Source organism: Zosterops lateralis (assembly GCF_965231275.1).
Source record: "Zosterops lateralis genome assembly, chromosome: 6".
In the NCBI taxonomy this organism is placed as follows: Eukaryota; Metazoa; Chordata; class Aves; order Passeriformes; family Zosteropidae; genus Zosterops; species Zosterops lateralis.
In genome coordinates, this window is record NC_139761.1 from 44145437 (window position 1) to 44289023 (window position 143587).

The 143587-nt window shown below is 38.7% G+C and overlaps 3 protein-coding genes and 1 long non-coding RNA gene across 4 annotated transcripts; 1 reads left to right on the top strand and 3 right to left on the bottom strand.

Annotated features, from left to right (window-relative positions):
- Positions 1-1993: 1993 nt before the first annotated feature.
- On the bottom strand, positions 1994-33589 carry PDHX (pyruvate dehydrogenase complex component X). The gene is made up of 11 exons (XM_083863442.1): positions 33525-33589; positions 26941-27024; positions 22216-22316; positions 17099-17304; positions 15765-15863; positions 11070-11241; positions 9489-9636; positions 7308-7366; positions 6040-6198; positions 3816-3880; positions 1994-2562 (listed from the first exon to the last, which is right to left on the bottom strand). Exons 2-11 carry the CDS (start codon positions 26999-27001, stop codon positions 2298-2300), a joined length of 1335 nt encoding a protein of 444 aa, XP_083719568.1. The 5' UTR covers positions 27002-27024; positions 33525-33589; the 3' UTR covers positions 1994-2297.
- Positions 33590-33935: 346 nt separating this feature from the next.
- APIP (APAF1 interacting protein) lies at positions 33936-47662 on the top strand. The gene is made up of 8 exons (XM_083863443.1): positions 33936-34049; positions 36791-36891; positions 39760-39808; positions 41152-41269; positions 42308-42443; positions 45015-45182; positions 45723-45845; positions 46992-47662. The coding sequence occupies exons 1-7, from the start codon at positions 33945-33947 to the stop codon at positions 45820-45822; spliced, it is 777 nt and encodes a 258-aa protein (XP_083719569.1). The 5' UTR covers positions 33936-33944; the 3' UTR covers positions 45823-45845; positions 46992-47662.
- Positions 42351-64237, bottom strand: LOC310910600. Its single transcript, XR_014590382.1, has 3 exons — positions 64133-64237; positions 49488-49563; positions 42351-42451 (listed from the first exon to the last, which is right to left on the bottom strand). It is a non-coding gene; the product is annotated as an uncharacterized lncRNA (long non-coding RNA).
- A 34958-nt stretch (positions 64238-99195) lies between these two features.
- EHF (ETS homologous factor) lies at positions 99196-132940 on the bottom strand. The gene is made up of 9 exons (XM_083863954.1): positions 132798-132940; positions 114124-114223; positions 111412-111657; positions 111034-111093; positions 108586-108654; positions 108427-108495; positions 105397-105456; positions 103415-103610; positions 99196-102636 (listed from the first exon to the last, which is right to left on the bottom strand). The coding sequence occupies exons 2-9, from the start codon at positions 114218-114220 to the stop codon at positions 102537-102539; spliced, it is 897 nt and encodes a 298-aa protein (XP_083720080.1). The 5' UTR covers positions 114221-114223; positions 132798-132940; the 3' UTR covers positions 99196-102536.
- Positions 132941-143587: the final 10647 nt, after the last annotated feature.

Genomic DNA, 143587 nt, shown 5'->3' on the forward strand with positions numbered 1-143587 from the left:
TACCTTTTTTTTTTCTTAATCATGCCTCCTGCAATGGGAAATGATACAAAGATAATAAGTATCCTAAAGGCACACATGTCCAGCACGTTAATATACTCCATTTTTATGTTTTTAAAAAAAATACTCAAGAAAGTAGATGTCTTCATTGCATTTCTTACTTTGGTATGTAAAGAATAGGCTCTCAGAAGACATTTGAAAGAATAAAACACTGAAAGCTAAATTTTTCATCTGTGAAAATTTTACTTTCAGGAAAATTTGCTTCAAAAGCAAGCATACCCATTACCAATTATTCACTTTCTGGCAATCTACCCATTGTTCCTATCCCAAATCACCAAGAAGATACCGAATATTTAATCTCCATGGGCAGGTACTTGTTGGCTCACTCCTGCTGAAGTGGTAGATGTTGCCAAAGGGTACATTTCCTCTGAATTAGAGAGATCTGACTGCTATCACACATCTGAATTCCATACATTTCCTTCACAGGCTGATGACTGACAAATTATATCTGCTTCAAATAACAATGCTGGCAAAGCTGGGAGGTGTAAAGATACTGCTATTTCAGCTTGTATTAACCTTGCCTAGTTCCGAAGCTCCAAAGGTTTATTTAACCTGGAGAAGCTGCCTTGCCTGCCGGGACAGCACAATGGATGTGAGCACCCACACCGGTGACACGGGACACGCTTCCATGTTTACATGCAACAGCGCCTTCCAGTGGCTCCGAGGGTGCAGGAAAAGCACTGGCTCGCAAGAAGGGATCACACAGAGCACATGCACAACTGCAGCGGCACAGAGCAGCTATGCAGCCCTGGCCGGCGGGAGCACCACCTCGGGATGCCGTGGAACACACAGCACCACTGCAGCAACACGTGCAGGAAATCAGATCTATAATTTGCCTGGAATATTTCCTGCACAGAGCAGATTCAGCAAATAATGAGAGCTTCTTGACATTAAGGACAATATAGAAATTGGTCCTTTTTTTTTTCCCCCCACAGTAATATGAGGTTGACAAACAGCTTTGGAAAAATTGGAAGTCAACCATTTCAAATTGCAAATTAACCCTCAGGAAGCAGTCTTTAATCTGGTTTATCAGTAAGAAACTCCTGGAAACACAGAACATCTATGTCCATTCCTGCACAGTACACTATATCTGGTAATCAAAATCTCTCCCTACAGTCGGACTAGTAATTTGTGAAATTTATGATATCCAAAGAAGATAAAGAGCAAACTCATTTAGCAAAAAACATCTCACCTCAGTGTTAAGTAAAGGTTGTCTTGCAAGTAGCTGTTTACTTGATGAGCTGCTGTCATAATTAATTCCTACAAATCATTAGGAAAAAGCAGTTGCACAAACCAGAATAAAACAAGCTCCCATAATTCTACTGACAATTTATATTCTCATGAGGTCCTGTAAACACAGTTATTTCATAACATTTACATGCAATATATCGTTCCATATTTGTATGTAAGAAAGATACCACTTTAATTTTGTTGATTTAAAGTTCAGGCCACTGCACATGAGCCTCTGAGTTACATTTCAATATACACTGATGATGAAACACTTTCTACTTACATCTACATTCTGTCCATGCAAAGAACAGCATTAGTCAGCAACTAGCCAGCAAAATTTGACCTTTCATACTGGGACCTCTATGAGAACACTGCTTGCACAATTAAGTTCTGTTTTTTTCAATACTTAAATGAGGCTTTTAAGAAAGATTGGACAAAGGTTTTAGCAGGGCCTGTTGCAACAGGAGAAGGGGTGATAGTTTCAAACTGAAAGTGGGGAGATTCAAACCACATATAAGGAAGATTTTTACAGTGAGGGTGGTAAAAGACAGAACAGGTTGCCCAGAGAGGCAGAAGATCCCCCGTCTCTGGAAACATTCAAGATCAGGGTGGGTAGGGCTCAGAAGACGTCCCTGCTCAATGCAGAAGAATCTGAACTAGATGACCTTTAAAGGTCCCTTCCGACCCAAATTATTCTATTATTCCCTTTTATATTTCATAAAGTTTTATTGAGGCTTTTTTACAGATAAGAGTGATTTTCCTATGCAAACATGTGCCATTGTTACTATGTGTTTAAAGAAATGTGGTATGTTAACTTTAAGGTCTTTTAGCTTTACAGTACGAAACCAGGTTATTACAGAAGACTAAAATCATGAGTGTTTCACATTAGTTCATAAATTAAATATTTTAAACTGTCCATCTTCAGCTATTTACTCCCCTATACAGAAAAACAACCTTAAGTATATAATAGTTATCTATGTTGTCAAAACAAGAAGCAATCTTCTCTGAGTTTAATTTAAGGCCAGTCGCATTGGATTCTCTATATTGGCTTTCAAGGTCTCCAGAAACTTTGAAGCCAGTTCATCATCCACCACTCGACCATCACTCGAAAGAGTCACTGTCATGAGCTGACGCTGTTCAAGTTTCTCATTCCCTTCTTCATCTTCCACAATCTTGAGCTCTGGTCTTGCTCGGCCCACAGCAAGGATGCAGGCCTGAGGAGGGTTTATGACTGCTGTGAAATCACTGATGCCAAACATGCCCAGATTGGAGATACTGAATAAAACAGAGAAGTTTCAGTAACATCAGAAATAACATAATCCCTACAAGAAATAATCTATATTCAACAACTGCTATGATTAAATCACTTCCAAGGCAAAAGTCATTAAGTTAAAAATAGATCTGAACTGTTTTCAGTTGAGCACATTAAGACTCTCAAGGGTTTGGAATTTTTGCAATTAAAAATAATGCACCTTTTAAAAAGTCCTATTTCTTTACAGCAATATATTCTTCCATGCTACACTGAAGCCAGAAAGTAAGCCCACAAAGCAATATCTTTAAATATATTCTGCCTATCTCTGTTCCAAGCCAAATGTCTTTAGATTGAATCTCACAACTGCAAGTTACAAATGGCTGCTGGTATCCACTAAGCCATAAAATTTGGGCATGTAGGTATCACTCGGGCACATGAAAACATTTCTGTCCATGTGAATAATATCTGTGAAGTGGTATATTAGGAAATATTAGGAAAGGCTTGGACTCTTCTCTGACAAGTTGTCTGTGGAGAAAGCTGGCGCACCATCTCCTCCTTTCTGGTTATAGTTAGAGCAAAGAGTGGAGAAACAATTAACGGTACAGTCCATGGCACTACACCAGGTCCTTCAGTGTCACATCCACCTGCTTTCTGAACATTTCCAGGGATGGTGACTCAACCACTTCCCTGGACAATCTGTTGCAATGCTTGACAATCCATTCCATTAAGAATTTTCTCCTAATAGCCAATCTAAATTTCCCCTGGGCAACTTGAGGCCATTTCCTCTCCTGTTACTTACTACCTAGAAGAAGAGGCCAAAACACACCTCACTACAACTACACTCCTTTCAGGCAGAGAGAGCGAAGAGTGATAAGGTCCCCCCTGAGCCTCCTTTTCTCCAGACTAAACAATTCCAGTTCCCTCAGTTGATCCTCATAAGATTTGTGCTCCACACCCTTCTCCAGCTCCACTGCCCTTCTCTGGACACACTCCAGCACCTCTATGTCTTTCTTGCGGGGATGGAACCAAAACTGAACACAGAACTCAAGGTGCAGCCTCACCAGTGCCAAGCACAGATGAAATGAACCTGTACCAAGGTAATTATTTCCCCCTGATACAAGACACTCAGTCTAGGTTTGACTCTCAGAATCATCACATGGAGTTTCATCCTAAACTGAAAAAGATTTTAAAAGCAACGCATTAAATGTCAGTGGAGTAGCTGAGGATAAAACAGTTCTGAACCCATGCTGCATGTATTAAATGCTGCTAGTTTTACCTAAAAGATCCTCCCTGGTATTCTTCTGGTAACAGTTTTCCATCTCTGGCCTTCTTTGCTAGAGCCTAAAGAAGACGAAAGAAGAAAACAGGCAGAGAAAAGAAAGAAATTAGTGTGTTGTAATAGACTAATTCTTTTTATTTCAGTAAGGCAATTTAAGTAGCATACAGACATTAAGTCAGTAAAAGTCACCTGCTTTTCGATTTAGGGAAGCAACTAAATCACCTCAGCAACACTGTAGATGTATCTGCAGTGATTTGGCAAAGAGACTAGGACACAAACCTTCATTTTCCCACCAACAGTGGCAGTTCAGTAAAATTTGTTCTCTCACCTTACAAATATTGTTCCAGTTTTTACAACAGAAACACCATTCTCTCCCTGGTGGTTTTAGATTATCTACCAAAATACTGATGAGATAAATTCAGTAACATATTTGTTAGGAGTATTCCAAACATATTTGTTTAAAGAAACTGACATACCATTTCAGAACTTTCTACCAGATTGAATGAATGTATTTCTCTGAGCTAAACATTCAACTACCTTTTGAAGGGTGCCTTTATGGCCACTCCTTCTGTGATCTCCATTACATTTGTGAGACTTTTCTTTAAAATTCAAGAGAAGAAATGTTCAAATACAGACCAAGAAGTTCATACTATGTTCCAAGATAAGACAGTAAGCATGTCAAAGTTACAAGAATACACTGAGCTTTATTTTAGGCTTTTTCTCATCTCTGAATAATTAGTGAAGACAATAGCCATGGGAACAGCATTCACACAACAGGGTCAATATAAGCGTGATGCATTTGTGCAATTGCATTATTTGAATGATGAAAATACGGTGCCAGGGTGCACATGACCTAGAAAGAAGTCAGAATTAACATGCAGCAGAAAGGGATATATAAGCAATTACACAAAGAAAGTGCCTGCCAAATGACAGGGAGACTGACAGAGAAGCAGCTGCAGCTGCAATGTGTGCCCCCTCCTTGTGCATGTCAGGTATGTATTTATTTAAGTAATTCAGTGAAGAAGTTGAAAAGCAAAATTATGTTGGTGTGGACACCTATGTCACACACATTCCTCTTGAAAGGCAAGGGGAACACTCACTATCATGGTCCCCTGAATGCAACACAAGCTGCATTTCCACCATGGGAACTGCAGGACATTGATTTGTGGTAAGAGAGGTTTGCAATACTGCACACTATTACAGATATTGGGGATGCAAATGAAAGCACAACATTAAACAATGCTTTTCTTCTTGTCATTCTATCACTAACCCCACAATAGTCTCAGCTGACCTTCCTCCTCAACTGGATAATAGTATAAAGTATTGTCTTCAGAACACATTCAGCATAAAGCAAGCAAATTGGACTAGAAAAAAAATCTTAAACACACATTTATGAATTTCTTGTGGTATTTTTTTGGCTACAACCTTTTGGCTACAACCTTTGTCAACACAGACTATAATGGTTTCTGTAGTTTTAGACAAAAGGCAAGAATTTACTAAGTGCAGTGGTGTCTAGTTTGGTGACAGTTTTACGCCTTAGTATTTCCTTCCATTGCATTCCTCAGATGCCACAGGCTTTGATTAGCAGTTGTCAAATAACAAAAAAAGGCCTGTTCGGGACATTTGATCATTCATTCTACCTTTGCCTGCCAAAAACCACTCCTTTATCTGGCAAGAACTGCCACACATCACTCTGAATGGCACCTGGTCTATGCAAAATACTGCTCATTAGTCCAAGGAGTTTAATGCTATATCCTTAATTGAACTACATATTGAAAAAAATGAAGACAGAAACATGTTCCATAATATAACTGCAAGGACAGTAAAAAAAGCAGACATGAGACATTTTCTGGGAAAGGGCAAAAATACAAAATAACCAAAATTTCAAACCCCAAGACTGGAAAAATTAATGAAATGAGCATTAAATAGCCTTCTCTTGAGGATTAAAGAAATACAATTATATTAAATTGCAAAAGTCTGTACAAGTTTATTTTTCAAGCAGTCTAGCCACCATTCAATTAAATATCATGATATTACTGTTGATTAAAAATGAAGAGAGTTGCAAAATTAATAAGAATTTTGAGGTGCAAGTAATGCTGAGACTGCTTTAGATCTGCTGCCTTTGTTATTACTGATGTGTATCTGGGTCACGCTACATTTTCTGCTACAGAAAACCATACAGCTGCTCTGTTCCTCAGCCTGCTGCACATTTCAGACTCACCTTTGCAGAGGCAGCAATTTCCATTATTCCCTTGGCTGCAACATCTTTTATGATTGGCGTAATGAGCCCTCGGTCCGTTGCCACGGCAATGGAGATGTCAATGGACTGCAGCCGCCTGCAGACTTCCCCATCCCACGTTACATTCACATCTGGCATTTGCTGAAACACACACACAATAAAAATAACCACAGTTGTTAGAAGAATAACAGTGCAATCAGTTATTAAGGAAAAGGAAATTCCTTTAAGACACATAGCTACATACAGGCATCCACCAAGTGAATTAGCTTGCACTGATTTTATTTATATTTACTTTGTCTAAAAGCACAAAATGTATGTACCAGAAACTAAAAATGGCAGGACAGACAGACGTCTGTTCGTGTTGCTAGGAAAGAAAAAAACAAATTACTACAGAGTTCTTCACTGATACCACCTTCTGATGGCCCAGCATGTAAAGCTTCAAAGCAGTGCAACTTCTCCCACAAAATAAATCACAGGATGCTGAATTCTAAAGCATGCCTAGAATCCTATTTTCTGTCTAAACTGCAATTATACATTAATTATACATTAGTATTACCTATGCCTAAGCTATACCTCTTAAAATTATACATTAATATTTAGTACATATTCAGCTAGAAATCTGCTAGGTCTTTTCCAGTCCATACCTCCATGGGAACAGGAATAGTACCTCAACTTAAACATAACTTCCTCTCTCAACTTTTAAATCGTTCAAATTATCCTCACAAATGAGAAAAACAGCTCTCACATCTCTTCCAATGTTTTTATAACATTGTGAGGTAATCCAGGCAATGAGAATTCCTAGCAATGAGCAAGGAGTGGTTGCCAGAAGAATTTTTATTTCAAAGCAGGTATCACTAAATACGCCATCAGAATACACCTGAGGTAATAACAATGTTGGTATAAGACTTAAATAAATGTTTGTTTATAACTAAAACAAATAAGATGTAACTAAGAGTAGGTGAAGGATCCTGACAATGGCTTTAGTCTGCTGACAAAGCAAGTACTGTGATTTGCAGATGTTAACTGCAGTAAGTGGATCTTCACTAAGAAGTTCTCATTTTTACAGTTAACAGCACAGACAGGGAAGAGAATTTTACCTGGAAACCTAAAAAAACTGACAATAAGCAATACAGAATTACCAGCTTTACTGAGATCCCATTCATATCTCCACACAGACTCACAAAATACTCTTCTTGTCCCCTTGGCAGTTTACTATTAAAATGTATTTTTAAAGTGAATTATTTGCTTACCCTCAGAGTAACTGCTGCTGCCTTGATAATAAAATCATTTACAGATACTTTAATGTCATCTGCAAAAATAAAACAGAAGAATTTTAAAAAAGGGTAACAGTCATTGTTTGTAAGATTTGCTTTATCAGCATTTGTGTGAAGACAAGAGTCCAGTGATTCAGTGATTTCCCCCTTGGGACAAAAGGCATATCCATCAAGAAAAATCTCATGCAGAGACACTCAGGAGGTTTTCAGGAGACTGAAACTGGTAACTAAAATCAGGAGCAGCAGCAGAAACAGGGATAATAGATACCAAAGCAGACTAGGCCACAAAATTACCCTGAAATACATGACATTTACACAATATTAAATGCACCATTCTCACAATTAAAAAAAAACAACTACATAACCTTTCCACCACCATCGCTACTGTCAGCAAAACTGATCAAGCAGCAAAACTGCTTAATTTTCAAATCTGGTTTATGACATATAACACAGACCTTTAGAAATATTTTTGCAAGAGAAACAATTTATAGATAATTATATCAAGTGAAACTTTCTTAAGTCATCACAAATTTAGAGGAGTGAACCAAGTATCCACTTACCATGTAACTGGCCTGCAACATTTGCCATGATTAGTAATCTATGTATAAGAAGAGAGACAGTATTCCAACAGAACATAATGGAACTTGCAATTACTGTGCTGCACTGATGATTTCACATCAGACAAAACTGTACGTCAGTCATCAAATATACACTGGTTTATTTTACATACTACATTCCTAATACTTGGCAAAAATATCACTGTCCAGTAACAGAGTACAGGAATACAATTAAATGATCCACATCTAATAATATTTTACCCTGCGTCACTGAAGTTTCTAATAGAAAATGCGATATAATAAAGTTTATAATAGAAATTACGTAGAAAATACTGTAATTTCCATCAGAGGAAACACAAAAATCTACCAGGACAAGCTCTGCAATTCTATTTCATGCAAAGACATATGGCTTTTCCACCTCTGCATTTAAAGGAAATATTTATTAAGAATCAACAAGAGCAGGAGAGGTGTGAAAAATTTCAAGTGAGTATTCCTAAGATCCTTTTTTGGTTCATTCCTTATGAACTGCTGCTGTTTAAAGAAAATATCAGCATCAGAAAATGTCTTTGACATTCACTTGTGAATAAGATACCATTAGGAAAAATAACAGGTAGAAAAATGACCTGGGTAGTGTTGCACAAAGAATTAGTCACTCAAAACTCCAGTGGAAGGAGAAGCAGCTCCTCCATCATCATCTAGAAAATCTGAATATACCAGTCAAATTTCATTTTAGACCACAAAAAACAGATAAACAAGCACAGACTAGTCACTAGTACAGAACAGTTGATCTCAGTTTCTCAATCAGTACAGCAACAGAAATGTAAATTGAAACTATTCTGCTGTTCATAATTCTAAATGCAGAGCTCTCATGGCTTAGGAAAGCTACCATTTGAACCTATAAGCTTTCAAATCATGACAGCAATCGTGAAACTTTAGATGAAAACTTGAATTGTCTTAGACCTAAAATTATTCATTTTTCATTCTTGCAATAATGAGGTAATGAGGAGAAACATCTCAAAGCTGAACTATTGAGAACAAACTACACAAATGGTACCAGAAAAAAGAATAAATGGAACAACACTAAAATGAATCCACGTGAAATTTTTATGTACTTTTCTCTTGTGCAGACAGCTATATTCTCCCATGAATGTCTTCAGTCTTTAGAACTAATCTGTGGTCCAAAAAAAAATAAAGTAGGAGAAAAACCACCCCCTTGATTCTTCATTCTATAAAATAACAGGCCTTCAGATTTTTTTACTCAAGTCACAGACTTAGTACCAGTCTAGGAGGTGCATGTCTCCATCACCAAACAGAGCATCACTACTTGCTTATGCAGCCTACTTGCTTACACAGATCATTGTGGAAAACAAGACATCAGAGCAATGTGTGAGTTGGCAAAGCAACACCTCAGTTTTCCTGTATCCTGACAAGTTGTCCAATTCAATAATTGCTGGGAACTACAGCTTGAGCCCAACATACAGTAAAAAAATTATTTGAATGCATAGTGGTCTACCTATACAAAATCTACACCTCCTGGGGAAGTTTATGTAAACAGGACAAATTATACACTAGTATAACCAAAATGAATCAGACTACTAACCTTTGGCCAATTCTTTTCTTAATTTCAAAACAGCATCAATGGCACAGTCAGCAGCAGCATATGCATGAGGTATGGTGGTTTTAGACTCTGTTAATCTCTTAGCAATAACTCTTCGGATGTTGCTAGCTGGGATTTCTGTGAACGTACCCTGAAAGAAATCACATGCTGCATATTAAGTATTAGGACAGCACACACACTTCCTCTTTGCTGAAAGTACTCCAGCATTTATGCATTATCATCAGTGCCTCCTGCCCATGTCAACTATCCCCTAGGTATCCAAAAGTGATACATTCCAACTGCCAAAATTAATATTACCAAGACCATTGAGTGTTCTAGTGCATTCCTGTTAACTGGGATCAACACAACAGGTTTTACAGAATAATTCCATTTTATAGTATAGGATTAACCCTGTTAAAAAAAAAATCCAAATATTGAGTCATTTATTTTCAGCCAGACTATCTAAGCACTATTCCATCTTCCAGCCCTGGCATATCGCTCAGATTATGCTTTGATCCATTTAAATTATAAAAACATTTCCTCAGTAAACTACTGCTTTTTCAATTCCCTGTGTAGTTCCTTAAGACAAGCTTTACTTCATCTTTTCTGTTGTTCTTCTCTCTCCTTCCAGATACATCCAATAATGTTTCAATGGCCAATTTCTTGCTAGAATCAGGTCAACTTACAAGAAATCTCTTAAAATATTAGGGACTACAGAAAGCAAGAAGATAAATGATTCTGTAAAACGTGATTTTGTACACTTAATCTTCAATTCCTTGAACTTACAAGGATTCATAGAATCCTTAGTACATATTCAATAGTACTCAACACACAATAAATTGCAATATGTATGTTCTAGTACAATCATAGTAACGTTTTATTCTGTAAAGGATCTAAGTCTGAGCTTTTGAGTTCTTTGTTTGGCTCTTTGTACAGTGGCAAAAAAAAAAAAAACAACCAGCATTTTCTGACTATTATGAATTGTAGCTACATTGTAAACTTCAGCCTAAAAAGCCATATCAAATTTAGTTCTAGAGCCAGAAAAGGTTTTTCACAAAAGCTTTTCAATTTCTCCTAATGTATGTTTTGCCAAGGGCATTTATTGTTAAAAAAAGTATTTTCTGGTATTTCTAACATTTCAATTTAACATAGAAACTTATTTTGGTTCTTGAGTTTGCACAATTACTCTCCAAGGCAACCACCAAAAAGCCTTTTCCTTCCTCACTTCTTGAGAACTCATTAATGGACACTTACATCTTGCAGAAAAACAAACAAATCAAGTATAATAAAAATAAATCATCATTCTAGTTTCTCCAATGCCTGCAATATAAAGTTTTCCATCACTTCAATTTGCAAGCTACACATAACTAAAATAGTATGCAGCCCATCATTTCAAGGAATTCACAGTTTTAATTACATTGCCTTAGAATCACTGAAACATACTAAAAACTGCGCATCACTGAGCTTGACATCTGTGTGGCCTTAGTTTCCTTCCTCTCTCCAGATCTAGAAATGTCAGAGCTACTGAAGCAGCTATTGCCCTGTTCAGCTACAGCAATACTGCAATCTCAGCAGAAGTGTTACCGGTGCAGCAGGCTGTCCTGGTGTGGAAACTGGTGGAATTGCTGGCCTTGGATAAGAAGTCCCGGCTGTTGCTTGTGAAGGAGAAGGCACTGCAGCAGGAGCTGGAGAAACCACAGGTTTCAACTCACTGGGTTTACCTTTCTGCTTCTCTTGCAGAAGTTTGAGAGCATCCCTGGTGATTAAACACAGTGAAATATTAACAAAAACTATTCAAAAATTACTTAAGCATTACTATTCCATTACTTATTCTGCTTAACTAGTCAGTTCTATACATTTAAACTTATGTTATCAAGCCAAACCTTAAGAAGGCAATTATTATAAAACAGTATTAATTTTGTGTTGCCTTTGTGGTATCTTTATAGTAAATTCTCATTAACTTACATAAATAAAAGGACCTGAATATGCAGCAACAGAAAACATTTGTGTTAGAGAAGCATAACAATCTAACTGTAAGCATGCAAAGTGATTTTTGAATTGCACTAACAATTCTTTTAAATAAGAGTACATTTATTCAGGCTATAAAGTCTCAAGTAAAAGTTGTTTCATCTGTTATATTTATAATAATCTGAATTGAATGTAATTACTTAGAGCTGCTAAGTGAAAATTGAGTAATACATTTGTCACCCACTTCTCTGCATCTTTCTGTCATAAATTTGCAGAGTCAGGCACAGATGTTATACAGTCCCATACTTCCTAACACCACACACTTTGGAGAAACAAAGTCAAAGCATTCTCCAAGGATTTTTTACTGATACAACTACCACCACAAAATTTTGCTGTTGTGGGCACAGTACAACAGACAGGAGAGACCCCCTATCCCTAAGCCAAGACACTGTGTCTGCTCCAGGTGCATTGCATGACAAGCCTGTGTCATGTACTCTAGATAAACCTTTATCACTTCATGAAGACACAGCATGTACACAGAAGTTCAATTCCACAAACTGGCAGAGGAAATTAAAATTAATTAAAAATCACACTCCTTACAATCCTATCAAGGTTTTAAAACACAAGACATAAATACTAAACAAAGCTATCTAATTTCAGTAATTACTGCCTGAGAGACTATTCTTGAGTGAGAGACAAGAGTTGGTTACTAAATGTTTACAGAAAGAACAAAACTTCAGGACATTATGCATTCTTAGTTCTTCCATAAAAGTAGCACTCTGGAAACAAGAACTGAAAATTTAAAAGCTCTACTTAATGCCTTTTACCATTGCTGCCTTGTTTCAATTTATTCTTACCTTCAACACATACTACAACAAACAATATTGAAACAAATGAATGAGCTCAAGATAATTTTCTAATTAAAAGTTGTTACTTGTTTTCCCAAATTAACATGCAAGTCAAATTTTGTTTTAAAATTAAGCATTTATTATTTGACACAACTACTGTACCAGGGAAAAAATAAGATTTGATAGAATGACAATCATTCCCTACCATGACAATTTCAGACATAAAAAGTAACTGCATGACATAATGGAAGCTTTTTGGTTAACATATTCGAAGCTACCAAAACTTTGTGAAGGGTTTTCACTTGGCAGGCATAGGAGAGACCATCTGGTTTTGGTGGGTTTTAGTGTGTTAATTGGAAAATGTGTGTTAATTGCCAAAACTGAGCATATTTTTAGATTAAAAGATTCACTCAAGACTTTCTGAAACTAACTTGTACTGTACAAAAGACACATATATAAAAATCAAAGTTCGTGTATATTTCTTATACATACATAGAGAATAGAGATCCCCCCATCAATTTCAAATGATTTAACTGATTAAGAAAAACAGGTACAGCAATGTTATGACTGTCATAGTTGCAACACTACAAGCCTGAATATACAAGTTGAGTAAGAAGAGGCATGAGAGCAAATAAAATTAAGCAGGTTATACAAGTAGGTAAATACGTGTTTTATTACAACTGGAAAGGGAAAGGTTGGCCACATCTTTCCAACAACTCTATAAACTTCTATCAACATGGGTCAGTAACAGAGAAAGAGAGGTAGCAAACATGAAAGAGTAGCCTGCTTTGCAGAAAAGATGTGAGAGTTTAGTAAACATTTATTCAACAAAAATATGCCTTACCAGATTAGAAATGTGCAGATCCTGGAATCTCTGTTACTATTCAGTTTACCACTACTACAGAAATGTATAGTCTTTTCACTTAAGGTTAGCCAAAATCCAAAGAATGGTGAGAGTAAAATATACTGTGTTCAAAATATACTTTTCTTGATATAGACAAGTTAGGTTACACAGACACCTAAGAATCACTGAGGATCCAACAAGAGATGCATGGATTGACACGAGCTTCCTGTGGTGGCAGTTACTGTTACTAAATTGTACCCAACCCCTTTCATATTATTTATATTCCCCTTTCACATGTTTACACCCATTTACAGATGTTACACATGTTTACTCAATTCATAGATTTCCTGGAAGAAGGCAAATGGTTAGCAGAGATTCAGAGCACATCAGAAACTCCCAGGTGCCAGACTTACTGCCTATCTTTACAGAAGAAACTCATTCCTCTCACATGGCAGCTAACAAATTGCACACACCAGAGATCCCAGGGTCAGTTCATACTCAATACATGCACATGGATTTAATCTCCAGAAAAACAGTACTCCATGTGTTCTTTGCAAGCTGAAAATGCCTAAGCAGCTCAGAGATCTCAAGACACACAAACGTAACAACAGCTGGGAGCAACATGGCCTCAGAAAAACACAGTTCTCAGCACCCTGCCTTTTCATGGCTGCATTTATAAACCCCTAGACCACCATGAAATAGAATGAGAAAGGGCAGTAGTACTGAAACAATCAATTTTAATATAGGCCTCCCAGACAGTGTCTGAGCTGGTGAGTAGAAATATGGTACAATCTTTGACAGAATTTGTGAGTTACTTTGTACTGGCACACCAATTTTCTAGGACATTTTTGAAGAAAATTATATTAAGTGATATAAGAGGATATTACTTAGAAATAACAAATAAAAAACCCCTGCCACTCCAAAAAAAAAAAAAAAATCACACATAAAAACCAACAACAACAAAACAGACAGGAAAAAGACAACAGTAATTCAACCTTGAACAGACACATAAAAGAAATAAAAATAAAGAGAAATATACAGATCAATAAAATAAAGAGAGAATGCTAGCAGAGTGGAAGTTCCAACTGCTGTTGCAAGTTTTACAGTGAACTGAATTTAAAGATAGAAAGTTGGGGGAAAGAACCTTCCTTGCTTACATAATTTGCTATCTTTCTTTCTTTCTTTCTTGTAATCTGGTGCGTGCAGCAAAGGAAATATTTCCCTGAATTTATGCAGCAGCTCTCTATAAAAATCTGCACATTTCATTTCAAACTGAGTATAATAGCAGTCTGTAGGCATCTGAAAGATTAACCCCATTTCAAAAAAATGGTTAGAAAAATCCCAGACATTCTTCATCTTAAATTGACATTTCATAGTCAAATCTTTTGTATGAAAAAAAGAGTTTTAAAAAGGAAATTATTTTGCTAGATAATACTCATAACTACAGAAAAATCTTTGCTAGATCTCCATGACAACTAGGAAATGTTAATTCATTAGCTCAAAGTCCTAGAGGGTTTCCACCTGCCATAGCCTCGTTACACACCATAAATTACCATTACACTTACATAATTAAGAAAGAACTCTCTCTGATGATTTGCTGTTACATAGCATATTCTATCTATCCAATTCCTTATTACATCTCAACTCAGCCAAAGTCATAATAAAAATAAAAAAAAAAGCTTTGAAAAACTGCCACTTTTCTGGGTCCAGTTCCAAGTTACACTGACCTAGTCTTGGTTATCTTTGAATGGAACTAAAATAACAGCAGCCAGCAAAGTCTGTGTAAGTGAATGATTTCATTTGTCAAAAGGAAAAATTTAACTGAGAACAAAAATATTTATTTCTGCCAAAATCCTCACTTCCAGTAACATACATACTCATGTGAAGAGAATGCATCATTTCAAGGCTAAATGCACTGGATCTACCACATTTTTTAACACTCAACTTTCTCACTCAAAGGCTTGAGTGCCAATCATTACACTAGAATACTCAAAAAGGTATAAAAACTACTAGATCATAACAAATGACAGCTTTGTAAACAAACATTCTTTAAATCACAGAGAGGAAAAAGAAAAATGGGAAAAAAACCAGAATTCTGGAATTTCTTATCATTACACTTCATTGCTCCCCCCAGCCTAATAAAAATAGGGGAAAAATGAAATCCTAACAGATTTCAGAACAGAAGTGCAGCAAAAAAAAAATCAAAATATCTGAACTCCCTGAAGAAAACAAGTTGAAGAAAACAGGCCACTGGTATTTTATTTTGGCTCTGTATGCATCTTGGGAAGTAAAATCCTTGAGACCCACAGTGGTAGCTAATAGTGGTGCTTAGGAAGCAATAGCCACCATTAGGCTGAGCTGCAGGAAATGTGACAGCACTACCACACAGCTAAGACTTAAAAAATACAAATATATGTTTTGGTCTTTTTCTAATTAAGGGCTTCTTCAAATACTTCCTAACACATTCTCCCTATCTTTTCAACAGATTTTTCAAATTTAACTAAACCCATCCATACCAAAAAATGGAATAAAGGTGTGGCTTTTTTAATAAACAAACTTTAATCTAATGGAAGTTGCTCTAGTATCAAAAGCTGTAGGTTTACCAAAGTATCTACATACTCTTTAGTGAAGATTCCTCGAGGCCCAGTAGGTGTAAGATTGCTTGGATCTAGTCCATGTGTCTCCAGAATGTTGCGAGCTGCAGGACTTAAGCGAACCCTGAATAAATGAGGGGGAAAAAATAAATTATTTAAATAGTAAGGTTAACTTATTTTATTAATGCATGTCATGAGAAACTACATTTCTCTCTGGTCTACTAGAAAGCAGAGTACATTGGTACAGAGTACTCAGTGCATCTTAATATGATTTGCTTTCTGAAATGAGGAGAAAAGCTGGCATCTAGAGAATGTTATAGAATTCTTAGACACAAAGCAGCAACACATTCGTAAAAGAATAAATACTTGGTTTCAAGTCTGTCCACAAAATCGTCTATTCATTATTTCCTAAAGGAGACTATATTTGCACTTCATTGAATTTCAAGAATAGTCCATTAAGCCCTTGTCAAAAAAACCCATGTCATAAATGATCATTTGGTTTCAAACATGCTGATCCATCTCGAACAGTCGCAGTGAAACAGCACTTCTGATGTTCTTTGGTACTAAAATGAAAGACATAATCCTTTCAAGGATCCTTTTGTGGATCATCCTCCTACTACAGGTAATGCCTGGGCAATGACCTCAGTTATCTTCCACATGCATGAGAAAAGCCTAAATGCTGGCAGCATTTAGAACACAGCAGACCAGATAGAAACGGTAATGAAGTTTGGAGGGGGGAAAAACGGCACAAATAAGGAGTGATACCTCTAAACAGGACATATCCTGGGGCACAAAGTGGTTATGGATTATTGCTACCTGACTAATATCTCCTCCAAGATGTTTGCAATGCTTAGGATGCCAACAGATCCAAACCAAATTAACAAAGAGCACATAAACCAACTGTTTAAAGTTTTTTGCACCCCACTGTTATGAAAATATTAGAATAATTTTTTTCTAACATCAAAAATGCAAAAGCTTGGAAGGACCTTTGAGCGTGCCATTTCCTTGTTTACTTTTTCTCCTCAAGTAAATAGAAAACAAGTCATAGGTACACCTAGCATCTTATTCATAAGCACTATTTTCCATCCTGTATTAGCACAACTTCTTTCTAAGCTTAGAATCCTTCATAATTCAATTGGAAAGCAGAATAAAAGCACATTTAATTCTAATGTTGTTTGAATTGATTTACTGGGCTTACAGAGAAATAGTCTAGGCCTGCAAGGTTTATCACCTCACTCATACTGAAACACTCTCAAACTAACAGCCTACTACTAGGCAAAAAGGGACAAAAAATATTTCTTGGTTCAGTTCTACTGATCTAATGAAGAGTTCTGTCTCCTAACAAACACAGAAACTTACTGCAATTTCCCAGGTTGATGTTGCAGTTTAGGAGGGGCTGAAACTGAAGGAGCTGCAGGAGCTGAGGCAGGTGCAGGTGCTGGTGGAGCCACAGAAGATGCACCACCAGTATCAGCTGGTATTTCAACTTGCTTCCAGTCCTGTCCTTCCTCTACCAACAGACCAATTAGTGAGCCCAAACGAACATTTTTGCTTCCTTCTTCAATCTAAATTAAGAACATTAAGTTACATATTAAACTGTCTGCCCTAATATAACTAAAACCAGTAGATGTCAAAGTTTCAGGCATATTAATGACAATTCATCAGTAAGATAGATCACATTTTATTGCTACTATTAATAAGATGTTTCAAGACTGAAATTAATTAAAATTGCTATTATAAGGAGAGGAACATTACATTATGCCCCAAATCCCATACACCTAAAGTTAGCACTCAGAAATCAAAGTAACTTTTTATACACACAGCCTTTACAGCTCAGAACTAGACTAGGAAAAGAAAAATCATTACCATTTTGCTTAACTTTTCATTTCCTGGATTTTTGAGCCACTGCTACATTTTCATTACTCACAATAAAAAAAACAAAAACTCTGCATAAACTCCAATGAACCCTGGAATCTCAGATGTAGAAAGAGCTGAGATAAGTAGGACTTTAGGGTTCTGGGATGAGAGGAGGGACACAAGCCAACAGTGTGGATTTGCAGCCCAGAAAGGCAAATGCAGGAATGTGGCCACCAGGGCGAGGGACATGAGTCTGCCCCTCTACTCCACTTCTGTGAGAACCCACCTGGAGTGCTGTGTCCAGGTCTGGGGTCCTCAAAAAGACATGGACCCGTTAAGAGTGGTTCCAGAGGAGGGTCACAAAGATGACCAGAGGGCTTCTCCACTTCTCCAAAAATAGGCTGAGAGAGCTGGGGCTGCTCAGCCTGGAGAAGAGAAGGCTTTGGAGAGATATTATAGCAGCCTTCCAGTACTTAAGAAGGTCTCATAAAAGGGAGGGAGGACATATACCAGCCTTTTTAGACAGGCAGGACCAGGGGCAATGGTTTTATAATCACAGAGGGCAGGTTTAGATTAGAAAGAAATGCTTTACTGAAAGGTGGTAAAGCACTGGAACAGGTTGCCTGTAAGGGTTATGGATGCCCTGTTCCTGGAAACATTTAGGGCCAGGTTGGATGGGGCCCCATGCAACCTGATCCAGTGAATGGCATCCCTGACACAAGATGATCTTTAAGGGTCCTTGCAACCCCAAACATTCAATGATTCTATGGACCATTGAACCATTGAATGTTTTGGGTTTTGACTCAGAAAGAGTCAAAAAAATCCCAGCTTTGCTGACAAACCAACAAAGCACAGGTGACCATGACAGGGAGGAAAAACTGGAGATAAAGTAAACAGAGAAGTAAAATTTCCTTGGGGCTTTTGCCACTGCAGCACAGTGCTTTAATCACTTACAAATATATACTAAAGTAAATGTTTATTTCCTCCACTGGGAAGAAAAGGGGACAGAACTTATGCTGGCTCCTTCTGCAGTGGAGTTTTTATATGAAGTGGTTCCCATACCAATTGTCATTTAGGTTGCGAATGAGAAAATGGTAATGGATACTAATATAAGGAAAGCTTTCCAGTCTGACCATCCAGGGGCCACTATGGCAGTCACAGTCCCACCATGTGAGTGCAGACCAAGGCCCCTTTACAGTGGGGGGCTCCAGTGACCCCATGGGTGCCTCGCCTGGCTCCCTACACACCCTGTCCCCACATTCACACAGGGCTTGCTCACCAGATTGACCCTAGGTGAAGGTTTCCCATAGCAGAATCTCAGACACCTGGATCCCTACAGCAATTTTAATTGTGGCCCAGTAACACAAAACCAGCTCGAGCTGGCACCTCCAGGGAATGACCACAAACAAAGGAATCCCTGTGGTTTTATACCCCAGTCTGTGCTGCCAATGGTCTGGGGTGTTCCTGCTGAGCCCTTGGCTCCTGCTGTGTCCCAGTGTCCAGTCATCTGGGCAGTGCCACACACCCCTGTGCCCTTTGCTGTGCAAAAGGTCAGCACCAGATCAAGACCCCTTTTCTGGTGCTCCCACCATGTCCCCCACCAAGGGCACAACCTGTAGCTCCCACTGTAGCTGCACACTCAGTACCTGCTCTAAGCCTATTCCTCGACAATTAATTACAGTTCTTAAACAATCATTCATCATCTGTTTTGTTCCAAATTGAACTGTAAAGTATTTTAGGAAAAAAAAAATCAGTGTTAATTTAAGAAACAACTCTACTGAAAGAATAATCATCATTCTGAAATAACCCTTCTAATATTTCATTCAGTTATTTAATCTTTTACCACATTTTACACTGAATGATGTGATCATTAAAAGACCTATTCAGATAGAGAATAAATATATATGCATGAGATTCTATTTTACTGTTAGCCTGCTCTTCCTAAACCATACATAGATTATACAGTCAAGAAAAACCAAGAAGAATTACAGAAGTTGAATGCATTTAACCTAATGAACCTCCTATATTTAAATGCAAAACTCAAAGCATTAAGCAGACAGTGTGCTCATTTGACTTAAGTTTTCCATACCGAACTCTGTCAAGATGGTTCAGAATTGTAGCTGGCATCAAAAGGCACACCATTTTTGTCTTACTTCTTTTAGGAAGTGAGTGAAATTCAGCCAGATGCAAGCTCAGAGGAACAAAACATTCTTAAATTCCCATCAACTACATCACATGTGAAACTTCTGAGTGGCCCTTGGAAGGACAATCTTTTCAGTAAGTAATCATCATCCCATCCACAAACCTGACATAGCTCATTTTATAAGTCTTACACAAACATCTACTGAATACCTAATACAGAGCAGAAATATCCACCAGATACTGCAGAAAAACAACCAAGGATCACACCTGAGCTAGGGAGAAAAAAAAAACAACAACCCCCCCCAAAAAAAAAACCCTGAAATTTTTTGATCTTAGTGCTGTTCTTGTTATTTTAGTTTCTGAATCATCAGTTTCTTTCTGTACTTTTTAGGAGACTGGAAAAAAAACCCCATCTATTCTGTACTCTAATTCTTAGGCCCACTATTTCTAGATTCGAAGGATTAAAAGAATCCATTAAAAATTTGGTTTACATAATGAGTTGTTCACGTTACTCCAATAAAGCTGCCTCTCCTCCCTTATTTTGAAAGATATTAGAGTAATTTTCTACCTCCTGGCATCTCTGTCTGAGGTTCAGCTGTAGGCATTGGATTGTTACTGGATGATATGGATATAACCAAGGCTGACTGTCACTGCTCCATGACACTGATATCATGTAGCTGCTGGAAAGTCTGGCTTTGATCTATCAAAAAACGTGCCACAAGAGCAATATACACAGTGAAATCTTGAAACTGGCAATGCATTTGAAACACAAGAAAGGAAATAAAAACCCCACAGCTTCTGAAATACTAATGTTACTTGTAGCCATCATTAATTACTGTTTAAGAAACTTAGCAAATTTCATTTTTTTTTTTTTAAAGCTCTCTCTAGGATTAATTCTTTAATACTTTTGACAGAGAGAATCCCCATATCTCCCCCTCATCACATTATCTAACAAAGCAGTGTCTGCAAATGCAGAATAGATTGCACAAGATTTTGTCAAGGCTATTAGGGGCAAACAGATTTTCAGAAACATTCATAACTGAAGAAGAGAGGTTTAAAAATAGTGAAAGCATTGCCCAGCAATTGTTTAAATAACTACATGGAGACCAAACACAGATTTAAAAAATACTTCTGATGTGAGACTTCATCCTGGCATAGCAAAATAGAACCTGTGAAACCTATTAAATGTGTTGTTCCATGGTTGAATACAAATTTAGCAACGCAATTAAAAGAAGGAAAAATATTTTTAAAATTCTTGTCTATATATACTAGTGCTTAAATGCAAGTTATCCTATAGAAATTGAACACTAATGACAGTTTTTGTAAGCCCTGACAGATTTCATTTACAGCTGAGTTCCATCTTACACCCCCTCTCCTCCCTACCCCTGCCTCCCATCTATCTCAAGACGTTCACTTTTGCAAAGGATGTTGCTTTTGCTTATACAAAAAAGGAAGATACCAAACAGAACATCACTTCTCAAATGCTGCCACACAGGAAACTACTCTCCCTTTTCTGTTTTTACAAAGGATAACTGTGCAAATACATGCTGATGTAAGAAAATGCAACTGTAGCAGAGATAGGAAGTCTAATATACCAATCTAAAAAGCTTTTGTAATAGCAGCAGAAACACACGTCTCACTGTGCATAGGGCAGAATTTTCTCACGGCTCCAGGAACCAGTTTGTACCCATGCCCCTTCTGCTGTCTCCTAAATAGCTGGACTACAATTAACACCAGAATGTCTAATTTGTATAATTATGTGCTCCACACCACATGGGTAGATAGTCCCTAAATGAGACCTCCCTAACCAAATGACATAATATTTACTGAAAGTACACATCTCTCATATTTTTATTTATTTTATTCCAAATCCTTCCAATTCAGCCTGTTGTTTAATTATTGTGGAGGGAGAGAAGAAACAGCTGCAATACACCACCAGCTGAGACTGGTTTGGAAAATTTCCAACTCATCCCAGTTCTTGTTCTTTATATTAAGCTTAATCAATCTAATTTTGATAGAGAAAATTATTAACTCCAAGAACTGTCCTCTAGGTCAGCCCATCTTTTATAACATTCTACCCTGAATGACTGGCACAAGACAATCTAGCACAGAGATAACACATCCTGGGTGAAGTACCACCCAAAATTCCATATTCCAACTGATTGTTAATTGTTTTCCTGTAACTCATAGTAAGAGGTTTCATAAACTACAATATTTCATGGACATAATTCACCAGGTGTAAAATATACAAAACAACCAGGTTAAGTGAAAATCCATTAGATACATACAGAATCTTGTACCAATAATCTAGTACACGCATGGCACAAATAGAGCAAGTTTTTCTTCCCAGGAATGCAACCAAGTTCCTTTTTCTGAATGCAGACCAGAAATTTAGCTATCTAAACTAGTTTTTGAAGCAATATGCTAAACAACAGTCTGAGGTTACAATATCCTACTGAAAAATGCAGGATTCCTACCAGTATTTTAGCCAATATGCCATCCTCACTTGATTCCATGGTAACCACTGCTTTGTCCGTTTCAATTTCACACAGTGCATCTCCAACATTCACTGTGTCACCTGCAAAACACAACAGAACTTAAGTATTCTTACCCTAAACTTCCTTTCAGATTTATTTAACCATGGAAGATAGATATTTACCATATAATATAGTCATTTTGTCTTCTTTTATATATTTTATAGCTAGTTGATCCCCCATTGTTACTTATCATATTGTATCTTTCCTTTTCAAATAAAATCACCAAGATTCAAGAACCACAAATTGCTGTGGCAGAACACTGACACATTCCAAGTACACCAGGCTTCCCAAGAGGAAGAACACACACAATGAAATTTATTTCCAGAACCCCATACTCAGTAGCACTGCCATGAATAAAATACTGAGCCTTCCATATTCACTGCCAGCCACAAGTGAGAGCAAGCTATCTAAAACTGCTTAGGACAATGGTATCGTAGTTCTGTAACTGGTGTCTACATTATTAAAGACATTCAAATAAAAACCCCTGGAATTTTAATGTCTTTGGGAAAGCATAGCTGCAAGCTTGCTTAATCTTCTATATAGTTCAGAAAGGTCTTTTAAGCATTCATTCATACTTTGTGAAATAAAAATATGCACAAGTGCTAGAAATTGCTTTTGCTACATTACACAACTCGAAGATTAATTCTGAAGCATACTCTTCCTCTGCTTTTGAGGAATATCTGTATCTGCTAGCAGTTGATAAAGATATTATATGTCTGGATTATTTCAACAAATCAATACTGACTAGACGTCCAACATTAAAACCAACGTTACATTAAAAGCTATGAGATAGTTGAATGTTTTGATTTTCAACAAAATACAGATTTTTCTCCTTATAGAGACAACACATACAACCCTAAAACATAACTACAATTTTATATTAAGAAAAATTTTAATATTTCCCCATTACCAGAAATGCTTACAACAGCATTACCTGTCTAAGCATTTAGCTTAGCTACTGATACCACTCTACTGTGCTTAAGGAGCAGAACTAAAACCTAGTGTAGGTTACCACCTACACTTAGGTAAGAAACAACACTATTAAAAAAAAAATCATTTCCTGTTTCAGGACTACATGAATTAAAAAGGGAAAATGAGGTGTGTACCTCATCTGTGTTGAATGAAAACATCAAAGGCTCATTCACCTACATTGTTTTATAAGTCATAAATGTTCCTATTACAGAAATTGGTAGAGAAATATACTTCATCTTTTTAATGTAATAATCTAACAACCACATTCCACTTTGCAATAACTAGAGCATGAAGAGTTTATAAGAGGAAGTCAAAACTCCAGGCTCTATACGAGTGTTTTAATTTCACTGGATCATTAATTCAAGTAGGCCATATATCAGATCATTAGGCAAGTACTTCTCAGCTGTTAAGAAATCAAATTGTTGGGCAAATTCTGTAATTTACAGAGCTAAGATTGGCAAGCAGAAAGGAGGTTAACTCTGTATCTTAATCTGCCATCAGACTGCAAGAGTTCTGCACCATTAAAAAGAAATGTCAGCGCTCAGAGTCTGAGAGCAGTACCTCCAGCAGAGCAGGCCAGCCAAGCAAATACCTTCATCCATGTGTTTGTCACACATCACACCCCAACGTGGGTACCTGAGACTGTTCATGGAAAATTAACTTTGTCTTGCACAGGGAGGGCAACAGGAAAAGTCTTCAGAGACTACTTTTCCACAACTTTTTTTTTTCTTCATTGCCGCAGCCATAAAATTACCACAAACTTGAAAGGCAATTGAATAAATGCAGTATAAGAATTCTTAAGAATTCACTTCATTGCAGCATTCAAGTCCTGTGTGTGTTTCAGTACCCAAGAGCATAGAAAGGACCATAGTTATTTTCATCAGAGACTGCAATATTTGTCAGAGCTCCTAACTGATGCCCAGTTTGATATCAATTACAAATCAGCTTTCCCAATAATTAGGATTTAAAAGAACACTTTTGAAAATCAGATCTTTGCTCTTACACGTTAAACTGAGAGAGCAGTATTTGCCTCAACCAGAGCTCTCTGAGATTATATATAACACCCTTGAAAATGCTTGAGTGGGGTTCAGTTCTATTGTTTGTTTTTTGTTTCTTCATTTGTTTTTGGTTTTAATGATTAAATTCCCATGTCTAAGCTGAGTGGTTAGAATCTCCACTGAAGCAGAGTTTCCTTCCAGGAGATCCAATTGGCATCCAATAGCCTTGGTGCTCTGTTCAACTACTGACAGACAAGAATCCAAATCACAAGATACAAACTGCATTTCTTAATGTTGCAAATAAAATCAGAGTTGACTGAACACAGATACTGAGGTCCCTGGAGCTGATGTCTCAAAAGGCAGCAGAGTTACACTGCGTGTGGATGCTGCCAGCACTGTTGTATCTTCTGTTTTCTGCCCACATTAACAAGAGCATTCTGGTCTCCTGGGCTGTCATTCTACCATCTTTCATCAACATTAAATTCATACATAATAAATACAAGTTTTTAGAAACATAGTTTTATCTTTGTGAGAATGACTTTATTACCCACAGGAATCAACATGAAACTGCATTAACAATGAGAAGGAAAAGTAAAGCTATCAATTAAATTCAGTGCTTTCCCTTCTGCAGTGATGAAATTATCTGTCCATCCTGTGAAACCGTAAAATGAAAACATTTGATATTTACACAAAGAACAGAAAGATTATCAAAATAGTACTATACTGACCTCTTCTGGTTATACAGTGGGAAAAACATTTCATATGCAAGAAGCTTGCTTCTGTCAACTGCTTAAAAATATTTATTTTTCTTTGACATTAGACTGAACATTTATATTCAGGAATAAAACTACTTTTACATGGCAAACACTCTAGAGAATTAAGTAGTTAAGAGCATCCCTTACAGAGAGGTGTGTAAGCATTAAATCACTATTTTCTTCAAAATTAATCTTATTTTTTAAAAATATTGCCTTTACGTCCATTGTCCAGATTCTTAGAGGAAACAAAAGTATTGACAGGAACTAATTATGATCATAGATGTGGCCAATAAGATAAAATACTATATTTGGGTTTGGTCTTCTTTCTCAATAGAAAACAGAGTAATAAAAATACTAAAATAATTTTCTTTCAAAGTCTAATTATCAATTAAGATTTGATTTTGATTTAATTAAAATAGGTGTGAAGCTTTCTTTTCCTTTGTGTTAGGATGGAAGGCTAGTGCAAGAACTGAGAAAGAAAGCAAAAGCTATACAATTTTTAACACTTTTTTTAATGAGGAAAGTGGATTCATTCATGTTAGGGAGCAAACTGGCATCTACTTCAACTCCTACCATGCTCTCTTTGCTTTCTCTGGCAATTTTGAATGTTATAATTACTGTGAAACAGGCTACTGTTAATATTTAATGTTTTACAATTATTGACAACAAATATAAAAAAGGACTTTGGATCATTCTTTCCTCTCTGCATCATCTTGGACTTCATTAACTGAAGCCTCAAGTTTCAAGAACAATAGTGTAATTTTTTTTAATACACTTAAACTTCTGAATTGTTCCCAGTAAATTCTGCAGAAATTCTTACTGAAAGTTTCATGAGCAAAAGGCCAAGTCCACTACCAGAGCAAGAAGCTGCCTTTCAGCCACCTCTCAAAATGGATTCAAAAATGTAGGAAAGCAAAGTATTCCAGTAACACAACAATGGAAGCTGTATCAACACTTAAAAGGATAAGCCAAAGGAAAAGGCTTATCTAGGCACAATAGTCAAAACACTTTCAGCTATCCAAACTGCGTCTGTCAAAGGTAATAAGCTTTAAGATATTTTCCTGCAGATGTATTCATCTCTTTAGGAAATCTAAAAATGCCTGTGAAGATATATTCCTATTGCTATCCAAAACCCTGCAATGCATCCTGTACCAATAGACAAAAGCTACCTGGAATCCAAAACTAGTGTCAAAATTCAGGTTTAATATTAAATTGAAGAAGGGACAGGGTAGGAGTAAACAGGACAAGTGTGTCCTGACAGAACAGGAACTGCTGACTCTTCTACAGATCATTTTTAATTTACATACAACCTACATGAAGACAAAACTTGACAGACTTTTTATCCAGTTGCTCCAAACTATTTTAACAGAAGCACACAGTTGTCAGACCACAGAGTTTAGGCTTTTTTTGGACGAGCAGGTTGGTTTTCAGATAGGGTTCTTTTAGGGAAAAAAATTCCCCATTTGGTACTGGGTTATGAAAGTAATTAAAATTTCTCTCAGTTTTAACTGTAAACTATAATTAAGATATCAAAAAAGATATTCAAAAATACCATCTCTTTCATGGCATTCCATACCACAGCAGAATAATGAAAGAGATACCTTTCCCAAAGTCAATGGTTCTCAAACTTCCAAAACTACTGAGCAGCATGACAACACTGGGAACTGAAAACTGCACATACACTCATACCATGGAATAGCCTAATAGAAATTTTTCAAAAATATGATCAATGCAACCTTTTGGAAGACAATTAAGCAAAAAAGCATTTCAAGAATGAACAATTTCAATGCAGGTATAGTTCATGATGACAGCATCCATACACCAAACATTTTGCTTCAAAATATTCATCTATAACCAGGAAGAATGATCTTATTTTTACAGAATAGATTTACACAGCTGAAAAATTATGGAAAATGTGACCACAGAAAATGATATCTTACCTTCCTTTTTTAACCATTTCACAATGTTTCCTTCTTCCATTGTTGGAGAAAGGGCAGGCATAAGAACTTTGATACCAGGTGTACCTGCAAAACAAGCACATGGTTATCTCTCTCAACTGAGTACTTTTTCAGTGTAACTCTTTTCTCAGTTAACAGCTTAACACAAATGAAACTGTAAGTGCATGAATCTGAAAGATAATAGAACAAAAGATTCACTATGATGCTCTTTTTTTTAAGCTTACTTACAAGCATGCCCACCAAAGAGCTCAAAGAAAAAAAGGCACATTACAAGAGAAATGGAAATTCACAAACCCTGAATTCCTAGACCTGAAGTTTTGTTGATCATCTTGAAATCCATCTTGAAATCCACCAAAAGCATTACATCCTCCTTTCTCCTGTCATCCTCCTTCTTTACTCAGGCTGTGGAATTTTTTCCAGCTTAAAGCATATATTTTAAATTAATAAAGCCTTTGTGACCCTAGTATTCCAGACTGATGATCTACCTTTTTCACTGATAAACTTTTTTAATGTTTATTTCTCCTTTCCACTAGAAAACTATATCTACTTTGCAGAAATCAGTTGATTTCAAGTTTCAGTGACTTCGTCTTGGCTCAGTAAATCCATATGCAGAAGCAGAACTGTGTAAAAGCAACTGTGTGCCATGTTAGTGGGATTCTTGTGAGGGCAGAGCTCAGGATACAGCACAGTCCTTGGCCTCAGAGCAAATCAGACCTCTTGTCATCCGATTCTCTATACCAAAGGAGTATTCCGACATTACTATGAGAGATACTACCTTTCTGAACTTTTAAATATAGTTATGAGGCAAAAAAGAAGAGCATCTTTTTAGACCAGTTTTGTAAAAGCAGCTTTCCAGCACCTGATTTTTGAGGCTCTTTCTTGAACTATTATGTTTGAATTTGTGTTCAGTTACAGAACAGAAATAGACACATAAAAGGTACACTGTATACAATGGCAAGATTCATTTCTGCTTCATATTCCCTTTTCTCTAATACCCAGGATTAAGGATTGTTATCACTCAATAGGAAACAACACATTTCTCCCAGCTGCTGTATTGCTTGGAGTAGTCAGAAACAGCTAAAAAGAAACACTTAGAAATTAATATTTTTTTCAGTTCTTTCCTTATTATATGCTTTTCAGCTCAAAATTCTTCTGTTTTTATTTTTTCCTTGCCCCCTTTTTTTCCAGAAGCAATGCTAAGGCAGATGGAGGACAGGGAGGTGATTCAGGCCAGCTTCACCAAAGGGCCAGTTCAGCCTGACCAACCAAGTGGCTGTACATGATAGAATGACTACACCAGTGAACAAACAAGGGCTATAAATGTCACCTCTCTGGACTTACAACACTGTTCTCTGTAAATTGATGAAATAAGGATTTGTTGGGTGAACTGTTTCATGGATGAGGGATGGGTTGGATCCTGGGGAACTGGTCATCATGTCAATGTCCCCGTGGCCATTGGTGACAAGTCTCTTAGAGGTACTGGCAGATGAAAAGCTGTCATGTGGCAGCTTGTGGCTCACAGACCAGAAGGCAAACATAGCCTGGGATAAATAAAAATCAGTGTGGCCAGCAGGTCAAGGCCAGTGATTCTGCCTCTCTGCTCTGGTGAGATCCTACCTGGAGAAACGCATCCAGCTCCTGAATCTTTCCAGCATAGGAAAGACACGGATGTGTTAGAGGTGGTCCAGAGAACAGCCACAAAAATGATGAGGGAGGGAGCACCTCTTGTATGAAGAAACATCAAGAGAGTTGGGGTTGTTCAGTCTGGAGAAGAGAAGGTGCCAGGAAGACCTTATTGCAATCTTTCAATAGTTACTAAAGAGGGCTTTGAAGAGAGATGGGGACAGACTTCTTAATAGGGCCAATAGCAACAGAACAAGGAGGGAGGATTTAGACTGGGTGTAAGGATGATTTTTACAATGACAGAGGTGAAACACAGAAATGAGCTGCCCAGAGCAGTAGTGGATGCCCCATCACTGGGAGCATTCAGGGTCAGGTTGGATGGGGTTCTGAGGAACCTGGTGTATTTGACAATGTCTCTGCTCATTGCAGGGGGAATGGAGTAGATGACCTTTAAAGGTCCCTTCCAGGCCAAACTACTCTATAATTTTTTTAAAATGTGAAATGGAAACATTGTTTAATGACCGAAGTGGCCATCAAGGATCCTGACATTTTAAAATGTACCAACAGCAGAAAGTGAGTTAGTTATTCCCTAAAGCCCCCAAGACAGCAACACAATCAGGATCATGCAACCCAAAACACTTGAGTTTTGTGGAAATGAGGTGGATGGTCAATGTTCCCAGAAGACTGCATGAGCAAATACACATTTTTTTCTCTCAGTCTTTCCATGGTAGTTTCAGTTTAATATTACTCATGACTGTCATGGTTAGAAATGCATCCAGACAATGTTCTTTGTAACACTCACAATTCCCATTTGAATTACGTCCATGCACTTTCTTTAGAAAGTTTCTTGCAACTTCTCATCCAGGACTAATAAACAGAAAAATGAACTATGTTATGTATGTGAATGCTTATCTGTGTTCATTTACCAAATAAAATTTTGTAGTACTTGAAGTATGATTGACAAGTTAAAGTATGAGTTAACAATTGTCTTATACTATACATATGTACTCAAAAATAATTTCTCAATAACAGCAAGTAGAAAACATTATACATTATATGATACATTATAGGATGCAAAGAAGTGTTCTCAGTTTCATTAATCTAACTTGACAAGTCTGACTTTGATAATCAAAACATTATTTGAAGTCATATCCCACAAATATCTAGGATTATTGAGAACTAGTGGGCAGACTTCATTTTAAAAAGTCAAAATAATTCACAGTTTTAATGAGGAAAAAGATAATTTTTAAACATGGTGGTCACATTTCTCTTCCATAAAGAGGTACTTGATCCATTTCCCAGAACATGCTTCATAGTTTGGCCCAAATACAAAACTGAACAACAAATTTGTGCCACTGTAACATTTTCCCTTCAATGTTATGAGCAACTACCACAAAACATACAACCCATTCTGGTTCTTTATCAAGTTAGAAGAGGAACTCCTGCAGGAAGTAGCTATGAAATAGACAAATAAATAAATAAAACTGGATACAAAGCAGAAGACAGGACCTTGTGCATGCATTTAATGCTTATACCCAGAGAGGCCCATGGTTAGAGAAGTTCAGTGCTGTTGCAATTAAGAGCCTGTTCAGCATGAGATACACAAGAACACCAGCCACCACAAGTCTTTCAAAGCTGTTTTAGTTGCTTTTTAGTTAATGACCGTAGAGATAGAAAAAACAGGCTTAAATGTGCCTCCTCAAAGAAAAGCAACCTTGCAATGTAGAATTACCTTCGCCAAATGTTATTTGCCCTCATTCAATTAAAAAAAGGGGAACAGTAAAAGGAATCCTTAGCTGCACTGCACAGGCAGGCCTTAACAAGCACCTTGGGAAGTAAACATTGTTGCTTTGCAATTGTGGGTCAGCAAAAAGTTCTGGCAATTTGCACAGAATCTCAAAGACTAAGCTCACAGGCATATTAGAATTTAAGCAAGAAAATCTTCTGAACTTCCAGTCACCACACACTGATTTTTACTTCTATCAACAGCAACTGTGTTATTACACATCAATTATCTGAATATAAAAGGAGGAAGACAGAACCCAAACAAACTTCACATGAACAAGAGACTGCTATTTTAATGGCAGTGCATCTCTGCGTATCCAACAGAATTTGCTCTTGGTGACATGTTGTGAAATGTGAGGTTGTTTCAGGTAAAAAAAAAGTACAAAAAAAAAAAAAGTGGCCTGTGTAGTTGTTGTGAAATGTGTGGAATGAGGCCATGGGATTGTTATAAAAATGAGTTTTAATAAACAAAGGAAAAAACATGGAAAGAGGCTTTTTGGACAAATATTTTGCATGCTGATAAGTGAAGAATGTGAGTTTTAAAGTTTTCACAATACAAGTTTTAAGGTTTTGTTTTAGGCCTTTAGCATGTAGGATAGAAGAGTGCATAAGTATTATTATTTGCTTTGAAACAAAATTATTATAAGCTTTGAACTGCTTTGTAATAAGAGGTTTTGAACTACAGCTTTAGAATGTAAAAAGTGGTAATCACCTAAATAAAAAAAGGAAGTGAGCTTATCTTAAGCTAAGAAAATTGAGGATCCTAGAAAGGAAAACCAGACCTCACCACCACAAATGTAAGGAAGCTAGACATCCCCTTCACTGATTTATGGCCCTGGGAAGAGAAGCTGGGCCTCACCATCAGTCATGTATGATTGTGGAAAAAGAAACTGGACATCACCACCACTGATTTACAACCTTAAGGTACAGAAATTCAATGTCACCAATAGGAATGATGACAATAGGGTTTAGAAATTGGACTTCACAAATAGAAACCAGGAGGAGACCACAAAACAACTGCTGAGAAGTGCTTTATGAAGATGCTCAATAAATACCAGCAAAAATCAGCATTCGGTGTGCAGCTGGAGGGGAAACCTCCACTGTACCCAGCACGCTGCTTTGCTCATATTTTATCATTTGAATTAATAAATTGATTATTGCTTGATATATTGGCTGAGTCAAGCTCTTATTTTTTACAATGTTTTAACCATCAAGTTGAATCTGGGAACATTTCTGATGCCCTCCCTCTCCATGAAGGGATTCAGTGCATTTTTAACGTGTCCCACTAGAGATATTCCATAACTTCCTACACACACTCTGTAGTCAGTAGAAAATTGAAAAACGTACCACAACTTAACACCAATGAGAAGATTATGAAACACTAAAAACAAAGAAAAATTGACAGACATCTAACACAAAGAGGTCATTCTATTCTGTTTTCTATTTTTCCTCTTTCTCTGTGACCAACAAACTAGGAATTCCATTCTGAATTAATTGTTTTAAGTAAGCAAAACAACTTTTCCTCTACCAGCACCACAAACAAGGACAAAAACATAGAAAGAAACAAAAAATTCACGTGACATGAAAAACTAGATCCACATGAACCAAGACTTCAAATAGTGGCTTTTTCAGAAACAAAAAAGCAGAGAAATAAAAGTAATAGTTAAAAAAAATGTACTTAAATTTACGTTGTCAAACTGGGAACCAAGAGTGAGTTTTACATCCAAAAGCTGTATTTTACCAGAGAAGTTATGACTTCTCACCTTTAATTTTAAGGCAACAATAAAGTTAAGAAAAATGATGTCACCAAAATATACACCACCTTGAAAAGCTGTAAATACACTACAAGGGTTGGATGAGGAAAGCCTGAATGAGTTAAAGGTGTGATCTACCCACCCTTACACTTTAAAGCTTACTGTAAGGAATTAAAAGATTTTAGTCATTTGCATGTCCAAATTTAGCAATCTAACTCCAGCTATATATTAAGTACTCTCAACATAAAAAAAACACAGTAGACTGTCTGGGAGGACTGTAGACAAGAGTTATTTAAGGAATTAAATAATAACCAATTTAGGAGTAGCTTCTTCTGCATTATATCGTATTTGCATACTATCATATGCAGAAAGAAGCAAGATTTTTCTAATAAAATTTGGAAACAAAACACATTTATTTCAAGAAAGGGATAGACTTCCCTGTATTACACAGAGCAGATTTTACAAAAGAAAAGATTTTCATACTGCAAAGGCAACCAGTGCTGGAAAGAAGGGAATGTTGAGGTCTAAACCACATGATTAAACTGTGTCTGAACTACGAATGAGTTTTATTACATGAGGTTAATGAAAGCTCACCTTTGTGTAAGTGCTCTTAAACCCTAAATAGTTCAGGTATTTCATGCTCAGCATCACACCAGGACCTCATAACAAGGCACCTGATCAATGTTTAAATGTTTTACAAGTTGTAACTTATAGAGCAAGTAGGGAAAGATGACATTTCATTTCAGGATCTGCAGCTCTTCCCACATCTCTTAGAGGCAGAGAAAAACACGGAAGGGTAAATGATAATTGTGTAACAACAAACTCCTGAAAAATACAACTTGAAAGGATGTTGTCATAACCTCACACCTTGACTTCTATGTAGGAAAGGATGCTAAACATGCAATTAATAAACTCTATTTTTCCATTAAAAAAACAAAGAGAATTACATTAAAGATATATCACATACCCTTCTCCAGTCACTTGAAGCATTACCAGGAGAGTAAGATGACAGAAATGTAGTGGAATTGCCAAACATAGACCAAAATAACCAGATAAAAAAACTTTGTTTTTCAGTGCTTAGCCATATTTCCACTTAGAGAAGACACTCCTGTTTCCACTGGTGAGAACTTTTTCCTTATCCACAAAAAAATATTGATTTTGGTTGGCAATAATCAATCGAGTATGCTCTGCCCATGACAGTACTCCACCCGTGGTCTCTCCTTGCCCTTATCTCAATATATGAACCTTCTGCCATATTTTCTCTCCCCTGTCCAGGTGCGGAGAGGAGCTGCAAAGGCGCTTTGACAAGTGCCCGACATCCAGCCAGGGTCAACCCACCGCAACTCAACCCTCTCCCCGCCGCAGGTCCCCGCAGGCACACCTAGAGCAGGGCTCGCCACTCACCCAGCAGCTCCCGGGTGCTGTGCAGGTGCCTCCATCCCGGGCGGGCGGGCAGGGAGAGCCCCGCGCCCACGGCCGAGCGCCCGGCCCGCAGCAGCCGCAGCAGCCGCTCCCCGCCGCCGCTCAGCCACAGGGACGCCGCCATCTTGCCCCCCGCCCCCCGGCCGCGTCAGGGCTGCCCGCCGCCTGCCTGAGCAGAAATGACCCGGCACGCCGCCGGCGTGTGCTCGGCCTCACCGAGCCCTCGTGCCCCGCCTGCCGCGGGATTGGCCGCCTCGATCACCCCAGGGACGGGCAGGTGCAACCACGCGGGCACACGAGTTCAGCCCCGCTGTTCGTCCCCAGGGCGCACCCGCATCTCCTCCGGTCACTGCCGGCTCCCTCCCGCCCGCCAGGCCTGGGGTCGGTGCCCGCGGCCGGGGGATGCCCAGCGCTCCGCAGGCGCCCGTGCAGGCCCCCAAAGAAGGCCCCGAGCAAGGACCCCGCGCTGCCCGCGCCATGGCGGCCGCCGGCGGGGACGCGGCGCAGGTAACGCGGGCCGGGGGCGGCGGGGCCGTGCCTCCGCTCCCAGCGCTCCCCGACACCGCGGGCATGAGCCCGCTCTTGAGCCTGGGCAGCTGGCCAGCAGCTTCGCAGGGGGTCATTAGCAGGGAGGTCCTGGGAGTATTGGTGGATGGCAAGTTGACTATGAGCTGGCAGTGTGCCTTGGCGGCCGGGAGCAAATCCAGCCGGCAGGATCCAGACGGGTTCCGTGTCCAGCATTCCAGGAGCAACGTTCATAAGCTAAACCACCTCAACACGGGGATGAACTTCTCTAGGTTGAGGCTGGCAGAGCACTGGGGTAGGCCGGCCAAGGGAGCCGTGGAGTCTCCCTCTCTGGGAACATTGAAACGCAGCTGGAGGGTTTCCTGTGTCACCTGCCCTAGGTGACCCTGCCTTGGTGGGGGGATTGCACGGGATTGTCTCCAAAAGTCTCTTCCAACCCTATTTTGTGCTCCTGTTATAAATTTATATTATCAAGTATGGCTTTTCTCAGGATGTGTGCTATATGATTAATAACGTTGTGGTGAGGATATAAGTATTTTATTTCTGCTTTTAGTAAAAAGAGTTAAACGTAGCAGTAGTAGTTGATACAGTCTGCTTAAACTGTCTGTTTGGTCGGGATAACATCCAGTGAACATGTAAAGAAGACCCTCCTATTGATATACCAACTATCAGCATCTGCCATCTGAAGAAATTATGGACCAAGGCCCAAGCTGGAGGTGATAGTAAAAACACAGCCAAAACACACATGCTCTAAAAAGGCAGACCCAAAGAGAGACCATACAAAACAATTCCTAAAATACAGAAAATAGTTTATAGAAAAATATGAGTATTCAACAAATTGATACAATAAAAAGAGTATTTAAAGAATGTCTCTAATATAGCAGGGTGTGGATGTAGCTGAATGCCAAATCACCCAGCCAGCCACACTTTGCTTTTTTCCTATCTCCTAATTGTCCTAATTTTTTTATTAAACCTATTTCTTAAAACTTACCAAAAAAGTGAACCTTGTTTTTCACACTCCTATATAAACATGTTACAAAATTTAGTACAGTTTTCAGAATGTTGCCAGCTGTCAGTCCAGCTGCATCTACAGGACTCATGGCTCTTTTCATGTTAACTGGGGTTGTTTGGGTTTGTTTTGTGATTTGGTTTTCTTTTGCTTTTTTGAATTGGTCTTTGGGATTTTCAGTATCATCACAGCCAGAGCATGAGCTGGCAGTGCTCTGCTTCCAAACACAATAAACATTGAGCATATGGCTCAGAACACCTTTCCAGTTTGTATGTGACACTGGTGGAGAAACCAGCCCATGCTTCAAAACCAGCATGAACTGACAGCAGGGAGATGAGAGGTATCAGCAGCCTGGATGATGGGGCCTGTCAGGGAAGAGGGAAAGAATCTAGTTCATCATAAACTAAACCAAGCAGAAAAAAAGAGTAGCAGATTGAGTTGTCATTAAACATAAAACATTGTCACAGATGTGAAAGGGAAGAGCATCTTCTGCATGTCCATGATCTTTGGTAAGAGAGAACAAATCTTGTGGCTCACTGTCACTGGAGGTTGTAAAGATGAGGTTAGAGTAGGAGATTCCAAACATTGTCAAACCTGCCCCAGGTTGCCATCTCCAGTAGTTCACCTTCCCAGTCCCTGTCTCAGCACCACTGCCTCATGTTCCTATTCCATGCTGCCTCCCCACCCTTAGTTCTGCAAGTCCAACACCACCTGGAAGCACTTCTTTCTAAACATTTCAGCAGCAAAGGTATTGGCACCAATAACCACCTGCCTGCCATTTTTGCTGTGTGCTGCTTTTGCTTTGGTTCTCTCTATTCCTTTGGTATTGACAAAATACTCCCCCCTAATATGGATTATTGCTGATAAACAAAATATTTTTCTTGGAAATGTTATTTGATGGGCTTAATGATCAATGTGAGCAGTAAAGCAGCTAATAATTTGTCATTTAAGAAAAACTTTTAAAGTTTCTAGTTACTGTAATAAAAAAAAGTGAATCCTATAAAAAAGGCACACCATAAAAGCATTTGTTTTACTGTGGTAATGCAGGTAGAAATCTTATCTCTGGTTAATATATAGATATGGATATTAATGTAATAATGGAATATGGAAAAAATACAAGTTTTTTTTTTCCTTCTAAAGAAATAGTAAAATAATGCAATTTGCCTTCTGACTAAACAGCCTGGAAAATAACTTTGTGTAGGAATGTAAAGTTCATAAAATAATTTGCATGTATTTTCTGTGGTGCTTTTGAGTGCTGTAAAAAATATGTAGTGACTCATAAATTTGTAAATCAAGAAAATAAACTTACAGAAAAACTGATTTAATAGGAAAACTATTAGTCAAGCTTTTAAAAATAGATAATGTTAGTTGCATTTATTTTTCCTTTTTTTTGTGCAATAGTCCATTACATAATCCTGCTGGTGTGATATCTACAGGCCAGTGCGCTCAAATAAATTTTAGATGAGACCTTTCCTGTAAAGGAGAGTCAGACACCTTATTTGGAGGTTTTGTTTGTTTGCGATGGCCCTGGCAGAGCATAAAGGGCATTGTGTAAACATGCAATTATTTTGTAATTAAAGTTCATTGGCACAAATTAGGCCATTTTGCTGCAGTATGAAAGTACTAATTCCTTTCAGCTCAGTTTGAGAGCTTGAATTCTTAGGTTTGAGGTGCTTCTAATGGCTTTTTATTTATTTATTTAACTTCTTTTTAGGATGGGTTACATCCAAGGAATCTTATCCCAGAGCTTTGCAGACTGTTTTATGGTTTAGGCTGGGTAACAGGAACTGGTGGAGGAATCAGCTTGAAACATGGGTAAGTAATGATGAAAGAGAAATAATGTGCTCATGAGAGAGGCTGGCTGTGTTTAGTAGTTGGTGGGGGCATTTCGGTTCTGTGAGAAATGTTTGCAGGTCAAGAGTGAGCAATAAGTTAGAGGGGGAAATGAACAATGTGCCAAATTTAACCATACAGGAAGAAGGTGAATAGTCTGAATTAATCATTGTAGACCCTTCAAAGGAAAGAGACAACTTCAGAGCGTGACCTTATCCCATCCTTTTCCTACCTTTGTTTAAGGTAGATGCATTGTCTTTAAAGAACAATTGTTACCCCTTTTTCATTTCACTGACTATGGAATTTAGAGTGGGTTACATCAGGCATGCAGCTTTCAAATGCCTGTGGTTAAATAAGATCAGTCTCACCCTGGACATTTTGCAGGCCAGATATTTCCTCTAAGACAGAAATTAACTGTTCCGCTGAGGTGATTTCTAAGGAGACAAATACTTCACATGTAATTAAAGCACAGTAGGTAACAGCAACAATTTTTTGTCTCTATCTCCTACAAAGAAGCGCCACTTTTTGTTTTAATTTTCTTGTCTCCTGCCTATTCATAATCCCCAATCCTTTTAGTGGAAACAGAGCTCCTCTCAGTGGCCACTGAAAAAAAGATAAGTCCTCATTCTGCAAAAAGCCTTGCATGGTGCCTGCAGTTCTGTACCCAGTCACAAGGTTGTGACATGATCTTCAGAGTATCTGACCTGTCATTTTTCTGGTATACACTTGCATGCATGCACTAACAGCCATTGCTAATCAAATATGTATTATAAATATATATATGAATAAAAGACCCTAAATGCTCCTACTTGTGCTGTTTGAACTTTGTGCAGATCATTTCACCTCCTTACTTGATTTTGCAAGTGAAGCAACAGCAGTAATAATAATGAGATGAATAAAAACAGGGTAAATTCTTGATTTTAAAGTTTCTGCAGGAAGATCTTTCTAGCACTAATTTGTCATAAGTAGCTAAATGTAGCCTAATTGTCTTTATCATTCCAGTGCAACTCTTGTTGGTTGTGGCAAGACAAGTGGCATTATCAGAGAATGCACTTACATAGTAACATAGTTTTCTTTAGTAGTTTTATAGCTTGTTTACTTGGCATCATTAGAAAGGAAAATGTAAAAGAACAGTTGAAATTTGATTTAAATATAACAACTGTTTTTACCAGCTGATCTTAATCAGCCCTACTCACTGTGCAGTTCATATCAACTATCAAGAAAAAAAACCAATTTGGACTTGGCATAGCATATTAAAAATGGATGTAGAATTCTTTGTGAGGTATCTTGTATTTGAAGACTATTTTGTCATCAAACTTTCTCTTTCTGGTTAAGTACTAAAAAATAAGAAAATCTGGTTTGAGAAAAATTGTGTGTCTGTCATAAGTAATGGGATTTACCACTTGATTTCTCTTCTTGCTCATGCAAATTAATCAAGACTAAATTAATGCAATGCTGGCAGTGTTAATTCAGGAATATCATAAATTACAAATACGCTAAAGCCACACTTTTCTGTGCTTCACAGACATTTTAACGCTGTGAGTAGTACATCATCTTAAGAGTTTTATTTTTGGAAGAATTAAAATCACAGAATTATTTAGGGTGGTAAAAATCCTTAATATCATGGAGTGTCCAACTGTAAACCTACCACTGCCAAGTTCTCCACTAAACCACGTTCCTAAGCAGCATGCCTAAATGTCTTTTTAAAACTTCCAGAGATCGTGAGCCAACTGCTTTCCTGGGCAGTCCATTCCAATTCTTGGTAACTCTTTCAGTGAAGGCATTTTTCCTGATATCCAATTTAAATGTCCCCTGATGCAAATTCACTCTTGTCCTGTCACTGGTTACCTGGGAGAAGACACCAACCTCGCCTTGCTACACCCTCCTTTCAGGCAGTTGTAGACAACAATGAGGTCTTCCTGAGCCTCCTTTTCTCCAGGCTAAATACCCCCAGCTCCCTCAGGTGCTCCTCACAGGACTTGTGCTCCAGACCCTTCCATAGCTCCAGTACTCTTGTCCAGAAATACAAACACCCATGCTCCATAGGAGATGTATCTGTAACTTGACTAATCACTAGATGTCTCTGTGCTCCTGAATTTAGTGTGTGACTGCTGAAGCCAAATAGTGATTGCAATTCAGAGAGAGAATCTAGTTGGGGGGGGTTGTGCTAATAATGAAAATAATGCAGTACCATCTTGAAATCATTTTAGTTTCAAACAGTTTTTACAGTTTTTTGTTCATGTAGTCTTTGCAAGAAGTGACTCACTTCTACTTAAATTTCAGTCATTTAATTGCACTGAATTATTGCTATCTCTTTATCAATACAAATAAACATGGAACTGCACTAGAAACCTAACCTGCGCAGTTAAAAAAGAAAGTTTTACAATGTTGAATGTTGCAGATAATTATTACTGTTTATAGATAGTTCATGGATTTTTATGCAGTGGTTTTGTCACCTGCCTTGTCACAGATCAATATCTGCTTGCAATTTCCCATTTAATTTTTATTTTGAATTCTAGAAAGTTGAGGTTGAGTTACTGCAGGGAGAGACTTTTTCTTTGTTGGAGAAATAAGGCTGCACTTTTTATGTGCATTTCAGATTTCTGCCAAGTTGAAAGCAGGGTTTTGTATCCCTGCAAGTTAGAAATTTTATTTGGCCTTGTACAATTTAGTTCTATTTTGAAAACTATCTACCTGTCAATGTATGGAAAGAGCAACAAAGTTTTTAAATTGTGAGGGTCTAGATTTGCTGTTTCCTTTTTGGTGGCTCAAGAGCCTGAATGCCTGTACAGTGGAACAGTCATTGCTCAACTGTGTTTACTGACTTTTCTTATCTGCAACTTTTCCTAGGGATGAAATCTACATCGCTCCTTCAGGGGTCCAGAAGGAAAGAATACAGGTGTGTATTTATAATTATACCTCAGAGCTCATCTTGATATGGATGGAAGTGCCTTTCTTTAGAGATTTATTTTTCCTTATGTGAAGTTACAAACTTGTTATACTTTACTGAAACAACTGATGATTTCTCCCAGTACTCCACTATCATAGCAAGCCAGTATGTGTTCCAGTGGCCAGTGTAGATTAGTCTTGATGTTCCCCTTGCTTTAAATTAAGACAAAGCAGTGTGAGAGTGGAGCATTACTCCAGTCTGTTTTTATTCTTTGTCAGGCTTGGTTGGCTGTACCTGTCTGGCTACAGTTTCAAGTTATCCACGTAAATAGGCATTAACACCTCATCGCTGTGTGTTTTCATTTGGGCAATTGCAAATATTTGTCTTGATATTCTCAGTAAATAACTGAGCTCTCCCCTTGAAAAGGTGACCTTGTCTATCTGTCTGCTTTCCAAAAAACCCCAAAATGTAAGAGGAGGGGAGAACGGTAAACAATACCTATTTTATGACAGCAGGAATTCCCCCAGAGCAGAGTAAGACATGGAAAGGATTTGTCATCTCGTAAATCTGAGGATAAATACAGTGAGGAGTGAAAGGAATTTCTTCACTGATAGAAACTTGGGGTCCCACAGCAGTGTTTGCTGTGGATGTGGACAAGTAAGGCAGGCAAAGGTGTGTAAGATAACCGTGATTGTCTGGTCTGTACTCGCAGTAACAAGAAGATTAAGCACAGTCAGAGAGGAAATCTCCTGCAATTGTATTTTCTGCTGATTTTTAAAATCACATTAAAATTTTATTACTGTCCCGAACAATTCTTTGTACTATTATGAATAGCTAATTGATGCAAAGGTAATATTCATGTAAAGCTACTAAAGGCAAAGTTTAAAAAGAAATAGTTCTACAAGTTAAATGTATTATTTTTAAGTTTAACTCACACTGTTTGTTAGTTCTTTTAAGTAGGGAAGGAAAAGTACATCTACATTTCTTATTTTGAATCTGTTACTACTTTTCCTTTTGATCTATTGTTATTACTGAGCTACACTGTCTCCTTTCTGATAAAATTGTAATTTTACAAATATTTGCATGGCATCAGTCTGAGGAAAAAGAACACCTAATATTAATTTCCCTTACACGATGTCGGTAAGTACTATTAGAAGTGGGAATAAATGTGGAGCATTACAGCACTTTTACAGAGTTAAAATTACATTCTGTATTAAATACATGGTTTGTATATATTTGTTTCTCTGGAAGGAAAAACAAAACTATTTGAGGTCAAATATCAAATTAAACTATTTGAGGTCAAATATCAAACAAAACTATCACAGAGCAAAATAATTTCTTTGTTCTTACAGCCAGAAGATATGTTTGTTTGTGACATAAATGAACGGGACATCAGCGGTCCTCCACTGCACAAGAAACTAAAGAAAAGCCAGTGCACACCTCTTTTTATGAATGCTTACACTATGAGAGGTATGTAGCAATGTTTGCAGTCCAGCAGCGACTGAAACACTGTAAATGTACATCCACAAAATTGCTATTCCGTACCATATTCCTTTTACATAGAAGTTACAGTGAAATAAACATGAAACTAAAAAATAAATAGATTTGCAAGGGTATATATACAATGGTATATAATCCATAGTAACACCCTGTCAGTATCACTTGCAATTTGTTGTGGCTATGCCTGTGATCATGTTTTCAGCACTGATTTTTAGTGCAGAGTATTGGTAGGTTACACGGGAACCCCGAGATTACCGCAGTTTTATATCAGTGGTTTTGCCAATTCAGCTATTACAGTTTAAATCTTTTTGCATCCCTTGTCTTAGATTAACAGTTATAAATTATGGATAGGTGAAAACAGTATGAAACTTTTTTTTTTGCACATAGACAGTAGTAGAGAGCTTTTGATGTTGTGTAAAATTTACATCTGTTATTTTAGAAAGGATTTAGGGAGTCTCTTCCTGCACAAGCAGCTTACATGTGTACTCAAGAAATAGCAGCATTGCATTTTTATAAGTAGATTATAATTATTGTTTACCTATCTTTCCATCATGACACAATAAGATAATGATGACTGTTTTTTCAGAGAATCAGCAGATAATTGAAGAAAACATAAGAAGAAAATAAAAGGCTTTAAGCTTTCATTTCACAAATTGAGAATTCTTTATAACCTCAGAACTCTGATAAAATCAACAGTGTCTCAGACATTGCAAAAAATAAAGAAATGTACAAGTAATGTTTCTGCTCAAATTTGAAGTAGTGTCTCTCCTGGAATTTGTCATTAACTAAAAGTTAACACAAGTGTCCTAAGACAATCCATAATTATCCCTTATATGTGAGTAATTACCTCACACCTTCATTTAGCTTGCTGTGTATTTTTTCCTGTCATACAGCAGATCACCATTTGCTAAGATGCCTAATCAAAGGAAATAAATCAAATATATGAATAAAATTTTCTTAATAGACACATTTTAAAATTAATTCTAAATTTTATTTTTGTGTTCTTAGGGGCAGGTGCAGTGATCCATACACATTCCAAGGCAGCTGTTATGGCTACCCTTCTTTACCCAGGGAGTGAGTTCTCTATCACCCATCAGGAGATGATAAAAGGAATCCAGAAGTGTACTTCAGGAGGCTATTACAGGTACTTCTCTATAAGAGAAAAAGGAAAAGAGGCATGACATTTGATAATTTGCTTTCAGCAATATAAGTACAAGTCATTTGAGTTATATACTTGAACATGTGTAATATGAAGTATTAGGAATAAGAAGTGGAAAGACCTCTGGAATGAATGAGTCACCACTGACTTTCTGTAGGATCTGAAGCCTGTGGAAGAGATCTGAGATAAAATCTTGTAATGCCAAGGCTGCTGTGGTCTGTTGAGCTACAGGAAGGAGCCAAATAAAGAGCTACATCCTGGGATGTTACCACATCTGTACAACATTCAGCTGAAACTGGAGCCAGCCAACACCAGGCTGGATTGATAGCATATGCAAACTACATTTGGGTGGACTTCACATATCACTGCCTGTGCTAGTTTAGGGCATGTTAAGAGAGTAGAGGATTTCAGATTTACTTGACAGAGTTTGAAAGAAAATTCAGAATAAACAGCTCATTAAAGATAATGTTATTACTTTTCAAGGATGAGCTCTGAGGTAAGTGCTGAGTTATTCCAAATTATGTGTGATGGCTTGTTTTGAGATCTCCACCCACAGAGTGTTGAATTGGGATCTGCAAACAACATTTATATAACATGTGACAAGGAGATGAGAAATTGAAATGCTAAATTCTTTCTACTTTTTGATGTTAATTTTTGTATCTAACTATTGCCCTTTGGCAAGGGAGCAAACCATATGTGATTTTACGCCCAGGCATATTTTATTCCATTTTGGTTGACTTGCCAGTTTTACTTTCTTGTCACCATTAGCATGTGCATTTTTAATGTGGTAAACTACAAGCCCTTGTATTGAATTGTCTAACAACACTGGCTTTTATAAAATCCACAACAATTCTTTTAATATGCGTTTTGAACTCTCAACCACTCCTAAACCCTAGTCAGGAAACACTGTATTTATGGGGTTCCATACCTCCGAGTTTTCCTGTGTCATTTTATTAATTTACCAGAAAAACTCAAGAAATCAAAGCTCCAGGTTATATGGCTCATAAGCACGTATTCATCCATCCTAGAGTGATTCCACTGACTTCCCTCACACACATCTCCCTGTTGAATTCAAAACAAAAATGAGACCTTGGGTTCAAAATACAAAATGGGACTTCTCAAAAAAGGGGATTGCATGTTGTTTCTAGTCACATAAATCCTTTCTGGAAGCTGTCCAGGAAAATGCTACAGATAGAATAATCAGAAGTGTATGTTGGCCTAAATATGACTTCAGTGATCCCAGACTAGGTTTACCTTTGATTACCATAGAAGGAAAATTAGATCAGTAGTAAACAGCTTTGAAAGTCAGATTGTCACAAGGTATTTAACATCAAGGTTTGCCTAAATATGAGCTGCTTATATTTCAATCAAAAAGAAATCCTGTGTATTTAACTCATTCAGAGTTTTCTGGACATTTTTTAGGTATTAGTTCTTGATAGAAAGCTTATGGTCCTGGTTAGGAATCAGTTATGGTATTTATAGCAGCTTCCATGCTCAAGCAGAAAGCAGAACCTAGGAAGCCAATCCATTAACTCATTTGGCCTCATTAGTAACAAACACTCCAAGTGTAATTTTAGTGATCAGAATTTATAAGAGTCAAAGTAAAGCTTCAAATACCACCTCGCTTTGTTCATTCACTATTTTTTTTATAGCCTTCCTTGAGAAAGCATCAGCATTGAGAACTGTAAGGGATGAGACTTTATCTTCTGAATATTTGATTTAAAATACAAGCTATTAGTGTTGGGATTTTTTATCATTGCTTTCTTTCTGCGTTTTACAAAAGAAAGTACTACTAGCATCCATTTGTGAAATATCTATGTGATCTCAATGATAAATCTGAACCTGAACTGGGGACTTATTAAAACTATTTAAACAAGTTTCTGCTAGTGTTAATTAAGGTTCAAACAATGCCAAATATCCCAGTCCTCCTTCAGAAGAAACTCTTAGGCAAGTTCCACTGAGTAACGTGCATCATCTTGTCTTTGGAGCTGGGATTCTCAGGCTCTCTTAAGATCACTTGTAGCCCACCAATGACTCCATCACAGACAATTTATTTTTCATGTGTTGACTCTACATTCTATTTATATGCCTTAGCAGGACAGTCTTCCAGGGGCTTTCTGGACTACCTAAATTAATTTTTTGTGCTCTCCAGCAAATAGCTTCATTTCCTTCTTCATGATATGATTCTTTTAAATAATTTAATCTGAGGTAAAGCTTGCAGATGATGCCAGTACAGGATGAAAAGTTTGAAAAAGTTGTAAAGGGACCCGACTACAAAGTGATATGGGAATAAACAGATTCACCTAATAGATTAAAGTGTTTTCTTTTTGTGCCTCAAGTGTAGCTCAGGTATTGACAGTGTAATATGTGTTCAGGAGCAGGAGATGTTCCTGAGAATTCCTATGCTACAGCATGACTCACAGGAGAAGAGCATAAAATCTAGCACTGGGACTTTAACATTTTACACAGTAAGAGGATAATCTCTTTCCTAGGGAAAAGCTTCATACATCCAAGCACAAGGGTTTTCTAAATATGTTAACATGCCTTTTTTAATAGATATGATGATACCCTGGTGGTTCCTATTATTGAGAATACACCAGAAGAGAAAGATCTCAAGGAGAGAATGGCACGTGCAATGGAAAAATACCCAGACTCTTGTGCTGTCTTGGTCAGACGTCACGGTGTTTATGTATGGGGAGAGACATGGGAAAAAGCCAAAACTATGTGAGTACAATTCAGGAATATGCTATCTCTTGCCTCAAGATATTAATGAGCTTAATGCTGTGTATATTTCCAGCCCATGGACAATGATTCAGAATATTATGGCCTCACTGCATGTATAGGAAGCTTTGGGGGATGGATTCATCCATGATTCCATTGCTTGGTTTTCCTTTCATATCAATGCTGGCTGATAAGGTTGCTAACATTTTCCTTTCAGACAAGTCAACAAGTCCCTCCTCATATGAAACATGCAGGCAGTCTCTGCTTTTATATGACACCTGCCAATACTGTTGGTGTAGTCCTCTCTAGTCCCATTTTTGGAATTTAACTCATCTGCTGATGGAAATGCAGCAAATCAGTATTATGTAATAATGGCAAAATGGCACTTCCCATTCCACAGCATTGGAAATAAACAATAATAGAGCTGTCCAGTCAGACTGTCACATTGGTGATAAAATCTTAAGGAAGGAAAATACTAATTTTCATAAAACATGGTAAGACTTGAGCTTTACTTACATTGCATTTTTTCCCTATTTATTTTAGGTGTGAATGTTATGACTACTTGTTTGATATCGCAGTGCAGATGAAGCAGCATGGGCTAGATCCTTCAAAACATCCATCAGGAGAAAATGGGATCTTGTAAATGTCAACAACCTTTATATTCAGGTGTGAATTTATCTGTAAGGATGATCTGTTTGGAGGGAGAGACTACAGATGACACCATCACTTCAGTCTGCTTTCCCACTAAGGAAACTTCAGGATTGCTCATCTTCCCCTAGTCTGCTGCATTACCACTGCAGTTGTAATATGCCTGAAGTAGTGCTCCTTTTCCACACAATGCAACAAAAAAATATATGTATAAATAGCTACATATGTCTGTTGCATATTTAGTACCAATGTACAGCATGGAGTGTGATTTCTTTTTAAAACAAAATAGTATCAAGCATTTCCAGAAAAGCCAATGAACTAAAAAGGCCAGAGCCTAGTGAGCTGATCTGTACAGAGATGTCTGAACACCACATTTGTTCTGCTTACAGGATCAGGTTTGATTTCAGACCATCTCAGTGATACTACTTACATGGTGGGTTGGTTGGGGGTTTTAGGGGGTTTGGTTTTTTCCTTAAGCAGACTTGACTGGTTTGAGTTTCACTGATTAGTGTCATCTGTTTACCTCATGCAGGAAATCACATTGACTTTGTTTTCTGCTGTAGCAATGACCAGTTTTGGAAGTTTTCATAAGAAGTTTTTGAAGTTAAAGCCCATAAATAACATGGTCAAGGTGTGCTTTACATGAAGGATGCCTGAAAGAGTTCTCACATAAGTAATGTGCAGCTTTTAACGTACAGGCAAAACACAGTGGTAGCATAACATTTCAGAGTTGGAAAATACAAGTTTAAAGGTACCAGTATTGAGATTGTAAAAGAATTTCTTGACCAAATCAGTGGTGTAGTTAAACAGGATAGACTAATGACAAATGCTTGCTCAGGCAACATGAGCCCAGAGGAGACAGAGACTTGGCTCCTCAGCCTTTATGCCCACCCTGGAGGAGGAAGCAGTGGGACAGGAGGTTTGCTGTCAGTTGGCCTCTGCCTTAGCAGGTGTTTAGGGTGCTGCCACTGCCTACAGTGATGAGAACACACTGGCTGCTACACCTGCACAGAGCTACCTCATAGCCCATGAGAGCCACTCTAAAATTACTCTTCAGCCCCTGCAGTTGAATAAGCTGGGCTACTGTAGTATAATATATTATATTCCTTTGCCTATTTATTGTGACAAGTTTTAGAGTATTTTTGCTTTGTTTCTCCTGTACAGGTTTCTTCCATGATGATGGGAGTTCCTGCTGTCACTCCACACTTTGAAGCCAGAAGGGGGAGCTGATCCTCAGCTGATTGACAAGTGTCAGCAGGAGCTTTGACTGTTAAATGCACTCAAGAAGAAAAGGGGAGTCTAAAAAACTCCAACTGCTGAACAATCATTGCAATTTACAAGTCCTGTTGAATGCCACAGTAGGAGGAATGAAAATTCAGATGCAAAAATACTTTGAAAAACTTTGGAGATATGATGTCACATTTTGGTTTTGTGCCTTAAAAATTCATATTTCAACAACCTACATTTGTTGATCCTGCTCTAATGCTACATCATTTAACTTGAAATAAACCTCCATTTCTGAAAGTTATTGTAGCTTTTATTCTTTGGAAAAAAAAGTGAGGACAACCCCTTGATTAAAAGAAAATACAGTTTAAAGCGTTGTTTCGACTGTTGATTCCTTCATACCATGTTCATGTTTATGGGTTTGTTTTTTTAATTAAGCCTGTAGCATATGTATTTTTGAATTTTCCTAATTGTCATTATAATGAGATTTTATAGCATGTGTTTTGTCATCGTTATTGAAGGACTGCTCTGGGTCTTACTTCTTTAAATTCCTTCACTTTGAATAACAGCTTTTTATGACCTCTGCATGCCCCCCTCCCCCCAAGGTAGATTTAATCAAACTGCTCATTAAAATACAGTCTCACATAATTATGACACTTAGTGTCTTCTTTCAAAATCTGGAATAGCCTCCTGGTGGCATCAGTGTAAGCCTGGAGTGACCAACTTTCTAATTGTTGAGACCTCAGTCCTGAGGGTGAACTGAGACAGGCTAAGTGCCAGCTGACCTTGTTTTCTGCTAGGGGCCATGCATTCCCACCACTTCCCCTTCCATCATCTCTGCCACTTTTTTTGAGCTTCCATAAGGGGAATTAACTCTTCAACCTAAGATAAAAATATTGTGGGAGTGGGGGGAAATAATATTTTAATTATTTCCTACAAAGCCACTGCCAAAAACAGTGAATCAAGTCCAAGGTGGATCCAAGAGAACCAGAGGCAGAGGTAGAGGAGATGGCAGACACCAGAGATGGCAGACACCACTTCCCCCTTTTCCTGGGGATGACAATTAAGGTCAGTGTTTTGTGTACCTTAGGCATGTTTGCCCTTCCCTCTTGTACATAGCTCAGCACCTGCAGTATGCAACCTTTAACCCTCAGGGAGACCTTGGTTATTGTGAAATAATGATTATCACTAAGTAACTGCAGGTTGTTGGCTGGCATATATCAATATGTTTATTGATATTTTTTTTCATTATTAGACACTTGTTTGTCAGTGGCAAATACTTTGCAGTGATACCACAGCTTCTGAGTGTATGTGGATTGCAGGAAGAACTTGTGTGAAAATGCTATTTTTGGACCAGAGTGACTTTGGACAGGCTGCTTCACTTAAGCATAAAATATCTCTGAAGTGTGTTGAAGATCTGAGAGGTGCAACTGACCTGAAGTGAAAGCAGACTGTAATTCTCTTAGCTTTTCTTCCCTGTGGACATAGTAATAAAAATATTTCATGTGACAATCCAGTTAGTCTTGAAATCTAGTTGCCATCTATTCATTGTGGCCTTTAATTCTTTATTTAAACTACCTAATTTTTGCAAAAAATAACTTTGATATTCTGATGATGATGTCAGAATAGGTGATAATTGTATCATTCCATGATACTGATGTTTCATAAGGATAAACAACATTTTGCATTTGATGTTTTTTTGGTTTGCATATATAATGGCAAACCATAAAAGAACACTCATGAGGAAAGGTACTTTTTGCCAAATACATTTCTTTGGGGTTGTGTTAGTTACAATATTCACTTTCTCATGCAGCTACAATTTGCCACTCTGTAGCCTTTCTAAAATCTGTAAATCATCACATTTCTACAGTAGTAGTTAAGTTCTTTCATACAGGATTCCTAGATGTTCAGAGTCCCATTCAGTGATTTGAAAATTAGTTAAATGCACCCTTCTTATGTCTTCTCATATGAACCCTCACCACAGAAATTAATGCCTTCACAACTCTGGTGGCTTCATAACCCTGTGAAATGATGACTGTTTTCTGATGTGCTCTTGCAGCTCAGCTCCGATTATGTAGAACAAAAATCGGAAAATGTCTCGTACGATTCAAAGCTTCTTAACTCACATAATTGTTAAGTCTATCTCTTTTCCTGATGTGAATAGTAGGCTTATAAGCCAGCTAGGAATTTTTCTATGTTTGCAGCAAAGACTTGATCTCCATCAAAGCTGATTATCTAGGTTTAGTATCACCAGATAGGCTTATGGCAAAATGACATAATTCCCATTTAAATGGCTCATCCAAAAAGCTAAGTAAGTTCTAACATTTCTCAATAAAAGCAACTTCCTAGCAAACATCCTGCTCGCTTTCCAAGAAGGAAATAAAACTGCAGAATACAGGATCTTGAAATGTTAAAGAGATAGAACTCTTAACTTACCGTAAGCACTTATGATGCCAGTATATGTTCCATCGTGAATGCTGTAATGCCTGAACAATTGGCATCCTCTTTAACTCTGAAATTATAATTTAAAAATTAACATTAAAACTAAAAGCCCACTGACTAGTGGAACATTACAAATAAAGCAGTAGCCTTCCTCTAATTTTTTTTTTCTTGCCACGCATTTTGGCAAACAGCTTTGTAACAATTTATTGCTATTTTACAGAAGATGGCAAATTGGAAAAAATGTCCCTGGAACACTCTAGATGGATGGCTCTCATATTGAGGAGTAGAAGAAAATATATCTTTTGATATTAATCCTTCCTGATTTCAAAATAGTTAAAAAACCTCTGAAACTGCTTCATTTTTCAAGCCACTTTGTATTTAAGTTTTGTTCTAAGGGGAGGTGAACCCTTGCAGGCTTTGGTTTTGTTTTGTTTTCCAACCTGTTAGATGAAATAGAAATTGTGCCTTACAGAGCCAGGTTCTGTCCAAGGAGAACCTGTCGCTAGAGGACACAAAAGAATTACACTTATTGGTTAAGTTGAGAAGTGAGAAGAGAAAGTTTATTTTGGTTTGGGGTTTAAATAGGGTTTGGAATTTGATCAGGGATTGGGGACAGGAGTAACACCTCTCTGACCCCAGTGGTCAACTTAGAAGTCCATTAATTTGTTCATCCCCCGGGAAGGAATGTATTATTTACTAAACATCACTCTCCGTTTTTCTTACAATTTGTGAGAAAGTTTTACTCCAAAAATAAAAAGATCAGAAGGCTAAAAAAATCAAAGCAACAACAGCTCTCTGAGCCAAGACAGACTTTTGTAACAGTGTGTAGAGGAGCTTTTCTACCAACTAATCCAAGCCTTCATGGAGCTGGACGTTTGCTTAAATTTCAAGTTGGCTTACTGTTGAAGGCTTAATGTTACTCCAAAAGAATGCTACCTGACTTGATTTTTAAAAGAGTGAATTTCTAAGTCCCTGAGCCTGCAAAAGAGGTTTCAAGAATTTGTCCTAGTACTGCTCAAGTTTTTGCAGCATATAATGGATGGTAAATAAAATCTGGCTTTTGATTGACTTGATTAGCACAGGGTTGTGTTTCTGGTAAATATGAGTGCAGGGCTTTCAGCATATACTGAGTGGATCATTGCAAAATTATTTTAGAGGTGGAACCTCTATTGGAACCACAGCCATTGCCCATTTCTTAGGATTTTAATCTATTGAAATCAAAAGCAATTCCAAATTTCAAATTTTTCTATAGTCTTCAGACTTTATCTAGCATCTGCTAGTTTTTGCTAGAGCAGTCAAAGAAAACCAGTGAGTGCCTAATGCTCAGTAGAAAAGATGGATTGAGCATGTTTGTCTAGAGGGGCAATCATGGAAGTTCATATACTCCGAGTAGCATTGACAAACTCTCTCTTGGTACTTAAAAATGTGTGTTGGGTTATTTAACTCTGAGATACTGTGCTGTTGGACTAGCAAGCTTCTCCCATCTCTGACAGATAAAATTACAGGTTAATCTTCAGAAACCAGATCAACAAGAATTTATTTAAGTAGTTAAGCATAAATTCTTGCTCCTTAATGAGCCTCAGATTAGCTTCAATTTCTCTAATGGTAATTTCTGATTATTACAAACAGAATACACTGGATATAGAAGAAAGAATAGGTCTTATATTTAAAACAAAGAGCTGGAAGTCTAGATTTGTGGCTGATTGAACTGTTACCTTAAGGTCATGCCTTGAACAGTTCACTTTGATGAGAGTTTCAAAAGACCTTGAATGAATCAGATACTACCCTAAATCCCATTGGAAAGTTAGGGATTAATTTTGTTAGGCTCCCCTCTTAACTCTGAGAATGTAGCTGTCTTTATTTCAATCAGGAGTAAAAAAGAAAAAAACAGAAGGGGTCACCTTGAGTACAAGCTGCCAATTTATCACAGTTGTATCCCAGTTTGATATCAAATACCTAACTGGTATTTTTTTCCCCATACTAGAAACTTGTAGCTTAAAATAAATAAATAAATAAATAAATAAATAAATAAATAAAATTTTTTTTAAAATAATTAAAAATTACATAACTTGATTTCACTTAGAAGGAATTTACAAACTCGAGAAATCAGGAAATGAGCTGTCCTGCTTACTCGAATGTCCATTAAGACTACCAAAAGTAACACAGCACAATTTTTGTGACTCCAATGTCTCCCTTTCTATTCTCTGTCTTTCCAGATAAAACCTCTGGTTTATGATGTCATTTTTTAGTTCCTGTTCTCCAGAAAAAGCAGGTTACCCTGACAGTCCCATTTCAGGGCAGTTCCTGGGAACGCTGCAATAAGGAATATGTGTGAATGATGACTGCTCATTACCTGGGCTCAGCAGGTTGCTGGGCACTTCACATGGATGACTCCAATTCTTTTGTCTTTATGCTTTGCCTCATTTCCGTGTTTTATTCAGTTTTAATCCTGCTTTTCTGTAAGATTTTCTTTCTTCTGGTCTTTTCCTTACCAGTCTTTGAAACCAAATGTATACTTAGTACCATTTGCATTCTGGTTGAACTTTCAAACCCAGGAATATTTTTGTGTTAGCAAACATCTCTTTCCTGATTCATCTGCTACATCCCTGACATATCTGGGCATGTCCTGTTATTGTCTGTTTGCAAAATTTTGGTACTTAAAACAGTTAATGCGCCTTTTGTATCTCAGACACACTAGGATTTTGCAAGCAAGTGTCTGTTGATTGCAAGAGCATATGAGCAAGTATGAGACTAATTTCCTGTTAAGGAGTCGCTACATTAAAAGGATATTTGCATAATCATAGGCCAAGATAATGTAGGGAAAACCCCTGAGATCATTCTGCTGCCAGGATTAAGCCAAGCCCAACATGTAATTTATTTGAATGCATGAAAGCTGCTTCTTATCGTTCACTTCTATCTCGAGTCTCCAAGCACTTTAGTTGGCAGCAGCAGGCTCTGACTCCTCCTGGGTAATTCATTATCCTCAACAACTTTTAAAAGGGTTATTTTAAGTTTAACTTAACAGTCCCTGCAACTTAATTAATACAATAAAAAATTATTCCTTTTATGACTTCTGTCATGTGTTCAAAATCAAGCTGCAGCATCTTCTTGGGTCATCATTTTATTTGATGCCTTCGCCTTCAGGTTATGATAACTTCAGAAATATTACATATACCACAAAAGCAGGGATTCAGGACTACACCTATGAAAAATGTAGGCAAAACCAATGAGATTTCTTAATGCAGGTACTTTTTTCAACTCGTGTATAAATAAGGAAGTGTCCACATAGGAGTTTAGCAGAAAGGCCTCAAAAGAAAATACATTAGCAATGAAAAATCAAGGCACCTACCTGCGCTATTTCTGAACAGATTAATACTTAGGGCTGGAGTTTCCTGATTTCCATTTTAAATTCAGGTGCATGCTTGAAGTTTTACTTGGAGAATCTCATTGCCAAAGTAAAGAATTTGTCACACTTGCCACCTGCTACTTCCTCTGGGTAAACATGCTTAGAGGCTTATGGCTAGAGTGCTGTAGTGGTACCTGAAAGGGTTGGTTTTGGTGGTTTGTTTTTTTTTTTTTTTTTTACTCTGCTTGGATAAGTAAGTTATTTGAACCCAGAAGTCCAACTGCCAGGAGAAAAAAAAAAAATAAAGAATCCCAAGGCTGCTGCCATACTTGCTTGTCATGGTTAAAACAAATGGGGATACAAAGAGATGTGTAGGTGTAGCAAGAGGGCAACTGCTGTTTCTGAAAAGCAACCAAGAAAGGGGAACCCACTCAGTAGCATTTCAGGGACAGCTCAGGCTATCAAGCCTCCAGCCATAGCACAAGAGGGGAGTAACATTTCAAGTGAGGAAAGAGCAAACATTATGATAACAAATTATTTAATTGTAGGAAAGGCAAGAACAGAGAATATAATTAAGGTCTCAGACACCAAAATAAAAAAGCATCTAGTAGCAGTGGTAGCAACATTAGCAGATAAGCACAGTCAAACAAAGAGCATGATGATCACTGTCCATTTCAGTTTAAACACTAATAAAGCACTTCCACTCTACTAGAAAATTGTGCCATGATTTACTATAACTATGATTAAAACAGCAGAGCTCTAGTGTCCTGAGTATTTAAATATTATTAGTAAAAGAGTTGTATACTAAGCTACATTATGATGTATTATCCTGTTTAAAACTTCTAGTCCTCACTAAGGAAGACTGTTATATATGAAAAAGAAGGTCTAGGCATTTTAAGTGGTTCATAAAGCACAGACTCCTACTAATTTTTTGAAAAGGCAAAAGCAAAATTATCCAATACTGAAAATTAGGAACTAATTCCTTCAAATCTGAAGAGACAAAGGCTGATTGAGTAGACAATAAGTGTAACCTGAGTATTACCCTCAGTGTAACTTGAAACTCACATTGCACAAAATAAATTACCAAAGAAAACAAAATGAAAATACATTGCAACCTGTTCCCATAGGGAGACGATGGACTGAAGACAGTAATCCCAGCTATATTTAATATCTCTCCATAAAATATAGCCAATGTTTAACTCTAACTTGATAAAGGTTCCCAAGCTGAAACACTGAGAGCAAAATTGTGGCATTATGCCATATAGCAGCATTATGCAAGACATGAGCTTGCCCTTATCATCCTCCTGTGCGTTTGGAAATTTATGCAGAAATTGATATGAAGAAATTTATCAGAAGGCTTAATCTCTGGGGAAAAAAAAAAATCCTGAAACTACTTTTATTATTTCCTTTATTATTAATGATAGGCCGGTCACAGCTTCACTTTCCAGAAATCCTCTGAAGCTCTGCAGCATTCCAATCTGCTTTACCCAACTTTACCAGTCTCTGATTTTTTTTCCCTTCTTACCATATCCAGAATTGATCCTAACAACACAGGGGGACAGTTCTACAAAGACTTATTAATAGAAGAAGTGCCCACACATGAGAACTGCTTCAAGATGTAAGAAGGAATACAGAATATTCATACATGGTAAAAAAAAAATTCCACCATGAGCACGAGATTCCTGAACAGAGGAATAGGGTGCAGATGAACAGGAAGAGGCATGCTAAAAGCCAAAAGTAATTAGGGTTAAAACTCCAGAAAATCAAAGTAATACAGCAGGGATCACTAAAATGCTGATATCCAGGAGCAGGTAAAGTCAGGATAGTTTCATAAATTGTATTTTTATACCTTGCCATATCTGCACTGAAAATGTACTTTTTGATATAACTAATTAATGAGATGGACTAATTCAATCTATAGAAAAAAATATCACCATTTTCTATGCCTTTTATATTGACTAGAAAGACTAAAACATTAAAAAGGCTAAGATCAGGCCAGAGATAATTTCACCAGGATAAAGAATAATGCAAGCAACTAAAGACTTCCTTGCAGAGCTCTTACAAACCCTCCTTGAGGGGCTGAGCACAGACAGTGATTGCAGGAGCAGGAGATACAACATTTCCTCAGGATTTGCAGAAGTCATCAGGAATTACCTTTTATAACCCAAAGAGGCTCTTGGGATTACCTAAAATATTTAGTCAGTTCAGATTCAAGAGCACAAGAGCAGTATAAATTACAACATCCTTCTCCAAACTAAAACTTCAACACTTGACTTCTTAGAGGAGCTCTAAGTTCCTGTTGTGGTTTAATCCCAGAATAAGCCCCACACAGCCACTTCCTTACTCTTCCCTGGTGAGCCAGGGAAGAGAATCAGGAGAGGAAAAAAAGAAAATCCAAGCATTCAGATGAAGACAGTCCAAAGGGTAAAGAAAAAGCTACACACACAAGCAAAGCAAACCAAGGAATTAATTCATCACTTCTCGTGGGCAGTGTCGACCTATCCCCAGGAAAGGAGGACTCCATCACACAGAACAGTCACTTGAGAAGAAAACTGCCATCCCTCTGAACGTATCCCTCTTATTCCTTCTTTCCCCAGATTTATATGCTGACCAGGACACCACATGGCATGGGATATGTCTTCAGTCATCTGGGGTCAGCTGTCCAGGCTGTGTTCCCTCCCAGCTCCTTGTGCACCCCCACCCTCCTCGCTGCTGACGTGGGGCAAGGAGGCCTCAGTTCTATGGAACAGTGCTGAGCAATAACAAAAAACTTCCCTCTATCATCATCAGTGTTTCCAGCACAAATCCAAAACACAGGCCCGTACCAAAGACCATCAGGAAAATTAACTTTATCCCATCCAAAACCAGCACAAAGAAAAAGGTGTGATTTCAAAGTTGGGCACAGATCAATTTCTATTCAGAGAAGTAATATCAGGTGTTTGACTCTTCTGTGATTTACCTAAGCTCTGTAAATGTTTTGTTCTTCCTTACACATCCTTCAAGCATTTATAGCTTGAAAGTGCTATCCAAAAAAAGGAGGTAGGTTTCTGATACCTGTAATGAACTGCCTTGCAAAAGTTTTGTATTAAAAGGTAGAAGAAAATTTCCATTTTTAAAATGCAAGCGGTATGTGAAGTAAAATGAGAAACCAGTAGCACACAACGAGAGCAACAGTAGGTCTTTAATCTTGAGCCATATCTGGGTGTTAGACTGAACAGAGCAGAATAGCAGCCTCCTCCTATTTGAGAAATCTCAACTTAGAATCCATTCCTAAAGTGGATGACTAAGCACTGTCTTTGAATATAATGTAACCAGGGATTATTTTTTTTCCTGAGGAGAAGGAAGTACCAGTTCCATCAAGTTGCATCCAAGGCAGTTATTCAGAATTATGAAAACCTGGTACCCTTTTGTAATGAGGAGGTACAACCAAGTTTCTTCCATCTAAAGACGAGAGCTAAAATTTTAGTTATTCTAAATTTGGTGGAGGTACTCTCACTCCTTTTGGCTGAAAATGCTGTGAAATTATTCACTGGCTCAGAAAGAGATGGCACTGGGTACCTATGAAACCTCAAGCAACCAAAAGGTCATTTACATGGGAGAGGGCAGCCTGGAATTCTCTTCTGTGTTTAGGTTATAGATGCTTGAATCTCTGTCCTATTTGTCGGGTTTTGGTTTTTTAGCTTGAGCTAGAGGAAGATGAGTAAGCAGAAAGAAGCTGAAGTACTGTCACCCAGCAAAGCTTTTGTCATGGGAGATGCAGACATGAAGACCCTCCAGCAGCAGAAGGAATCACGGTGTACTCTGTACTGGAGATTTTTGAATGAGTGTCATTTATGAGAAATGGAATTGTAGAAGCTTCTTTTCTGTGTCAGTTATGAAAAACATTTCATTCAGAGCCTGACCCAGATGTGCTCACACCCTCCAAAGACTTACCAAGATTTTGCTTCCTGAAAGACTTTAGGTTTAATGCATGTGGTTGGTTATTCAAGGTTTTTGATTATTGTACACAGTTCCAGAAGAAATTTAGATGACAAGGAAAAGAATCTATGGATTAGGTATCTCTAATACAAATATTTAAGAACCTTGAGAAAAGCCCTTGATCTTGAAATGGAGGTTTGAATAGGCACTTTAGAATAAATCTAAAGAAATGAGCAATTACAGATTCCAGGCCACCCTTTTAACAAAAACCTCTTTTGCTTTCCATGTTTCTTGTAATCTTCCTTAGGTCCAATCATTCATCTCAGCAAATTTTTCATTTTTCAAATTAGTAACCTTTAATAAACACACCCCTGTAATTTGCATTGATAATCCTTTTCCCTAGAAGAGTGGGTGTTGCTGCAGGAACATGTCCAGGAGTTGCTCTCCAACCAGTTACTACTCAAAAAAACACCATGCCAGTAGCTATTATGACTCAATAATAGATTGAAATCTCTTGTTATGTGTTAATATGGGATAACAACTCCCTTAGAATTTCCATTAATAATGAAGCATCTTAACAAAATACAGACAGAAAAACAGCTGCTGTGAACTTCAAGTAGATACTATTCCAGCGAGATCTCTGTATTACATTAGCACCCCAGACACTGAATCCCAACCTTCCAGACACCCAGGAAAGAAGATATCAGGCCCAATTCAACTGCTGACATGTAAAAATGAGTGAATGCACTTTCAAGATAATGCAGTAACACAGGTGTATGGTTCCTTTGTGAATCTGTAATGTTACAGTGTCAAATGCTGCATTGTTCTGACAAGAAAGGAGTTAAGTTCACCTGAAATAAAAGCAGAAAAAACCTCTTTGTGAAGGGAAAGGGAATTAAAGGAAGAGAGTTTGTTATACCCGTGTAACAACATCATTGTAACTGGTGGAGTCTTCTATTCTAAAAGAAGCTCTTTAATACAGGTAAGTTTTTTTCTTGGAATACAAGCATGCATTTAGGATTTGAATAAACCTCTTATTCAGACCCTATTTTATTTTGATGGTGACCCTTATGTAGACTGATCATGTTTTTTGCTGTTAACATGCAACCATAAATGCTAAAGTCCACTGATTTTAGTCTATTCATTCAAAACTTCTTTTGAGAGAATTGACAAAAAATGTTTTTTTCTTTAATTTTTAGAAAGCCTAAAGATCAAGTTTTCTCTCTTATCAGCCAAATATTCATTTTCATGTTAGGAACTTCAAATCTAATTATTAGATCTATTGCATATTTCATTTCCACTCCCATTAAATTAAGCTGATTCTATCTTGCTCTCAGAACTAGAAGTTGAGGTTTGGAAAGTTAATGTCACCCAGAGTAAAAGGACAATAGTCCCTTTGCTTTGTAAATGAGATAGAGCATAAATTTCACCATGTAACTCAAAAAACCTGTCCTCAACCAAATCATTTGCCACACAAGAGGACAACAAAACCAAAAAGACTGTTTGATCTTCATTTATACATGTCAATCAAGTACCTCTCTTCTTCCTCCTTTTCCCCCATTGGTGCACCTTTCCCCATTGCCCTACAGCAGTACTTGAGTAAAATTAAACAAGGGTACTCACTCTATTTTTTTCCTTTTTTTTTTTTTTTTTTAATAAGTTATGATAAGATTTGTCAGTATTATTTAGAGAGGTAGTGGGAGTAACATTTTCTTGTTGTGTTAGCTTGGGATTTTTTCTGCAAGCATTCCTCCAAAATGTCATTTTGAAGTGTTTAAATACCAGTCAGTTACACGTTTACTGGAAAATAGCAAGCACTGAACATGTTATCTTAAGTTAAACATGCAAGGTACTGCTATTGCTGATAGAGTCACAGAATAGTTACTACTAAATAATTAATTTTAGTGGAGGTATTTTTCCACAGCAATCATGCAATTAACTTGTGTGTCTAGTGTTATTTCAAGATGGGTGTACTGTTCAACTGGCTTGAGTTATGCAATACAGGTGTTCTGTATTTGATGAAACATCCTGTAACCTGAGATCATTGCTACTGAATGGGTGGAAAGGTATCCACTCAGCAAAGTGGCCAGGGGTTAGTGCTGTTTGCTCTGGAAAAGTACAAAAGAGAGAAGAAAGTGTACATAGAGGGTGTGGTTTAAAAAAAAAAAAAAAAAAGCTGATAGCTTTGTATCTGTGTGACCCATAAACAAATGGGTTTTCTGGATTTTCCCAAGGCTTTTTATACTCTCCCCCTCAGTATCCTTCTGGACAAGTTGTCCAGCTGTGGGTTGAGTAGGTACACACTGTGGTGGGACAAGCTCTGGCTGAAGGGCAGGGCCCCCAGGGTTGTAGTGAATGGGGCTTCATGTGCCTGCCAAGCATTTACCAGCAGTGTTCCTCAGGGTCCAGGTCTAGGATCAGTCTTGCCCCATATTTGTATCCGTGGTCTGGATGCAGGAGTTGAATGCATCATTAGCAGGTTTGCTGACAGCACCAAACTGGGAGATGCTGTTGACTGGCTTGCAGAGGGATATGGATAGATTGGAGCATTAGGCTACCATTAGTGGGATGAGATTCATCAAGTACAAGTGCTAGTTTCTGCACCTGGGATGGAGGAACACCAAGCACAAGTATAAATTGGGAGAGGAGTGGCTGGAGAGCAGCAGGGATCTGGGGGTGCTGGTTGGCAGCAGCTCAGCAGAAGTCAGCAGTGTGCCCTGACAGCCCAAATTCCATTCTGGGGTGCATCAAAAAGCATCCCAGATGGTCAAAAGAGGTGATCAACCCACTGTATTCAGCTTTGGTGCAGCCTCACTTTTCTCACTGTGGGCAGTTCTGGGCCCCACAAATTAAGAAGGATGTGAAAGAACTTTAATGTTTCCAGAAATGGGCAAAAAAGCTAATGAAAGGGCTGGAAGGAATGCCCTATAGCAAGGAGACTGAGTCTTTGGCTTTGCCTACTGGGGAGAAAAGGAAGCTGAGCTGGAGCCCTCTTGGTCTTTACAGCTTCTTAAGAAGGGAAACGAAAGGCAAGGGCTGATCTGTTCTCTGGTATTGAGTGACAGGACAAATGGGACAGGCTCAAAGCAGTGTCAGGGGAGAGAAACCTGTACTTGATATTGCAAAGCATTTCTTTACTGAGAGGGTGGTCAAATACTGGAACAGGCTTTCTAAAGAGTTTGTCAGTGCCCCAAACCTGTCAGTATTTCAGAGGCATTTGGGATTTTCCCTAATAATATAGGCACTTTCTCTAATAACAGATTTTGACTTCTGGTCAGCCCTGAAAGTCAGGGTCAGTTAGAGTAGATGATCATTATAGGTCCCTTCCAACTGAAATCTTCTCTCCTATCCTAAAGATCTCAACCCCAAAAGCATCTGGTTTCCTTTCTGGTTAGGTCAAGACACTGACTGGCCAGAGCCACGTTTTCCTTATCTGTGAAAAGAGGATAAAATTCCTTTCTGCTATGCTTTGTAGATTGTGACCAGTATAATATGTCCTCATGGTAGAAGGTCAGTTGTGGTCAACTGAGGCTGCTTAAGTGCAGTTAATAAATAAATATAATACTGGGGGGAAAGGGAGAGGAATATGGAACAGAGAATAAAGGAAAAAAAGGAAAGAAGGAAAATGGAAACCTTCTGAGAAAATCAAATAGGGCAAAGACTTTAGATGCCAAGGGGACATTAAGAAACCACACATGAAGAAAACACATGGAGAAAAATATAGGGTGAAGAACTTAGAACAAGAGTATCTAAAGGGCAGAAAAATTGTAGAGCTTAGAAAAACATTTACTCTATAAAAGTATTTGATAACAGAAAAAACAGTGGCTCTGATGAAACAATGAGCACTCTGTGGCACACCATACATTTTCCCCACGCTGGAAAAACAAGTTTCCTTCCTCTATAATTGGTTGCATTCCTCTGTGATATAGACATGCATTTTGGACCCTTCTGAGATGAGAGCTCCACAGTGCAGAGACTCCCAGAGAACTGAGCTGGTGAACCCAAAGTACTTGCAGAGAAGGGCTACTAAAGGAAGTTGCCCTGAGGGCTAGTAAACTTTAGCACTAATTAAAGTGTCTGTTAGCAGCTTTGTGGTTCCAGTCTCCCACAGGATGTCCAGAGACAATCACAGCTTATTTCTATGTATGTAGTGCAGCTAACGCATCACTCCTGATCCCCTGGAGCAAAGGCAATTACTTTTCTTCCTTTTCCCTCTCTATGGAAACTTCCAAAGTTGAACGGAGTCTAGGCTTTTGTTGGTGTTCTCTGATTCACCTGTATGGACCCAGATACTACTGACAAACATCAACCAGCCATGGTTGAAGGGATTTGGTTTGACTTGCATTCTTAACCTTTGTGTTGATGTTGACTCAGCTCATTCACCCCTCCTCGTGCAGGGTAAGCTTCATGCTATGCTAAAAACAAGCACAAGGAGATGCTACCAGCCTACCACCAGTTCCCAAGCTAGGGAATGGCCAAGGGCTTTGAGCTCAAAATATGGCTGTGAGCTGTAGGAACAGTGCTCAAAGATGGGAGGAAAGGTAGGAGTTTTGAGGAGCAATGAGCTGGAAGAAGTTTTCCATGCCTGGCTGAGAATTATTTACAAGTGTGGCATTGAATTATCTCCATCTCAACGGGATATTATTGATTTTGATAGAAACCTGATGGTTATCCAGGGAAATTAGATTCTGGAGTTTTTAGAGGGTTGTCTTTTGGCTTTTATTTTGGAGGAGGGAGAGGGGTGAAGCTTGTTACTTGGAGAGTGGGACAGCTGGGGAGGGGGCAAGAGGATAATTAAATAAAAAGAAGAATCCTGCTTTGCAGAAGAAAACCCTGGAGTATTTGCTAGTATTCCCCCTTTATCATGATGCTGCATTATATTCAGGAAACTACATTATTGTTTTCATGACATTTACTTTTATTTGCCTACGTCTCATTCCACATGTCCTATACCTGCATTAAGTCACAAAAATTTATTGGTGCAACAACTACATGTGTGGGACACATAGAAAAGCTACACATACGTTTTGGGTCAGAAGAGTGATCCAGTGAGACAGTGTCTATAACAGGCTTCTTAAGGCAGAAGGCCAAGTTCAGCATAAATCACTTTGTTTTATCCATGGGGATGGCTAATCCATGGCCTGGGGGCAAATTTGGGCCCTGACTTTTTACCAGGTCCTACAAGACTGTGAGATGGAGTGATCAGGCCAGCTAATTTAGAAATACTGAAATGTGAAGTGAGGAAGGATGAGGACTGGATGTTGAAGGGTTTACGTAGTTTCTGTTGCACTGTGTAAACACATTAGTATCTTGCTCCCTTCTACCAATCTAAGAAGAAAACTGACACCTAAGCATTAGGAAAGTGACTGTTCTCAATTTGTGCAAAGGATTACTAGAAGCAATCCCGTAAACTGGGATACTGAGGTACGGCATGCAGATATTTTTCATACAGGGTAAATATATGAAGGAATTATTCCTTACTTGACCTAGGGAAACACCACTCCCACTCTGTACACAATTACATCTTTTATGTTCTGCATGAAAGAATATACTGCAAATGAATCTTAGTACAAAGTTTAAATAAAGAATTGCCAAGTAATAATTAACTCAGTCTGTCATTTATTATGATTAGGCACTAAGGTAAGGTCAGTTTCCTTTAATGCTTTTCAAAGAATGTGCTCATTTTAGAACAGGTATGACCAGTTACACAGACTTCTCAAAAGACATAGTGTTCTCCTCCTGGCTTAGTGATGCCCTGGGTATTCATTTTCATTGCCAGTTTTGACTTAATTATCAATATCACAGCCATGTTGACATGGTAAAAGCCCAGTCACACAGAAATGACCCAGCACTTTTCACCTGTAACCTCTCCTGTAAGGTTTAATTCTGTGATGAAACACTTTTCACAGCAGGACAAGTTATGCTATTTGGTCCCAGTGTGAGGAATCTCAGGTTACACTTTATTCCAAAGATCTGGTAATGTGGGAGGCTCTTTGGGCACAGGTGGTCAACCAGAAAACAAATAAAACAGACCTAAGTATGTACAGAATATTTTGCTGTGTATGACAAAATGTCTTACAATGGAAATACTTTTTGTTCTAACTTCCTAGTCTGGATGGTATTTTGGGAATAAGCTGTACAGACTTACATGTGCACAGCTCCACAATCTATTAACATTCCTCCACATTAGTGGGCAGGATTTGTCTGCTGTTGAGATTCTGTTGTGGCACCCCCGTGCACTGCACATCACCTACTAATGAAGCCTTATTTTGAGATTTTTGGGTTAGAGATAATGATAATCTCACAAAGTTATTATTTACTGTTTATATTATAGTTGCACCTAGAAACCCCAAATGAAAGGATTCCATTTAATTAGGTATTTTGCAAACAATAATAAGAAAGAGTTCCTGCATCACAGATCTAACAGGGTTGTTATCGGACAGGATAAAAGCAATGGATGAAAGATATGAACAAGGTGGGAGTGGATTGGAAAGACTGCTTTACAGTTGTAAAGCAAACAGACTTCACTACAGCTCACTACTTGCCTAACTGATGGGAGTGGTTCATGAGCATCACAGCAGAAAAAGGTTTTGAGGAGGGATTTAGAGGAGGATAAAGCATAAGGCTTTATGGATTTTGGCAAGGACTTGTTTCTGCTGCTGTGCACTGCAGCAAAAAGATTTAATACTTTTGCTTATCACTGAAAGAAGCCTCAAATGCTTAAGAAGTTGCACTAGGTGACCGTCCCTCACTTTAAAATTAACTGCCATAACGTAGGTGAAAGATGATTTTTCTTATTGACTCAAGCCCATTTGACATCTATAAACTGGAAAACAGTTTTAATTTTCATCTCCTGTGAGTACATATAATTATATCCTCTCTTTGTTGTTTATCCTGTGGTTGATCATGTTCCAGTAGGGCTCAAGTCCAGAGAGCATAACTGTATGTTGAAATGCAAATTGCACAATAACCATTGTTATAGAGACTTAAATGGAATATTATGAGATTTGTTATGATCTCGTATGGCTTTAGAGGATATTTTAAACAAAAAAAAAATTAAATATTTTTTAAAAATAGAAAATATGTCCACATTTCATAAAAATCTCAAGCCTTTTCCATTGTGGATTGAACAACATTGTTTCTTTTCCATTTACGTCTATGCTTTCATTGGGGACAACCAGTGTTAAATACAGTTATTTGGGAGTAAGTAATAACATTTTATTCCCAATGCTATTTGACTTATGTTGCATTAAAATAAATATCTAAATTTAAATCAAGTTAAACCCTTAAGAATATAATAATTAAGATCTCCTAAAACTGATGCATGTGCTATTGTCAGCTGCAAATCCTTTCTTGCCCTCTGTGCCCCACTCACACTGGCTGTCCAGGTCCCCGGATGCTGCTCTAGGTTTGGCTGTGTGTTCATCAGCTCCTCATCCCTGGCAGGAGTCTCTCTCTGCTGCCAGTCAGGAACTTTCACTCAGCCAGTCACCCTTAACCACAAACTTAAATCCAGACCAGATTTGTTGCTTCTGTTCCCTGTGCTGGTGTAGCTCAGTAACTAATGAAGCATGATGCCGGTCAAGCTCTCAGGCAGGTGAGTCAAAAAATTTGTATGCAAATCTCTTCTCCCTTGCTCTTTAATTACATCTAATCTGTTTGTTTTGATTTTCCCCCCTTTATTCCCTGCTGTTTAGCTTCTGTCATCAATCTGCAAGACATTTTTCAATTGATTAATGACTTACCCATACAATATATACCCATGCTAACTCCAGTCATTTTCTGCGCCATGGACTCATGCCCTAAGTTCGGTCACTTCCTAGCTTTCATGTGCTTACTAAGACAAATACAGACTCTTTGATGGACTAAAACAACCTGCTAAATAATCTCTAAATCACCCCTTGCCACCCAGTCAACCTCTCAAGCACCCCATTACTCCTGCTGCACAGTTCCAATAATCCAGTCTCCTATTTTTTCTAGGTCTCAATCACATTGTTTTCACTGACACCTATAAAGTCTTATTTCAGGAAACAGGAAAATTAACCACCATCTCTATTTATTTACATCCACATAAAATAAATCCTAGCTAGAATTGTTAAAACACCTGGCACAGATTTAGAAACCTAATTACAGTATCATAGAATCAGTCAAAACACCAGCTGCTCTTTCTCTCCTGTATCTCTTCCATCAACTACATATCATTCATTATTAAGTAAGAAGATTCAGTATAGATTAAAACTCATCCTAAACCATATCTATTATGCAATCATATCTTTACCTTGCTGGTATAGTTAAGCATCTCTTGGATACTCTTTGAAAAGAGGCTATGGGGAATAAGCAAACAACTTCTAAAAACAAAGCATTCATGTCGTCTTCTATCATGTAGCTTGGATCACTGCACTCATGGCACAATTCTGCCACTTCTGCCCATGGCATTTTCTCCCACTGCCCAGAAACTACTTTAATGTAATTTTGAGAAATGCATTGAAGAAGTCTACCCTCCACACCATGTTGAAGAGCAGAGAATTAATCATCTACAAAAGATCTAAAATAATTCCTACTATATGCTATTATCTGATAGATTGCAAAAAAGTATTTTCAGAGATCATTAAAGAAGTGGAATGCAGAATTTAATACTGATAAGTCAGGATAGCACTGGTGGTTGGAACAAGAGCAAGTTAACCACCTAGCCCTGTAAATAATTACTACTCTTGTAAAATTAACATCTGTGAGTAGAGCAAGAGAGGCATATGTTCAAAAAAATTTTGCCCATTTGAATATACATGGATGAAAAAGAATTCAACAGTGTTCTTCCAGACAGTCTGGCAGGGGGCATGTAACAGTTGGGGGTATAATACAGCCCAGAAATACAAAGGTAGCCTTACAGTTTCACCTAGGACACTTCCAGGCCCACCAAGATATCCCTGCTGATCCAATCTGAATTTGCACCAGATTACATTTTGTCTGGTATATGTTCAGAAATGCAGGGAAGCATCAAGATTTAAATTGTCAGCTGCATACACAGGAATGTGTATTCTGTACATTCACTTTAGATGCTCTTCAGAGGGTGGGAGGTTGGGGAAGGATGGTCAGGTTAACGTTTGCACTATCAGGATGGAAAATAGGCATGATTTGTCAAAATATATGCCTGAAAAACATGAATGTATTCCAGAATTTTAATAAATGCCTGCTACAGTAAATTAGATTAATACAGCCATTGTAGGTGCTACTTAAAATCAGCTTTTTGTGAAATATTGGATACATTCCACTACACATACTTTTATTGTTTCTTTCATCAGAAAAAACCCCACTTATTCTACAGTGGGATAGATATGGTACTTACCTGTAAAATACTTTCCAAACTGCCTGACCATTCTCTGCATCAGCACTAAATTTTGCTGTATTTTCTTCCCGTTTGCTGGTGGAAAAGGCTATGCAAACGTTTCTCAGTAATTAATAAAACCTTGAAATCTTGATGCAACTAAAGATTGGAGTGTGAGAAGTCTCTCCAGGCCTGCAGCTGGACTGTATACTCTGGGTTATTTATCTCAAGAGACTGAGAAATTTCATTTATTGTTTGGCTGTCTGTTTTATTTCCTCTCTTTAGTTTAGCCACATCTCTACAAAATCCAGGATTCCTCTAATCTCTTATTTTTTTTAAGTCAGCTAAAAACTAATAAATATCTGTCAGCAAGCAGTTCATCAAATAGCAATGAGAAGCTTTGGTATATCAAAGGGCAAGAGATCATAGAACAGGCATTTGTCTAAAATGTAGCCAGAATTTCCAAAGAGCTCAAGGATAATTTTTTCAAGTTCCCAGGATCCACCTCCATAGGCAAATTTTCAGAAATGCTCAAAGCCATGTGTGCCACAAGTCTTTAAGAACATGGTGAGTTGATTTGGTTCTTAAGGCAAAGCCAAGTTTTTGAAAATCCTGTCCCCTTTGAAATATTTTTGCTAAAGGCTATTCCAGTATCCCTCAGTTATTATTTTGGATTCTATGCGTATCTGTACATCTCCTCAAAAGAATCTTATTGTCAACCCAATATTTTGTTAAATTAAAAATAAACAGATTTGCTTTAGAACATAACTCTTTCATTTTGTTATTTTTGAAACAGTTTTCTAGGCAGCCTTTGTACAAAATACGTCATCCTTGAGTTTTGGAAACTTTTTATCATAAAGACTTATCATTTTTCCCCTGCAATAACTTATAAAGCACGCATTCTTTTTTGTTCCCTTTACAGATAAATCTGTTCCTAAACTAATGCCTATTTTCCCCACTACAAATACTTTTATATTTTAGTGAAATTATTCTGTTGGTGTATGGGGCACTACAACTATATTTTACAAAACCCTTAACTCTGAATAAAATATGGAGAAGAGCCTCAGAAAACAGTGCTGACTGCTGTAGTCATCAATGAGAAAATTCAAGAAATTGGAAGAAAAACAGATTAGAACTTGAAAAAGGGTCGAGTGGAAGCAATGGATGAAAGATATGAACATATGAATCTACATTACAAAGATGTGTTCAACTCGATAAAAAGAGAACAGGGAATGACCATTTAAAAAAAAAAATTGAGTAGGGATGAAGGCAGGAAATCTACCAAAGCCCAGGCCACACTCGAGTAAAGATTATGCTGCCACAACTGAAAAATAAGAAACTGACATCATCCTTGGAAGTGTGAAGCAGAGCACAGCCTGACAGAGACATGGAACATCTGTTCTCTGTGTTTGTATGATTTTAGCTGGAATACTGAGCCTGTGGAACTGATAATCCCACTGCAATCAATACGGCATCTCAGAGTGACATAGAGGAGAGCAAGAAGAGGTAGGGATCTTCTGAAGACTGCAAGAAATAGAGGTTGTTAGCTAAAAAACAAAAGTGCAAATAAATGTGCACTACACTTTCTGTTGCAAAAAGGATAGATTATCCATTTATCAGTGATACGTCCATCTGGGAGGAGCACAATTCCCAGGTGATGATCGAGTCTGCCAGAACTCTGAGATACAGCAATATATTTCAGGGAAGGGAACCAGGAGGTGACTTAATTATCCAGTGCCAATGGAGATTAAAAAGAGGAGGTTTGCATTAGGGAGATGGAGCAGAAAAAGGCTCAGCTCCTGTTCAGCAGTAGGAATGCAGAGAAAACAGAGGAGCACTGAGCAGGAATGGCAGTTTGGTGACAGAGCCTGTTGTACACCAGGCTCTGAAAGCAAATCCCCTGAGGAGATGTCACCAAGGGCAACTGATGCCAATATCATGACAGGAAAGAAGAGTATTCCCTGTAGGAAATTTCACTTTCCATACAAATAATGCAGAAAGACTGCACAGTGTGACAACTGTGGTCATGTAATGTGAAGTATTTTATTAAAAACTTATCAGCATTTTATGAAATTACTCTTATCATTATAAGACTAAATTTGAAGTGTTTTAACACAAGCGTTTTAAATATGCTTTGTTAAAATGTTATTGCAAAGACTTTTTTTCCCCCCAGATTTAACATTTAAAGAGTTTATCAGTGGACTGGAAAGAAAGAGGGAAGGTAACTTGACAACATCCTGCTGACCCAAAACTGGATTTGTTCTACCTTTCAAAGCTCATGAGACAATTTTTGACTGCTGTTTCTGCTCAAACATAAAATGAATCCTAGAAGACTACTAAGTTCAAGATTAGTTTCTGGCTGTGTGCAAAGGAAAAAATATTTCAATGACAAAATGGAGCATGCAAACAGGTCACTGAGAAAGGCTGAGGAATGTGTGGTTTTGAGAGCTTTTAGGACCCTTCTACAAACATGGTCTGCCTTCACAGTTTGCTGTTCTCTGTGCTGGAGTTCAGACCAGAGATCTGCTGGGATCCCTCCCCACCTTTATGACTGTGCTGATCCTATGGATTCACTTTTCCTTGAGGTTCCCAGCCTTGGAGGTGACTTCTCTTCTAACTGCAAAAGAAATTCCATTTGCAAGAGAATGTTTGATGGGTCAGTAAGTACCACAGGGCCCCGTCTGGGGTAAGCATTTTGGGAATAGCCATCTCTGCACACAAGTGTGTCCAGGCACAGACACTGGTGTGGACACAGGGCAGTGACCAGAGGCTGCCTTCAGGCTTGTAGGCTCCCCAAGACCACAGCATCCATCATGTAGATAGACCTCAATGAAAAATTAAAAGAAGTACTTGTGTATTGCTTGGCTCAGAACACCCAGGAAGGAGAGGAGCTATCCTGAATTGCCTGTGGGAATTAATGACTGGGAGCAATGGGGGTAAAGTCAGGTAAAGAAAAACAGTTTGAACATCAGTAAAATTTCCTAACTGTGAGTGTTATTAGACTGGAATAATCTCCCCTAAGGGAAGCAATAAAACCAACATCATTTGCATCTTTGCAAACTAGACCAGACAAAGCACTGGGAAATATACTGTGGGGAATAATCCTGTAAAATGATTGCACTAATTTTTCTCATCTATTCTTTCTTCATAGGATTGCTTCATACATGGAATATGCCATACTCTTTTTCCTGTTACTTTACTCCCTTTCCTGTGGGTTGAGCAAAAAAACCCTGAAGGAAATTATACCATTCTAACCAAAAAGTAACATATTAGGACAATTTGCATTTTTATTTAAAAAGACATATTTTATCTTTAAAATATAACCAGTGATAGACACAAGAGCATAATCTCTAGGATAATGACACACTTCAGTACACTAGGCAATTAGGTTTGCCTTTAATTATTTATAGTTTGACATGCTGCTCATACAAGTACTCTGTGTAACAGGAGGAAGTCAGTTTGACCTTAATTATTGCCTGTAAATAATTCCTGAATTGAAACTAAGTACTGCCTTTTAAAATGTAATTATTGTAATACCAGAGTTACAGAGCTCATTGATTTATAATTACTTAATTGTTTCTACCCATTAAACCACAGCTGTGATAGGTTCATCACTAGCCTGGAAACAGAGGAGTTACAGCCAGGAACTTGGACTAACGTTATCTCCCACAGTTAAATGGCTGAACAATCATTCCAGTCTGGTCAAGGTTAGTAGGGGTCATCAGATGGCTGAGAGATCCTGGGCAGTGAGCTGGACATTTCAGTACACATCCTTCCGAATAGCAGCAAGGGGAGAAGGAAATACAAAACAACCATACCTCCAGGGTCTTGAGCTCTCACCAGGTAAATTGGACAAAAAACTACTTCTTTGTGACTCTGATTTTACAGCTTTGGGATCATAATGAGCTATTGGGCATACTGCTAACTGAGCTACTGGGAAACAGAAAACCCAAAAACTATGTAATTTTTTTTCTCCACCTATCAGCACAGGTTATTTAGTTGTTTGCACATTTGTATGGAAGGGAGAGACTGTCATTTTGCTTCTCGTGACTTGCACTTTAATACTGTAAGAGCACTTCACAGAGAGAGTTCAACCCACAGTGTTGTGATTCAACACCAGCCAGCCAGCCCTAAACCCCACACAGCGGCTTGAGTCCCTGTGTTATCAACAGTGCTTCCAGAACAAATCCAAACATAGCTCCATTTAGGCTACTATGAAGAAAATTAACTCTATCCCAGCCAAACCCAGCACACACACAATGCTCTTGTCTTTAATACATTTGGTTCGTTGTATACCACTCTCTGGTAATTACCATCCAAACCACTCTGTTGTATTACATGTGTTTCTCTGACAGGAAAAAAAGAAAAAAAAGAGAGAGATTAATAATGAAGCATTTTTAAGTAGTCAGCAAGTGACACACTTTCAGTTAAATTCTAAACTTCATCTGCCAGAGAAGCAGAAATACCAACATGTTTCTCAGATGTCAATTCTGAGAAAGTAAAGATCCACATTCTACTGAAAAGATCTACTATATTATGCTCATTTAGAAGTAATCTGTGTAGATTTTTAAAGCATTAAAATTTTTATTTAGTTCAAGTAAGCCTCGTTTCAAATCTTTTACTGTCTTACAGTGCAGTCCAAACCAGCAGTTAAGTATATGAATTTTGTGTGCTATAGAAATAGATCCTAGAAGGAATGTTAGAACTGTGATCTGACCACTCAAATAACCATTCACAAAGCAGGTCTCAGGAATAGGAGATTATTGAGTATGTTCTCAGTATTAATACATTTTAATGCATTTTTTTTTAGAAATCCAGTGGGTATTGAAAGCCTGAGAAAACCTACCCTGTGTTAAAGAGCACAAAAGAACACAGAAGTTAAGAGCCATTAAAGAAGTTCTTTCTATGAATTTCTCTGGAGTATGCCCAAGACTCTGAAGCTGAGAATGAAGATTTTTGTGCAAGCTGTAGATATACTTTATAGGTTAAAGCAATTAACCCTTTAAGGATGTGTTCCAATCACAGACTTTTGTATTCTGTACAGCGTGGAGGGAAAAAAAATACCAGCATGGTTCATCTCAATTTCTGCATGCCTAAAAAAAGGAATATTAATCATGTAGGTTCACCAGTCAGGTTACATCTAAATTCCCCGTGGTAAATGAGACTAAAGAAATGCAAACTATTCTAGTGCTGTACAATTCAGATGTAGTGATAATGCCCTGCTTGTTATTACCAACATTCCACAGCAATTAGGGAATTGTGGAAGAATGCTAAATCTATAGGAAGAAAATCAGATTGCCTCGAAGTGTGGTCCTGTCCCATCATGTGACTGAAAGTGTAGGATTAAAGGAATCACTATCTCAGTGTTTCTTCTGCACTTTTTAGTTCATAATTGAAAGCAGTCTTTATTCAACTGTCAGTTATGCAATTACAACACAGGTTCTTGCCCTCCTGTGTACCCTTCCCAGTCATCCAGGCCTTGCAGCCAAACCCTGCTCTCTGTTCTACCTGCAGAGACCTATTCCTGTCAGTCTGTATGTGATATTCCAACAATAGACAAAGAACAACTTGCTTAAATGGAACAGCCATCCATTCCCTTGGAAGTGTTGATTCCCTTGAAAATGTGATAAGTTTTTCTTATCTACTCTGCTTTTTTAGACATAGCATGAGGAAGAAGCATAAATTTGGAAGCCCTGTGGTTTGAGTACACACACAGATACACCTTACAAACCACAGTTTCAGAGATTACTACTTGATACCCAAAAAACAACAAAAAACCAAATACATCAACACATAGGGACTGTAACCACTCAGAAATAAAATTTTCCAGGTCCATGGTATACCTTTATACTGGGATAAAGTAAATGAGTAAAACCTCCCGCAACAATTCCTAACAGAGGTCATTTATTAGTTCATGCTATGATTTCTTTTTTCCCCTGGTAAACTAAAGGGACATAGCAGTGAGGGATTCTCCAGTTCTGCTATCAAAACCTGCTCCAATATTTAACGTATAAAGTCTTTGAAAGTTTTAAAGTCTTTTTGCTTCTACATCACCCTGTCTGACAAGGAGAAAACCTATTTTCTTCCTCACCCCACATAGGCACACAGCTGTAACATCCTGCACCTGCACCATCTGTACTGTTAATGTGGAAAAACCACAACTACATTGAAACTGTCCACTGATGATGGTCAGGCACATCCTTGAAGAGCACTTCCACAGGAGGGAATCAGGCAGAGTGATAGCTGAAGGGATGCCCACAAGTGCAAGCAGAACAGCCAGTAAGACCATGTCATGCAGTTCTAAGCTTGTACATCACATGTCCTAAAGAGACCTGCTCTTTCGAATTCACCTGCACAGGCTTGCTTTCTTTTGCTCCAATACTGCATGAACTCACTCCAGTTTTCAAAAACATTATCTATATATAAAAACAACATGCGCACAAAAAGTTACTAAGAAAACAATTTGAATTATAATAGTACTAACAAGGTAGGGTTTTCTTTTTTAAAAGCATTTGTGTACATTAAAAAAGGGCAGCTACTACACGAGAAAAAGAATGTGATCAAAGAATAAGATTAACCTTGATAATTGACAGTCTTACTTGAGGACTCCTAAAACCAAATAAATAGAGACACCTCCCTCTATTTCACATCTCACTTTATCCTCTCAGATGGGAGGTTCTGTAGCTATAATGCCCTTTTCACACAGGGCCTATTAGCACACGGTCTAACTTCTTACCCTCTTCTAATTGAGACCTGTAAGTAGTGAAATACAGATTAAGTACCCTGCTTTTTACCTAGAGAACGTCTCTGTCAGCTTGAGGGAGCACCAAGAACTGTCAAAACAGACACCTTGAATTAGCACAGAAGTCACAGTGCTGACATGTGTAATGGAAGCACACTGTCCCACTTTTCCACCCACTGAATTTTTGTTGCTAATCTAATTAATACCTTCTGATTGTTTCAGATGGTCACTTGGCAAGTGACAGCAAAGATAAAAGGCTGGGGCATGTTGTGACATATACCTGGGTTTTGTCTGCCGCATTTCCAAAACACTTTTTTTTTTGTGTATTTCTCTCCTTCTCTATTGCCCTTGTTATTGTTGACCTCTTGCAAACATGACACCTCTGCTTCCCAGGTTTTGGGAGCATTGAAACACAAAAAAACTGGTTGAATTCGAAGGCAAATACATCCTTTTCTTTTCCCTACAATTTTCAATTTATCACCTCTGTTCTCATATGTGTCCCCTCCCTTTTTGCATCCCTTTTCACCTCACCAATACTACCTGGTCCTCATTTTGCCTGCAGGCTTCTCATGCAGCCCTTGCAAACTCATGCACCACCAATAGGTACAGTGTTGGTCTAGAGGTGACAGCAAGGGCTGAGGGCCATGCTGGGATGGGTAGAATCCACAGAGCAGGAGGACAGCCCTCACCTCATCCTGGAGATCCTGCAGGATGAGTATTTGAAGATCCAAAGCAAACAAAGAGGATGCAGATTTGGTACAAGGTACAATATTTGCTTGTTATATGTTTGGCCATATTCAAGCATTCCGGGAACAAATAAAAGTTACCAAAGGGGCAGGATGGTGGCTCCTTTGCCAAGGACAAAGAGGATATATTTTCCCCTCCTCATTATCCTACTCCTTCACCTCAAATGATGCTAAACAAAGCCATCAACAGCCACAGTGAAACAACAAGGGAAACTACTGGAGGTTTTGGACGTGAGACAATCTGGAATTTTTTATTTAGCATTGACATATTTTCAGTAATAAGAGAAGATGCATATACACACACACACAAAAGAGGTCTCTTTCCAAGGGAAATGGTATAGCAAAACTCTGATTGTAATTCAAGAATTAAAGTTTAGAATGTGTATATGTGATAGATCTCACAGAAGAGGATCTCTTGTGACGTTCTGTTACAAGGGAAACAAGAAAAGCTACACAGGCACAAGAGCAGGAGAGCAAACAAGAGTGTCTCTGCAGAATGGATCAGTTCATGGAAAACTGAGGGCTTACCAAAGGGGGCGGTGAGTGGATCAGAGTACTTTGAATGCAAACGTGGTGGTTGTCAACCTTTTATATCCACCATTCTTACACTCCTTATGAGTGACTCATCTGCATTCGGAAAACACTGCCCACATAACCAGCATTGTTCTTATAAAACATCTGATCCAAATTCCATTTTACTCAGCTGGAAAAAAAATAAGGAGATTGTGGAGAGATCCCAAAAAGTTAAATAAGTCCACTAAATGAGTGCAGAGAAAAAATCCAGTTTTTATGTATTTTTAACCTGAATTTCCCATGGCAAGAAAACAGACATAGTATGACTAATAAGGTTTGTATGAAAACATAGCCCTTGTATTATAAAAAGTTCTCTCTTTATTTAAAGAGGAATAGTATCGCTGTATATTTTATTTTATACAAACTCTACTAGAGTAGAGCAGAATTCCTTAACAAAAAGGCTCAAGAGTTGAACTGTATCAAGCCAAATATTTCACATAGGCCTCATTATGTTGGAACAATTTAACATGCTGCTGGCAATAAATACAATAATTTCATTCAGTCAGACAGAAAAATAAAGACAGGGGCCCTAAATTCTTTATCAGCATAGGTCTTTTACCATCTCAAAAACATTCCCTCATTATTTGCTCCATCCCATTTTCTCTTTAGGAAGTCACTAGAGGGCATCATCACCTACCCAATCCTGCCTGCATACCAGGTGAGATCTGTCATGCCCTACCCTCCAGAAGCTGTGCTGCTCTCTGTAGGAGCGCCTTCTGCAGAACTCTGAAAACTCAGATTCCAGTTGTTCCCTTAGCCCTAGCAGAGGAGGTCATGTCCATTGCCTTCCTTCACTTCTCTAATTATTTGTGAGATTATTTGTAGAAGTACTCACATATCAACTTTTCCAAACTGCCCTGGCCATTTGGAAAGACAAAGTGCTGAACAGAACATGAGAAGATGGGTAGCTTTGTAAGAGACCCAGGGCAGGAATCGTCTCCCACAGATTCCCTATGTGCATCTACTGTGCAGCACTCCTAACACAACCCAGCCCCCATTTTTCCACAAGGGTCTCACAGTGAACAAGAGAATTGAAAGATCTGGGTGTTGCATGAACTAAAACCATAGAGGAGAAGGTCCATCTGCCCCATTCTTTATTTATCCTTTCTCTCTCTCAATTTAAAAAGTCATGCAGGGTATCATCTCCAGAGCTTTGAATTTTTAACCATAAGCACAACCCCCACTGTCCTAGAACCCTTAATAGCATCACTTCTTGGACAGCTTTCCTGGTGGTAAAGCATCAACATACAACCAGGGAGTCAGGGAAATTTTGATCCCTTGAATCTGATTACAGACAGTGCTACACACATACAAACTCACACCAGGGTGAAACCCAGGTGCAGGCTGCCCCCTGCTTATCATGCCCATGTCCCAGCCCCACAACTCAGGCATGGGGTGGGTGTGACAGGGCCACAGGACTTGTGTTCCCCTATCTGTGCACAGAGATGGCACAGGGAGCACTTCCTGCTCAGAGAAATGCAGGCAGAAGAGTTTTTGTCAGTGTGAGGCCTCACTGCTGGCATTTTCCAAATTAATCTCTTCTGTGGGTGGAAAGATGTAGTATCTTGAGAAAGGTCTTCATCTGTCAAAGGACATGGAAGGAAGATCCATTTTCTCAGGAAATGATGGAGCTCAGAGAGGCTGTGGACTAGTGACACATTGTCTTATGGCATGCAAAGTACACCTGTCTCACCAGGGTCTTCCAAGAGCAGCTTTGGACCACCTCCAAAGCCTGGAGCACCACAAAAAGCACTTGAATTTCCAGTGTTGGAAACACCTGTTATACAAGAAACAGGTCCATAGGTCATAAAGAGTTTGTTGCATTTTGATTTTCACCTGGGATTTTCCCTTCAAAGGGTGGGTACGTGGAGCTGTTCTATCCATGCTGACTCCCAAGTGCATACTTCAGTTTGGAGGGAATAAATAAACAGTAGGTGAATAAAACCCCTGCCCTGCACTATGAGATGTGCTGTACCCGGCACAATGTGCAAGACAGCAGCTTTGTCAACTTGTTTACCAAAATAAATCAAATGTTGGAAGTACAAGAGGAACTGGAAGGGACATTGATGTCCGCCACTAAAATTGTGGAGGAGCAGTACTTTAAAAGGCAAGCAAGGTAGGTAGGTAGGTAGGTAGGCATAAAAAGAATAGGAAAACATTAAAACTATATCCCAGTTAAAGAGGTAAAACATTCAGACTGAGGTACAAATGATCTCATCAGCTCCAATGTCAAAGGCTTTGAAAAGATAACATATTTGTGTTAGAAAAATCAATAAACTGCACTCAAGTGGGGTCACAGTTTTGGGTATCAGAAACTTCAAACATGGCTAAACACATCTGTGAACATTTCATGTGACTTTCTGGAATGAAAATTATCAACGTATTCATGGAACATCGAGAAAAAATCACATTAGAGTAAAAACTTACTGTTTTTCCTATATGTACCGAGAGACAAAGGTTTCTGTGGACAGGAAAGAGTGGCTCCTACCTTTCTGTGTACAGACAGTGGGAGGACACTTTGTGAGTATTATTCACTAAAGCAGAGGTACAGTCTCAATCACTCTAACAGAAACCCACCCATTCCCAGACCTATAGTGCTTACTCACAAGCCAGCATTTAGATATGCAAATAACAACATATTGTTATCAGCAGTTTGTCCAATAATATTTCCTTTGTTTCATCAAAAAGGCGTATCAGTTTTGTGCAGTTGGCAGTGAATATGCAAAGAGGAATTTGAAAAAGCAAGACCAGCCAGAACAGCAGCCTCTGCCAGTCTGATTGCAGGCACTGCTGATGTCAGACGATGCATCAGAAGGTTAGGGTGCTAATGACTTGTTGATGTGTTTGACATTATGCAGCTATCTCTGAACAGGTATTTTCACAGTAAGTGTTGTTTTTATAGATGTTTGCCTATTACTCATGAGCTGGAAGTTTCAAGGGAAAATTTTGAAAACAAGATAAAAGCTCAAGGGAGCAGGGAAGAGGAGAGAAAATTTGTCTGAACCCTCACATCACTTAGTCCAAAACAAAAATGTGAAATACCATGTCCTTGTTCACAAACCTGTTAAAAAATCAGAAATACTGGGCACAAACTCATCTTCTCAGCTCAGGTTTGGGACCTTTAAGGTCATCTGGTCCAACCCCCTTGCAACGAACAGGGAAGAGTCATTTGTTTATATTCACGTATACATAATCAGCTGCAGTCCTTGAAAAGATGTTAAAATGTATTCAAAAGAGAGGAAAGAATTTGAAGTAATAAATCTAACTAAATTATCATCATGAAATAATCCGGGTAGTTTATCTTTGAGTTTTTTTTTTTTTTTCATCCGTCTTTCCTTTGGAGATTTGCAAGACAATTTTTAGAGCCTAATTAACTTTTTGCATGAAGATGAAGTCCTTTCATTTTGGAGAATTAAGTACATTTAATCTGCAGACACTAGCCATTATAACAAATCTGTCTGTCCACTGTAACAGCAGGATTATGAAAAAATAAATGGAAAGTGACATTCACATTAGCCTGAAAGTGTTTTTGGCAGCCATCAACTGGCTTTTCTAGTTACTGTGACTTTAACCCATCATCACTTTTTCATTACAAGTACCCGAGCAGTGAAGTAGGTTAGGCTGCCAGGTGGCTTTTTCAGGCATTTATTATGGCAGCAATGTTTATGTTTGAAATTATCAAGCCCCTTCTGAGTGAATTGTTATCTTAAACGCAGAGTTTCATGCTGCCAGCTAGAGACCAGCTGTGTGGAGTGGTATCAATGTTCTTTAGGCACAGAGGGGTGCAGAGTCGATTGCAAATGGAAGATTCACAAACGCATTTTGGGCCGCACATCCAAAGAACTTTGTTCTGGGAGTGAAGGTGCTGGAAGAAACATTCTCACAAGGGACTGTCATAGAACAAAAATGTGTGTATGAGAAGGCAACTGAGCAAGAATACCAGTGCAGTGAAATATGTCTAAGAAAGGGGGGCAGTGGGTGAATGAAGGAAGGTGGAGGGGGGAAGAAAAAGTTCTCTGTAGATAAGAGGATTAAGAACTATGGAAAATATTTCCATAACCATGCCAAAGAAAAAGAGACACATTGTTGTATTTTGCACTTCAGCCAGAAGTGCAATCAGAGATTTGCAGGATACATGCAGAAATATGGCTGCCTAGGAGAGTATGTGTTCTGGGGTGATTCATATCAGCTAAATAAAGGTAATTAAAGATATAAAGGACTGAAGCAGTAAAAACAGGACTGAGCTATTTAACCAAGTGTGACAGCTTTGCATGACTGATTATTCATGAACTACTCCTAGGCAGTTAAGAAACATAAAATGTGATTCATTATCTCTAGAAAGAAAACAAGCTATTTATTAAGAGATCTAACTTCATGGTGCTCCTAAAACTAGTATAAATATTTGAATTTCTGTCTATAAAGTTTCTCAAAAACATGAATAACCCATTCACATAAGACACATATGTATGCATACATCAATTTCTTAGCTGGCAGTTAGAGTTAGGCATGAATATATGCAATGCAAATGCATATCCCAAATGCCTTATGCGATTAGTTATTATTTCTACATAGTCCTTACAATGTATTTTTATGGAGATCAACTCTATCAAGTAAGGAATGCTAAATCAGCAGGCCTTTATAAAAGAGAAATGATCCACCATATTATCCTCTGATCAGGCTGAAAGCTCTACTCTTCCCAGGTTTGTAATTGTGCAGTACACTAAATTATGATCATAAAGTGTATTAAAAACTCTTCATTAACTCTTCACATGCAGTAATTTCAGCTCATTCACTTCATTAGTTAGCTGCTAATACTGAATGCACTGAAAGCACATGTACGTGGGGGGGTTAATGTGAGAGCTACTACAACACTATGAATTACCAGCTCATAGAAAATCCCTAATTACAGCTCACAAGCTCATAATGAACCAAACATATATAATTCTATGGAATGATTTGTTAACAAAAAAAAGCTTACACTAATTCTTGTTTATTCATCTGGGCATCACAGCTGGATAAGAGATAAGTGCTCATTTACATGTCATTTGGGCTTTTTGTTATTTTATTTTTTTGACAATTCCCCTGCACTTTCTGCCGTTAAGCATGACTTTTTCTCTAGGTTTGTTGGGATTTCTTTTTTTACCTGATGAGATAGTATATAAATATATATTATAAGGAGACATGCCAGTGTAAGCATGCTTTATTATGAGCCTGCTTTAAATAAAACATAAACACCAGGAAATTGCTATCAAAGGTATTCGCCATAAAATAATGTTGCTTTACTATTGAGTTCTGTAACTGGATATTACTACAGTTGCCAGTGCATTTGCAGTAGAAATATTTAGATATTATATGGAAGAGATTTTCCTGGAACGTCCACCTCAATCAACCAGTAAATTTCACAGGCTAAAAATTTAAAACAGTTTTTCTTTCAGGGTAAAATAATGGAACAGTTTCTTCAGGATCACTTTTGGAATTATTGCATTTTAGTAAGGTTTTCCTTCATCCTATGCTACCCATATTGAAGAAGAAAAATAAGATATTTTATAAAAGCACAAAAAAACCCCCAACTCTACCTCTAAACCCCCTTCATATTGATTTCTACAGTTGTTTTCCACCTAATTTTTCGCTTCAGTATATCATTAATGATTTATAGTAATATTTTTATTGTTCTATTTTGATTACAACTACAAAGCTTCCAGGAACAAAACAAAGCTTATATTAAAAAAATACTTTATATCATGTGAATATGGAAATCACTTTCAGAAATGGAGTGGCCTCTTACAAGGTTGCTGCTATGTCTGACTCCACTGCAGCCTTACTCAGTTTTCTTTGCCACCAATTAATCCTTGCAGCTAAAAGAAAAGGACAGATTCTGCAAGGAATCTGCAATGTGATGTTCAGCTTTCTCTCCTTTCACTGGCTAAAGTTTTGTTTCTTTTACTATAGTCTGAGGATAAATAGTCATAACAGCATATATTGTCATTTTCCTCATGGAAATCTTGTGGAATTTAATGCCTAACCTTTCTGTAAAAACTTCAAAACCTCTATGCAGCTCTGCTACAGCAATATCCCTCTTTAAGAATCATTAGGGTGAATCACAATATCTTACAAAAAAAAAAAAAACCGTATTACTTGAAAATATTTTTACTGGACCTTGCAGGATTTCCTCCCTTCATCTGTTCAAGATGACTTATCCACAGACATTAAATGCAGTTTTGAATCCATGTCCTTAGATGTACTAACAGCTTTAACACAGTGTAAATAAAATAAAGGCAGACCCACTTCCAGAAAAACATGTGTAGTTATGCAAAACATAAATTAATGCTATGCTTATGAGATTAGATGTGGAAGATACTTGTGGAGGTTGTCTGTGGTGCCTCTCTTTTTGTGGAGGTTTGAAACCTCTAGAGATAAATGTAGCCAATACCAAGGACGGTATCTGTGGTTTCATGTGGTGCCTGTCGCTGGACAACAGAACACCCTGTTTTCTGAGCACCTGCTCTGCATTATCCTCCAAACCTGCTTTGTTTTAAGAGATCTTTGTAATACTAGAACAATTAGCCTCAGTGTTTTTATACTGCAACATCATCAGCCCAAGAGAGGAAGATACACGATGCAAATGATGACCTGAGGACTCAGGAATTTAATATGCAAAAACACCACATGCAAACTTCAGTGGGTAGCGATCCCTGTAATATGTATGAGTGCTGGGTTTAGAGCAAGATGGAGTGATCTTGCTGGAATAAATCATTGCATAAGTGTGGAACATCCTTCTCTGACCTTCTGCATTCAGACAGCCTGGCTCTGAACATGTAACGCTGACCCCAAAATTACTATGTGGATAGTCACAAATACTCTGGAAGAAAGCCAGTGGTCTGGGTTTTAGCTGGAGTCAAGGAATTTAGGCTGTATGACATAAACGTTTTCATTGCATGATAAAAATGTTTGTGGCATCTAATAAACTCATTATCTGGTTCATGTAGGTACTCACTGCTGTTAATATTCTTGTGGTTAATAGCAGCAGACCTAATAACAATCTGCCAGTCTTAGCAGAGACTGCGCTTTGTGGGGAAAAAAACAAAACAAAACGGCAGAACAAGTCTCAAAGGATTTATGCTGGAAATAAAATTTAAAAATATATTTATTTATTTATCTGAGGGGTCATATGTAACTGCCACATAGTTTTAAGACAGAGCAGCATAAAACAAAAAAAGCAGCTTGTTTGTCTTTATCAGCATATGACCTAGAGAGTGCACAAAGCTGACACTCTGCCTTTTCTCTGCCCCTGTTGCAGGGCAATAACAGACAGACAGGTGTGGCAGCCCATCACGCTGTTAATCTCTTTTATCAGCCCAGCATGAATGCATAGAGCTCATGAATCAGAGTCCAAAGGGTGGATGTGAGAGAATGATCTTGCTGCTACCTGGAGAAATGGAGGTTGTATTTCTCCTGTAAGCAGGACCATTGAATCCACACTGGTCCTTGCCCTCCAGACTACAGGGGCCTTCTTGCCTGGGAAAAAGAAGAAGCAGAATAATTCGGCACTGCTAGGATAAGGAGCTATCTACTTGACAGGGAAAAGAATCTCAAATTCTCATCATAAAGGCAAAAAACACAGTGCTGCAAGCTCACCGAGGGCTCAGCTAAACAGACAGCCTTCAGCCTGGGGTGCCTGTAGGCCAGATGGTTTTGCCACCCCTGCTTCCATAGGACTGCAAAGCCCATTCAGTTTGCAGATGCTGCCACCATATGCCTGCAGGCAAATTAACCCTGCAGTCCCCGGGACCATTCGACTCCTCTTTCCATGTAGACTTCTAGTGGGGAGCAGCCCATCCTAAAACATGCTGGGAACTGCTGGAAAAGGGTGCCAGGGATGTTGTGAAAGCGTAATGGCATAAACAAGGGAGCAGGGAGTGTTTCTTCACTGTTCAATTTAGCAGCTCAGAGGCCATACGTATTTAGTTCCCATTAGAGCTTCCCAGAATTATTATATCCAAGTGCCAGCTCTGAGCAGAATGGACCAAATCCACCTCTGCTGACACCTCATTATTTTCAGCAGGAATTTGGTCAGATACAAGAAACCTTACTGGCTTGGACTCTCCCAGTTCTTGAGACTTTATTGGAAATATTGACTGGGAAAGAGACCAGACACTGGAAAATCTTTCATAATTCTCTCCCCCAGCCAAAGTTAGGTGTGCCTTCTGAAGGGCTCCAGATAGAACTTCAACTTTTTGCTTTTTTATCATTAGTCTTTTGTTTCAGCTTGACATTAAAACCAAAAAGGCAAAAAAAGTTTACTTTTAGAAACAGATGAATACATAATGCTTGAATGGGTAAAGGAAAGGGGAATTTTTTATTTAACCAAGTCACCAAAATTAATTTTGCAGTGAAATTATTCTTCCCTCAATTCTGTCTTTCCTTCTTCAATTGAACTTACACTGAAATAACACTCTTAATCCCCAAGAAGCATCAATATTTTTGCTGTAAAGAATTGCACAACTTGTGGTATGGACTAATGCCATGCATTAGCCATGAAGCAAGGTTTGACGTAGCTAAAGAACATCAAGTACAATACCACGTTTTATCAAAACCAAACAGCAGAACAATGCACACAAGGCTCTCACAAATACACCAGACCCATCAGATTTCAATCTGATAAAGTCAATACAGAGAAGAAATATAGAGAGCAGTCAGTCTTCATTAACACAGGAACAGGCACGGCAGTTCCACTCTCCCTCTGCAGCATGGTCTTAACCCAACAGACAGGGCAGATCAGCCTCTTAGGCTGAAATATTGGGAGTTTGGAATTCAGACCTGTATTTTTCCACCAGAGCTCACATTCCTCAAAAATGCCCTGGAAGGGAATTGCCCTCCCCCAGGCAGCTCTTTGGTTTCCTGGGAGCACCTATCCAGAGACCTTCATCAAGGGGCTGACCTCTATCCCTATCTCTCCCTGTAGCTAAAAGGGAGGCACCCACACAGTTAATCAGTTAGCTGGCAGAGCCTTAACATCCATCCTATGGCCTACTGTGGTTTAATGTTTCCCTCGTAACAAGGAAGAAATAGGTTAAAAAAGAATGTGGGGTGCACCTCAGTGAAAAGGTGGAGAGCAGGAGAGGCTGAGCCCTGGCCATCAGTGTTGAAGCACAGTGGCAATGCCACAGCACTGACATCCCCTCTCCTTCCTGCACTGGCTTCCAGCACCAGGAGCACCCAGCACACTGGGTGTGCATCCCAACAGCACACAGGAGGCGACACAGTGGGGGCAGACCCCAGATGCTTTCACCCAGAGTTTGGAGACATAGCTGTGGTTGCATGGAGTGCTGCACAGGCTAATTGCCCAGAAGTTCATCCCATTTCCTGGGAAAGTTTGGCTGTTGGCCACACAAACACAATTCAAGTGCCATCAGTACATGAGCACAGTAAATGGAAGCCACCTTGGGTGCATTTGCACACCCACCTGGCACACTCTCTTATCACAGAAGTTGTCTTGACAAGAAAACTGCATAAATGTCCATGTGCCTTTCATTACCCAGTACAGAGGTAAAAGATCTGATCAGACGTTTCAGTTTGTGCATTCAGAGTGACAAGCAGCACCATGCAAAATTGTGCAAGCCAGTCCAAACACTAGAAACAGCAGCACCCTTAAAACAGAGATCCACCTAATGATATAAGAGGTGAACCCTGCTAATTAAGGAGCTACAACAGCCCTGGGCAGCAGGTGAGAAACCACAGGAGATGGATTTCTGCTGCACTGTGTGCTGTGCACAAGCAGTTCAGCTGAACAGCTGTGCTAATTTTGTGGCCAGCCTGGTTCCACAAAAGCCTTCACCCAGCTTGGTTGCTCAGGATGACCCAGGGCACCTCAACATTACACCCTGTCCTGAGTCACATGTGGGCTGGACTTGCTGGCTCTGACATTGGGGAAGCCCCAGCACATCACAATGGTTTTATTAAAAACACAGCTCTTACCAGCATTGCTGTGTTCCTCACCTAATGTTTCTACTCATTTATGGGAAAGATGTATGAGATGCACCTTGCAGAGGGCCTGACTGCACTGCTTAACCCAGCACAGTCCACACTGGGGTAGAGCATCCCTTTGATGGACATCACAGTGTTTGGGTTACATACTCTAGAACCTCCTGTTCGTGGTTTACATTCTGGCTCATGTCTATAGTGAGGGCCCAGAGAGAGGTGGGACGAAAGGAAAAGCATTGACTCCCAACACTGAAACTCAAATGACTCACCATTGACATGTTTAATTAAAAAAATCCCAAACAGCCTGAATGTTAGGTACATGGTGGTTGAAAAAGTTAAGAAGAGAGTGAAGTGCTAAAATAAAGATAATTAAAGAAGCAAACACTGCTGAAACTTATGTCATGACTAGTTTCTAGTAGAGCCAGGGTTTTTCTTAGTCCAGTAAATATCTTAATTTAAACACCAATCCAAACCTCGTTTAAAGAGATATATGGAAATACTGTAAAAAGAGGCTGTCAGGTCTCCCGACTGAAGAATATGAAAGTTATACTGCAGGACTGATTTCCCCTACCATGTTTTCTCTATCAATCATAATTGAAGCCAGATAACACAAAAGGTAAGTTCAAATGTTTTTAAAAAGAAGAGTTTCTAAACCCTTTTTTCACTTGTAATGTGTGAAGATCTAGTCATCCTGAACAGGTTTGTTCTATGCAGCAACCAAAATTAATTATTTTCTCAAGTCTCATTTTAAAGGGCAGGAAATGGACATTTTGGTTTTTCATTAAAGAAGAAATGCACAGAGACCATAGGCTGCTCTGATTTATGGCTGGGCTGCCTGGTGTACGTTATGGCTTGGATTGACATGAAGCCGCTGTGACTTAGAGTAAACTAAATAGGGCCCATAAATGGAAAATGTTTAAAAGGCCATTACATAACTGAATAAATGGGCTGAAAATCTTGTCTGCATGCCTCTCCCACGCACATTAGCTGGGGATGATGGTTTCACCTGAGATTGAATCTCATCTGTTGCCGCTATATGTATTGCCAGGCTACAGCAAATATTACTAATCACATCTAATTATTTTTTAAAGAACAGTGAAGGAAAACAAATAGAATCAGATAAACTGACTCTTTTGCAACTTCACCAAGTTTGCTCTAGCATCATTACATGTAACGTAGACAAGAAAATGTCAGATATAAAGAAAATTATCTTTTTTATGTACAGAAATTGGAGGGGACACTTACCAGGGCACAAAGCTTTGCCTCCCAGGCACTTGGCTCAGCACCCACATTTCAAGGTAACCATTGGGTTATGCCACCAGCCACCAATAGAGAAGCCAAGCATTTTGCAGCTCATATGGAAGGAAGTGCTGGGTCAGAACACAAGGGACTGAGAAAGAAAGCCATCAGCTATGCCTTCTGCCCAAATCTGTGCCTTGTCACCCCAGTGAACATGCATTACTACAGCCTGTAAAGCAAGGGAAACAAAGCTACTGCAGGAAAAAATTGCAGCTACTTTTGGCTGCCTGATTCAAAGCAACCACAACATTGCTGAGCAAGCACTGGGGGAGAGGAACAACTTTGTGCGACCAACAGGGGCTCTGCCATAGGACCAGCAAGTGCCCAGCCTCCACCAGGCACTGACTCATTGCTGTTATATTGTTCAGAGGCATTGAAAAGGCCACGGAGATACTGCTGTTATTCCTGGGCAGCTCCCCAGTGACCTGCACTTGTTTTCCCAAGTCTTTCCTCCAAGCCTTTAAAAAGCAGCGGTTTGCTGGCATTTTCTTGGGAAAACCTCTCAAATACTTAATCACCTATGTTTATTTATAAAATTCTTCCACTGCTTCAACTACCTCAAAAATTTCACCCATCTGCCAGATTTTTGTTTTGACTGTATTCTTCTATATGGTGAACAGAAATGTATTGGATTAACAGAAACAAGCCACAGGAATGTCCTCATCCTGGTGCTGCCTGTGTGGCCTGGGACAGGCCCTGTTCTTCCCTGTACCAAGGTGCAGATCTGCCCTCAGAAAAATACTCTGTCCTTCACTAGGCCAGGCTCAGTTATGTGATGGGTGCTGTGGTGATGGTTGTGAGGTGTTCCGTTACCAACAAGTGCCATTTGGGGACTTTTTTGCTTTAAATTCAAGTGTCCAAGTGCATTGCCTGGCATGTCTGAGTGCCCCTTCTTGTTAGCTTCTGGGAAGGGCTTAATGTTTCTCCATCAGTTGTGATGACTGATTCTCCATGTGCCTCTACAACTCCACTTTACAACAACAAAGTAAATCTGTTATCAGCTAATAATTAAATAAATATTCATCTAAGGTACTTAATATGAATGCAAATAGCTGTTTGTGAAGATTTCTCCCATAACCAACTTGGAAAACCTCTTAATTTTTGTTTTTCCTTACATCTTCATTTCACTGATAAATTCAACTGAAATCCAGACTGAAAAATTATATCACATCCTAGATTCTGTAAATAACAGAGTATACTCTAGGTGGGAGAACTTCCCAGTTTCTCTGCCACAATGATTTTACAAAGCTCTGAAAACATGGCTGAACTATTTGGTATGGCAAGAGGCAATCCTATTGATTCATGGTTAACAAATTGCCCTCTTTCCAGAGAATCAAGATCAAAGTTTGTTTTCATTAGAAATTTAAAACCTTGATGGGTCTTGGATAACTGAGCAGTGAGTAATTGGGATATGGAATCTTTCATCTGCAGCAGTCAGCTCCTATTCCCAACTCACGTTAAGAATGACTAAAGCTTCTTGCTGGATAGTGCCTATCATCCCTAGTGCACAAAGCTGGTGCCTAATAGGACTGCCATCTCCAGCACCATCCCTCCAACCCTCCTCCTGTATCCTGCAGTTGAGAAGGGGTGAGGCAGGAGGTGATTTTAAAATTAAAAAAATCTACAGAGACTCATAAGCAAAATTTTACCTTAGCAGTTTCTGGAAATAAAATATTTCATGCTACAATATCATGACTGCTTCTGGTCTCAAGGAGGGGAGGACAGAATTATTCACAAGCTATAATTTTTTTCCCCAGGATAATGGAAATATTCAGAGAGTCTTAAAGCTGTGAGTATCATAATTGTAAGCAGATAGTTCAACCATCTTTCCTACATTGCTGAAATCAACAGTCTACCCATGGAGTGAAACAGCAGTTCTTTCAGAAATTATATATTTGTGATAGCTCTGCTTTCTTTTATCTTTTAAATACTTTTTATTGACCTTTTAGGGTTTCTGTAACTTTTTTTCCCCCCAAGAGTGAGCATATGCAAATTATTTTTCTGCTCTATTTCCCTCATTAGTAATATGTAACTTTACAGGCTTGTGTATTTAAATGCACACCTATAGCATAGTTTGTGGTCAAGATACCAAGTCTTCTTCCACATACATTTAATTTCCTGGGATGAAATGCTGATTCAAGTGGACTTAATAAAGAAGTAAATAATTTAAGCATGGAAATGAAGCTGTTGCATGTGAGAGATCTTCTCCAGTCATCTCACCAGTGCATACCAATGGTGCAGTTTAATCTCTACATCTTTTGCTTGGTCTGATTAGTCATATCCCAGTTCCTATAAGGCATCAGGAAGAGAGCAAGTCATCCTCAGGAGATAGCAGCATGGGACTCAGTCCTTGCTTCCTGATATATCCAAGCCCAACATTGTTTCATGTACCTGAGGATGACAGTACCAAGTGCCAAATCCATTCTGCTGTGGTCTGGCAAGTGCAATAAGATGTTTCATTCTTGTTAACTCTTGGGTCATCATCTCTCTTTTGATTTTGCACTGGAATTCTCCAAATGCCAAGGTAGACAGAGCCTTGTCCTAGGGAATAGAATTAACTTAGTAGTGCTAAGTAAATTAGTCATTGGCACTTATCTGTTGTAGCTACAAACTGATCTGATCTGACACCACAGACGGCATAGGCTTGCTCTTTCTTTGCATAGGATTTTCACTCTTCCTGCAGTGTTGTGCAGAGTCTGCTGCTGATCTGCAATGTTTGTTTGCTGACTCTCCCAACACAGACATTGCACATCCTGCATATCCCAAACCCTATGCAAACAGAAAAATTGTTCCTTCACTGTAGACAATCCTCAGATAATTGATCTTAGCAGGCTGCAGCCAGCCTTTTGCTCCTACATAGCAAATGGAACTCAGCTTAGAAGATTGACACTAATGCATTTTGTTTCTCTCAGCTGCATGGCTAGATCTCCTTTCCTTGTTGCTTTGTCGATAGTGATATGGAAGTTTGATGGTAAGATTCCTCAGCTCTTCTCTTTAGCTGAGAACTCAACTGAAGACTAAAACTGGAGAACAAAACCAGAGAACAAAACTGTTGCAAAAGAGATGATCTACATATGAGAGAAAAGAAAAAAATAGCACTAACTCCTTTAAATCGTTCTGTTTCTTTTGAAACAGATTACACATATTCGCCTTTCACTGGGTATCTACCATTGGTCAACAAGAAGAATGGGATTGGCTAAAAGTTTCAATTTTCATGAAACAAAAGCCAACTAGGCAGGCTGATTAACTGGATGGATGATCTTTTCTGTAAAACCTGAAATATCTATATTCCCTTTCATATTTTAAGGTTAAGAAATTAATTTTTTTTCTAACAAATAAACAACATTTATTTTCTAACACTTTCAGCAAAAGCATTTCACGAGAAAGAAGAGTGCTTCATGACAGCTAAATGAAAGGAAAGGACAATCCCAGTGCAGCTGCTTGTATCTGGCAGATGCATTTGCATTCAGGATCTATTCATACGTCATTGAGGAAGTCGATTCAGCTCAAGTCTACACAGGCATATACATAAGCATCTCAAAAACACCAACTAGAGACTGGCGTTCTTTTGTGTATATAAATGGTGTGAGGATTATTGTACTTCTGTTTCTGGCAAAACTATTTTGAAGACAGGATTGAAAGGTATCTTAGGATACAGCAGCAAGATGGCTGATGAAATTGTGTTATATGCATACAGGAAATTTTTTGTTGTATCTTTTTTAGATAGGAGGTCAGTTATCTGCCACACATGATGCTGCCAGTGTAGCAGTATAGACCAATCTAGGTTAATGCTCCCCACAATCTAATGAGAACAACAACCTCTCAATTTCTTTTAACATTTGAACTTTCATTATCACTCACCTGCAGGGAAACAGTACATAGTAAACAATTTCCTAACAGGTTAGAAAGGTGAGGCTCAAACATGACTCAGAGTAGGTCATTGTGAGCTGTTCTCCCACTTGTCCTCTGCAGCCAGTTTGAATACTGCACATACTTGAATTTAAAATGTTTGTCCACATGCTACTCTTCTGTCCAAGAAATGCCTATAATTTCTTGCAAAATATAGAAAAAGTGATCAAATGCAACAGTGAAATCCTAAAAAAGCCAACTTTATGAATTGTCAAGGCAAGTAGCTTGGTCAGAAGATTTTGAAAAAAAATTTTTTCATGGAGACATTTGCATTTTATCGATGCTTACATGATTCACAAAGACATATTGCAGAGTCATAAAAAAGCCAAGCTGGAAAAGATCTGAGATTATGCCAGTTCATCCCTCACCCAAAAGAAAGATCATCTGCACTTATGTAATTCCCCAAGATGTTGGTCTAACTTGTTCTTACAAATGTCTGCTGTTGGGATTCCTATCCACACAATCACAAATCTCTTGCGTACATGTAACCCAAATTTCATTCATTATAGTTTTGGCTTGTTATTTCTCATTTTTTCTCACTAGTAACAGGGAAAGATTCATTTTTTTTTCTCACAACTTTTTACATGTTTGAAGACTGCTATAATCCTTCTGTAAAATAACCCTGTTTTTTTCTAAGTTTCTTCATAAAATATTCTTATTAGCTCTCCAGTCCTTCTTGCTGCACTACCAGGCAACTGGTTTTGTTTGGCTTTTTATTTTTAATTTTAAAATAAGTACAGTGTCCAAAGCTGAACATGTTGCTGTATCTAAAGCTAGTCCCACTTCTGCTGAGTAGGCTGGAAGGGCAGTGTTATTATCTCACAGCTGTCACACCTATTTATATGCTCTCATCTATTTTTCCACAGAAGCATGGCACTGCCAGCTTGCTTATAACCAGTGATCCACTGCAACACTGCATTCCTTCTTTTTACAAAACAAACACCCAATAAGTCATTTACCAGCTCATATTTGTGCAACTTGCATATTTGTGCAACATATTGTGCCATTGCTCTTGCTTTTGTTTGTCTGGAATGGCCTTCTACTTATTTACTTATCACTTCTCTAGTGTATCATCATTGTTCTGAATTTTCATCCTTCAAAGGGCTAGCTGACATGACCTACAAACTCAGCACACTGACTCTGTTTTTTCATAAGTAAAGTCATTAATGAAAATACTGAAGAGTACTTGGCCCATGAAAGATCACAGTGGAGTCACATTTAATTCAACTTAGTTTGACAGTGAATCACTAATAGCCACTTCTGGAGTACAATTTTGCAACTAGTTTGAGCACAGTTTAGAGTAATTTCATTAGGATCCTGTTTCCATACTTTGTTTATGAAAGTATCTATGAAGCAGTCAAAAGCCTAGCAGAGTAAATCTAACGTGTTCTCTCTCCTGTTTATAAAGAAATGTCAGCCTGTCATGCTAACGTGGTATAAAAGTCATTGGGATTGTGCTTGGAGATGCACTGTGGCTTTACATGTGTTTTACAAATAGAGTATGGGAAGCAATTTTGGAGAAGCTGAAGTTACACTTTCTGACCTACATTTGACTTGGTCCCCTTCTCCATTCCCTTTTACAGTACAGTTTCTGTATTTACCTTTTTCTGTTTGCCATAGCTCTGATTTTTGCTTTTGAACGCGCTATTAACAACTCAAAGATCGCCCCAAACACCTTCTTAAATCATTTGAACAGATTTTGGAAAGGCTCATGGATGTGAAACATTCAGTTCATATTCTTTCAGCATTCCATTCTGAAGTGTCATTTCTTTTTTTCTGATCTTAATTTGTGTGGGCATGCTGATCAGGAGTCCAATCAAATTTCCAGCAGAAAAGTTTCAAAAGGCTCTCACTAGTCTGATGTGTACAGAGAAAAAAGGAAAAATAAAAGAAATCTATTCCAAATTAAAAAATAACTTTTTAAAAATATTACAGTATATTTTTAAAAAAATTTCAAGGTATTTTTTTTAAAAAATAGTATGCTAGGATTTTAGAAATTATAAGTCATGGCTGCATTTCTTATTTGCAAAATGCCTTCTGGATAAAAAATAAGCCTAAAACCAACCCAACACAAAAAGCATTGTTATTAATTTAAGAACCTAGTATTTCTTTCCTGTTTTTTTTTCCCTGAGACATGCATCAAGGAAAACATACTAGCAGAAATTTTCCGCTTTCATACCATGCTCAGTACCTAGGGTATAGCTTCTACATAATGAAATAAGACTGACAAGCCCAAAGTAGAGTTAAAAACTTACGAGCAAGAAACTCCAGAGACCATTACCCAAGCTGCCTCATCTGTGGGTTATACTGGGTCCCTGTGGCAAACTATTGCTTTCCCATACTAGAGCAGAAAATAAAGCTGTAAAATAAAACAGAAGGCACTGCAGAAACAGTCTTTTCAAACATACCACACTCCAGAAATAATTCAGTGAGAATAGGTGTTGCAGTGAGAGTAGATGCAGCTGCATCCCCCACGTACACATTTGTCATAAGCCAGCTTTGTGCTTCAGCTGCAGTCACCTGAAGCACTGAGAAAGATCTGTGTCTGAATACAACATGGCACAGTGATGAACTGCAGAGTCTCTGCCTGAAATAGTTGACACCATCCACTACAAGATCTCTCCAAGTGACCGAAACCAAAACAGTTCTTTTTATATTCCTGTGCACACAACAAAGTCCCTTAATAAGTAAGCACACAGCACTTCACAGAGGTATGAGCACACCACCTTGTTTATCAAAAGCAGAATTTAGGAGAAACACATTTACAATTACACTAAAGGAAATAAGACTGTAGCCTCCAACTCCATTATCTCAAAACCATAGCCAGCAGGAAAAAAATCAGACTTTGCCGGTGAGAAAATGAGAGAACACATCCTAAAGTGATTGGCAAGTTTGGACTCCATATATAGGACAATTTCTCTGGGAACCCACTCATGTATGAACACGTGTGACACATGGGTCATGGCATTTCTGCATGCAAGTAATGGTCCAGGTCATAATTAAGATTTATGCTTTACTGGTAGATTAAAAACATTTGGTAGATTAAAAACAACATACTCCAGAACATCTCAAAATAGTAAAACTTGAACACTCTCAACGCTATCCCTTTCCACTGCAGTGCATGTACCTGCCTTTTCACCAGGACGTAGAGGAAAGGGAGGATGGGCACTGTTACTGCAGCATCTCAGCCGCCTCAGCTATAAAGAGATTTACCTTCTGCTACACAAATGTTTGGACCATAGACCTCATAGTACCTCAAGTTTCTTAAGTAGGACATAAAAGGATACTTGTAGCTGTCTTGCTTCAAATAAACCCATAAACTTACTCAGAGTCATATTTTCTTTCCTAACTTTTCCTGGAAGGAAATAGCAGCATTTACTCCTCACAGGGCAGTTGCCATCTCCACTTGTCCATCACCTGGGGCAGAGAAGCACTGCTATGTCTCCACATCACCTCTGTGCCCATGCTCGTGAGTGCAGAACAGATGTCTGGCCTGGACACCACACCCAAAACCAAATGTGTAGCTGCTTCTCAGCATTAGGTAGGAGATGTATTTTTCTGTTTCGCTCCTTTGGGCAGATGTGTAAGGCTTGGGAATATTCTAGCCAAAAGAAATTAATTATCTGCAACCAAGCCTTTGCAGGGGTGTGATGATCGACTCCACTTGTGGTTTCTTAGAGGTTTTTTTCAACCAAACATTTTCAGTGGGCTGAGGAAAGAAGGGGTGGGAACTGGCAGATGAACTGAGCTGTGAGGGTTGATTACAGAGTATGTAAAAAAAAAAAAAAAAAAAAAAAAAAAAAAAAAAAAAAAAAAAAAAAAGTGGTGAACACAAATAGCACAATTCCAGAAGTTTGAAACGGAAAAAACACATAACAGGTCACAGCTATCCTATCCCTCTGCTGGTACTAGATTGTTATCTGCAATTTATTTTCCATCTTGATTTTTCACAGGGTAGGTGATTGCTCCCTGCCTCTGAAAATTGGGCCCCTACTGGTGCTCAGTGATGGGGCCTCAGCCACTTCCCTTAGGAGAGATGAGGTAATTGTTCTTAGATATTAATAGGCAAATGCAGTATCCAGACTTCAAAAGGACTTGATGCACCATACTGCAATTCCAGTCACAACAGTTAAAATATTTTCTGATTCTGATGGGGCACTGTAGAATAATGAACACAGAGCAGCTCTGCCGACCAAGCACCTCCAGTTACTCAAAGTGCCCTTCAGAAGTACAAGTTGCACAGCCAACAAGTTATTCCCAAAATTCATCTTTGCCGTTTTTCCTTTTTAAAAATATATTCCACTGCTTATATCTCTTTATCTTGGTGACACAGATAAAAAACACCACCCCCCCAACCCCACTTATAGTGATTAGTTTGATCTCCATTCTTCCCTTAGTCCCCAGGCATGGATGTCAGAGTTTCAGAGATCCTTGTGATTCATGTGACCTCCTCAGAATCGTGTGAGGACACTCACTAGTAGGAGGTGACTTTCCTCAAACGAATACCGTGTGTTACTGACTCCTCAGAAAACTCAGCTGTGTTGCTTGGCAGAGGAAGTTTGCAATACCCCTGGATTGCCACATTTCATGTTAGGAGAGTTTCATGCCCCAGTCTCACTGGTCCCTGGAGATCTGTGCTTTGCTAAGCACACAGAAACACTCTTAAGGCCAGAGAAACATCATCACAAAAGTAAAACACAAAATTATCTCATCAACATACAAAATTAAAAAGAAAGGTGTTGCTGATTTATATATTTATACACATCATAGGTTCTCACATATGCGCAGGAAGTTTCTCTGTGAAACAGGTGATCACTTGAGGTTTCACAAATCAGTTTACATTTATCTAACTGAAAGAGTGGCTAAAGGGGTAGGAAGTCATCTCCCACTCCTGCTTCTCTGACTGCAGGTTTCCAATTGCTCCCTTGACTTGGGACTAAGGATCCTGTGGCCTCAGCATATGGACATGTTACAAAAAAACTTACCTTTTTTCATTTCAGAATAACTTCTGGATCTGGTAGTGCTGGTACAAACACTAGGCAACAAACAGGCACAGGGAAACAAGATGAAGGAGCCAGAGCTGCCCTTTCAGCAAGATTTCAAGTCAGCTTGAACAGGCTATGACTATTATCTGCAATCAAGCTCAAGGTGTTTCACATGGTGGATGAGCTAGGATATATGTTTGTGATAAGGCTGAATTTCCAGCCTTGCCTTCCTCCAAGCTGCTGTACACCCTTTTTGGGGTGGGGGATCTGCTTAAAACCTCTGGCCACATATCCTCAGTAACTCTTAACCTTGATATCCAAACAAAATATCAGTTTTTAATAGCTCTCCCACAGTGTTGCTGGTATTTACAGTGTGACTTCTTTTTCTGAAACATAAAGAGTCTTTAAAAATGCTGATGACCTTTGGGCGTAGCTGCATGGAGTTATTATCTTGTGAAACCATTTATTTAAGGTGACAGCAAAGCTTATTAGCTGGCTTTGTTCTTAACTTGAGTATAAACAAATGGGTTATCCATGCATAGTGAATTAAATTCTTTCTACACACCACAAGAAAAAAATGTTTTAACAGCACCACATAATTTTTCATTGTATGTGTATTTTAAAATTACATCAGATGAAAAGTCTGGGGACATAGGAGGGCAAAGTGTGTGTGTGTGTCTTACAGTGGCAGCAAAGTAAAAAATTGGATTAGCTTTATCATCAAACTCTAAACTTTCTTGAAGGTAAATAGAACTTTTTTTTAACCCTTTACCTCCAAACCTACTGAAAAATTAAAGTGTCCATAAGGCAAATGTGATTGCATGACAGCTGCTGGGTATGCCATGTGTCCCCATGCAGAGTGCCCTTCTACATGAAATGCCTCCTGGCATGCCAGTGCTTTCAGTCTGAACATGCTGAAATGTTTCACTCATGAACTATAAAATACTGAAAAATATTGGTTTGGCATGAATAACTGATGAATCATCGGCGTTTGTAATTGTTTGGGGGTATGGAGGTAGTCTTGGCTTATTTGTATTCTGATTTCACATGAGAACATTGATATGAAACAGTAGTAAATGAATCTGATAAGCTTTGGTGAGCCTTTCCCCAGGAGAGGAGGTATGATTTACAGAGAGATACAGGAGTACAGAGGGAATTCTAGAAGAATGCATGGAGAGTTGCAGGTTGCCTCACATCACCACTCATAGATTTTATACACTCCTAAAATGAGCGATCATCATCTCAGGCAAAGCTAATTACCTGAGACATTATGATTCTATCTGCTGTGAGCAGAATGAAATTCAAGGTGATCTCTCCTTTTTTTTTTTTCTTTTTTTTTTTTTAATTAATTAATTGTCTATTTAAGCTTTCTTTGAAAATACAGGGATCTTAGACAGCATAAGATTCCAGTCTGTGAGTATTTGGTTGTTTCTCCTTCTGTCAGTGTCTGGGCAGAGGCTTCATGGGATGACTGTGTTGAAAAGCACCGTATTCCCCAGGAGGCTGGGCAAGATCAGACCTGTGGTGTGAACCTCCATCCTCTCTGAACTTCAGTGACTCCCTCAGAGAGCCCGTGGTTACAGATTTGGATTGTACTTTTGAATTTGCCCACCTTGGCAAATTAACAGACTATAAAGATGTGAACTAGAACCAAAGGGTTTGGTCTTAGCCCATGGAAGCCGACTCAGAAGACAAACACTTTACATCCCTTTCCAGGGAAAGAGGAGTTTCCATGAGTACAGCCAGTGATGTTACAATCACACCACTTGGGAAAAGAGGATGTGAGAAAAAAATGGAGATAGAAGCTGGCAAATAGAGAGCAAAACTTGCAACACTTGAAGAAGGGACTGTCCCCTCTCCCAGATCATTTCAGTATCTTCAGCTGGCAGCTGTGTCTTAGCATCCTCATGGCAGCATCAACTCCAGGAACTTTAGCAGTGCCGGTAATCCTCTCACCTTTCTGCAGCACTCACAAAAGGATTTGGGATGCATTCTTAAAAGTCTTCAGCTTCCCTTTGCTTGGCACATCTGAGAAATGCAGATGAAGGTGTACAATGGCACTAGACCTCTGTAGGGAGTGAGTCCTGCAGTCTCCAAGGCTGCAGCATGGATTCAAACACAGCACTTCTCCTCACCCATTGGCTGCCATGAGGCCATCCTGCACCATTCCCTAGTGAGTTGTGAAGTACAATAATCCCCTTGCCACACAATGCTGAAGGCTGAATTATTGTCCAAAGTTTTCAAAACACAGACAGGAGCTTTAGAAAGCAGTTTTTAAGGTGTTGTATTCAGCCTCTCAACATACTCAGGTACAAGAAGGAGGCTTTCACAATCTTCATGCTATGAAGGTCTCTTCACCACTCCTACAGAGAAACGGGGAGGCTCCTCAGCAAAATTCACAATATGTGTCACTGATACTGGTATTTATCCCTAATTTCACATTTTGTTCCGAGGAACGGTATATATGCTAAATAAGGAACCAAAAATTTAGAAAGAAGAAGCTACAATTTGCCTATTTGCTTTGAAATACCTGTTACAACAATACTGATCATCCATCTCCTTCTTCATTCTCTCTGTTGAGATTGAATCTTACTGTTGAATTTCAAACCAAGATGAAAGCAAGGAGGGTATCACACCATACCGAATACAGAGGGGAGAAATTCTTCAGCAGAAATAATGCTTCAGTCGTTTTTCATAATTGAATTTTTTTTTAGGTACATAAGATGATGTAGTACTCACCTTGCTGTAATTTCTTGTTCTTTTAAAAGTTATAATTAAATTTGTAAACACTAACTTATGTTTAATTTTTGCAACCAACCCCTGATGGAAAGACTATAAATAGACTGACTTAGATGTTATTAAATTTTTTTGCACATACAGCCTTTATATTTCCACACAGAACTTTTCGTGCATTAAGACCTGGTCATCGACTCAGTCTCTTCCTCTTGCTTAATTTTTTTCTTTCCCTATTATTTTCTCTAACCCTCAAGGACTGAAGGAGCTAAACATCTGGGGAAATGGTGGTTGTTGGAGAAAATTCTTGGCTTGCACAAAGTTTAGGTCTTAGACTGCATTGTGCGAAGCTTCCTTGGCAAGGGAGCAAATACTGATAACCTTTCTTTCAAATTATTGTAACTAACCCATTTATTGAAAACTATTGGTATTGGTAACCCTTAATCACCTTTTTTTTTTGGTAGTTTCACTTACCAGATTTCACTTTCACCAGATTTCACTTACCCAAAGCAACTCTCATTTGTCTTTGATGCAGACGTGCACCCAAATTTATATCACATTAAAATGTAGGTAGACTCTATTTACAGCACTCCTCTTATTTATTCTTAATTTACATAGGATTTGTACACTGAATTTTGTCTTGAATTTTTATTTCAGGTGGCCTTAGAATGCAGCTGAAAGCTGAAATTTTCCTCAATTTTAAGTGACAACCAAAGAAGAGTCTTGGTTTGCTTGGGGTTTTTGTGTATTTTTTGTGGGGTTTTTTTTTTTTTTTTGGTGTGTGTTTGTTGTTGTTGTTGAGTTGGTTTTTTTTTTGGGGGGGGGTGGGTGGGGAGTTTGTTTGATTTTGGGGGGGGTGGTTTTTTTTGTTGTTTTTTTGGTTTGGGTTTGGTGGGGGGTTTTGTGTAGGGGGAGTATATTAAGTATGCACTTATTTGCATGTTTCCGGATAATATTCTCATCTCTGTTTGTCTCAAATATTGGCCTCAGCTTGCTTGAAACAAAAGCCCCAACCATTTACTGGAAAACCAGCTGTGCTTATTTAAATCTAAGTCTGAACTTGCCTGAAATCTAGTTCCAATTCCTTTTGAAACATAGTTTGGGACTCCCAAGTTCTCAAACTATCACCACTCTTTTGGGACACTGATTTTGCATGCTAAACACAGTGTTTGTACCTGTGTTCAAAATTCAAACCCTTCTCCTACTTATGTGGACATAATATTGGAGCCCCTTTGAAAGTACAGGTTCAAATACAGACTGATTCAATATAGACTGAACACTCCTAGAGCCACCATCCTCAAACACCCATATGCATCATTTCAAAGGCAAGGGAACCACTCACTTGCTAAAAATTATGCACATTTGCAGATTATAGAGTGTGATGGTGTGACTTGTCCTATTTCAGTGAAGCTCTGATTGAGATTCCAGCCCAAGTGCAGACGTGCTGGCACAGCAGCAGGCTCAGCTCTGTGGGTCAGACTGGCTGCTCTGCTTGTGCTGCCAGCCCTGGGCACCCAGCAGGGCACCACAGGGGTACAGGGTGGCCCTTCACAGGCCACACATGGCACCCTCACACCCAGCTGCACAGCCACAGCCCCCAGACTGCAAATGCCACAGAAGGCTGCCTTGACTTGCTTTTAATTGTAGGCATTTTCGGTTTTTTACCTCAAGTTGCAGAGTAAATCAAAAGAGATGTCCCCTTTTCACAGCCACCACTCAGATGGAAAAATAATGTGAAGGACACAGTTTCATCGTTTTAGCTGCTTTGATTCGGTAAAGGAAACGATCAGTGTGAGTAATGGCATCTTTAATCAGCCTAGCTCTTGCATGCACTTCAAAATACCTTGAAGTTAAATCAGTGCTGAAGTAAGGCCTTTGTTAAGGTTAGCAGCCAAACAAGAAAGGCAATCTAGCTGGGTTGACATAATCCATCATTCCAGTGAGGCCTGTGAGACATAAAACAGGTTTGGAAACCCAGTATCTTCACAACAGATTCAATGTATTAGTAAACTTAAGCTATTGAATTGTTTTGTAGTTATAGCAGTCCTTTCATCAATATTCAAATACTCTTCAGTACTGAAAGAATTCACATTAGTCACTTCCAATCACAAGACATAAAAAAAGGGAAGACAAACATTAATCAAATAATTTCTTTCATGAGTGTTTTATTTGAATTTATATCATATTCACAAAAAATAGAAACAGTCTTTAGAAGTATTTTGTGAATACATCGTCTCCAAGCTGAGATTTACAATGGCAATAGTGAAATATCTAACTTGGATTTGTTTCCACAAGTAGACGTTGAAGATGATGCTGTGAGAAGCAAGCAGGAATTATGCAATGTGCTGCAGAAAGAAGGATGAAAATGTAACTAAACATTTTAATGTCTATGTAGTTCAACAGCCTACATACAGTTTCTCAGGATGTTTTTAGAGCAAGTTGCTCTAATTTTGTGCAGAAAATATTGAGAGTGCTCATGCCAACCCTTTGACATTGTGATTTGCATGTAACTGTATAAATACAATATACTTTCCTATCTAGAGCTTTATACATATGAAAAATTATGGTACAATAAAAATCTATACACATGGTGCTACCAGTTCAGCAGCTGCCAACTTAAAGGATACATCTAAAAATATGATTGCTCAGCCTCTGAAATACAAAATAAAAGAGCAATCAGAAATGCTTTTTGTTTAAATAGCAATTTACATAAAAATTCATCTCTTCATTTTCTCCGTTTGCTTAGGCCTGGTAAAAAGACTCTCTTTGGTTGGTTGCATCTGTCCTTGGCAAGAACTGTAGTTTTAAACAGTCCTTTTGTGTTTGTCTTAGGCAAAGGTTAATATATTTGTAAAACAGAGTAAATGTTGGCTGGCTTCTATTCCAACTTTGTGCTATTGTAATGCTGAATGACAAGTACCTACTACACTGCAAAGTTCTGCAGGGTGGAAACAGAAACTTGCATGATTTCCACGTGCTGAAAGATGTGATGGTGGAAGACCATTTATAATGCACCCCAACATAAACCAATATCTCAATTTACACAGTATGTTTCTAAGTACAGTTTTATCTTTCAAAACCTTTAAAAGCAGGTTTAGCTGCTGCTCAGCAATGAAGTGGTGACATGAGTATATCATTCATTTTATCTCAGGAGAAATTTTGTGAGAGATCTAGAAAGCAAATTCATGAAATATTACAATCCATTGCTATAAGATATATGTTAACCTGAGATAAGGTATTGAAGATCTGTCATGGTATCACTGATCTCAGATTCTCACCCAAGGTGTGGAGGTGGTGTGAAGAGCATAGAGCAAAGGACTACGAATAACCATCAGGTAGGGGGAGGAAATGGTCTTAGGAGCAAAGTGAAAGTGCTCTTCTGGTGGCCTGATTCTTATTATATGAACTACAAAATTATGGTAAAGGAAGTGAAATGTAGCAAATTAAGCAAAAAACGGAAATTATTGAGTTGCGCAAAAGCAAGCAAGGCTAGCACAGACAGTCAAAAAAAAAAAAAAAAAAAAACCAAACCAAAGAGAGATAGAGTGAGAGAAAAAATGCTTTGAAGTACACAGGCTTATTATTTGATTTGTAAATAAGATGAAGCTCTCTCCACCCAGGTTATGAAAAGTAAGAATTGTCATGTATGGGTAATTGATGGTGACAGCACTGGCATACACGGTGTAGGAGGTGGTGTTATTGTTTAACATGCCCTACATGTGTAGATAACAAGTAAGGCTTTCATGTTTGCCTACAAATTGTTGCTAAGCACATTTTATACCCTTCATATTGATACTTCTGTTGTCTCTTGGTTTCATCTTTATTTCCTTTTAAGACAAACAAAAAGGGAATATTCTGCAACCTCCAGCTGTATCTTGCCGTATTTCAAGCTAATATGGATTCAAACCCAGGGGATGCCTCAGGAAATAGATATTGGACGGATTTAATATTCTTAATTTTCCTTTTTCTTTCTTTTTCTTTTTAATCTTGGACTTCTCAGTCCTTGCGATTGTTTTCCAAATTCCCCATCCCTGAAAAAGTGATTTGAAATTGATCTTGGTTTCACCTCTGTTAACATCACCAAGAAAATCCTGTTTCTCAACTCCCATATCTCACATACTCAGTGACCTGGTGAAGTGCTACCTCCTCTAGTTTTTATTTCCCTACATTCTGCATATGCTCAATGCCAGCAGAAAGCATTTGTGAGTTGGAGAAAGGAAAAGCTGCCAATGAATGCTCAGTATCTGCATAGAGCTGCTAGAGGTGAACCTAAAATACTGACCCAGATCTGAATCTCAGTGTCTTTATGTTGATGGGGTTTTTCCTCCAAGAATCCCAAGCACAACTGACAAATACAAGTACACTATAGAGTTAGACTTGAGGAAAGCAAAGGGAACTAAAAGTTTACACATGGTTAAGCTTTGCATTTCTCAAAGGTTTTTTGAAAGTATCTGTCCAAGTGAGATTTGACCTTCCAGGAGGACCACACAGCTTGAAGTACCTGGGAAGACTGCTTCCTCATGCCAAGGGATTAATAAACGTTCTGCTTGCCCACCTCCTCACTGCTCCATATGGCACAGCTTTGAAAGCCTTAATTAGATGTGCAAGAGGGTGAGAGGATTATTAACATTCCTACTGGGAAACCAGTGCCTTTTAATAAGTTTGCCCAGCCAGAAAACAATCTTCCTTCAACAGCTTTTGGTCCCCAAGATTGACGCTCTTCCAGCAATTCACCCCAAAGACATTAGTTAACAAAAAATAGCTTTTTTCCTGGAGTGAGCTGAATGTTCTTTGGAGGGTAGGGAGGACACTGAGTATCAGGTAAGGTCTGGTCCTAAATGTCTGCCCAAAAAAGGTCTCAGTGGTGGAGGTAGTATGGGTTCTCCAAATAAATGCTGACAGCCACCTTGCAGAGCCACTGTTCGTGTGGCTGGGATAAGCCAGCTGGAGAGGAACCCACTGTCTAATTCAAGAAAAGCAGCCGAAAGCCAGCAAAGTATTAAAACACTCAGAAATTAGAGGAGGGAAGGAACAAGTGGTATTGGCCAAGGAAAGCTATAAACCATCTGACTGTGGAAAAAGGCTACTTGGCTCAGAGATGCTTTACTGTTTCCTCCACTTATGTTGCCTTCCAAAGTGGATTATCATACTCCCTAAATGCCCTAATATTTAGCTCCTTCCCTTTCTTTACATGAACTCATAAATCACATTATGCCTGTATGATTAAAAAAAAAAAAAGAGGAAAACTTCACAAGAAGGGAAAAATAATCATAATTCTATAATGTTAACTTATATCACAGAAAACTGTGTACATTTTTTCCCCATACAGGACATACTTCAAATAAAATAATTTTAACACCAATAATGATAATGTTTTTCTTCCCGACAGAAGTAGAATTGTTTTTTCACCCCAGTTTGGTACATAAATATAAGAAAATAGTCTTTGAATATTTACATCCATGTGTTTTAAATGTTATTTCTTGATATATTTAATTTTCATTTTCTCTCCAACCACGGGCATTCTTTCCAAATTTATATACTAATCTCCGACCATCCACGCGCTCAAGGATTTCTCTTTTGTAATAGTATCTGTTAAAATAAAAACAGAGAAAGATATAAGAATAAATCCACCTATGGTCGTAAAAGGCTACTGCCGACTAGACAATCCCTTATCTAGCTTAAAAAGACTTTATTTTCTATTAAGATATATATAATATCTAAGATCATTATAATGGAATGACAGAGAAGGAGAAATGGATGTTTTCTTTTTTCCTTTGTATTAATTAGCTTTTGAGTTTGAATTTCACCGTATTTCAGGTCAAAAGATATTGCTAGATTTATCACACACTCTTACATGATTTCACAGGGGATTTTTCCAGATAAGCCAGGATCTGAAAATCAGACTGGGAAAGAACCTCAGCACCTTTAAAAAATATATATTTTGAAGTTTCATAGATTATGGAAAAATTCTCAAAATGTTAAAGAGGAAGGAAAATCCTAACATCTATTTTAAGACAATGGATATGGGGTATGCCTAGTTTCTGAATGTTGCAGGAAATAACAAGCCATTACTGGGCCATATAAACATTCTCAGGTTTCTGTAACCATATTCCCTTCCTACACTGGTTGTTTAGATGGAGCAAAACAAAATTTATATATATAAAAAATTATTTGTGTTATATGTATCATATAATCTGTAGAAACAGGAGAAGAAAATAACATAATGCTACAATCTCAAAACTAGTCTGAGAGACTGTCACAGAAAGTAACTGCTGCTGTTGACAAATCCTTTGTAAAAGTCAGACAAATTCTCCACCTGGTTGGTCTGTGTTTGTGCCACAGTCTACCTCAACAACATCCAGCTCACCTCATAGCCCGGCTGAGTTTCTCATAAGTCATGCTGCTGTTGTTTTTCTTCTTTCCCCACAGCTGAGCCACAGCTTCAGATTTTAAAAATCTGAAAACACCTTCTGATCGGTCTTCCCACTTGATTAATCCTGGGTTTTTCTCAGGATTGAGAAGAATATCTCGAATAAATTCCCAAAGATGAGTTCCTCGAGGATCTGAAAAAGGAAAGAGGGCAGGAAGGAGTGTCTCAAGAGCTCTCTGGGCTGTGCTTGCAATTTTTCTTGGCATCTACAGAGCGTGAATACTCAGGCCATAATTTCTGGAGCACAAGACCCCCACCTCAGAGATATACAGGTGAAAAACACGGGCAGCCTTTCAACTGCAGGTAAGTGTTGGCCTCAGGCAGTCTGAGCCCTGTGGCAGGCACGTAGGAGCCCCAGCTAGCAGGGGAAGCAGAGTCCAAACCCACCCACTGCTTCCTTCTCCCTTTGGCACTATTTCTTCCCTAAAGAGAACATGTTTAAGCCTTCCCCTCATCTCATTTGCCCATTTCTCCTGATCCTTGCCTACAGCACAGCATGTAACATATTATTGTGTGGCACATGAAACAGCCGAGATTACTGTGAAGTAGGCACTGAATCTCCATGCATTTAAAAGACAGACAGAAGGCACTGGTGGTGAACTGCCATTCTGCATGAATGAATAAGTAAGAAGGTGTAGAGTGGATAGAAGGACAGTGACAAAACTGGCCAGCCAAAATTGTATGGAAAAAGGGAACCAAAAAGTTTGACCTTGGTGTAGAAAAGACAAAAACAGATCTCCAAGTTCAACAGGTAGACCTCTCAGTTTAAGTACAAATATGTCTCATAGTTGTTACAAAGTTCGCACCAGAAAGTCCAGGTCAAAAAAAAAAAATTAAATATCCATCAAGTCAGATGAAGTAGTTTACAAATGAAGAATAACAAACACAGTGACAAGGTGAGCCAGAAAGACGGCAGTCCTTTGGTCTGACTTCAAAAGCATGCAATTAGACCAAATTAAGAAGGAAACAAGCCAGTCAAAGACGTGAAGATAACTTGAAAATGGTATACAGTGCAGTATAAGTAGAATTAGATTTCAGTCAACAAATCCAATATTTTTCTTTATTATTATAATTGTTTTCTGGACCCATTAAAATGTGGTGGACCTAGCCTATCTGGACATCAGTAACTTATGGTCATGATACAGAGCAGGACTGAAGAAACTGGAAATGAAGGGGATTAGCCCAGACTGCCAATGTGACCTGTTTTGTATGCCCAAGCTGTGACTGAGATATTAGAATCACAGAAGGTCTCAAACTGGAAAGGTCCTAAAAAAATCAAGTCTCACTCTCTGCTCCTCGCAGGACATCCTAGAACTAAATCTCAGTAAAGTACATTAATGGAACTATGTACAGAAATCACAATTATGGTATCCTGTCTTCAGAGTCAGGTGGAATAAAAACTAGCAGAAAATGCAGGTGAGGGGAGTGGAAAGACTGTCATATCAAGGGATAAGAAGGTGGCAAGACTGAGGCATATGCGGTGTTGTGTGAGAGAAGTTCTGCAAGGAGATGCTGAGCAGGGTCTGTGGTGTGTACTGCACCTGGGCAGGCACAGGCACGAGCATGACTGTGCCCACGCACAGGCCCTCCTGATTTAATCCTGGGTCTTCCTCATCATTCCTATACTCCACTCCACCAGCCCAGTTCAACACAGGGCAGAGGAAGCTAGTTTCTAGTTGCTTCTCCATAGGCCTTCATTGATAAAAACAATTTGAAAAGTTTAACAACATTGAGTCAAAAATTATGTAAACAAGCAGTACTAGACAGTCAGATCCTTTCAGAATTCAATCACAATAATGATTTGACAAGTTTTGCGTTCAAAATGCTTCCTCTTCCCTCCCAAATAGGAACTGATTTTCATTTGCTTCTTTTTCCTTCAATCAACTAACCGTCCATTATAAGCATAGATGTTGACTTACTGTGCTTCTTGGTGTGGGACTTTGGGGTATGATCTTGTGATTTTTTTGCGTCTGAAGAATCTGCAGAGAAGGAAAATGGAGCTTATTTGTAAATTTTATTAAAGGCTTTCCATTGACTAGCAGGTTGAAAGAAATAAAACCACAAAAAAAGAACAAATATATCTTCTAAAGATAATCACTTTTTGGAAGGTAATCTAAGTGGGGAGGGAGAGTTTTGTTTTCTGTACTATATGTTAATCAGCACACTTCTGAAAGAGACCATTGATGAATAAAGAATGAATGCAGAGGTAAACATTTGGCTTTTGAAAGCTAAATTTGATTAACAAATACCTCACCTCATGTTGTGTGTGAGAGAGAGAAAAATAGGATCATCACATCTGTAAAAGGAATCCTGAATTGTCCCATTATCTTAGTCTTTGCTGAAGCATGTATCTTTGGGGGCTTATTTGTTTCTGAAGAGATGATCTAATGGGAAATGTATGTGCTGGTATCAATGCACAGAACACCTACCTGACTAAAACATAATGAACTGGCAAAGCACTGCTGTTCAGAGGGGCAGGGTGGGGGAAAGGGGCTGCGCTGGTAGGAGTTTTTGGCAGAAGGACAAGCACATATTTTTTCTGTGGCTCAGAGCCATAGGAACAAGCCATTTCTCATCAATGATACTTTTATCACCTGCAGCCAGCCAGAGGAGAAATAGGGTTTCTGGCACAAGCATTTCTTCAGAAATGAAAAAAAAGAAGTTCCGCCTGTTCGCGACTGTAACTTACCTCGCAGTCTGCACGTTCAACCCTCCCGCCCCCAAACCACCGCAGCCTGGCTCTGCTCTTGTACTTAATGAATAGCTTTCATCTGATTGCTCCAAGTCTCACAAAATCTGTGGGATAGACCTGAGAGGGAGCCCCTTCTGTGTTTGCTTTTCAGCATACCTTGTCCCTGAATCCCATAAAGCAAAGCTTAAGGTCCCACGCATGTTTTCCCAGCTTCTATGAATGCACAATTATCATACTTTTCATGGAAACCAGGCATTTGCATGGGAAAATGACTCACAGGAAATACTTATTTGCATAGAAACTTGTCAGATTTGCACAAGCTACTGCAATAACTGCATGTGAAAAGGTAGATGCAAAGTTATTCACACACTTGCTTTATTCATACATAACTGGAAACATAAACTGAACAAGACCGTGGGGATAGGCCCAACCTCTGCTATTCTAAGTCTGATAAATTACTGTCCTTGACCCCCAAGCAGCAAACGTGCTCTGAGTCATTTTGCCTTCCCACTCTCAAAAGAGCAGGAACTAGCCTGAACCTCACTGAGCTTGGAGGGGGGTGTGGTGTGGGGGAAGTAAAATGAGCCTTATTTCGCTGCCTTTCCTCAGATTATGATTCCCCATATGTTATTAAAAGCCTGTGGGAACTCCAGGTAACGACTGCAGGACCCGGTTCTTTATTTGCCCTCATATAAATCCTTCTCATTTTAAAATCCCACAATTCGCTTGCAAATGTTTGTTATGCTCCACTTAGCTGGAAATTTATTCTTGGAAGTTCAGTTGCCTTCTGCCTAGCCTAGTGATTTATTCTGGATTTCAGCTGTGTAAATAGCCTCCTGCTCTGCCACAGCTCCTACGTGGAGACTGGTTTCAAACATGCCATGTGAGGAGGCTGGGGCCTGACAGATGAAAAGAGTTACGATGCAGTTTCAACAAAGCCGTCTTGCAAAACTTTTGACAAAAGGTTACACATTATTTGCATATGATTCAGGAATGAGCCATTTTTTTACGGGATATACAAATTTAGTTTTTACAGCAGGCTGTGCCCTTGGCGTGCCACCCTAGCTTTAGGCTTAAGCAGTCAGCAGATAAACACACCGTGCCAGGATCTGGACAGGTCCCCAGCCCTGTCAGAGAGCCCTGCAATCCTGGTGGCCATCTTGTGGGATGGGTGGAGGTGGTGGAGAAAGTAAACAGGGTGTTTGGTTGGGGATTTTTAAGGTTTGGTGGTTTTCTTCTTCTGGTCAAGTTTTCTCTTTTTTTTTTTTTTTTTTTTTTTTTTGTGGCTGAGTGCATTAGTTTAAACTGAATGTCACTCGGCAAGTCCAGCTGAGGAGGCTGGAGGAGCAGGGCATGGCAGCACAGGGGCTGGGGCACTGCCCACATGCGGCAGCACAGGCTGCATCTGTAGCAATGTGCTCTCCTTTCTTATCCTGCCAGGGCTTCCATGGCTTTCTCCCTCAGATCTCTGCTTAACGCCCTCCTAAGAAGAACCCACCTTTCCCTCCCTGTTTCCCACTCCCCTGCCATCTCTGCTTGACTCTTTTCCCACTGTCTTGCTCTCCTCACCTCCGTCCTGGTGGCCGCCCCGGGGACAGGGCCCACAGGGCCTTCCCCATGTGTACCACACTGCGCTTTGACCAGCACTACAGCAAACAGGTTTGCTCTGTCTTCTGCTCTTTAGCATTTGAGCTCTCCCTCACGGAGAGGAGGGGAGGTTCAGTGAGCAGCCCCTGTCAGCTGAGAGGGGCTGCCGGAGGAAGCCCTTGTGCCAGCACATTTTTGGGCACAGCGCACGGTGTCTGCCCTACAGCTTCCCCAGGCCAACCCGAGCCTGGCCCCAAACCCAGCAACCTACTCAGCATGAATCACGGGGAAACACAGCCACTTCTGGTGAGGAATGGGGCACCTGTTTGCCCATACCCTTCCACACCACAGAAAAGTGTGGTGTAGCTGGAATGTCTTGTCTCTCTGACACTGATGTTTACCCCTTTTGACTCAGTCACTTTAAAAGATATGTGGAGATGGCAGATTATTTGATCATCCTTCTCTTGACAGAGAGAAGACAGAAGTATTTCTTTAAGGACAGCTATTGTAATAATGACAGCTAATAAATCTGTCAGAATCATCTTTGCTTGGTTTAAAATTACTGGAGGCTCAGATGCAATCCTACAACAGAAGACCACAGAGACTATTACATGTCGGCAGCTGTGGGACAAGTGACAAACAATTAAAAATATAATTACAAGTTTCTTACCAGAAGATTGGTGACTAGGTGTCATCATGGAAATCTGAGCACGACAGAATGTTTTACTGTCCAATAAATCTGGGAATTAAAAAGAAGACATTTAAACTAATAGCCTCAGACAACAATAAAGCCATCTCAGAATGCATGAAGTATTGTAATGTTAGTTACCTACTGTGCTACCATAGCCACTGTCATAAAGATAATTGTCTTCTTTCCAGGACACCATTAATGACGGATCTGAAGGCAAAGGACCAAAAGGAAAATCAGATCACTAAAAGAACATTTTTCAGCACAGAGGTAAATATTGAGAGCTGAAGGAATTAAAAATGTGGGGGGAAAAAAAAGCTGGCAAGGGAACCAAGAAGTCAAGGGGCTATGTACAAAATTATTTCCTTTCGCTCAAATTATGCACGGAGCTTTTCATATCCAGGCAAATGTATTTACACAAAATACTGACTTTTGGAAAAAATGTGGTATGCTCTTCCTTTTCCTGACTAGTATATCTTTTATGCCTGGCCTTGGAGGAGGTTTCCTATGCCAGATCAACTCTAATTCTACCCAATCCAGTCCTGAATTCTCAGCCCCTGATGATTATGACATTGCATTGGAGCCACAGAGATGAAAGTGTTCTCAAATATCTAGTAAAACAGAAGAATGCTTATGATGAGTATTTATCTCTACAATGGTAGAACTCGAAAGTCCTCTCTGAAACAAGCTTCATGTTTAAGCACATAGTGAGAAACATCAAAGACTAATCCAAGATGAAGGGCCATTTTATTCCAGGAACACTAAGTCCCCATCCTTAACATAAAAACCACCTTCACGATTGAAGAGGAATAATTTTTAGTGACCTTCTGGTCATATGGATCAATATAAGCAGAACAGAAGTATTGTCTTGATGACCTGTACACTGGTCTGGAAATTACTTCCTTCACAGCACATTTTTAAGGTCAGAAGCCTTAAAAATTTCTTTTTCTTTTGAAACCAGGTCAGAAGGGATGAGATAAAAAGTTCAAATCTAGGTTAAACCTAATTTTTTCATGTTCATATAAATGAAATCAAAAACCCCAAAATGAGTTACAGCTAAATAATCATGTTTGGCCAAGTTACCACTTATGACATAGGAATTTAGCAGGCATGCTAACTAATAGCTGCATGTTTGGGCACCCAGAGCTTGCGTTCCTACAATAGCACACACCCTTTGCTTGCTTGGACACCTGATCTGCCTAATGTTGCCTCTGAAAACAGGCCTTAGCCAGCCAGAACATGGGGACAAGTGTTCACCTTCCCATTTTGGCCTTTTTCAGTACCCATGTCTTTCCAGCTGTGAGGGTTTACTGGAGTAAGCTGGGCTTCCCCTCAAAACCCCCAGCCGTGTCCCTTTGCCTCACAAGGAGTAACTTTCCCAGCAGCCTTAACCTACAACTCCTGCTTCCCCACATGCAGAAACTTAACCCGCTCTCACTGGCCATGATGGGCACCACCAGAGCCCCACCAGGCCATTCCTGATTCAGGACATCCAGGAGAACCATCAGCCAGTTAATCCTTTCCAGGATGTGCAGCTAAGGTACTTTGCCATCATCTCTAGTAGGAGGAGGAAATTATATTATACCACGATCTCATAAATCGGGACTTAAAGGATTACTGGAGTTACCTCTATGGAAAGCAGCAAGACTGTCTCATGCACATCTCCCATACCATGCAGGCACAGGCCAGGAGTGGATTGCAGACAGCAATCCTTGCCTGCTGCAAGGAGAATGTGGGTAATGTTTCTGGCTGGAGAGGCTGGGCTCCAACAGGTTAGGTGGATAAACAGGCTGACAGTATTTGTTGGAGACGCCACATGCAACAGATCTTTATTTGTTCTGCCAGCAGATATCAAAATGTGGCTCATGGACACACCTACATACAAAGAGGCTGGGACTAGTGGGATAGAGAGTGTGTGGATATGGACAGGCGTGATCTGGCAAAGGAACAAGGAAAATAATTGTGCTTGAAGAAGACAGTTGAATCAAGCTGAAGTTCTTTTCTCAGTTAAACAAAGCCCTGGGAGGAAAGAGATCTAGCTATAAACACTCTCAGAAGAAGAATTGCAACAGCAAAAATGCAGGTTTGATCAAACCAAACTACTGCCTGAATTTCAGTTTCATTGAAACCTGTGAAGAAATTAAAATGTAACATTTTTTTTTCTCTCCAAGATGTTTTTTTTTTGAAATCTTGTGTTTCAAACATTAACAGCACTTCACAAAAAACTTTTTCTTCTTTTCTTTATTCCAATTTTTTTAATGGAGCATATTGTTAAAATGGTTGTTTTGAAATCTGCTGAATGAAGCATAGAATGAAGTCCTCTACAATGCTGCGTCCATGGAGCACCTCAAACTATTCCAACTCTGAACATCAGTGTGGACTGCTGATACTGCAGAGGTCTGCAAGGAAAAGTGGCCACAGGCATGTGGCATTACTTGAAACTTCAGAAGTAGGCACTGACTGACATTTGTATTACTTATTTAATTCTGCATGATACACTTTCTGTTTTATTTACTGCCACTTTGATCTGTCTCCCTTGGAAGAAAGGTCCCCCCTTTTCATAAGACAATTTACCCAACTGCAACTCACCTGTTTGCTCTGTCTTCACAATGACATTATGAGATTGGTACATGTCACTTCCACACTGACCTGCAAGAAAGCAAATTGGCAGATAGCAGGTATGAGCATGAGCACAGAGGAATCAAATGTATTAGCTCCAAGCAGCAACTTCTACACCTGAGCCAGAGGGCTGATTTTGGAGCAGGAAACATTCCCTCTCCCCTTAAACCTTCCGATTTCTGCCTTAAGTCATATCCAAGAAATTTAGCAATACAGTAAATGAGCTATAAGCAGAATAGCAAACATAGCAAATATAATCTGCCAGGCAGGTTTCTGGAGAACATAAATGACTTCTGAAGATCTCAGAATTCTGACCAATGTACACGTATCTCTCTAATATCTATTTACCATTCCATTTTAGGTGCTGGAGGTTGCTGTAAAGCAGTTGTCCTGCTGTCCCAGCTGCCTGAGTGAATTCTTGCAGGCTCATACTACACAGATGTTCCCCATTGATATCAAACTCCTGGAAAGGTATGCAGTTGGCATCCAGTTGGTTGGTATCAAGGAGGTGCTGCAGCCACTCCCAGACTTGAAACTTAGTCCAGTACTGTGGGTGTATTTCGTGCCACTGGGTTCCATAAAAGCTACTGGATACTGGAAAAGAAAAAAAATATTTACTGTCTCTGATAGCATCATAGTCATCAACAATAATATTTATAGCCAAATTGCATGTCCTGGAAGTCTACAAATCTAGACACTTTTCTCAGTCCTTAACATTGGCTCAGTAGCTATTGCTGGAGAAGATATTGTGGGGGTTTTTTGCCTCAGTTAAAAAATTGGGCATTATTTCATTACACACTTCTTGGCTGACTGATTTGCAGGAACTAACTCATTAATGTTGGCTAAATACAGCAAAATTCTCTGAGGGAAGATACTTTACAGAATTACTGTTGAAAAGAGATGTGTGGGAAATCATTTTATTGCATCAGAAAATGATGGAAAAGCCTTGCAAAATTCTCATAAGGTGACGTGGAAACTTTCTTTGAATAAGAACTTAGTAGGGGCTAAATATGAACTGTGAGGTTAGAAAAAGGAGGGTTAAAAGCACTCTCATACTGCTCCACGGTAAAAGCCTATCAGTGTGGGATATGGTAAAAGCCTATCAGTGTGGGATATGGTTTCATGACAGAGTTGGCATTTTGATGGTGCAGATTATTGTTGTATGTCATCTAAGGTGGCTTCTGAATGTAGTTGTAAAACTCATTTTTAGTTACGGAAGCTGCCTAATTTTCTTGTTAGAATGTCTGAGTCTTTTCTTGGCAATCTCTTAAACTGCTCTCAGTTGTATGTCATTGCACGACAATAGTTTGCATGTGCAAATGGAAGAAATTGTACATGGGGTAGGATCATTATGTAAGATAAGAGCAAAGGCAAGACTGCTTTGGTCTGTCCTCACAGAGTTCAGTGCAATTTATTCCCTGGGAAAGGAGGAAAAAGGTCTATGCCAGACAGAGGTGACGATGAGATAAAATGTTCACAAGTGCAAGAAGGGTTTAAGGCTGAGGGAATGAGAGATTAGAGAAGGAGGAGAGATTGCCATGGCCTAGCTCTGCAGTGACCCTGCTCCAGGATATGGCACCAGTCTGTTCCTAGTCTCCTCTAGGAAAAATTAACCACACAGTGAGAAATACTGACAACACTGGATATTGCTAGAGGACCACAAGCACCAGAAATGGCATATTTTCGGAAATCATCTTTACTCAGGTGCACTAGACCTTAGGTCTCTTCAGCTGAGGTATAGGACAGTTTCCAGGTAACACAAAAACAATCCCCACAGTTATTTAGATTTCTTTATCAATATTAGCCAACAAGGTTTGTGTAAGGAACTTAGGGAGTTTGCAGGACTATTCCTCATCCTCCCATTAAAGGATTTGGGGAATGAGTGTGGAAATTATTAAAAGTGTGGTATGTCAGAGAAAAACATTGTTGGAGCTATCATATATCCCCTGAAAAGGAGATTGATTTGTATTCTTATAATTTCAGAAGAGTAAAGTGTTTTCAAAGGTCACTAGTATCCTAATGTTAGCAAAAACACCTTAGAGAGAGGAGAAAAGAGCTTAGGTAAAAATAGGTGAAGTGGTGAATTACTGCACAGGTTGGTCTGAGCTTTGAGCTTCCTGTTCCTCTAAAACATAAATGAATTCTGAGGAGTTTCACCCTGGAAATTTGATATAGACCCCCACCATTTCCCTCTATGAAATCCTGTGGAAGAGTGAAACCCAGACATCACTTTTTTTCTGTATGACACTGTTATAGACAAACAGGCACATTTATTAAGCACATGTTGACATATCCCTGCGTATTTAGAAATTACACATAAAAAAAGAATAAACATTTAATTAAGTGGGAGCTTTAATTGTAAGTTTTTTTGTAGTATTATTTGGATCAGAAGGACAAGAGCAGCATGTGATTGTCTGCTTAGATTTTAAGTTTTACCTGTCCACTGAATAATGAAAATAACTCTAAAATTTTGTCAAACGTCTATAGTGATATAGGTTTATATATTTTTTATACTGAGAGAATATTTATTAATATAATTTTATATACACTGATATATAATCACAAAACAGTAAAAAGAAAAAAAATAGAGAGAAAATCAAAAGCCACAAGCTATCTACTGCTCTAATGGCAGTCTAATTAGAAAGCTATCTAGTAATTTGAGTTGAAAAAGCAAATACAGCAAAGGAGCAAAAATACTATTCCCCTGGAAAGCCAGAGGGGTGGTTAGCATTAAGCAGTAATGCTGGTTCAGAGGAAGCACGAGGGGTGAAGGTACGAGAAAAGAATTCTGGACTGAGAAGAGAGAACTTCTGGCACTTTCAACACCATTAAATTTTAAGAAAGAGAGCCAGTAAGGAAATGAGCAATAAATTGGTCCCTTTTTGCGAGTTCAGCTTTTTACAAATGAAGTAACAAATGAAAATTTTTCTTACCCGAAGTGAAACTCCAGTAAATTCATACTACTGAAATATAATACTCTTACATGTTTAAAGGTGTAGCAGCCCCTTTCCCCAGCCTCCCATAAAAGAATACAGCTCAGAGGAGCTGAATTCCTCCTACCATTGCATGTGGAATATCCGTCTGTCCAGGAAGGCTGCTGGTGGAGTAGATTGCTGCTGGAATTGATACTCATCCTGCCAGCTCCTTCCAAAATCATGATCTGTAAGTGAATCAAATAGCTTGCTTAGTGAGCGGTGTCTAGTCCCAGCGGTAAATGGTAAAAAAAGCAAAAAAGAAAATCCACTGAAGGTACAGCAAGGAGGCCAATTCCATTTGTAGAAGAAGATACAACTGAAATCAAGAACATGTTGACACAACCCCTTTTCCACTGCCACAAAATCTCCTTATGATAAACATTACCATGATTAATTTGCATACGCAAGAAGCAAGTTTCTACAGCTGCCCATCCATAAATGAATAATCTGTAATCAGAAAAGAAGCCGAATGAAAAGACAAGGCTCCTGACAGAGCAATACATGAAAACTGCCAAGCTTTGAGAAATTAAATACTAAATAGTTTTACTTTCTTTTCTTTTGCTTTAAAGAGAAATGTAGTTTAAACATGTTCTTCCTTTTTCTTTTATTTATTTTTTTAAGAGAGAGAAAGAACTTTCTAATAATTGCAAATGAAACTATACAGTAGGCTACAAGCCATGCTCAGAAAACCCCTCATACAGAAGGATACACATAATGTTAGAGGGAGGTAGCTTTACCAAGGGAATATCTTGTCAGCTGACCCAGTTTCTTATCTGATCTGTGTCAGCAGTGTCTATAACACTTCTTGGTAACAAATATCACTGATCATACATTTCGACCCACAAAAAAATCAGATGGTCAAAGATCTTGTAAATGAGACAGCCACGGTTGTAACAGAACCAATATTTTGGAGTGACACCACCTCCAAGACATTCCCTCTTTTAAGCAAACTTTCCTTTCCATGTATCTTGGCATTAGCACCATGAGTAAAATTGCCCTTTACTTTTTTATATATATTTTTTAAAAAAAAATCTAATTGTATGACCTTGTAGAAAAATGTTACATTTATCACATGCTTAATCATTCCAATGAAAGTACACAAAATTCCCTAGTGATGGGTATTCTTGAAGTTCTACATTATCTTTCAGCAGTGTGAAGTTATAAAGTTTAAAAATACACATTATAACCAAAGATATTATTAAGGAGATTGGGAAAGCAATTTTTTAAACACTACAAAGGCTTTGAATTGTAATTCTTATATACACAGGGGGGAAAAGAAAGAAAACCAAACCCCTGTTCAAAAATATTGAAAGCCGCAAAGTCTGTAAAAACAAAACATTAGACATCAGGATGGCATGTGCATGCAACTAGGCTTCACCCTAGAATTAAAAAGGTTATGAAATACAAAATGGACTTGTGAAGGGTAAAGTCACTGGTCTTGGCTGTTTATCCACTGAGCCAGTTAAAAAACACCCACTGAGAGCAGATCTCTACCTCCTACCAGTTCGTGCCAGCACCCTTTTTGGTAAAAGAGGAGTCAGTAGAAACACTTACAGCCTTGGTTTTAAGGGACCAGTCTAAAAATGACCTAGTTTGGTATTTTCCTCTGTCATTTAAAATAATCATGTAACTTAAAATTTACAAGTATCTATTTCTTGCTCCCCTACCCCTCTACCTCCCTATGTATTTAGAGAGGGGAAGGGAGAGAGAGAGGTTACTGACAATTGCTTAAAAAGACAAAGCTTTAGCAAGTTTAAGGAGGTTTATCACAGGAAATGGTGCTTTATAGTATAAACTCGTTTAGGGTGCTTTTTTTTCTTCTTTTTTCTGTTTTGTTTTTTGTTTGGGGGTTTTTTTGTGGGGTTTTTTTTTTTAATCTTATTTTTTGCCTTTTTTGTGTTCTTTGGGGGGGATTTTTTCTTTTTTGTTTGTTTTTTTGTTTTGTTTTGGTTTGGTTTTTGGGTTTGGGTTTTTTTTTTTGTTTGTTTTTTGTTTTTGTGGGGGGTTTTTTTGGTAGTTACACAGAATGGCAAAATCAAACTCTGAATGATTTGGCAGTGGCTTTCCACTTTTAATTCTAGCCAATCGGTGAGTCTGTGACCACTAGCAAGGAGGATTTAATTTCTCATAGTAGGTCTCTGGGTTTAAAAAACATTAACAATTGAGAGAGATACTTCTTGTCCAATTCTGGCCAAAGAAAAAATGACTATCACATCAGTCAGTACATTTATGTAAGTTAGAAGTTTTTTAGCCCTGTGTAAAGTCCAAGTGACTTAGTATTGTGAGTGAGAAGCTGTGAGGAAGAACTTGAATTCAATCTTATGATTATAAACATGTTCAGCCTATAAGGTATATAAATTGTATACTTGATGTGTAAGAACTTTTAAGCAATAATCTATGTTTGATAGTCAATACAGAGACTTCTGAGGTTGTACAGTTTGATGACGTATCAAGTTATTTCTTTATATTTGTTTTAAATTATTAAAGACAATTAGGTATGAATGATTGAAATATTAATGAAAAAGACCTTGTTACAGTATCAAATAGTGGTGAGGTAGAATAGCTATTCTGGGAAAACAATAAAACTTGAGGATTAGGAAAACACACTTAGAAACTTAGTTTGCTGAATTCACTTCTTTTTAAAAAATTATAATATGCACTTCATATGCACTTCATAACTTAAATCCATTGATCTGAAGTCATATTTACAGAAGCTATCTCAGAATTAAAACTATTGTGTTATATATTCCACAACACATAACACTTTTGTGTTCGTATTCCACAACTTCTATAGTTTCTGGAATTCTACACAGATTTCATAACTTGTGCAAAAGGCTTACAAGTACGTCTGGGAAAACATGTGCACATGAACTGAAATTATTTCTGTGTAATTTTGTCCTGAAGATTCAGGGTTGGTTTTTTTTTTTTTTCCTTCATAAATAATCAGGTGAATTTCCAAACCAGAAGATCCTATGATACTTTGATTCGGCAACTGAATCAAATGGATAGTTAAATAAACCAAATCATGTGTCTTGCATTGTTTTTCCAACCCAGCAGTAACTAAAACCAATTCACAATCAGCAATCTGAAAAGAACTCTGACAGCCTCTTCCTGAGATCTGGATTTTGGTTTTTTCCTTTAAAATGTCCTCTCCCTGTCACAGTGCAGCAGGCAGTTGCTCTTCACCATATCCCTGAACAACATTAACATTATTTTCAAATAATGTCCATGGAACTTGCTTTACAATTTAATCAATCAATCTTCCCAGTTTTGGAAGCTAAATAAATTATCTCAACCTCAGTAACTTAATTAATTTTCAGTATCAACTGTAGGAACAATTGTGCCTAAGAGGGAGAATTTACAACATGACGTTAATCACAGAAGGAGGACTGGATTTAGCTTTAACCTAAACTTTGCTGAAGTTCTGTGTATTACTCAAGGAAAAGGGTTTTGGTGTCTTAAAAATTTTCAGGTCACCTCCTTTATCTTAATTTGAGGGTGTTCCTTTCTTGGGAATCATTCTAGCACTTTGTTCAGGAGGATTATAAAGTCCTACTAACAACTTCCACACCTTTGCTTGGAAGCATACAGCACTATGCTCAACAATATTTTCTGTATGAAAGCTAAACTGGGATTTTCTTCATGTCATCCTGTATATGCCTTTCTTTGCTAAAAATTCCTGGAAAATTTATGCTTATAGCAGTAGCTCATCCCACACTTGAAAAGATTTTGAATCAGGATATTTGAAGCACTGTGTTCCTCATTAGTCCAGGGAGAAAGGCTCAAATCTCCCCTGTGTACAGACAAACCCTGTTAAAGGGTGTGAAACCTCAAGGGGAAGGACACATAAGATGTTCAGTTTTCTTTTAATTATATTCCATGTATCAAAGTGAATTGTGGAACTAATGAAGCCTGGTTTCCTATGAATGTGTATCTTGTGGTTGGATTCTCTAGTGTCTAGTAAGATGTGAGTGCTGATTGAAGTTTTTCCCACGGTTGGGGCATTCATAATATCTCATTGTCTCAAAGCAGTGAGCTCAAGCGTCACACTTTCTTTCAGATCAAGTATTAATGGATTTTCCTTCTGTACTTGGCAGCCAGTTTTCATTAATCCTGTAAAAACTTCGTATCTCTGTGACTTCTACCAACATATCAAATGTAATTAAAATTGGCAATGAAACTATAAGACCGTTACAGGCCAAATGTAAAAGCCAAAACACAGAATTACCACAAAAGTCTCATTTCCTCTGGAAACCATATTAAAAGGGATTTTAGCTGAGCTGATATTTTGGAAAAAAATATGAAAAATTCTGAGATCTATCTCTCTACTATGGCATGGTACATTATAAATGAAAGCATAGATGAAATATCATTTGAGTATAAAATCACATGTATTTTTATAGACATACACACACACACATCTATGTCTGTGCATGGTAGGTGTTTGTACACATAATTCCATTCTGTTCCTCTGAAGTGGTGCTGTTTCTGGAGTTACAACAATATGCAAATAACATTTTACTCAGCCAGCACAGTCAAATACAGCTGTGCACTGGTGTTCAGCAAAATTCTTTCTAGAGTCCTATTAGAAGAGATTAATGCATTAAAAAAATCTTTCACCAACATTCATGATATGAGGTGGTATTCTAAGACCAAACCCTGAAGGCCTCTCTTAGTAAAAGCTCTCACTGGAGTCTGAAGGAGCTTTGGCTGAGCCACAACCCAGCAACAGCCACAACTGCAGTAGCAGGAGGTCATTTGCTCTGCTCTTCTTCTCTTCCATGACCACCTGATCACTCTGAGTAAACAGCAGTAATGGAAAGAGCAAGGAGCCATGGCCTGCCTATGGAGCATATCCAGCATTACAGAAAAACATATTTACAAATCCTTGAACCTTGAACACTATATAGTGCACTCTATGCGAATTATTTTATTGCACTACAGGTGTGCTCTGAAAATAAATTACTCTGACCCTCATTTCCACATTCAATGCAATGAATCTTAACATCCATATAGAGTTTCTCCTTTCTTTGAACCAGAATCTTTCAAGAATAGCTTTTATTAAATGACACAAAAATTCCAAACTCAGGAAAGGTGAATAAGCAGTACAGAGAAAGCAACTGAATCCTGAAGTAGTACAATCAGAATGATTGTTCTGGTACCAATTTGTATAGCTACTCATGGACACAGCTCTGAAGTGAACTAAAGGGGCATGGAAGGGGAGCCCATAAGAGCAAGGGATCCTTACGGGAAGGGGCCCCCAGCCCCCCCTCTGGAAAAGCCATTCACTCTGCACAGAACACAACAACGATGTCTAGGGCAAAACAGACTGAAACTACTAAGCCATGACTCCACCTGTAAGCTATGCAAAGTCTAAGAGTGACTTCTAGCTGAGACAAGCTCAGTGCAGCTCCTCCTGGCGTGTCCAAAAGGGTGGATCTCTTTTGGCATATTTACCTATGGGATTCTTCCCCATTTTTCCCCTTTTACCATCATGGCTGAACTTCAAATGTAGATTTCACCTGGGCCTATTTTCTTTGAAGTGTGTTATGTACACAGTGAAGACACAATCCCTGCTTTTCAGGGCTTGGAGTTTATGGAACAAGTATCTACAGAGTATGTTAAATATTTTAGATCATTACTGTATCTTGGATTACAGTCAAAGACTTACACAGTAATCTAAAATATATAATACCAAGTGATAATTGCAATTGAAGAGGAACAAAATCTGGACTTTTAATCCTTCTCTTGAAAAATCAAAAGACTACCAAGTGGCCAGAGTTTCAAGATGTCACAAAGGACATGTATGACACAGCACGTGGACTTGTTCTACACATACGGCTACTTCGGAAACATAAATGCCTTGTACTTGTAATGTATATGATCAATTAGCTGCTTTGCATTCCAACCAGCTATTTTACATCTCCAGTGGTGGTAAGGACAGGCACAAAATGAATATATGAATGTTGAAAGCCTGTTTGCATGTGAGCTTCGGGTCTTCTGTTATGGGGTTTTTTATTCCCTTTCATTTACTGTGCATTACTACCAGGGCTCCAGGGTCCTAGTCTGAGCCAGTGTGTCTATACATACAGCTATGGCTGACCCAGAGATTGCACTGTGATCTTTATCTGTCTAATTTGCAAAGGTCTCAGGTTCATCCCTGGTGTCTGTGCCCGACTCCCACACATCATCCTTGCCATGGCTCACTTTCAGATGTGACCTTTTCTGCAGTATTTTAGCATCTCTTCTAGTCCTGTAGATTCAGTTGTAGCTAGCACATACTTCCTTGTTTCTATACCTATAGTGCCTATAGAGCAGAGAGAAGCCTCAAAAGAAACAAGTCATATGCAGGCTGATTACTCACAGGCATCTGCTTTACAACAAAAAGCTCAACTTTGCCTTGGCCTGTAAGGTACCATTCAGGTGGCTATCTATGCAGCTTGACCTATTTGATGATATCCTCAAGACTCACCACTAAGAGAACAGAAAAACTCTTAGAAAGCTTTGAAGAAATTTCATGTGAAGAAACACTCTGATCACATTCAGTATTTCATGTAAAACATACCAGGCATTTGATGCATTTCATTTTTAGTCCATCTCATGTGCGTTTGGGCCATAGTAACAAAATCTGTTTACTAAATCATATTATCACTCTAAAGTTCAAGGCAACATTACTATAAGAAAATTTTCTAAATAATCACCAAAATTTGTTGTATCCAGGATTCCAGTTTGGGTATTTGGGGCTAATCTTATTTCCTACTACACCTCTCTGGAGTACACAATTCTGTGCTTACGTATTTGTGGAGTATAGAGCTGTGGTTCATATGCATAAACCCACCTTTGCATGTGCAAAACTGGTGAGCTCTTGGTGAGCCTTCAGAGACTACATTGAAACCTTGATCATTTACTGTTGTGGGCTTTTGGAAAGGAAGACTTTGGTTTATTCTTTTGTTTTCTTTGAACCTTGTACATTGAATGTATACATGAAGGTAAACTGAAAGACCAGAAAAAGGAAGATGAATAGGAAAGGAGTGTTTAACATATACCTACATTACAGATAGGATCGTGATAAACAAAATCAAATAAAGCTTGATTGGAATATTTTATTACTAAAGATCTTATTTTCAAGATGCACTACAAGGCAACTTTTGTAAGAGATATGTGGTGGTTGTTTAAACATGTTCGTATGGATGCTTCAAAATCTTGCATATATATTTTAACTAAAGAGAACCTTGGGTAGAAAAGTTAGTATCTAGATCTGTATCTGAGCTATCCCCTCTGCTCCAGGGTTTGGGTTTGGTTCTTATCTCTCTTTTAACGATGTAATTTAAAGACAAAACCATAGTTCAGTTTCCTTTTTGAGAGAGAACAAAGTTCACTTTATGAATGCAAGGAAAAAAAATGATTTGATGATATGCAAAGTTTCATAGGTTGTTTTACTCTGACCCCTTTTTTTCCCAATAATCTTCATATGAACTGACTTCAATTTTCAAGGTACTCATTAGTAAAATGAAAATATAAGGAAGAATTTTAAAAGAGGTTTTCTGTTTGTTTGTTTTTCTAAATCAGAAGCAAACAGAAGGCAGATTGCAAACAGAGTCCTCGAGGCACAGTTGTGTCTGAGAGTGTTAACTACCAAGGGTTTGTACTTCAAATTTCCCCCATTGTCGTGTTACTTTAGCAGAGAAAACAGTGAAATGGAACCTGCCACTTAAAAAGGATATGGTGTTTCAGATCCATGCTTTCCTATCACATCACGGGTTAGATGTGCACCTTCTTGCCATGCCACTAGTTTTTCAATATGAAAAGGATAATATCATCATTTATTTTGCTGTCAAGAACTTCATCCTCCTTTTTGCAGAAGTTCTGTGCACAGATCCATATAATATTAGTGAAATTGCTATCATAGAGCTGAGACAAGAGCGAGTCAAGAAAAAGTTTTATTTCTTGTAATAGATATTTGGATTATTATTTGCAGTAATGCATTCTTAGAATGTTTGGAACAAGTAGATAAGTTCACTAAAAACTGGCCAAAAATAAGTGGGCTATTTTCTTCTTTATTTTTCGGAGTTGGCTTTGACTGGTATATGGCAATGCTTTCATTACTGTCTGCACCACCTCAGCAAGTTCATGATAATTTGGGTCAACCATTTTTTCCTGAGTATTTAGAAGTCATTTGCCATAGATTCATCAGGCTAGCCTCAGGGACACAGTCTTGGAAACACAATAATGGGAAAAACTGCCTTTGCTCTTTATTCTTCTTTCAGCACTTAATACCACACCTCATGGAACAACTCCACACCTCCTTTCATGTCCTTCCTATCTCTCTGGTACATCCTTCCTCTAACCAGGAGCCAGCTCATCTCCCTAATCTCCTTTTGCTAAACACCTTTCTTTTGCTTACAATATACTAAATATACAAATGGCCAGAAAGCACTCTAGATGGCCCTGTAACTTGACAAGCCACACGTCTATAATTACGCGTGAACCTCATCAGCTAACAAAATATTACCATCATGTTCTAACACCTTCTCCTTTTCCCTTGGCTCTGGTTCCCCAACCACTTCCCTCTACCTTCCACGACAGCTTCTCTTGTATAGCTTTAAAGACTAACAGCATATTGAGGGAAATGTTTTCCATGCTGCTAATACAGCCTGTGTGACTGTTCAGTTGTTAGTGAATAATGACAATAATAACAGTAGTAATTGTGTTTGTATTCATGTTTGGCTCTCATTAGATGCTGACTCGTTGCTGACATAACAACCACTCAGATATATGTTGCAGCAGCAGCCAGTATTTCATGTGGAAGTTCACTTTAACCACTATCACCACCAACACTTCTCTTTTGTTATGGGACTAGTCTGGTTTTCAACAGTAACAACCACTAATTTGCCTACTTTAGAAAAAAAAAAAAGCAATTGTATTTTTTCTCTTTTCCTTTGTGTGAACTCTTTCATATATTTTGTTTCAATAAAGGGCATCTACTTGGAAACTACAAGGTTCCACTTTAGGGATGGTTTCTGAGCAAGAAGCAAACAGAATAAGGAAATTGGGATGGAGACGCAAAAGAGAAAAGTGCCTTGGGGAATGTGCAAATTTTCCCACTGGACTACTGTTTTTTACATTAATTGATTCATTCAATGAACAAACTGATTGTGCATCTTCATTAAATAAAAGAGGGCCGCAGCATGAATTAACTAGGGCAGAGAAGCTGGAAATTAAGCATAAAGAATTTTATGTTAAATTATGCAGCTTTCTGAGTATCCAACCTACTTGATAGAAGCATTTATACCCCGTTACAACCCACTGCCAGACGAACCACAATATGATCGTGCTTTTTTGCTGATGGAATAGGAAAAGCATATTTCAAAGAGGAGATGTAGCAGAGCCAATGCAAGGTTCATGGTGGGAAGAGTCACTCTGCAGAGCTGACAGAGAGGGTTTATTTGGCTATTAACTCCTCCTTTGTACCAAACTGGGACTTGCTGATCCCACCTATGGGACAGCTCCATCCAGGATACCTGCTTTCCCTGCATTCCTCCCCAGACTACCAAGTATCCCAAGGTGAACCTCTGTCTGCAAAGGCAGTTGTCCCCACATGGGTGGCTATCACTGAAACAGCCCAGTGGAGCCCACTGACTCCACTGAGCTTTCAGAAAGCTGCTGTCAGACCATTACTTTTACTACCACTCAGTTCTTCACTTTTGTGTTTTTGGTAAACATTTACTTGGAGCCCAGCTGTATCCATGCAATTTATTCATACTGTATTTGTTGAGAAAAGAGTAGGAGATTGCAAGAACTCTTCCCTGGCATCCCACTCCAGTAGCTGCACAAGGGCTGTCTGCTTTATTGCTGGTGCAGCAGGAGGCTCGTTTCCCCTCTGCTCCCAGGATTGTGAGCCTCCCAGAGCCACATGGCATGGGGACAGTACTTTACATATATGCCATCACCTATTTATGCTCACTGCCTTTACTAAAAGCAACCAGAAAGTGGGGAATGAGGTTTCCTTGCTTTGTAGCCACTTTCTACAAGTAAGCCAAGAAGTTGTGGGAAACTGTCTCTGCACTTCTGTAAAAGCCAAGAACACCTTCCCACCTTCCTTGTCTCCCTCCTGCCTGTGGTTAGAAGAGCAACACTTCCGTGGCGTCACTCTTTCTCACCTGGCACAGCAAGAGCTGCCCATCCTGTTTCCATTGATTTCTCCAGTGGTTGCGTTAAACAATACAATGGAGTATTTATGTGTCAGTGTTAGGAGCAGGTTATTAAGTAAAACCCACCGTAAATAGAGCCGTTAATTCAGTTGCTGGCATGGCTCTCTGTTATCTCCTCAATACCTCCCAGAGGGTATTAGTCTTACCCTTTCGTTTGAGTTGGCAGCCGAGTTATTTTTTTGCACCTGCTGCTCTACTCCGATAACAACACAGGTCAGCTTTGATTTGTTGGAATATAAACAAAAAAAGCAAAGCCAGGCATCTGCCTCAACAGCCAGGGCTGGTTTGACGGTAGAGTTTTTCCCTTTGGGTTTTGTACGAATGTGCTCTTTCAATTCTTACGTGAACTCTCTCCGGTTTCACAAATAGTGCTTTGCTACAGAACAACCTGGTGTCAGAAAAGAGCTCAATACTATTCCATCAATGGAATCAGCCAAAGCAATGCTCCGTTCTAAGACTAAAGTCAGAAGTATCACGCAAAATACACAAAGAAAAAGAAGCTAAGGCACAAGGTTCAAAAATTACTAGGAAAAAGCAGCAAATTGAGTGTAAACAGTAAAGGAACTTTCTTGAGAGATAAAGAAAACCTGAAAGACTGGGAGGGTTTGCTTTCCCATACGAACCCACACACACTCCATCTCTTAATTTACTATTTCTCAGGGAAAAAAAAAAATAACATTGAGTCCATGAGAAGTAGGTACTCAGCTGGGAACTCAGCTACATTTAAGTTCTTCTGAAAATTAAGCCTGCAGGGTTCATCTACTCTAATAGCATCTATGGTGATGGAAGGATTGAGACACTGACAACCATGGAGCAGAGAAGGAAGAGTCCACGCAGACAGCAAAGGCAGTAAATGGCACAAAACATAGAAAGGAAAGAAGGAACCAACATTGCTTCCACATTACAAATAGGACAATGGAGACGCTAAGCTGAAATTATTCCCTTAAGTCACATAACAAGTCAATGGAGAAGTCAGTCCAACTCATATCTTCCAGCTCAAGCTCCATCGCAATCCATTGCATCACGTCTCTGGGAAATCTTTCAACATGCAGATGAGTTAGGTTGAATGTGGTTTTTTTGAGGGCAGAGAGAAGGTATTAAACAAGAGAAAGAATTCTCAAGAAAAAAAAGAGACCTGTTCAGACTGAAAACAAGATTCTTCAATGCATCATGGCTATTATGTGACTAGTAGAGATTTGAATGATAAGTTAGTCAAACAATTAAACCTCACTTGAAGTATTAAATCAAAAAAGCTGCCCTTGACCTATGTATGATCCTGAAAATGAGCTAAAAATTCCTAAGCAGAACTGGCTGAAATTCAAAATTTCTGTTTTGTGGAACTGTGGCTATTTCTACAAGAGTTTTTCTTTCCTTTTTCTTTCTTTTTTTTTTCTTTTCTTTTTTTTTTTTTTTAATTTGTTTGTTTGTTTGTCTGTTTGTGGGTTTTGGTAGGTTGAGTGGGTTTTGTTTCCTTGTGTGGTTTAGTATTTTTTTTGTTGGTTGGGTTTCGGGGTTTTTTATTTTCTCTTTTAATCACAATGAAAGAAAGGAATTTTTAAAAGAAAGTTCTCTGTCAATAGGGAATCAACTGACATGTAAAAACATATATTCAAGTTGTTCAAGGATCAAATGTTCAACTCTGTTATGTGGAATTGTTTGTGAAAGACAGAAATGTGAAGCATAAAACTGTGGTACACAGGCAGTAAAATAACCCCAGAGCAGCTGCACTGGGAGCAATAAACTCACCTAACATGGCTGTTGTGCATATGGTGACCAGGGAACCCTCTGCAGAGCCCAACCACGCTAATCCTGAAATGCAGGCAGCCTCAAAACCAAACTAGGATGTAAAGTTTCTGATCCTGATCATTCTTTTTCACCGAACGCCTTTATTTTTCATCTTCCCTTTTATTTCTTTCGCTTGTCTTTTTAAAATTTTTCTTTCCTTTTTTTCCCCTCTCTCTTTAATTTTTTTGTCTTTTAATTTATCAGACTGACTGACCAAGACAAGTAATTTTTCTTCAATACAGCATAATCCGTAACCAATAAAACAGAGTAAAATATCATCTTCAATATCTATCTGGGGCACAAGAATGCCAGGTCTTACAGCAACTGTGGAGTATGTAGCTGGTCTCTGGAAGGGAGGCTGGAGGCATTGGAAATCAGAAAAAACTTCACTCTCTCCATTTCTTTTTGCTCCCCTGTACTGCTATGTATCCCAGTCATTAATGTAACTGGAAGAGATTTCCCCAATAAAATCAACGAAAATATTTCCAGACTATTTCAAACAACTATTTTCCTCAGAAGTAGATTTTTTTTTTACCATGGAATTATACCTATTTTAACAAAGTTCCGAGAAATTAGTATTATCAGAGATCCTTGTAACAGCTTTTGCAGGTGTTGGGGAGTTTTTTCTTCTTTTCTTTTTATCTTTAATCATTAAATCTTCATCAGATTTTTAAACATTGAAGACGTTATAGCATAAGGATGCTTAAATCTGCTGCTTAGAGTCCATGGTTTGGGGAAGGGCAGCCCTGCCAGCTCTCAGGCCATGCACATGTTCCTGCAAAAAAACCCTACTGCAGCACAGGGCAAAACCCACAGGCATGGAAGTGAAAAGCAGCTCTGTCTAAGACTCCTGGCATGAACAGCCCCTCACTCACTACAAGACAATGCCCGTCACTCACTTATACCTACTGACATAACAGACACGCCAAATACCAATAGCTGTGCATTTTAAAGGATTAAATCAAGGAGCTATGCAGGTTAGAAAACAGACTTGGTTGAAATTGGGAAAAAGTATTTGAATTCCTCTTTTAAAAGTTATGGTAAGAAAGCCTGTGAAGGAGATCAGGAGTTTGCAAGACTTATGAGAAGTATCTGAGGGAATTGGGGTTTTTTAGCCTGGAGAAAAAAAGGCTCAGGGGAGACTTCATCACTCCCCAACTACCTGAAAGGAGTCTGGCTGTCAGTCTCTTTTCTCAGGTGACAAGTGACAGCATGAGAGAACATGGTCTCCAGTTGCACCAGGGGAGTTTTAATTGAATATTAGGAAACATTTCTTCACTGAAAAGGTTAGCAAGCATTAAAACAGGCTGCCCAGGAAAGTGGCAGGGTCTCCACACCTTTTAAAGGTATTTAAAATACACGTAGATCTAGTACTTAGGGACTTGGTTTAGTGGTAGACTCAGCAGTGCTGAGTTAATTGTTGGACTCAATCATCTTAGAGATCTTTTCTAGCCTAAATGAACCTATAGTTCCATGAACTTAGAGCAGGGTGTTTGTTGTGAATGTTGGAACCAGCAACAGGTAGACAAAGAAATTTATGGGATTGACTGGTCCAAAAATATTTAATCATTTAAGATTTTAAAGAGGGAAGGGAAGTTTCTGCCTGTTGTTACAAAGTATTACAGATCCGTCATTAAAAGTCTCAGAGAGGGTAAGGATATCTGCGAGTCACTAAATGTAGAAAAAGACCTGCATCTATTTCATTTCATACAATCCAATTTTAATAAGTCTGTAGGGATATCTTACTCATCTAATCACCTATTAATTCAGTCTTCTAAAACTTTTTCATCCTCCTCTGTCAGGGCAGGTGCCTGGGAATATTAAGAGTCTTTTATGTGAGTACTATGTTAGATCTCACTGCAAAAGAGATGAGAACAGCACCCTTGAGTGTGTCAGAATTTGCCTCCCTGATAAAGCCCCTCCAATCTATGAGACAACTGCTTAACCAAGCATACTTTGAAAGTGGATCATCAAGATGCAAGCTTTTAAACTATTGTGTAATAATAATTACATATTGCAGTAAAAATCATTAAGAAAGTTTGGGGGTAATCTCTATATCATGGACGTAGTCTGATTCCTGACCATAGCATCTTGGGCAATTTTACAAGGGTTCTGTAACTATATAGCAACATAAATTAGTTAACTGCTCACTGCTAAATGGAAGAAAATCTGGAACAGTTTTAAAAAACAAAACCAATTTTTCCTGTGATGGCACTACTAATTTAGGCAATAGAATATATTTTTACACATAGTTTCTTAATCCTTACAGACTTACAGACACTCAAGAGACTATTCTGGCTACATCTGATTGCGAGTTGAGAAAATATCTCAGATGTTTATGTCTGTATCCTTCCTCCATATTAGTTCCAAATAGGAACTTTTATTCCACATTTTTGTAGCTCCTTTATGTAAAATTACTTTCTTTCCATCACCACAAAGCAATTCTCTTTTATTACCCCATCTCGTTGGTCTATAACCAGTGATTACCCAGCTCCACTTGGCTGTTCTATCTACTAGTTCTCATACTCTTTCCTGTGAAGCACATTTCACAAGATCAGCAGAGGAATAGGTAATGATCACCATGTGCAATGTCAGCTTCTGGAAAGGCAGCCTTTGAGGGCTCTTCCTCAGAAGGAGACATGCAAAATGCCAAACGCCGATTGCTCCACTGGCTACATGACTCCATGTTTACTCATTCGCACCTGTCTGTAGACCAATGATCAACAAATGCCCTAAGTATTCTAGGCATTCAGTCAAGGATTTGGGGCAGATTGCAGCCCCAGTAGAGCTCAAAGGAGCTGTAATACTAAGATTCCTCAAAAATCAAATTAATCCTTAATTTTTTGTATACCAGTTGTGAGAACAAATCTTTCTTTGCTAGCCTTTCAATCAGCAATGTTACTCATGAGTTTCACTGTTACCAAGTTTACAATGTACCCTTTTCTTGAAAACTTAGTGAAATACTTCCTGGGATCATCAGAGACTATAATACATGTAAGCTGCAGAGTGTGCCGAGGCAGGGACAGTGAGGAAGAGATGCAGCCATTTGTGGTTAGAGGTCTTGAAGTGCCCTTGGACACTGGCTGAGCGGCTGAAGCCAGAGTGCTTTGCTGAAGGTGGTGTTGGGCTTCACCAATGTTCACAAGGCACTTATTATTAGGAAGAAAATTCTATGTGCTTATGGCTGAAATTCAGTAGTAGTGAGGCTGTGAAATGGGACAAAGACTTCACTTCATTAAACACCACAAACTATGCTAGCTACAAGAATAGTGTTTCTGTTCATTTCCTTGTGGACAGCAAAGCCTTTACATTTCGTTCTGCCACATCCTAATATTGTGTGTCATTAGTAATGACAAATGACAACTAAGTTTGTCGTTGTTTTCTTTTTATGTGCTGCTTGTTGCAGGAATGCCTATACCTCAGCAATACCTACTTTAAAACTGTAGGAAGTCTGATAAGAAAGAGAGCCCCGTAAGACCACAGAAAATCCTACTGAGGGTGGGCACATTGTCCTCAGATTAAGAACGGGTCGTTCACTTCTATCTGAATCTTGATCTCAGCACTCTGATGAATTTTTAAGCCAGACAGGTCTGTCCTGGAGCACCCACTTTCCAACCTGTCTCTCTGTACAGTAGGTCATTGCCCCAGTTCACAGAGATGGTATTCATAGTATTGCAGAAAGAGGTCAGACAATTTTGTGAGGATTGACTCTGAACAAGTTAACAGCAACAGAAAGCATGTGACTGCAGACTTCACAAAACAGATCCAGGCTACATTATGGTTAGTGGGAAGTTTTCCCAGTTTGGTCTTGTCACTAAGTTAAAAGCATGGAAGGGGCAAACAAGGAAGGAAAGCTAAGCACTGATTCTGGAAAGGTGTCATGGCTCATGGGCAGTTCTCTGAGTTTGCTGAGTCAATAAAATCATTAATCCTTTTCTGTGAGAATTGTACATAAATACACACTTCTTCAGCAGGTGTAGAATTCCATCCTCACAGGGGAATTTAGTGCAAATTACTGTGGGACATGCAACAGACTAACATGTCACTCCTATCCGAACACAGACGCACCTACAGAGATCCTTCTTTTTCCTCTCTAATCTCTCTCCATCTGTGTTTCTGGATGACTTTTTTTTTTACATTTATTCTCTGCGGTTTGTAACCTTGAATTTTCCAGACAGAACAAGTACAGATGTTAACAAGAAAATTCATTGGGGATGAAAAAAAATTAAGGAAGTTGAGTGGGAGCCAAACGATTTAATTTTTCAACTGTCCAGCTGTCCTATTGTCTGTTTTCACCACTGCTGAAAACCCACAACACCCTGAGAATATCTAAAGTAATAAGAAATTAGTATGGCAATACCACAGCAAATTCTCTCAGGTGACAAGAAGGTAGTAATATCCCGTGTTAAACAGACCACATTCTACTCCCTAATCTCACCACGACTGGGGTAAACATATGGTTGTCACTTTATAGGTTGCTGTGAAGCGCAATCTAATTTGTGCTGGGGCAAGCAAAGACATATTCTGATTGATAGGAGAGCCTTTATTGTCAGGACTTGGGGAAAGTATGTATTTTTACCATAGTTATAGGCTTTACAAGTGACACTTGGAGTAGAAAAAAAATAGAAATGCTAAATGCAAGGAAACATCAACTCTACTAATGATAACCTCGTCCCTGCATACAGGACCAGTGCTCAAGGGGGAGAAGGGTGTCTGTAGAACGGCGGCTCTAAGAAAGCCTTGGGCACACTTCATAAACTCCTGAACTGGAATTCCCAGTATATTGACTCATAATATCTCTGTTTGACACTCTACAGACTCTGATCCATCCTGACATCCAAATTTCACAGCCAATGTTGAAAAATTAGAGGAGAGCATTGAAGTGATTAAAGGATGGAAAAGCTTACAGTGAAACAGGTTGACATCCTTCACTGTACTGTAAGTTTCTCCATGAAAAGGAACAGGCTCTAGAGCTCAGACTAGCACAATTATCAGAGACTAGGCTAAGAAAGGACTTGTCCCCAGCTAACTACACAAGGAACAGAAATTTCCTCCCCAGGGGAACTTCTCAATAACCATCAAAAGACAACAAAATCAGGTTGCTGAATGTTAGAGCAAGACCATGTCAGACTAAAAATGAGATAAAGTATTTTTAGAAGAATGGTATTTAACTTCTAGGTCACTTAAAAACATTCTGGGGAATTTCCCATCACTGGACTTTTGGACTTTTTTTCAAGATTGGAAGTTTTCTAAATGGTAAGCTCTACTTGAAGTCATGTAATTATCTCTGAAAAATTCTGGCAAGTCCTATGTTGTTATTGCAACAATCACTTGGTTTTGAAAATTGTACAAGGCAGGAATTAAACTGTCATTGTGATATTTGTAAGTGAAACACTTTAATCCTGTTGTTTTTCTAGTTTTAATTGCAGCCATTTTCTTTAGTTTCTGTATTTGCATTAAATATAAAACTGATATATTTTCCAGCTCTGGTATTTTCTACAGTGCAAAATAGGTGTCAGACAACTGGCCTAAACTACACCCTGCAAATTTCCTATAAAAGCAAAACTTAAAGGAGTGCATTTTTTAGTTTCACGGAAGTTTTCACAAATTGCAGGAAATACAGGTGCATGTTAGATCTGTTTCACACGTCTGTGAGACAAGTATAAATAAAATGACTAAATGAAACTTTTACCTCAAGGTACTCAAGGTACTGGAGCTTGTTTAATTCCAATAATTGTTTGATTCTAAAAAGTGGCAAAGGTAGGAAAGAAAGGCTAGTTGGATGTACTTCAGAAGCAAACACAACATATACCTTTAGATGAAGTAATCAAAAAGCACATTAGTGATATAATTGAATAACTCTATAAAAATATACACAAAAGTATGTGCCTAAAATGTCTCACAGGGTGAAATGCAAACATTTGTCACTAAGCCCATTACATGTATTTCGCAAAATCAACACAGATTTGGAGCAACTTTTTCTTTACATTCTCTTCTACAACTACTTAAACAACTGTGTCTATACCTTAAGGGGGCAGTTCTGGTTCTATTAAAATAAAATTACCATTGGAACAGAAACAAATTAAACAAGCAAAGACACTGCGTGCCTCACACTATATTTACCTACCCAGTGCCTGAGCTGGGTTCCGTGCAGTGTTTTTGCTTAGACAGAACTAAGATCAGCAGAACCTCCTTCATCACACAAATGCCAAGAAATTGCTTCGAGGCTGAAACCAAGCCAAATTATAAATGTACTTTAGGGGTTTTTGTTACAAACATCAAGTCCATCAACATCCTCATCCCTAAAATGAACTGAAACACGGTCATTGCGGAGGGTATCCCAGTTCTGCGACACAAGCACTCTCAATAGCATTGAGACCACTTTTTCACCCTCGTCTTATTGAACAGATGACAACTCTGTTGTCAAAAGTAGCAGATTTAGGACCCAGAATATTATTAGATACATCATAATAGAAACTATTCTCAGGATCCGGCCCCACTCAAACATAAATACAGCAGAAATACTTAGATAGAAGATACTTAAATAGAGGTTCGGACCAGGAAAGCAGAAATCTTTATTGCAACATTAAAAAGTCTTTTGATTAAATGAGCTTAGCTGCTGTTCCAAAGTGGGAAGGGAGAGGCTTGGTATAGCGACCAGAATTCTGGTAGACAATTTATTTTTAAAAAAAATTATTTTCACTGGTGTTATTTTAAAGGAAGTGCATTTAAGAAAAAAAAAAAAATACTCCAAACACCTTACCTCATTTAGCTGCAGATTCTGGAGTGGAAATCCTGAACTGAGGCAATGGGAAAACTGTCTACAGAACAGTAGGTTGGGTAAGCACAGGTACTAGGTTATGTCAACTAAAGACTCCCAGGAGTGAAGATAAATGGATGTGATACTAATTTTAAAACATTTTGCTGAACAGTCAAGCAGCCAATAGGGGAATTCCTTAGGTCACTTCCTGTTCGTTTCATTGGATCTGCAACGACAACAACCAAGATGAGGTTGAGAGCGTTTGCATAAGGCCAGCTCAGTCCTCGGCATTCAAAGAGAACAGGTCTAACCGGGTTACACGCGTGGCTCCAGAACAAAAGAAAAACCTGGTAATGGATGAGGGATTGATTTCTTTGTAGTTGTTTTTTTTAAGATCATCCCTTCATTTTTATTTTATTTTTTAAAATGGAGGTTATTTCAGGTAGATGGGGAGATCATAATTAGATGGGGGAGAAGTGAAAAGCAGGAATTTCCTAAATTAAAATTAGTCTGGAAATAACATTAGGAGATGCACAGTGTGGAATAACCCTCTGCTGGCAGGGAGGTGGACTGGGTGAGCCCATTTGATGGGGTCAATCCTTTCTTTTATAGATCGAGAATTCTGAAAAATACATGAAAGAGGAGTTTATTGGTCTTTCAGCTTCTCTGGGTATTTGAGAGTAGGTAAGAAACAAAATGAGGAAAAAACCATCAGTGTGGGTATATGGGGTTGTGCATGAAAGTTCAGCTGTATGCAGGTTAGCAGGGCAGAGAATCAGTAGACGTGCTCAGTCTAAAGTTATCCTTGACCATGTGTGAGTTACTCCTCCAGCCTGCAACCATGAGCCTGAGCAGGAAACCAGGTGCCCAAATGAAAATAGGAAGCCTCATCTGTTTCTCATTATTTCACTAGTCAAAAAAAGGCACCAACATGGAAACAGTTAAAAATGCACTAAAATGTGGGAAGGTTCTGAGGTTTCATTAATTTGTATGCATAAAACAAGAAATGCCAAATATTGTCATTCAGTGACTGTTCAGTGGTCTGTGTGAAGTAAATTTTCTAGTCTTTGCTCATTTTTGGTCCCAAGTCCCATCATAAATCTTCCCCTGACAGATGCTGAGTTCTCAGTGCTAGATTTACCAAGCACAGGGAATGAATTGTCCTTCAACATCCAGAGATACTATTAATTATTAATCAAGGCTCATTGTCAATGTAGGGGAAATATTTCACAAATATCATTTATGCTGAACCTGATTTCAAGATAAATAGTGGATCTCAGACTCAAGGAATGTCACCTTTGTTCCTATCTTCCACACTAACACCTATTAAAAACTAAGTTCCTTTTGTTCACATAGATAAGGTGCACCTGTGTCCAAGTGTTGCTTGGGAAGATTCAATTATTTCTCATCCAGGTTAGGTCAAGTTCCATGGCTTCCATTGATTCTCACCTATCAAAGAAAGTTGTCCTTGAGGAAAAAGGAAGACTGTAAACACCCGTCTTGGAGAGCTTCATTATCTTGCAGTTACAACATCAAGAGTGGAGGTTGTCCCTGAAGACAGCTAGGCAACCATTTTGATAGGCCTAGCACTTACAAGATTTCTTTAAGCATTCATGTCACTGAGTCCAAGTATTTGCATATCAGGTCATGTCTTGGTGAGTATTCATAGCTTTCATCACCAAAATAATGCCTTAGTACAATATCAGCATGAATGATCAGTCCAGAGCAGGAAAAGCTGAGAAGCAAAGAGCAGTAAAGAGCACTTCCCTTCCCAGGAAGGATACCTTTAGCAAGAAACATAAGTCTTACATTGTGTCACTAAGCAAAACATGGGAGATTAAAGAATCACACTGAAATACATCTTATCTATATGCTGCAGAAGCACCACAGGAGGATGCGACCCCTGCATCTCAACACAGACAGGGAAAGCAGAATTTTCCTATTGCTAGAAAGGACATCAGTAAAAGCAGAAGAAAAATGGTTCCAATGTGGTACTGAGTCTGGAATGTCACTTTCTGTTTGTGTGACTGTTGGCCTTTTCTGTTTCAGCTCCTAAGGGCAGAGACAGCTTTGGTTGCTAAGACGCAGAATACTTCCAGACAGACAAAAAAGCACATTGTACCAACAGGTCTGGACAGGGTGAAGCCAGCTTGGTCGGCACACCAGCATGCATTATTTATTACTGTGCTATTTTCAAAGGCAGGGTGCCACACAGGGTGGTGGCTCCCTAAATTTACTGCCCTACCTGGCCAACTATGCTGCCCCCATGCTCCCAAGTATGCTTATTGACACTTACATGTGGTTCAGCACAGAGAGGATTACGGGTGGCTTTCGGAGACAGTCAGACCTTTCCCTCTGCATATCCTTCTTTAGCACTGCAGCCACAAAATTAACATGAATTTGGTCCCCACACAGTTCTAGGTGGCAGAGAAAACATTAAAAACTTTATAACTAGGAACTTGGAGGCCACAATCACAGTATGACAGAAGTGCCAGTGCAGATTCTCAGAATTAATTTAATTATAGGCATCAAGGAAATTACCTAAATCTGTCTAGATTCTTAAATTGGCGTCTCTTACTGTAATGTCTGACACCTGATGAAAACAGAGAACAAATGTATGGTAATTTCTATTTTTCATTAATATTAATCTCTGTTTCATTTGTTAAATTCCAGTGGAAAATCAAAAGGTGGGTATAAAGCTGATATGTAGGTTAGACATGCCAAGCAATTTGAGAATACAGAGTATGAGATTCCTGCCTTCATTCTGCTGAAACAAAATCAGAAGTGATTCATAAACTTTGATGGAAAATAATACACTTTCTGTAAAAACATCACGAGAGAAGCCAGGAGAAATAGGACAGATACTATTTCCAAGTTGTGTTCTATGTTGCAGGCAAATGCCACCTATTACTAAGGTTGCCCATTACTTAGGTTTGCAAGACCTTGTAATTTTTTCTTCACAGTTTGCTAAATTTTAGCCTTTAGCTCTTTGGCTAAATTGAAATTTTCCATCATGGACATTTGCCTTGCAACATAATTTTGAGTAATTGTTATCCATACTAGTATATGTTTTTTCCAACAAATTCAAAAAGGCTAAGGAAAGTGCTGTACTTTGTATTTATAATAAGAAGCATTACTGCCTTTTCTTTGGAAAGCTCAGGAACATTTATGTTTGAAGCACAGATTGGTTACACCAGGCTGTCAAATTAGGAGTGTACTATTTGCCATTCCAAATAAAATCCAAACAAAGTTAGCCAGTTGAAAGCTTATCAACAACTCACAGAATCACGAAATGGGCAAGGTTGGAAGGAGTCACAGTCAGTCTTCTGGTTCAACCTTCAGGGCCATCCCAGAGCACAGGGCACAGGATTGTGTTCAGAGAGATCTTGAGTATCTCCAGTGAGGGAGAGACTCCACACCCTCTCTGGGCAATCTGCTCCAGTGCTCGGTCACCCACATGGTGAGGTGGTTCTTCCTTGTGTTCAGGTGGAACTTCTGTGCATCAGTTTCTGCCCATTTCCTCTTGTCCTGTTGCTTGGCACTGCTGAGAAAGGCCTGGCTCCATCCTGATACCCTCCTGTCAAATACTTACAGACAATGATAAGGTCCCCTCTGATTCATTTCTTCTTGAGGCTGAATAGGCCAGACTGCCTCAGCCTTTTCTCGTAAGTGAGACATGGTTCACTCTCCCAAGTCATCTTTGTCGTCATTCACTGGACCCACTACACAAGCTCCAAGTCTCTCACCCTGAGGCATCCAGAACTGGACACAGCACTCCAGATGTGCTTCACCAGGGCTGAGTAGAGGGACAGGATCACCTCCTGTGACCTGCTGGCAATGCTGTTCCTAATGAACCCCAAGATCTCATTGTCTTCTTGCCCACTGCTGGCTCAGGGACAGCTTGTTTTCCACCAGGAGCCCCAGGTCCTTCTCCACAGAGCTGCTTCCCAAGAGCTCAGCCCCCAGCCTGTGCTGGTGCAGGAGGTTATTCTTCCCCAGGAGCAGGACCCTGCACATGTCCTTCTTGAATTTCAGAAGGTTCCTCTCTGCCCATCTCTCCAACCTGTCAAGGCCCTTCTGAAGGGTTGCACAGCCCTCTGGGGTATGGGCCACTCCTCCCAGCTTTGTGAGGAGGCCTCTGCCCCTTCCTCCAAGTCATTGATGAATTAGTTAAACAAGACTGGTCCCAGTATTGAACCCTGGGAGACAGCACCAGTGACTGGGCTCCAACCAGACCCTGTGCTGCTGATCACAACACTCTGGGATCTGCCACTCCGCCAGTTCTCAACCCACCTCACTGTTCACTCAGCCAGTCCACACTTCCTGAGTTTGCCTATGAGGATGTTATGGGAGACACTGTTGAAAGGAAGACAACATCCATTGTCCTCCCTCAAATCATAGTCCACATGATGGACTCAATGAAGCAGAGCCTCATTACCTCAGCCCTCTCTTGCAGCAAGTGTTCTCCACTTCCTGGCTTCACAAGGCTTTCCTAGCGGATAAAAAAAGCTATTCCTGTACATTCACCAACTTGGAAAAAAAAAAAAAAAAAAAAAAAAAAAAAAAGGCAGATTTTCTATTTGGCCCAGCAGCTACTCTCAGTACAACTGGCTGTAGAGGGGAGTTAAAGGCTTTGTTCATGGGATTAACCCACAGGCTACTCAATGCCAAAACAGCCATCTCTGCACGCCACTTATTCAAAACCTAGAAACTGTACACAGGGAACAGAACTAAGAGAACATTATTAACATTGTGACAGGTTGGGAGGTGCAATACTTAGGGCACAGACTAGGGGGTACTCATTCAAAGGGAAGCTACTCAAAACTAGGCATACAGGGAGTGGCCCTGGGCTGTATTTGATGCACATGAATCAAACTTGTGCTGAAAACTTCTGTTCATTTCCTCATGAGTTTTCTTATGCTGTTCATCCTCATGGTATTTTAGGTATTATAGTTACACATGTATTTATAATGTAAATAAACATTTAATATATGTAGATTAGTGTATTACATTGTACTAATGCGTTAGCACTAACATTACGGTATTAACACAAAAACATTTATTGATCTTTATGAATCCCTAGTGGGGTGAGAAAGTAATAATTTATTGTCCCTATTTTAATGGAGAATCCTAAAAAGATCAAGACAGAGGTGTTTATTAATTCAAGGAATCCATTTTGGGCTGCCTGAGCACCATATATTTAAAATACTTAGTATTCTATAGTTATGTAAAGTACTGAAAGCACAGCTACCATTCATTCTCATTTCAGATCTTAGTACTTAGCAGTTCGGTAAATCAGACTCCTTTTAATCCAGAAAAGTAGGGGAAAAATGGAATTTTTTTAATATTACCAAATATTGGCCTGAGTCTAGAAAACAGCCTAAGCATTTTGTCTGCATTTTTCCAAACATAATCAATCCCAAGAAAAATCCATTACAGTTCTGCCTATCACTGTAAATTATAAGTAAAGAAAGTGATGATAAGGAGGTTGACAATGGTCACAGCAGAATATGGGCTTTGCAGACAATTCTGTGAAGATTCAAAATTTAATCCAATACAGCTACATATTTTAGTATTTCTATAGCTTCTTCACACACATAATAGTCACCAAAGAGACCTTGATTTTCTGTTAGTTGATCTGATAAACTGAAAATCATTGAGTAACAAAGTTCCTTGGTTCTGTATATTCTCCCCAGGAGAAGGATGTATCCTGAAAATCCAGATATGCCTCAAAAGGGGTACTGGATAACCTGATGAACAAAGGGATAAAAGCAAGCACCCTCAAATTTCTTTCCCAGAAATCCATCTGCCAATCAGAAAATAACATTTAAGCACCACTTCTCCTATTCCTGGAGAGGCCCCCCACTACCTTGACTCTTTGGTCTCCTTGCCACACATCTCAGATCAAGAGTTGGATTTTTTTCTTGAAAACACTGCAGTGGTTTCTCTCATCATGTCAGTCTAAAGGTACAGAAAAGGCAAAATCAAGTGTTCATCCATTGATTGAAGGACTTTCAGAAAAAAAAGTTACATAGGAAACTTTGCAAGATCACTGCAAAACTGCCCATGCTCTGAGAGAGAGATTCATAAGGAAAAAACCTAGACATCTGCACTGAGAAATGTAATGGGGTTAGGATAGAAAGAAAAAAACAATATAAATAACATATTAAGTTTTCCATGGAAAAGATAAGGGTAATAAATTGCCAGAATTAATTGCCAGGGCAAACGCAAATTGCTTATACAAACACTGAAAGAAAGAAATGCAAATCCTAGAGATTATATAGGCTTATAATTAGTTATTTATTTGTTTTAGTCTCCTCAGTGTGCAGGTCAAACCAACTCAATGCACCATTGTTGCACAAACCATTGGGAATAAACTTGTATGAGAAATAGGGAGACAAAGATTAATATTAATAAATAATATCTGTGACAAATAAAAATATATTTAGCATTGAGGAGGTCATTAAACTCAGGGCAGCATCAGTTATGTTTTGGTTCTGATTTGCAGGAAATTTTTAAAAATTTGTAAGGAGGCTATGAATTGGTAATAAACTATTTATAAGACTATCTTTTGCCCATGTGAGCTCACAGCTGGATTTCTGTGAGATTTTGACAATGTATATCTAATAGTATTTTTGTATAGCTGTGTATATTGCCTTTTCAGGACTCCAAAAGATTTAATTTATTATGAGGCAATACTGACTGTGCAATGATGTCTCAGAGGAAAACTTCATAACTATGCAATAGAGGGTGTTAAACAACAAGCAGGCCAAAAATGACCTAATGGATCTTTTCTATCTGTTGTGGTTTGAATCTCTTAGCAAACACTTTGAAGCTGACAGAACCAAAGCAAAATTATGAGAACATAAAGAAGGCAAACACAAAGTAATGCACAAAGATTAAAAAAGAAAGGAGCAACGATATCGTGTGATAAAATTTTAATAGGCCTCAAATACTTCTACTGTTACATTAATAAACCAGGACACGATAAAACCATGAGCAATCAGGAGAGGTAGAACCATTCCTGGATGTTGCACCTCTCACTCCCAAAATTTGGTGAATGCAGAAATTAGAGGTTTGTACTAGGACCACAGAGATAGGAACTGGAGCACAGCTATAGAACTTAGAAGAGGTCTTGTGTCATGTGGATACCTTGACATTGTAGTATGATTATAAGGAAAGCAGGAGTAAGCATGGTAAGTAGTGACTGTATTTCACTATATACAGAATATATCAAGCACTTTAGGAAATCTACAAATGGGTAAATGGCTCCCAGACACAAAGTGTTGGTTTTTATGATGCAGTAGTCTTACCAAATTAAACTTTTCCCAGTTTAAGTGTGTTGGATTCTCTAAGAGCCCAATGGGGTCATTTAAAATCAAAATGGTTTGAAAATTCCCAAATTTAAAAACTTTTCAGAGAAGAGAATTTGGGTTGAGATAATCTCTAGATTAGCTAATTTCGGTTGTAGGTCTCTGATCTCTAGAAGAGACTACAAGGAGCATGCATAATTTCTGTTATGTGCTGGGAAAGCAGAAAATTTAAAAAATAAGGAAAACATGATGCTACAAGAAGACATTAGGAGCCAAAAAAATTGGATTGAAGAGGAATAGCAGGTCCAGTTACATGAAAAACTGGGAATTCTTCACAGTGTAATCAGCTACTTGCAAGGCAGTCACCCTTGTAAACCATGCAGTATGGGAAAATGAAAGAGATGAGGAGTAAAGGACAACCATGGACATAATCGCCCATGTCCAGATTTAGATCAAAAGCAGTTTAAGGTTCAGATGGCACAACAGATGTCCTAACTGAGAATACAGAGACAGACAAATTGAGGCACAGAGCAACTGACTGAGAAATTACAGATTTGACTAGTAATGAGGGATCTACAGGAGCACTGCTACTCCCCTGAGTTGCTCAAATAGGAATATGCCCAGCAAAGCCCCACGACAGCATGAAAATGTGCGTGCCCAATATCTTCAATGTGAGCTTCTCATTCTTTGTGACATTGAGGAGCAGGATTCTGGATGAGTGTATTTCTGTGCTCATCTGTGTGTGTGTGAGTAAGCATTGCATGACTGAATGACTGCAGAGGGGATAAACTGAGAAACTTCTCATGCACATTTCTGTCTTGGTGTACAAATGTGAGCCGAGCGAATTTAAAAGAGTACATTCATGCATTTGGGAAAAGGTATTAAAGAAGATTCCAAGATTTCAGCATTTAGAGTCAGGCAGTGGATATATCTGCCATTAGGTGAAGTTGGAATAGCTTCACAGAAATGAAGGGGGGTCTAAGAGCTACAGAGGTACAAAGGATGATAAAAACCCAACCCTTCATGGTTCGAGTTAGCCTTAGGAGTCATACCAGAACAGATCTTTTGAGGGCATCTCAAAGCAGGCAGGTACCTGCAAGATAGAGATGTGAACAATTCATAGGCTAACTTCCAATCTTTGTGATTATGAGAGGATTTCCTTTGCCAACATCTGAACAGGGGAGTGAGGGTTAACCCTTGAACATAGCTATAGCAGTCAAATCTTTCGAAACCAGTTTATCCCAGTTCCAGTAACTACACAATGTTCAGTGCCTGTAAGATGCAAATATTGAGTTTATGATTAACTGTGTTAAAATTCCATGGAACTGCAAGTAGTTTTATTTGTTTGTATAGTGAAATTGAGACAATGCACCCTTTCCTTACTATGCTTTCACTTTAATAATATTTAAAAGAAAATCTTTCACTGGATGCATGCGCTATATCCTTATGTCTGAAGAGTTTTTTTCACATCCTTTAGTTGGAAGGGGAGTTAGTTAGCACACTACCTGCCAGGGAATATACATGTCTGATGCATGTGTGACCAGGGGAAATAACATTCTAAGGAAGATGGGGGATAGAATAAGCAAATATTTAACACTGACCTCATTGGAAGTCAGCTGGTTCCCACTACAAAACCTGCACTGTGGAGAGAGACTTTTTCTAAGCAGGAAAGAGAGAGGACTTCAGAGGCCTGCGTTATTACTCTGGGTTCTGTCAGAATCTTTCAGCAGTTTGCCTCTCGAGGTCTCTCACTCGTGATGCTAAGGAGTCTACCCTTCTTGAATCAATGTAACACTATAAAGATGAATACATTCCTGTTCATAATGCATTCCAAGTTTCGGTGGTTATGTCTAGGGATGAAGACTCTGCAGTTTATTAGTGATGCCATAAAGGGAGATCTGGGATATACCAGACTGTGTACCAGGCTATTGTACTAGCACTTATCATGCTAATGAAACTTGAGGGGCGCAGAAGTTCATCCTTTATCCTTGGAGTTCTGCTGCATTAGCATTTGAAATGGGCTGTCCATATCTATTAGCCCTAATATTTTCCAGGTGCCTTTTTTACTCGGCAAAGATTTCATGTTTCTTATGGCATGTTGCTCCCAGATTAAAGCACATGTACATCACTTTTTCCAGGACAAGGGGACAATGTAATTCAGTTCTGTGGGTGTTTGCACTGAGGAGTTTCATCTCCCTCTTACAAACCAGACTACTCAATCTGGAAGGTGACCATGTGAACAGTATCACAGGCACTACATTAAGGCACACTGACATGAAGCTGGCACCTCATCACCCCTGTATAGGGTTACTATGCAGCATTGCATTAGTCAGAATTAATGCCTTGATTTATTTAGAAAGAAAAACCACGTCTCAAGTTTCTCCCATGCCCTTTCTGAAATGGCATTTAGCAGCTGGCATTCTGCATCTGTGGGAGGAAAGGATGAGAAGAATTGCAGTGACTTTAGTAGGATTTATTCTGTGGCTTGCCAACAGGGCTCAGTGACCCACAGCAAAACAGCCCTGAATTTCAAAGGGGTGAGTCTCTCCTTGAACCGCTCCCTAAGACAGTGAAAGCCTTGGAGCTGGAGTTGTGATCTCCAGGAAACTCCATCACTGCTCTCGTGCCCTGCAGGAGATCCTTCTACTTACATGCAGACATATTAACCGGCAGCAATGCCTCTTGCAATCATCCCAGTGGTGGGAATCAATCCCCCACTGATTGAGACAGGTGGCTTTGTCATGCACCCCCACACACATTGCAGAAATGCCTCTCCAGAGGGTACCTGAGGGAAACATCTACTGGGGCTACCAAATCTGGAGGAAAGAATAGACACAGGCTTTCAATTTCTGTACTAGGAGATTGCAGCATTGCTACTAAAATGGATTGGATATTCTGTTCTTTTTGCCAAGCACATGATTTAGTTAATAATCTTGATGACCAAATCTAAATGGGAGACAGACACAAGATCTGTAGATCTGAGCATTCTTGCTTATGGGCAGAAAGAGCAAAAGAAGCATGTTCTTGGATCACAACACAGGAAACACAGGAAAATAGCTTAGTATTCCCAAAATTTACAAATGAAGAAATGGAGTGGAGAAGAAAAGGAAAGAGGTGGAAAAGGGGGGGAAAAAACAAGGAGAATTTTCAACTTCTTTGGAAATGAATGGTACAGTCACTTTCCATATTTTTTTCTCCACTTTACATTTGATTGCATTTGTTTGCTTTTTATATTTATAGGTGGCCTGCAGTGGTCCTTTCTGGTCTTAACCATTCTCTGATTTCATAGGACCCTTCAGGCTCTCAGAGACCTCAGAACATGTCTAGTTTAGCCTCCTGTTCAAACCAAGACCAGGTAGGTGATCAAACCAGGTTGCTATAGGCTTTAGGGCTTTTTTGTTCCTTTAAAGCAGTTTCTTGTTCAATCAAGTATATTTCATGAATTGAAACTATGTTATAACTGTCATTGTAAGCAGTCCA

Excerpts from the sequence above, each read along its gene's own strand:
- APIP (XM_083863443.1), top strand. The coding sequence starts at position 33,945 with ATGCCCAGCGCTCCGCAGGCGCCCGTGCAGGCCCCCAAAGAAGGCCCC. Across the intron at positions 42,444-45,014 it reads ACTTCAGGAGGCTATTACAG|ATATGATGATACCCTGGTGG; the intron begins GTACTTCTCTAT and ends CTTTTTTAATAG. Across the intron at positions 45,183-45,722 it reads TGGGAAAAAGCCAAAACTAT|GTGTGAATGTTATGACTACT; the intron begins GTGAGTACAATT and ends TATTTATTTTAG.
- EHF (XM_083863954.1), bottom strand. The coding sequence starts at position 114,220 with ATGATTTTGGAAGGAGCTGGCAGGATGAGTATCAATTCCAGCAGCAAT. Across the intron at positions 111,094-111,411 it reads CCAGCACCTAAAATGGAATG|GTCAGTGTGGAAGTGACATG; the intron begins GTAAATAGATAT and ends GCTTTCTTGCAG. Across the intron at positions 105,457-108,426 it reads ACCTAGTCACCAATCTTCTG|ATTCTTCAGACGCAAAAAAA; the intron begins GTAAGAAACTTG and ends CCTTCTCTGCAG.
- PDHX (XM_083863442.1), bottom strand. The coding sequence starts at position 27,001 with ATGCCTGCCCTTTCTCCAACAATGGAAGAAGGAAACATTGTGAAATGG. Across the intron at positions 3,881-6,039 it reads AAATTGCTGCCTCTGCAAAG|GCTCTAGCAAAGAAGGCCAG; the intron begins GTGAGTCTGAAA and ends CGTCTTCTTTAG. Across the intron at positions 2,563-3,815 it reads TACCAGGGAGGATCTTTTAG|TATCTCCAATCTGGGCATGT; the intron begins GTAAAACTAGCA and ends TGTTTTATTCAG.